Source organism: Ambystoma mexicanum, chromosome 2q (genome assembly GCF_040938575.1).
Source record: "Ambystoma mexicanum isolate Mex_15411 chromosome 2q, UKY_AmexF1_1, whole genome shotgun sequence".
Taxonomy (NCBI): Eukaryota; Metazoa; Chordata; class Amphibia; order Caudata; family Ambystomatidae; genus Ambystoma; species Ambystoma mexicanum.
Window position 1 is genome coordinate 568,160,731 of NC_090924.1, and position 144,179 is coordinate 568,304,909.

Below are 144,179 nucleotides of genomic sequence, written 5' to 3' on the forward strand. Positions count from 1 at the left end.
ATAGAGTCGTTAAAGAAAAAGAGAGAATGCGGTCCGTTCTAGCACAATGTACTGTGTGCAAAACTACAATTCTCCCCATTAAATACATGTCCAACTGCTTGGTAATACTCTCCTCTGTATGGACTGTTGCATTGGTTTGGCAGACGTTTGTTGATGGTGTTACAGCAATTTAGAAGCCCTTGTTGGATCAGCCAAGTGATGTACCACACAACATAAAGCTACTGCAGCATCTCGCTCATCACTGCAGTGATGGCCAATGCATATCAGGGAGATCAGTAAAAGCAGTAACAGTCATAATTACACTATGATACCAGTGGACTTCATAATGAATAACTGTACAGTCGTCCCAACAAGATAGACATAAAAAGGAGTCACATGTTATAGAGGGGAGGCAACTGGCTGCATGGGAATGAATGCATTGGCTGGATCCTTACCTGATTGAGAACTGTATAGAGATGATTATACTTGGTGCCATACTTAAATAACTCGAGCGGAGGGAAGCACTACTTATTAATATACAATTGAACATGTTAGTTTCTGTATGTGTGATTTCTGGTGCTCCAGGTCGGTCAATACCCCTGCCTAAGGGGATCTAGCAAAATGAGAGAAATGGCTGTTGCTTGAAATGAATCAAGGAAATACCTGGGCACTCTTCTGGGGAAAACTCAAATAATATATTATGTGGTTTAATAGTTTCAACTGTGATCTTAAAAAGAAAACACCAATTCAGAAATATCTGAAAAAGAAATTTGTATTGATACACAGCTGTGCTTCAATTTAGATTCAAACAATTAATCTAATACATAAAGGGGGTTAACTTGACACCTCCTATACACGTTCACAAAAATGCAAACTTGTTATTCAATTTGACAGGTTGATTTCATGTATCAGAACATCAATTTCATAAGAGACAAGAAAAAGTTTAGCAGGAATTTTCCACTTTGTTTTAACAATAGTGTGCTATTACATATGATTCCTGTAATCACTATGCATTTCGGGAGTAAGTATCTCCCTTCATCAGGTGAACAACTCTCTGTTATCCTATAATGAAATAATAAAGTTTTAGTTTTCTGAATCAATTTGTTAGGTAATAAGTCTTATATGTAATTAAAGTATATCACTTTATGATGTACGGACCGTCTTGAGGATTTAAACTTCTTGAGAAAACCTGAGCTAATACTGCTACTATATTTGAACATTAAGTTTAGAGAAACTATTAAAAGATGTAATATAGAGAACCAAAAGAGGGCTTATCACATTATCACTCAGTGTTTTATATGGCATCCAATGTCTATCAAGATAGAGGAAATTAATCATGTACTCACTGTTGTGCTTTCACAAAATACAATGAAAAAGTGTCAAGTATGTCCCTGCAAGTGAAAATAATTGAACAACACTAGTTAGATTGATAGACGTTTGCTCATACATCAAATTGGATCAATTTGATGAAGGGTAAACTCACTGACTAAATCGCTGTATTCATGCATTTACATTCCATAGGCAAATACCAGTAATTACAAGTGCTCGTCTGTAAATGACCAGAATTCTGTACAAATAATGCGTAACCTCCTCGCCTGAGCACAATGTGCAGGTCATGACCCCATTCATAACCCCATCAATGGAATTCTTAGCTAATTTACTTGTGAAGCCAGGAACTGGATGGAAAGCAGTTCGCTAGCGGACTCCCGACCTGCTACCGGGTTTCATATTGTGCATCCGGTCAAGTGAGCCTGTCAGCGATCGTGAGTATGCGTCGTGATGCGGCTACCATTTAGACTTCATCAATTCTGTTCTATGTAGTGTACCATCCGACATCTTTGAACTACTGTGCTTCGGTGCAGATTACGAGTCATGTGATTAGCAGCAATTAATACTGCTCAGACCTTTGCGATACATTGGAAAGTAACAGCCATCTCTGTGTGCTGTGATATGGGGACATATAGAACTGGAGGGTAACCCTAAAGTGGCAAGGAATATGGGTATTGCTATACAAATGTAATGAAAAGGGTCTTGCCCTGTGGATTTGCAAAATGCATCATGTTTGCATGTTTCTCAATTGGATATTTTTATATATGGAACTTCAATTCCAAAAGCCCTTCCTTGGAGATTTCAATTACAGGAAGTACACAATACGATTCAATCCATTTACTGATTTTTATCAAACAATTGTATTTCTTGCTTTTTCTTATTTTCTCATAAGTTCATTTATTTTTCTCTGCATCCCTAAAGTTGATGCTTTTGGTACTTTTTAATGCAGAGTAAAGAGGGTACAACAACATAGAATGTTGGCGTGCCATAGAGCATGTGTGTGAAATGCTTTTGAAAGGAAATAGTGAAAAATGAAAACAATAATAGTAACAAATCTTGAAAGCACAAAGAAACAAATATTGGTGCAATTAGACTTTAGCACAATTCATTGTTGTCTGGTTGCCTAGATGTCCATGTTCATCTCGGTCTGGTCTGAAGGAATCAGCGCTGCCTGTGATCCCACGGCAGCACTGATTCCCTCAGACCAGACCCATGCACACCATGTACACCAATCCAAAGGCCCCGTCGAAGGGGCATGCATCATCAACCGAAAAGTCCATAGTCCAACTAGAACCCTTTACTACTCCACTGAGTTCCACACTCTCCATAGTGATGTAGACTAACGATTGGCCAATATAGACTTCTGAAGAAAGAGACATACTAATTGTGCTAATCTCTAATTGCATCAATATTTTTGTCGTGCTTTCAAGAATTGTTACTATTATTGTTTTCATTTTTCACTATTTCTTTTTTTATTAGTGCTTTAGTTTATTACAAACTTTTCACTTGTGTTAGTTTATTACAAACTGTTTACTTGTTTTCCAAACATCATACATTTCCCATCTCAAGAAAGTAAAATTAAGTATTTCTACCTTACATACCATCCTTTCCTTGAGCTGTTTTTTTCTCACAGTTAACTAAGACTGGAGGTCACTTCAAGGAACTATACCAGAGCAAAAATAATTCTCTGCTTTTGCCCCCCCATATTGCAACTCCCACCATTTCTGAGCCTCTAGACCAGCCCTTTCATACATTTGGTCATAAAGGTAGATTGATCTTACATCCTTCAAATTTGGGCAGAAAAGAGTTAAAGTTTCAGAGATTCCTTTTCAGAACTACAGAGAAAACATATATCATTGACTTGTTCTCTACCATATCTCACTAGAGTGGTTCCATTATGGAGGACATTCAGCCTGAATCTTAAGAACCGATCTTGCTGTTTGTTGTTAAGGAATTTGGCGGGATAGCCTGGAGTGACATTTAGTTGTCCATAGTTTATTTTGGAAAGAGTGTGCTTAGTTGACATGGCTCTCTTCTCTTCCGTTTCACGCCAAGCATCTGCCCATAAGATTCTTTAAGATTGTAATTGATTTTCGCATAATGTTTCAATTATTATCCACAGGTTCTGCATAATGTGCATTGCCTCTTTGACTAATTTAATTACCAGTCATTCGTATCTGAGCTTTCCGTCTTGATCACTTCAAATTGTGGAGGACAGTTTGACAGATCTGCTTTCCTAAATAAAGATAGCGCATTCCAAGCTACTTTTGCATAAAGTGACAATAGCCCCAATTCATGTCGGATTACTGCGACCAGGATTGCTTTTGGGAGAGGTAATATACGTTTCCAAAAGAAACCTTCCAAGTAGTCTCACATTTCCCATCCTAGAGTGAGACAAGCCTCTGCATCATATGTGAGCACTGGTGACACCATTTGGATATAAAAAGTTATTATTGGTTGAAGGGAGAATTTCCCATACCTTTGATTGAGTTCCATACCCTGGACAGTTAGATATTTAACTTTCCTCTTTAAGCAGTCAATCCAGACATTGTCTCCATTTGCGTCACTTGACATAGTTGGGAGATAGTTTACCTCATTAGATGACCCTTAGCGTTTCCCTCCTATGTGCCACGTTTATTTTTTTTCTTGTTTCCTTTGGCTGTATCAAACACCATTACTTCCGATTTAGAAGCATTTATTTTCAGGCCATTTTTCTCCACATATTTCTCTAACATAGTTAGTTTCCTCTGCAGTCCAATCCAAAAGTACTAAGTCGTCCACATGTAGTAACCAACCAACTGCAATTCCATTGATCTTAGGTGGAAATGTTGTTTTTTCTTCCAAGTTCTTTTTCAGATCTTCAATAGAGAAGTTAAAAAGAGTAGACACAAGGGGACATCCTTGTTTTAAGCCTTTTAGCAGTATCTATTTTGCTTGTTAGGTTCCCCTGCTGGTCAAGCTTGATTCGCATAATCGTTTTGGAATAGAAATCTTTGATAGCAGTCTGTTAGTCCTTCGGGCATCCTTTTGATTTTAACTTGTGCAATAGTAGATCACGATTGATACTATCAAAAACTTGTTCTATGTCTATACAAGCCATATACATTTTCCTTTTGTTATTGACAGCTCGCAGTTCAAGGAGAATAATTGACAGCAGATTTAGGTTGTACCCTACCTCTTTTACGAAGCCAGCCTGTCTATTATCAAAAACTTCTTGTTAATAGGATCCAATCATTCAGACGCTCTAGAAGAATCATTGCAAACATTTTCCCCAAAACATCAAGAAGAGCAATTGGTCTAAAGTTCATTGGTAACAAGTGGATCCCTTTTTTAAATATTACAACCACTATTGCTGCTTTACACGATTTGGGTATATTTCCTTTTTGCATTATTCTACTGCAAAGAATTTGGCAAAAATGTGCCCATTGTTCCGGGGCTGCTTTCAAGATGACGTTGGAGATGCCGTCCATCCCAGGTGCTCATGATTTACTTGCTTTCTTTATTAATGTTAGGATTTCTTCCCTTTCAAATTCAATATTCCATCTTTGGACTGGTGGCTCATCTCGATGGGTAGATATATGTTTGTTTACTTTAAACAGATTCCCGAAATGCTGTGCCCATACTTCTTCTGGTATTGGATTTGATAGAAATGGGCAAACTGTTTTTCCTCTGTCATTCAGGAGTTGCCATAGAGAGTTGCTGTTATTTTGGTTAGGAACCTTTAGCATTGTTTCTGCATCTCTTTCAAGGATACTAGCTTTGTGTTGTTTTAGCCAATTCTTATGTTTATTGGCTAACACCAGAGTTTGAAACTGTTGGAGGTCCTTTCAGAGGTGCTTATTTTGCAAGGCTACCTCCTAGTCATAAACATGGTTTGTTTTGTGAAAAGGTTTGGAATTTTTCAGGTTGGATTCTTTGAATGATGGCAGCGTTTTCCCGTATTACACCCCTTCTGATTCACAATTTTGCCATGTGAGTAGATCTTTTATTATTGTGGGAATATCCTTAGGGAGCAAGCACTGTCTATTAAGGCTTCCTTCCAATTCCACACGCTGGTTCCATCATTGGGGGACTCTTTGGATCATGCCTGAGATCGTCTATATTAAAGGGTCATGGTCACTATGCGGTATCGCTTTTAAAGTTAGATGATGTGGGGTAGCAGGTTTCAGAGGCAAAAAAAAAAAAACTAGCGTTGCTTTCTGCGTTCCGATTGACCAAGTGGATGCCGCGGGTATATCGCCCTTGTTTTTTCCATTAAGTAAATTGATACCTCTCAGCCCCTTCTCGTCCAACCATTCACGAATGCGCCAATTCTTTGGCACCTTGCTCTAACTACCCCCTGTCCATCTAACTGCAAATCATTAGATATATATTGGAGTGGTCCAGGTATCATATGGTCAATCCAATCTGTCACTAGGTCTATGAAGGTCGGTCCCTCCTGAACTTCCGAATTCCAGTATAGATTAAATAAAAGGAGGCAATCATTTTCTTCCCATGTTTTTCCCTTCATCCACATGAGTAGAATCTGTATATATGGATTTGGATTAACATTCTGAAGAACAGTTAGGTTACATCTATTACTCAACAGCACTAATAAACCAGAGGATGCTCTACCAGACTTACCTCCTTTGGCCGGATTTATATACACTCAATAGCCTTCAAAGATCAGTGTTTATTTTAACCAAGATTCCTGGTCACATATTATGTCTAGTATCTCTTGGGCCAGATCATGGAACAAATGCATGTAACTTCCAGCTCCCAATTTCCAATCCTCTCAACTTTCCTAGATTTTGGCTCTTCTCCAAAGATCTTGCAGCTAGGGCTGCTGTCAGCCAACTCCATGATTGCTGATCTTGCAATGGCACAATTTTCATTTGATCATCGGTTGTTCTGCTCTTGGGACTGGTCTCCTTCTGTCTTCCTCGAACAGTAATTTTGATCTGGTTTGGAGCAAATTTTCCTTTGTATGACAGCGATGGAAGCAGATTATCTATTGTGCTCTACTTTTCAAAAATCTGATGGTTCTCTGCTGAGAAGGTCATCCTTTGAAGATTTGAATCTGTTTTTGTTGAGATGGTCTTCTCTGGCATATACTTCATGAATACCTGACATTTGGAACAGGAGATGTATACTGGAGAGGTGGCTAGAGGTGGTATGAGCAGCAGAAAAGTGAAATAAAATAGGGAGGAGGTTAGAGGAGTGATAAGTTGGAAGGAGGTGAAAAGCCTGGAGGAAGATAATATAGAGGAAAATGGAGTAGATGGAGAGGCAGAGGAAGAGAAAAAATAGTAGAGAGGTGATTGGAGGTGAACAGAAGAGAAGGGACAGGCATGATTACAGATTATAAAAATACAGGCAAGGGGGTGTGAATATTTCTGTAATAATGTGCTTTATTAAGAGCATTGATTTTGCAGCTTGTCCAGAACAGGGCAGCACCACAGCCATGATTATAATATGACACAGGAGAAGCCACACATGTTTGGCACACATTATACAAGAACAGAAGGCTGTGCAGCTGTGAAGCGAGACCTTGTTGGGAACATAGCCAAGCCCAGTGATGTATAAGTAATGAATCTTCTTCTGCACCTCTTTTATCACTACAGTCTTTCTTGTCATTTTCCACTCTTGTGGACCTCAACACTCTGCTCTTTTAATTCATGCTCATCCTACAGCTTCCTCTTCTGACCCTCTCCCTTCTTCTCTTATTTTCCAAAGTATAACCCCATCCCCGTCCTTATCTTACTTCCCTCATTAACTCTTCTTTTCTACACTTCTTCTTCCAGTTCGTAAAAACCATCGGTACTTTGCAAATGCTAATAAAAACAATTTAAAATAAATTAAAAACCTTCTCTTGATCCATCTTTCCCTGCTAACTTTCGGCCTATTTCTCTCTTACCTTTTCTCGCTAAAATTCTTCAATGGGCTGCCTATTCCCAGGTAACCGGTTATCTGAGTCTTCACTCTCTTCTTCCCCCCTTGAAGTCTGGCTTTCGTTTGTCTCACTCCGCTTCTTTATTTTTCTAATTCCCTACTCACAGCTCATCACTGAAAGCTTTCTTCTATACTTATTCTTCTCGACTTATCTGCAGCTTTTGAGACTGTAGATCATTCCCTCCTTAGCTTCTCTGTTTCCACCCTGGGTCTTTCTGCGTCTGTTCTTAATTGGTTACATTCTTATCTTTCACAACATACTTACTCTGTTTCCTGGGCTGGACATTCTTCTTCCTCGTTTCCTCTTCTTTATGGTGTCCCCTAGGGTTCAGTGTTGGGTCCTCTTCTTTTCTCTCTCTACACTGCTCCCCTTGCTACTATTATCTCTTCTTTTAACCTATCTTTTCACATTTACGCTGATGATAGACAGATCTTTCTTTATTTTTCTTCCTTTGACTCTGTTCTACACTCCACTGATTCAAACTGTCTTGTAGCTGTCCAGAATTGCATGTCTTCTTACTTCCTACATTTAAATCCCTCAAACACTGAGGTTCTGTTCTTTCCCACGCTACTATTTCTCCCACCCCTTTTCCCCTCCTCTTTCCTTTCCTCCATCTATTCTTTCCTTTTCTCTTTCAGCTCGCAATCTGGGAGTCATCTTTGATTCTTCTCTTTCTTTTTCCCTCCAATTATGATTCTTCTGTTTGTCTTCTTTTTTCTCTTCTTCCCCGTTCCTCTATCACTTCTTCTTTACTCTCAATCTCATTACTTTCCTTTGAATCCCATCTTTTGTATCATTTTCTCTCGATTGTTTTTAAATGTACTCATGGCCTGGCCCCCCTCTGTCTCTCCTCTTTACTTTTGTTCTATGTTCCCTCACACTCTTTGCAAACCCAGAACCTATTTCTTTTGACTGTTACTAAACCACCTTGTGCCTCATCTCATTTTTATTCTTTTTCTCTTTTAGCTTCCAAGCATTAGAATGCCATGCCCCTTTCACTTCGTTCTTCTTCTTAAATTTTCCAAACGAATTTTAAACTTTATCTTCATGTTGTTTCACTAGTTTCTTAAAAGTAAAAACAAAATGCGTTTTCTTTCCCCGTTCATGTACATTTGTATTCATCTGTTTCATTTATGATTGTACTGTTTCTTTGATTCTTCTATTGTACAGCGCCTTTGGCGAAAGTCGCTCTATGCATTTAAAAAATACAAATACAAATACTATATTCAATTCAATATTAGCTTTATTTTGGCTGGGCACCATACAAGCTGATAAAATCACATTTCATAAAATGTTGTGTAAAAAAGAGAACAAAGTAATTAGGAGAGGTCTCAATTGCTCAATACATCATGAACGCTTTCTCTCATCACAATTCAGGGTTGAGGAGTTCCACGGATCAACATTTCTAGAACTGTGAAATACATCCAGCTGATCTCTAACAGTTTTTGAGAAAACTCTCCCCTTGTTTCAATGTGACAAATAAGAAAATAGATAATACATCAAAAATATTGCATACTTTCATGGCAATGAGAGCCCCTCTCGTGGAATTAGGCACCTGCGAGATTGATAGTGGCTTCAACCATCTGACTCTCCGTTTCTTCTCCAAGGGGCAAAAGAAGTCAAAATGCACTTTGACTACTGTGGGACATACTGGACAATATTCCCCATTGTCTTGTACATTTTCGCAAGCGGGAGGATACCCAGTCAAAGTGTTGTGATATATATATGCAAGATTGTATTTCACCTGAAAATGGAGTGGGTATCCCCTGGGACATCAATTACCAGGAAGTGACTGTTTACATATTATGAAGCGATCCACTCTGTGTGTCAACAATGTCACATGGTCAGGAAATGGAATTGTAAAAGTAGGAGATGTGGCAATTTGTCACTCAGCGTTCTGAAGGCAGTGCAAAGTCTTTTGACAGTTTTTTCACTATTGGAGGAGGATTTGCTGTCGTGTGTTTCAGCAACAGTTTAAAAGCATTGTAATATCGCAGAGCAAAAAGTGGACAGAGTGATCATTTGTGGTCCGTTGTGGACCGGCTGAGGAATAGCATCTCTGAGGAAAATCTCCCTTCTCAACAACAACATCTTGCATTTTCTCATCGGTAAGCGAAAAAACGAAAAAGCTGCATGCTTGTGAGTTTGCTTCTGTTTTTTAGAAACCTACCGAAAACTGTTGTCAGCACCTGACTAATTGGCGAAACTTTGTTACATTGTATCTTCTGCCAGTAATAATTGAGTGTGCTTGCATTGTGCTTGACCATAAACATTAAGTGCCCGATTCATGGAATTACGCAAAGAAATTGCGCAATGGCTGCTCACCGAAAGGCCATTGCGCAAGCCTTGGTGATTAAGAAAATCGGCGGGAAAGTCGTATTCATGGATTTATTCGCACAAAGTAACCATATTCGCAAGTCCCGGCTGGAACACCCCAATACGCCCAAACTCAAAACAGGAAACTGCTAGCTCAGCTACCTTTGCGCAGTCCCTCAGGCGCAAAAACCCACACCCTTCAAACAGTGCGTGGGGTCCCTCGTAAGCTGGCCTCCGACTCAGGGAGCATGAGCTGGATCCCCGTAACTGTATCCGGCACCCCGAGAACATGTGTATGAAAAATCAGAACTTGGTAATAATTCAGGAAAGGTGCGTGCAAACCAATGTAAAACGTTCCTGCACCCCGTGACACAGCGTACGTGCACCTATATCTTACATCGGAACCCTAATTGAGTACACGCACCCCAAAATACAACATGCAATCCCACCTGCATGCTGAAAATCCTACCCGCAAGTGTACTTACGCCAACCTTCGGGTGGATGATCCTATGATATGATATGATATTTGGTTTATATCGCGCTCATACATAAGTGTTTCAGAACGTGACCAAGAAAAGGGAGGGGAGCGCGAGAGAACAAAAATCTGATCTTACTAGGCCCAGTGACATTAAGAATGCGCAAGTGCATGGAAAAGGGAAATGGGGTAAAGTGCGTGGAGGGAGAGAAGTGAAAAGTGCGGATAGAGGAGAGAACAGAATAAATAATAAATGGGATAAATAAATAAATGCAGAAAAAAGGTAGTGCAGCCAGACACGTGGCAAGTGCATGATTAGTCAGCTAGGGTATATCTGATAATTGCAGAGGAAGACTGGGGGACTATATGGGTACAGATACAGATCGCAGTGCCAAGGGAGGCCCAAAGGCAGTGAAGGAGGGAGGCAGGGCGTGCAGGTATCTGGGCCCGAAGGACAGATGGTGGCCAAGTGCACAGTACTGAGAGAGAGAGAAACAGATCAGCAGGAGAGAGGAGAGGCAAAGGCAGAAGCGAAGAGGAAGGTCTTGAGGTGCCTCCGGAACCGGAGATGGTTCTCCTCAAGTGAAGGACTTGCATGGACATTTCCCAGCCGAGACGTTGTGCGATCGATTAATTAATACCTCTCTTGCCGTGCAATAGTGGGCATGCAAGGGACTGCCTGCAGGCTGTCCCTCGGAGCGCCCCCTTCTTCGCAAGGTATTCCCCAAAGTCCTGCACATTCGATTCCATCAATCAAAAAAAGAGTTGTGTGCACAGATTGGGCGCAAGTAGCCTATTTTCTGTGCAATAAATTCTATGAATCAGCCCCTAAATGCACTCTGGGTGAGCAAGAGACAGCGGTTGTAGCTGTCTGTTACAATTGCTTTACTCACCAGATTAGAGGCATGACGGCGACCATTGGCAGACCTTACTGAATAAGGAGAGTAGGAGTGAACCTACTGTGCTTAATAAAAAGACACTAATCACCCAATCATTTGAATGGTGGTATTACATTAAATTAACACATTTATTCTATTATCCTATTACCCACTCATAACGTATTAGTAGGACTAGTGTCAAGTGTTGTTCTGATTGGGTGATGACATGTTGCTTAGGGCTGAGAAGCCAAGCAGGAATATCATAATTGAACCCTAATTGTACTCCGTTGACCAGCATGAAACACATTGTTTCTAGAAAATGAAGCAATGATTGCCGACGAAGAACGCATTGGTCATACCGAGGGGGAAATGATTGCTGAAACATGTAAGACTTGCATCACTGTCAGTGTCAAACCTAAACATGGTGCTCAGTTTGTAGAACTGTATGACAATATTAGAGATGAGGTGATAACACATTCTATATGTCTGATTATATATAATCAAACTGGAAAAGTTGGGGCCATAAACCATGCCTCCTCATGATAGCAATCTCATTTGTGTGGTTTACGTGGCCTCACAATCGTCACTGATTACTCCTTTCATTGTGGTTAGAGAGGCAAAGGATGAAGAAGGCTATAATACACATAGTTCTAAAACATTCTGCACAATTGCATAAAGAAGCAGAAAAAGGCATGTTTATTTAGGTTGAAGGGGAAATGGTGCCTGTATATCCTTCCTTAAGTGGTATCTCAGAAATCATAATGGAGGATGAAAGGGATGGTGGTGCGGGGGGAAGATGGGATACCAGGTGGCCCAGGTAATTATGGAACTGTACCTGTAAATAATCTGGGGGGAAAAAGGGAAAGAAATCAAAAAATATAAAATCTGAAAGGAATAAGGGGGCATCTTCGCACAAGTTTTTGTGTAATTTAACAATTATGGAAGCACTAAATCATCCACCGCCACACTCCTGAAACAAGACTCTCTCCAGACTTGCAGTAATTAAAAATGTAAATACTGGGCTAGTTGAGAACGATCATTGTGTATTGGAATCCTCAGATACAGAGAAGGATTTTGGGGTTATTGATGAAAGGATGAATGTTAACGTGGAAATTGTTGGGCCCACCAGTGATGTTCTACTTGTGAAGAAATTACATTGTAAGGTTGATCCAGCGGTCAGAAACAGGGCGTCACAGGTGTAATAAACATAATAGAGTGAGGGCCTCACATGTCTATAAATGTCCCCTCTGGTCAATATCCTTTGGGTGACAGGTCAGAAATGTCAAAATCCATGGGCCCTGTCCTAGATATAGGTGGGCACTGCACCCCTAGCAATGTGGATTCAGATGTGATGATGGTTACACAGCAAAAGGACATCTGTCAGGTTGTAAAGCATGTGTTAGGTAAATTGTATTGTCCCGATGCGGGGAAACATGCACAGTCTAGGGGTACTAACGTCAACAGTCTCTGACCATGGTTCTCAGGGACAGGCAAGCAGAGACATTGGGCCTCATTACAAGTTGGGCGTAAAGGGATACCGGGCACCGGTAAGGACACCGGTGCCGGTAATCCCTTTGCGCCCTATTCGGAGTTCCCTTAGCGGGTCCCTTCCTTAACGCCTGGTTTTACCAGAAGTTATGGACGGGACCCGTTAAGGGACATTAGAGCTAATAACAGTACCACAATTTGCGGTACCGTTATTAGCGCCTTCCCCCTTCCCATTGAGCCCTATGGGGGCTCAAATGGGAATGGGGAATGGCTTTTTCAATGGGGCTTACCGGTCCCGCAAAGGTCGGAATAGACCGATAAGTCCCCATTGAACCAGGGCGGACTCGGTACCGGTATTGGAGGTAGTTATGGCGCAAATAGCGCCATGATTACCTCCATACTCGGAATGATCCCATTGGGTTGGGGAATGAGCTGGGAAGCCACAACATCCTCCCAATAAAAGGAAGTAATGAGAAATCTCCCTTTAGCATATTGAGGAATGCATGGAGGGTCGATTGTGACCCGAATAGTTTGAAAAACTGTGAGAGAAGGCCCTTGGTCAAGCCCCTGCCCTACCCTGCAATGGATAAGTATAAAGGACCTCTTAAAGATTACAGATTGTGTATTACGAGTACTTTGGGGAAAGAGATCCCAGTGTGTTTGAACTGATCAAATAGGTTGCTAACTTTGTCTGGGTTCTATTGTTTAAAAGCATTATCCTCACCAGACATTACCGGGTGGAATTTGTGGATAGGACAAACAAGGAGAAGTACATTTTACACTTTGGTTCAAAACATTGTTAGGGATCTGGTATTATCAGAAAGGCATAATCTGCTACGTTTAGGATTTCTGATAGAAGATAGGAGGAAGATTTAAAGGGAATTATGGGGACGACAATGTCTAATTACCTCTGAGTCATATTGAAGACAAATCAGGGTGCAAGGGGAGCCAGAAGCAGGAAAGAGTGCAACAGCCTTTTTTGCAGTATTGACCTGATGAAGATTGTCTCTTGGAATACACGTGGAAGAGTACATCTTACTCCAAATATAGAAGCTTTAGATCTCTTAAAACAATGTAATTGTATACTTCTGCAAGAGACATTTATTTATTGGGTATTTATAATGCGCCTATTTACAATGTGTTTCGAGGTGCATCAGACATGGTTAACTGCACCAGTGCAGGATGGTTATATACTATTTGCTCAGGGTGCTAGGCCAAGCACTGGAGGGTGCCCGTCCGGGGGTGTAATAATGGCAATCTGTTCTGTGCAGGGCCGACTGCGAGAAAAGTTTTTAATCATTTGGGGCTATTGCTGTTGAGTTATCAGGGACCGGGGACTTTCCTGCTTGGCTGCTAATTAATGTATTTTAGCGCAAAGGCCTTGCACCTTTAGATAACTTACTGCAAGGTACAACAAGCAACAAGGTGACGTAGCTTTGGGCTCCATAATATTGGCTGGAGAGCTAAATACTACTTCTGTAGAACCTGAATATGGGGAGGAGGATTGGGCGGTAACCTCTGACATGGTTCCATCACGGCATAAAGCACAGGCCGGTAGACAATGGTGTGCAGCGTTGGCTTCTTTAGGCCTACAAATGATTACAAATGCTTAATAGGAAGGTTAGAGGTGATCTTATCAGGCAGCCAACATGGAATCGAGGAATGAGTTAGTCCACAACAGACTATGGGCCTCATTCCAAGTTTGGCAGTAGCCTTGCCGGTAAAACCGGCAGGCTACCACCAAACTTAGGATTTTTTCCGGCACCCGCGAATGGGCAATTAACGGGTCATTATGGCCCTTGCCGACCCGGTAATTGCCCATTCGCGGGCGCCGGAAAATAATGCTCCCCATTCCCATTGAGCCCCGAAGGGTGAGGTTGGATGCCGGATGGTGCAGGTGCACCTGACATGCTTGCTCACGGGTGCCGGTACGACTGCCAGGTCAGTCCTAGCAGGTGGGAAGGCACCAATGAGCAGAACTCGTAGTTTGCCGGTCCGGTAACAACAGTACCGGCAAGCTTACCGGTACCATTGTTACCGGACCAGCAAACTTAAAATGAGGCCCCACGTTTTTGTGGACGATTAACTATGCCACTTATTTGTAGGTATGAGTAGGTATGAGTATAAAAAATATGTGGAGTGTCCATTCTAAGCTGAGGGTTGAATTTGGGGTATCTTTCGGTACTGTAACTACAAATTGGTTTAACAGATCTGAAAGTGAATGCAGCAAAGAATAGAATGTCTTGGTCTTCAAAATTGATTAGTTGCCTAAACTTGCAGAGACTTTCAGAAAGATGACATATGAATGGAAGTTGTCCACATTTAATGTTGATAATATTAATATGCCACTAGTGAACTTGTTGGGTAAAATACAACCACTCAATGTTTGGGGGCATGGGAACGTGAAAAGAAGACTCCAATTTTGATGAAGTCTTAGCTTCAAAGAAAAGAGAGATGCATCGAAATATTAGGGACATTATGTTTTCAGTAACATTTTAGACAAAAAAATTGGAACAGGGGAAGCAGATAAAACTGACTTACAGTAAACTTTGCAAAGGCTATCGAGCAAAGATATTGCAGAAAGATGCTGAGCTGATTCTGGAGCCTTCTGGGAACTAATTAATGCCCAAGAGGAAGAGGCTTCCTCTGCTCAATTAAATGCAGTTTCTGATGTCTTATGTGTTACACATTTTGGAGAACTTTACTCACACCAGGGGGAAACCTCAGTAGGACCTCAAGATGTGTCATACAATTTGGAGGGTGGATGGGAACCCGTAATGGATATCAAATTGGTGGTAGATTTGATCAGGCGTAGTAAGCTCTCCAGAGCCCCAGCTCTAATGGTCAGAACAATAATATTTTGAAGGGTGAATGTTTGTTATGGGCACTTATTCAAACTCTTCTTTTTAAGGGTGTGGTGTTAAATTGTTGATTTCCGGAGTCTTGACGGATGGCTCTGGTAGTACCAATTTTTAAAAGGAGCGCAAGTAACAAAGAATTATAGTCCTATCACTTTGCTTGACGGGGACAGTAAAGTCTTTGTGTCCCTTTTATTAAGAAATTTACAGGAGTGGGCACATTCCACCGGGATATTAAGTAAGCTGTAAACAAGCTATTTGGAAGAACCACTCCACAAATGTAAATGGTTTAGTAGTCAGAGTGAACCAAGAACAAGCTTGGGCTGATAAATTGGGCTTTACTTACGCTGCTTCAATAGACCTGTTGGCAGCCTTTGACAGAGTGGATCAAGGAAGATTATGAGCAAAATTGGCAGGTTGGGGGCTGCCGGCCGGTTTAATGAAATTGATAATTGGGTGCCACACAGGGTAGAGAATTCATGTTCAGTTGAACAATGGCTGAGATTTGTCACAAAGCTCTGAAAAAGGCCTTAGACAGAGTTGTGCTTGGCCTTGTGCCATTTTAATTTATATGTATTCCCTGGATGGCTTATGCTGATGACTTTTTTATTAATTTTTGATAAACCTACAATAGGTCTTGAGCATCTTTTAATTTCTTTCCGTGAATATTCAAAATTAAATGGTCTTATAATCAATCCAGGGAAAACCAGAAAACTAGAATTCTCATAGAAGAAAAAACTGTGTTCACCCAAATGGGATTTGGAAAACATTATTTTGATATGTGCCTCAAGTATAATTATTTGGCATTCCACATAACTGCCCAGCAGGGATTTGCGAATTTGAGTTTAGTTTTAAAGCAGAGAGCTTCTGACTTGACAAATCAATTAATAAAAGTTGAAAGAAAATGTGGCAGTTTTTCAATGAAACCAACCATTAATGTTTATGAAGGTAAAAGCATACCGAAAATGGTACATGGGCTGGAATTGTGGAATAGTGTATCTTTTGGTATGTTAGATAAATTGGAGGCATTGATTTTATGGCAAACCCTGATAATGCTGAATGCTGTCCCACTTGCTGCAGTCCGTTATGAACTAGGCCTATTATCAATTAAGGCACGAGTCCATTGGAGAATATTGGCTTTTCCTCACAGATTAATTACTGCACCCAAGGGCTTGCTGTATTATGATTTAAATGAGTATATGGAAATGCAACTCACCCAAGGAAATTGTCAGTGTCTAATGGGAAGGTTAGGGGTCTACTGTTTCAACCTGTTGAAAGAGATTGACTCTGATATAGAAACTTTTAAAGTTAACCCTGAGGAAGAGAAAGCTGCTTTGCATAATAGGGATTGGATCGCAACAATCGATCAGTTTCACAGCTATCCCTCACTTTCCATTTTCTCTCACGAACATATGGAACTTGGTCTTTTGGCTCCACATCTGCTTTTATTCCCCAACTATTTTTTTAGACAACTTCTTCTGTTTTCACGATGGAATGTGTTGCCTACTGGGGTGGTGCAGTTAAGAAGGAAACTGATCAGTGCTGGAGAAGCCAGTTGCTGATTTTGAGGTTTTGTAATGATAAAACGATTATTGAAACAACTAAACATTTGTTTTTGGAGTGCTCTGCATTGTCATTACAGAGGATGACATATTTTAGGAAAATGTTTTTACTAATTCGGTGGGGATATATGGACAACCTATGGAAAAGTTGCTTAAGCCCAGAGTCGACAGTTGTGGGAATTGCAGTAGCTGCATTTCTTCATTTTCTGAAGTTGCCATATTTGCCATATTTTAAGGATATTGGGGCTCAAGTAGTGTGAGATAAAGCATGCTAATCTCACCATTCTTGGCAGGCTTGAGGAGATTGTCCCAGATGGCAAGTAGGGCTGTCTCAGTGCTGTGACCTGGTCTTAATCCAGACTGGTAGGAATCTAAGGTGTTGTTTTCCTCCAAAAAGCCCTGTGGCTGAGTGGTCATAAATTTCTCCAGGATGTTGGCTGGCTACAAGAGGCCTGCGATAGGATGATAATTAGATAGAGGCGTTCACCAAGGCCTGTATGGGTTTACAGAGGGCATCTGTGTGCTTTTTGGCCAAATAGGCTGGAATGGGGTCATAACTATGATTACTAGGTTTAAGATTAGATATCAATTTCTCAATGCTTTCAGCAGTAACCATCAAAAAGGCAAACTGATGCATAGTTGCTTGATGGTCACAGAGTATATTCTCAGTAGTTACCTCTGTATGAGGGATCATTGCCTGAGCATCACTATTAGACCTGATGAACTCAATTCTTCTGAGGAAAGATATTAAAATTATTGACCATCTTTTGAGATTCTGGTATATTGGCATTCATGCAGATGGGATTGGAAACATGCCTAATGGCCCTAAACACAGCTTTTAGTCGGTTACCTGCAGCATTGGAATGTTTTTGAAGACATGAAGATTTAGTCAATAAGATCTCTTCCGTATATCTCTTCAATGCAAGCTTAACCTTAAGATGGTTTGTATTAGCTCTGGTCTTTTACCATTTGTTCTCAGTTTCCCGATATAATACCTTAAGGATTTCCAATTTTTCATTGTACCATTTGCAGTTTCAACCTTTTTTAAGGGAGCAGAAATGTCACAGTTAGCTTGCAGCTGTGACATCAAGTTTGTATGTAACGCTGCACAAGTGCTTTCAGATTATACTGCTATTAGATTGCCCAATAGCTGGTCATCAGAGATACTGTCAAATCCTTTTTTCAGCGATGACTGGAAGAAGGAAACCCAGTTGACAAACAAAAAGACCAAGTCCCCAAAATCTAAAAACATGAATCAAGCAAAACAGGATCAAGGGTCGCAACCAATTTGGGCACCTAATCTACAAGCTTCAATTCTCTCAGCAGTCACTATAACTTTAGAGCCTTATCTAAAGTTATTTGAGAACTTCAGCGAAAATTACAAGTTTCAAACTAGTTTAATCACATTGATCGACTCTGAGATAATTTATGGCTCACACATTTTTCTGAGAACTCTGAAGGTCCAAATAACAGAGAAAATGGCCTGAGATGATCAAGGAGGTGAAAAGGTAATCAAGTTGAGGCCGAGGAGCCCAACCATCCAGGTAGAACTCTGGTTAAGGCCCAAGTAATGAATTTCCAACAAGCTGATGTGGAACAAAGTGTGAAACTTGATGAATCTATCAGTCTACGAAGATGACGAAACCTCAATTCAGGAGGAATATGTGAGGCTAGATGAGGTAATCTTTCCCCATGAGACAGAGGAACATAGTCCTTCCACTCCAATGGGGCAAAATAGCTGCCCCACCTTCCTAACTCTGTCCAAAAGAAGAAAAAAACAAGACTGAGTAAAGAATCAGATAATGCTCCCATAAAAACCCAAAACTATAATGAACAAATTACTTGGCAAGTCAAATTACGACCGCCTCTTGACATCACCAAAGAAGACAGAAAGGGAAGGATCAAAAAACAATCAAAGGAACCCCAGGAGAACCGACTCCAAGAGTTTCAACAGAGGGTATTACAAATGGGGCCGGCGACAAACCCTCACACTGGAAAGAATTTTTAGAGCTTCTGATGGTCTGATTTTAAACAGGCTGGCCATAATGACCCCTCTGCATCACATAACTAAACTAAGAGTGGTCAACTCAGAGGGCATCAAGATGGTTGACTTTCCAGAAAAAAGAGTAACTGATAAAGTAAATCTATACATGAGCTCTGTGGCCCTGACAGGGTTATTGCTTGTATGAAATAATGAACTGCAAAGTTTGGGTTTCGATTTGAGCAAAACCGTAAGTGAAAGGAAGTATATACACAACGACATTATGAGCCTCATAGACATCTGTACTGCCATCCCCCCTCTACTGAAGGTGGTAACTGTGCTCCACTTCATGGCCACAGGCGCCTACCAAAATACGGTAGGGCAGATGCATGGCATATCACAACCAGTATTCTCACGCACGCTGACCCAGGTGCTTGATGCCCTCCTGAAGCACACAAGTGAACACATAGCCCTGCCACGGACTGCCCAGGAGATCTCCATCACCAAAGTTGGCTTCTATTCACTGGCAGGCATCCCAAGTTGCATCGGGCCATCTACTGTACCCATGTGGAATTGGTGGTCCCACATGTCAATGAAGCAGTCTACCGAAACAGAAAGCAATAACACTCCATCAATGTCCAAATGGTATGTGACTCAAACAAGATAATCACACATTGTTGTGCCCGATATCCTGGATCAACCCATGATTCAATGGTCCTGCGGAACTCAACGATACCACGCTACATGGAGCTACATGCTGGACAACATACATGGCTACTTGGAGAGTAGCAGGGCAAGCACATGGCAGTGTGATGTGGATAGTGATTGGGGGGAGATGCATACTCCAACTGGGTGTGATTGGGGGGGGATGCATACTCCAACTGGGTGTGATTGGGGGGAGAGATGTATACTCCAACTGGGTGTGATTGGGGGGGTGCATACTCCAACTGGGTGTGGCCTGTCGTCTGTAGACTAAATGGACATACAGATGTACGCCAATGTCCACCAAGGCAGCCCACAATGGACCGGACACAAAACCACATGCAAGTTGGAAGCTGCACAACAAAGAAATTAATCCAAAACGCTAAACATGACATATCTATCCACATGCACATTGCACATCATACCATACCCTAAATGACACAAAGCAGCAACATGCAGCCAATAAGCAAAATGGAAATGTGCGCTGAACAACATCACAACAGATATGCGCCCTTGAGTGCATACAAAGGGATCACCTGTAGCCATTGTACTGAATCACACCCGTACACCACTACCGAAGTGCTGCTTCACAGCATGGGGACATCGATTTCAGAATGGCAGTACACTAGCAGTGTGGTACAAACATTGCCCGGGCCCAGGAACACTAATGACCTGTCCTCACCCAGAACATGGCAATAACTGACGGAGGCATGCATGGTGCATGTCCACTTGCAAGGACTAGCTCACCTTCTCACATTGCAGTTACACTGATCGTCTCCATGCATGCTGGGATTCGTGGATGCCAATCACCATGCAAAGTTGATTTGTGTGATATGTACATGTTCCACTTGATGTAAACAGTAACAAATCCCCATTCTTGCACCCATGCATGTGATGCTGGCTATCCCCTGAAGATAGCTCCTTACCCCAATACGGAACCCACAGAACAGGCATGAAGAGGGATACAATCGTGCACATACCCGTACCCGCGTCATAATTGAGCAGACATTTGGCCTTTTGAAGACACGGTTCTGGTGCCTCACCGGGTCGGGTGGGGCACTACTTTACGGCCATGAGAAGGTGGCCAAGATCACCATGGCATGTGTCATGCTGCACAATATGTGTATCAGACGGAATGTGCCAATGCCCCCTGACATTGAAATGCAACCACCTGATGAGGATGATGATGGGGATGAGGAGGGAGGAGACGGGGTTGCAGGTCATGCAGGAGGTGATGCCCAGGAGGAAGGCGCTGTGCGTCAGCTTCTGATCAACCAAATATTCTGATTCACAAGGTCCTACTCTGTTGAATGGATGTGAATATTTGTCCACTGGGTTTTGTGGTGAAGCGCACACTGTGCCCTGTCCCCCAATAAAGCTCACATACACAATGATAAGACACCGCCTTAAAAAAGGATGTGTTCTTTCACACATTCCCCAAACAGTCTACACGTGTTCACATGTACATGTAGGCTTGAAATCCAACTATATAAACCTATATATTTACACCTATTTGGCACTGCACTAAACAGATTTTTTTGGGCAGCCAATTGTACCTTGAAAATGTGGTTTGACGTTATTGATGATGCTACACTGGATGGTACAAAGATCACAAGCATTTTACGTCATTCCTTAGCAACATTCGTCCTTGCAATTTCAAAGTTTAGAAGTTTTGTAACAGCCAACAAAGGCTCACAGCTCATATAATAATAGTATAATAATGGCTGATGCTTCTGATTGGATGTTCTTTGAAATATGATGTTCTTTATGTGGGCATGCACACATTCATGTATATAAATATAAAGTAACAATGGTGGCAAAACAATGGGGTTTGCCATGATTGTGCCAATTAGATATGCTTTTAATTAAATAACATGTGTTTTGTTTATCTTTTGAGCTCTGCAATTCCCCAGAGGGTTACTACACTTTGGAAATCTTCCTATTAATCAAACATGTTCATAATAAAAACAGCACAGATATTGAAAGAAATTAGCATATTTCAGCTTTGAAGTGCACTTTTAATTGCACTCGCACCCTATTTTTTTTATTTTTTTTTTAATTCTGAACGTTCTGCACCAGGGTGGACTTAACAGATAAACTCGCTGATTTCCAAGAACTCTTAGTGCAAAATAAGCAGAATATGCACATAACACGCATGGGATGACAAAACAGCATTTATCTGTTAAGTCAAGAAGATCCTGCTGAAAATACGATAAACAAGTTCATGTTCACAAGCAAGATGACCAAGAGTTCATTTCCATTGCTATTGCCCGACCCAGGGTGCGGTTTGTAACATAGCTTTCACAATATGACTGCAATGGAATGTCTTACGGAGTTTAAAATGCATAATTACAATTGCGCTCCACTGCATTCATCGGGCTGTATTTGTCCAGTTCAAAACATAAACACTCATGTCATTGCATACCATTGACCAGCTGTCTGATGTAAACTGAATTTGTAGTATTTTTTCCCCAAAAAAGATGTGGTTAGAAATTCCAAGTTGTCGGTGAAGGTAAAAACAGTCTTATTTGCCGAAGACAGGCGTTTTTATAGCCAGTCCAAGCCAGAGGTGAGTATTGAAATGCATCTGTCAGTATTCCAAAGGAATACCACTAGCGGTATTACGAGTCAGCTTTTAATGATATGGGAATTTTTACCACTTCCCAAGCAGTGGAGGTAATCATTGTAATTCATCTCTTTATTTTTGCATTTTGAAAAGAGGGGAGGTGCAAGTACTTCTCATCTATGTCAAAAATGGGACATGGGAGGGGGTGAGAATGTCGGCATCTCAGATGCTCAAACTTTCACCACATTTTCTATGTGATGTTTACAAGGGCCTGACATTATCCTTTATGTATTAAAAATGTACAGTTGTATGTAGAACTAATGTCTATTATCCATTTCCCAGTATTAACATGTAAACATGCAACAGGTGGTGTTTCGGAACACCATTGCCATCACTCACGCTGCTGCCATAACTGAATTATACATATTTTCAGCGATACCACCAGTTGAGGTGGTATTTACCTCTGCCCATGCTCCTGAACACAAATCTGCCCAACTCGTAACGAGCCCTGTGCTAACCGTTTTCAATTTAATTCTGACGTGTATTCTGCCCAGTACTTCTCAACACAAAGGATGGTCATGTTTACACCACATTAACCACTGAATACGACAGCATACACATTAACATAGATATTCCATATTGTATTTATTTTTGTGAATGTGGAAATCATACATGATGCTGAATTAAACACAGTGTAAGCATACATTCTCGTGTTCAAACAGCTATGAGTAAGCAAAGAAAATGGCGGTAGGAGCTATCCAGTACATCACAACCACAGTGTTTTGACCAACATTCCAAGATCAGTTTGCTAAAGGGTAATGTTATAAATAAATTAAATTAAATGTGATCTTGTTTCCCTGTTCTCTTGCTTTTATAATTCTAACATTTTGGGTGCATGTCCATCAGAGACTACAGATCCGAGTATGCAGTGGGCTAGGAGCACAAACGTGTTGTACAAACATCCAAAACTATACACAACTGCATGAATAGCAAATAATTATGTCTGGGTGCGTATCTGTAAGAGATGCCAAATATGAACCTGCACTGCATTAAAAAGCACACATTAAGAGCTCACAACTCACTGTGGGCACACACAAAATCTGGCAGTGACTGCATAACCCAGTGCGCTCTCTCTCTCTCTCTCTCTCTCTCTCTATCTCTCTCTCTCTCGAATCAGAAATGGCCTACCCATGCATATTGTACTCTACTTTAACAGGAATCCTCACCTTACTGTTTTCCATCTCTACCCCAGAGCCTGAAGGTTGTGATCGATTAGTCCTGATGTTAGCTTCATAGCATGCCCCTAAAAGGAGATTGCATTGAGATGCTAAACTTTCCTTTGTCATCTTGTTGAATTAGCTGACCAATAAATGTTCATAGAGTCGTTAAAGAAAAAGAGAGAATGCGGTCCATTCTAGCACAATGTACTGTGTGCAAAACTACAATTCTCCCCATTAAATACATGTCCAACTGCTTGGTAATACTCTCCTCTGTATGGACTGTTGCATTGGTGTGGCAGACGTTTGTTGATAGTGTTACAGCAATTTAGAAGCCCTTGTTGGATCAGCCAAGTGATGTACCACACAACATAAAGCTACTGCAGCATCTCGCTCAGCACTGCAGTGATGGCCAATGCATATCAGGGAGATCAGTAAAAGCAGTAACAGTCATAATTACACTATGATACCAGTGGACTTCATAATGAATAACTGTACAGTCGTCCCAACAAGATAGACATAAAAAGGAGTCACATGTTATAGAGAGGAGGCAACTGGCTGCATGGGAATGAATGCATTGGCTGGATCCTTACCTGACTGAGAACTGTATAGAGATGATTATACTTGGTGCCATACTTAAATAACTCGAGCGGAGGGAAGCACTACTTATTAATATACAATTGAACATGTTAGTTTCTGTATGTGTGATTTCTGGTGCTCCAGGTCGGTCAATACCCCTGCCTAAGGGGATCTAGCAAAATGAGAGAAATGGGTGTTGCTTGAAATGAATCAAGGAAATACCTGGGCACTCTTCTGGGGAAAACTCAAATAATATATTATGTGGTTTAATAGTTTCAACTGTGATCTTAAAAAGAAAACACCAATTCAGAAAGATCTGAAAAAGAAATTTGTATTGATACACAGCTGTGCTTCAATTTAGATTCAAACAATTAATCTAATACATAAAGGGGGTTAACTTGACACCTCCTATACACGTTCACAAAAATGCAAACTTGTTATTCAATTTGACAGGTTGATTTCATGTATCAGAACATCAATTTCATAAGAGACAAGAAAAAGTTTAGCAGGAATTTTCCACTTTGTTTTAACAATAGTGTGCTATTACATATGATTCCTGTAATCACTATGCATTTCGGGAGTAAGTATCTCCCTTCATCAGGTGAACAACTCTCTGTTATCCTATAATGAAATAATAAAGTTTTAGTTTTCTGAATCAATTTGTTAGGTAATAAGTCTTATATGTAATTAAAGTATATCACTTTATGATGTACGGACCGTCTTGAGGATTTAAACTTCTTGAGAAAACCTGAGCTAATACTGCTACTATATTTGAACATTAAGTTTAGAGAAACTATTAAAAGATGTAATATAGAGAACCAAAAGAGGGCTTATCACATTATCACTCAGTGTTTTATATGGCATCCAATGTCTATCAAGATAGAGGAAATTAATCATGTACTCACTGTTGTGCTTTCACAAAATACAATGAAAAAGTGTCAAGTATGTCCCTGCAAGTGAAAATAATTGAACAACACTAGTTAGATTGATAGACGTTTGCTCATACATCAAATTGGATCAATTTGATGAAGGGTAAACTCACTGACTAAATCGCTGTATTCATGCATTTACATTCCATAGGCAAATACCAGCAATTACAAGTGCTCGTCTGTAAATGACCAGAATTCTGTACAAATAATGTGTAACCTCCTCGCCTGAGCACAATGTGCAGGTCATGACCCCATTCATAACCCCATCAATGGAATTCTTAGCTAATTTACTTGTGAAGCCAGGAACTGGATGGAAAGCAGTTCGCTAGCGGACTACTGACCTGCTACCGGGTTTCATATTGTGCATCCGGTCAAGTGAGCCCGTCAGCGATCGTGAGTATGCGTCGTGATGCGGCTACCATTTAGACTTCATCAATTCTGTTCTATGTAGTGTACCATCCGACATCTTTGAACTACTGTGCTTCGGTGCAGATTACGAGTCATGTGATTAGCAGCAATTAATACTGCTCAGACCTTTGCGATACATTGGAAAGTAACAGCCATCTCTGTGTGCTGCGATATGGGGACATATAGAACTGGAGGGTAACCCTAAAGTGGAAAGGAATATGGGTATTGCTATACAAATGTAATGAAAAGGGTCTTGCCCTGTGGATTTGCAAAATGCATCATGTTTGCATGTTTCTCAATTCGATATTTTTATATATGGAACTTCAATTCCAAAAGCCCTTCCTTGGAGATTTCAATTACAGGAAGTACACAATACGATTCAATCCATTTACTGATTTTTATCAAACAATTGTATTTCTTGCTTTTTCTTATTTTCTCATAAGTTCATTTATTTTTCTCTGCATCCCTAAAGTTGATGCTTTTGGTACTTTTTAATGCAGAGTAAAGAGGGTACAACATCATAGAATGTTGGCGTGCCATAGAGCATGTGTGTGAAATGCTTTTGAAAGGAAATAGTGAAAAATGAAAACAATAATAGTAACAAATCTTGAAAGCACAAAGAAACAAATATTGGTGCAATTAGACTTTAGCACAATTCATTGTTGTCTGGTTGCCTAGATCTCCATGTTCATCTCGGTCTGGTCTGAAGGAATCAGCGCTGCCTGTGATCCCACGGCAGCACTGATTCCCTCAGACCAGACCCATGCACACCATGTACACCAATCCAAAGGCCCCGTCGAAGGGGCATGCATCATCAACCGAAAAGTCCATAGTCCAACTAGAACCCTTTACCACTCCACTGAGTTCCACACTCTCCATAGTGATGTAGACTAACGATTGGCCAATAACGACTTCTGAAGAAAGAGACATACTAATTGTGCTAATCTCTAATTGCATCAATATTTTTGTCGTGCTTTCAAGAATTGTTACTATTATTCTTTTCATTTTTCACTATTTCTTTTTTTATTAGTGCTTTAGTTTATTACAAACTTTTCACTTGTGTTAGTTTATTACAAACTGTTCACTTGTGTTCCAAACATCATACATTTCCCATCTCAAGAAAGTAAAATTAAGTATTTCTACCTTACATACCATCCTTTCCTTGAGCTGTTTTTTTCTCACAGTTAACTAAGACTGGAGGTCACTTCAAGGAACTATACCAGAGCAAAAATAATTCTCTGCTTTTGCCCCCATACTGCAACTCCCACCATTTCTGAGCCTCTAGACCAGCCCTTTCATACATTTGGTCATAAAGGTAGATTGATCTTACATCCTTCAAATTTGGGCAGAAAAGAGTTAAAGTTTCAGAGATTCCTTTTCAGAACTACAGAGAAAACATATATCATTGACTTGTTCTCTACCATATCTCGCTAGAGTGGTTCCATTATGGAGGACATTCAGCCTGAATCTTAAGAACCGATCTTGCTGTTTGTTGTTAAGGAATTTGAGGGGATAGCCTGGAGTGACATTTAGTTGTCCATAGTTTATTTTGGAAAGAGTGTGCTTAGTTGACATGGCTCTCTTCTCACGTCAATCATCTGCCCATAAGATTCTTTAAGATTGTAATTGATTTTCGCATAATGTTTCAATTATTATCCACAGGTTCTGCATAATGTGCATTGCCTCTTTGACTAATTTAATTACCAGTCATTCGTATCTGAGCTTTCCGTCTTGATCACTTCAAATTGTGGAGGACTGTTTGACAGATCTGCTTTCCTAAATAAAGATAGCGCATTCCAAGCTACTTTTGCATAAAGTGACAATAGCCCCAATTCATGTCGGATTACTGCGAACAGGATTGCTTTTGGGAGAGGTAATATACGTTTCCAAAAGAAACCTTCCAAGTAGACCCACATTTCCCATCGTAGAGTGAGACAAGCCTCTGCATCATATGTGATCACTGGTGACACCATTTGGATATAAAAAGTTATTATTGGTTGAAGGGAGAATTTCCCATACCTTTGATTGAGTTCCATACCCTGGACAGTTAGATATTTAACTTTCCTCTTTAAGCAGTCAATCCAGACATTGTCTCCATTAGCGTCACTTGACATAGTTGGGAGATAGTTTACCTCATTAGATGACCCTAAGCGTTTCCCTCCTATGTGCCAAGTTTATTTTTTTTCTTGTTTCCTTTGGCTGTATCAAACACCATTACTTCCGATTTAGAAGCATTTATTTTCAGTCCATTTTTCTCCACATATTTCTCTAACATAGTTAGTTTCCTCTGCAGTCCAATCCAAAAGTACTAAGTTGTCCACATGTAGTAACCAACCAACTGCAATTCCATTGATCTTAGGTGGAAATGTTTTTTTTTCTTCCAAGTTCTTTTTCAGATCTTCAATAGAGAAGTTAAAAAGAGTAGACACAAGGGGACATCCTTGTTTTAAGCCTTTTAGCAGTATCTATTTTGCTTGTTAGGTTCCCCTGCTGGTCAAGCTTCATTTGCATAATCGTTTTGGAATAGAAATCTATGATAGCAGTCTGTTAGTCCTTCGGGCATCCTTTTGATTTTAACTTGTGCAATAGTAGATCACGATTGATACTATCAAAAACTTGTTCTATGTCTATACAAGCCATATACATTTTCCTTTTGTTATTGACAGCTCGCAGTTCAAGGAGAATAATTGACAGCAGATTTAGGTTGTACCCTACCTCTTTTACGAAGCCAGCCTGTCTATTATCAAAAACTTCTTGTTAATAGGATCCAATCATTCAGACGCTGTAGAAGAAATCATTGCAAACATTTTCCCCAAAACATCAAGAAGAGCAGTTGGTCTAAAGTTCATTGGTAACGAGTGGATCCCTTTTTTTAATATTGCAACCACTATTGCTGCTTTACACGATTTGGGTATATTTCCTTTTTGCATTATTCTACTGCAAAGAATTTGGCAAAAATGTGCCCATTTTTCCGGGGCTGCTTTCAAGATGACGTTGGAGATGCCGTCCATCCCAGGTGCTCACGATTTACTTGCTTTCTTTATTAATGTTAGGATTTCTTCCCTTTCAAATTCAATATTCCATCTTTGGACTGGTGGCTCATCTCGATGGGTAGATATATGTTTTTTTTACTTTAAACAGATTCCCAAAATGCTGTGCCCATACTTCTTCTGGTATTGGATTTGATAGAAATGGGCAAACTGTTTTTCCTCTGTCATTCAGGAGTTGCTGTTATTTTGGTTAAGAACCTTTAGCATTGTTTCTGCATCTCTTTCAAGGATACTAGCTTTGTGTTGTTTTAGCCAATTCTTATGTTTATTGGCTAATGCCAGAGTTTGAAACTGTTGGAGGTCCTTTCAGAGGTGCTTATTTTGCAAGGCTACCTCCTAGTCATAAACATGGTTTGTTTTGTGAAAAGGTTTGGAATTTTTCAGGTTGGATTCTTTGAATGATGGCAGCGTTTTCCCGTATTACACCCCTTCTGATTCACAATTTTGCCATGTGAGTAGATCTTTTATTATTGTGGGAATATCCTTAGGGAGCAAGCACCATCTATTAAGGCTGCCTTCCAATTCCACACGCTGGTTCCATCATTGGGGGACTCTTTGGATCATGCCTGAGATCGTCTATATTAAAGGGTCATGGTCACTATGCGGTATCGCTTTTAAAGTTAGATGATGTGGGGTAGCAGGTTTCAGAGGCAAAAAAAAAAACTAGCGTTGCTTTCTGCGTTCCGATTGACCAAGTGGATGCCGCGGGTATATCGCCCTTGATTTTTCCATTAAGTAAATTGATACCTCTCAGACCCTTCTCGTCCAACCATTCACGAATGTGCCAATTCTTTGGCACCTTGCTCTAACTACCCCCTGTCCATCTAACTGCAAATCATTAGATATATATTGGAGTGGTCCAGGTATCATATGGTCAATCCAATCTGTCACTAGGTCTATGAAGGTCGGTCCCTCCTGAACTTCCAAATTCCAGTATAGATTAAATAAAAGGAGGCAATCATTTTCTTCCCATGTTTTTCCCTTCATCCACATGAGTAGAATCTGTATATATGGATTTGGATTAACATTCTGAAGAACAGTTAGGTTACATCTATTACTCAACAGCACTAATAAACCAGAGGATGCTCTACCAGACTTACCTCCTTTGGCCGGATTTATATACACTCAATAGCCTTCAAAGATCAGTGTTTCTTTTAACCAAGATTCCTGGTCACATATTATGTCTAGTATCTCCTGGGCCAATGCATGTAACTTCCAGCTCCCAATTTCCAATCCTCTCAACTTTCATAGATTTTGGCTCTTCTCCAAAGATCTTGCAGCTAGGGCTGCTGTTAGCCAACTCCATGATTGCTGATCTTGCAATGGCACAATTTTCATTTGATCATCGGTTGTTCTGCTCTTGGGACTGGTCTCCTTCTGTCTTCCTCAAACAGTAATTTTGATCTGGTTTGGAGCAAATTTTCCTTTGTATGACATCGATGGAAGCAGATTATCTATTTTGCTCTACTTTTCAAAAATCTGATGGTTCTCCGCTGAGAAGGTCATCCTTTGAAGATTTGAATCTGTTTTTGTTGAGATGGTCTTCTCTGGCATATACTTCCTTTCACTTATGGTTTTGCTCAAATTAAAACCCAAACTTTGCAGTTCATTATTTCATACAAGCAATAACCCTGTCAGGGCCACAGAGCTCATGTATAGATTTACTTTATCAGTTACTCTTTTTTCTGGAAAGTCAACCATCTTGATGTCCTCTGAGTTGACCACTCTTAGTTTAGGTATGTGATGCAGAGGGGTCATTATGGCCAGCCTGTTTAAAATCAGACCATCAGAAGCTCTAAAAATTCTTTCCAGTGTGAGGGTTCGTCGCCGGCCCCATTTGTAATACCCTCTGTTGAAACTCTTGGAGCCGGTTCTCCTGGGGTTCCTTTGATTGTTTTTTGATCCTTCCCTTTCTGTCTTCTTTGGTGATGTCAAGAGGCGGTCGTAATTTGACTTGCCAAGTAATTTGTTCATTATAGTTTTGGGTTTTTATGGGAGCTTTATCTGATTCTTTACTCAGTCGTGTTTTTTTCTTCTTTTGGACAGAGTTAGGAAGGTGGGGCAGCCATTTTGCCCCATTGGAGTGGATGGACTATGTTCCTCTGTCTCATGGGGCAAGATTACCTCATCTAGCCTCACATATTCCTCCTGAATTGAGGTTTCGTCATCTTCGTAGACTGATAGATTCATCAAGTTTCACACTTTGTTCCACATCAGCTTGTTGGAAATTCATTACTTGGGCCTTAACAAGAGTTCTACCTGGATGGTTGGGCTCCTCGGCCTCAACTTGATTACCTTTTCACCTCCTTGATCATCTCAGGCCATTTTCTCTGTTATTTGGACCTTCAGAGTTCTCAGAAAAATGTGTGAGCCATAAATTATCTCAGAGTCGATCAATGTGATTAAACTAGTTTGAAACTTGTAATTTTCGCTGAAGTTCTCAAATAACTTTAGATAAGGCTCTAAAGTTATAGTGACTGCTGAGAGAATTGAAGCTTGTAGATTAGGTGCCCAAATTGGTTGCGACTCTTGATCCTGTTTTGCTTGATTCATGTTTTTAGATGATTTTGGGGACTTGGTCTTTTTGTTTGTCAACTGGGTTTCCTTCTTCCAGTCATCGCTGAAAAAAGGATTTGACAGTATCTCTGATGACCAGCTATTGGGCAATCTAATAGCAGTATAATCTGAAAGCACTTGTGCAGCGTTACATACAAACTTGATGTCACAGCTGCAAGCTAACTGTGACATTACTGCTCCCTTAAAAAAGGTTGAAACAGCACCTAAAAAACGAAAAAATACAAATGGTACAATGAAAAATTGGAAATCCTTAAGGTATTATATCGGGAAACTGAGAACAAATGGTAAAAGACCAGAGCTAATACAAAGCATCTTAAGGTTAAGCTTGCATTGAAGAGATATACAGAAGAGATCTTATTGACTAAATCTTTATGTCTTCAAAAACATTCCAATGCTGCAGGTAACCGACTAAAAGCTGTGTTTAGGGCCATTAGGCATGTTTCCAATCCCATCTGCATGAATGCCAATATACCAGAATCTCAAAAGATGGTCAATAATTTTAATATCTTTCCTCAGAAGAATTGAGTTCATCAGGTCTAATAGTGATGCTCGGGCAATGATCCCTCATACAGAGGTAACTACTGAGAATATACTCTGTGACCATCAAGCAACTATGCATCAGTTTGCCTTTTTGATGGTTACTGCTGAAAGCATTGAGAAATTGATATCTAATCTTAAACCTAGTAATCATAACTATGACCCCATTCCAGCCTATTTGGCCAAAAAGCACACACATGCCCTCTGTAAACCCATACAGGCCTTGGTTAATGCCTCTATCTAATTATCATCCTATCGCAGGCCTCTTGTAGCCAGCCAACATCCTGGAGAAATGTATGACCACTCAGCCACAGGGCTTTTTGGAGGAAAACAACACCTTAGATTCCTACCAGTCTGGATTAAGACCAGGTCACAGCACTGAGACGGCCCTACTTGCCATCTGGGACAATCTCCTCAAGCCTGCCAAGAATGGTGAGATTAGCATGCTTTATCTCACACTACTTGAGCCCCAATATCCTTAAAATATGGCAAATATGGCAACTTCAGAAAATGAAGAAATGCAGCTACTGCAATTCCCACAACTGTCGACTCTGGGCTTAAGCAACTTTTCCATAGGTTGTCCATATATCCCCACCGAATTAGTAAAAACATTTTCCTAAAATATGTCATCCTCTGTAATGACAATGCAGAGCACTCCAAAAACAAATGTTTAGTTGTTTCAATAATCGTTTTATCATTACAAAACCTCAAAATCAGCAACTGGCTTCTCCAGCACTGATCAGTTTCCTTCTTAACTGCACCACCCCAGTAGGCAACAAATTCCATCGTGAAAACAGAAGAAGTTGTCTAAAAAAATAGTTGGGGAATAAAAGCAGATGTGGAGCCAAAAGACCAAGTTCCATATGTTCGTGAGAGAAAATGGAAAGTGAGGGATAGCTGTGAAACTTATCGATTGTTGCGATCCAATCCCTATTATGCAAAGCAGCTTTCTCTTCCTCAGGGTTAACTTTAAAAGTTTCTATATCAGAGTCAATCTCTTTCAACAGGTTGAAACAGTAGACCCCGAACCTTCCCATTAGACACTGAAAATTTCCTTGGGTGAGCTGCATTTCCATATACTCATTTAAATCATAATACAGCAAGCCCTTGGGTGCAGTAATTAATCTGTGAGGAAAAGCCAATATTCTCCACTGGACTTGTGCCTTAATTGATAATAGGCCTAGTTCATAACGGACTGCAGCAAGTGGGACAGCATTCAGCACTATCAGGGTTTGCCATTAAATCAATGCCTCCAATTTATCTAACATACCAAAAGATACACTATTCCACAATTCCAGCCCATGTACCATTTTCGGTATGCTTTTACCTTCATAAACATTAATGGTTGGTTTCATCGAAAAACTGCCACATTTTCTTTCAACTTTTAATAATTGATTTGTCAAGTCAGAAGCTCTCTGCTTAAAAACTAAACTCAAATTCACAAATCCCTGCTGAGCAGTTATGTGGAATGCCAAATAATTATACGTGAGGCACATATCAAAATAATATTTTCCAAATCCCATTTGTGTGAACATAGTTTTTTCTACTATGAGAATTCTAGTTTTCTGGTTTTCCCTGGATTGATTATAAGACCATTTAATTTTGAATATTCACGGAAAGAAATTAAAAGATGCTCAAGACCTATTCTAGGTTTATCAAAAATTAATAAAAAAGTCATCAGCATAAGCCATCCAGGGAATACATATAAATTAAAATGGCACAAGGCCAAGCACAACTCTAAGACCTTTTTCAGAGCTTTGTGACAAATCTCATCCATTGTTCAACTGAACATGAATTCTCTACCCTGTGTGGCACCCAATTATCAATTTCATTAAACCGGCCGGCAGCCCCCAACCTGCCAATTTTGCTCATAATCTTCCTTGATCCACTCTGTCAAAGGCTGCCAACAGGTCTATTGAAGCAGCGTAAGTAAAGCCCAATTTATCAGCCAAAGCTTGATCTTGGTTCACTCTGACTACTAAACCATTTACATTTGTGAAGTGGTTCTTCCAAATAGCTTGTTTACAGCTTACTTAATATCCCGGTGGAATGTGCCCACTCCTGTAAATTTCTTAATAAAAGGGACACAAAGACTTTACTGTCCCCGTCAAGCAAAGTGATAGGACTATAATTCTTTGTTACTTGCGCTCCTTTTAAAAATTGGTACTACCAGAGCCATCCGTCAAGACTCCGGAAATCAACAATTTAAACCACACCCTTAAAAAGAAGAGTTTGAATAAGTGCCCATAACAAACATTCACCCTTCAAAATATTATTGTTCAGACCATTAGGGCTGGGGCTCTGGAGAGCTTACTACGCCTGATCAAATCTACCACCAATTTGATATCCATTACAGGTTCCCATCCACCCTCCAAATTGTATGACACATCTTGAGGTCCTACTGAGGTTTCCCACTGGTGTGAGTAAAGTTCTCCAAAATGTGTTGAGGAGAACCATCTCCGGTTCCGGAGGCACCTCAAGACCTTCCTCTTCGCTTCTGCCTTTGCCCCTCCTCTCCCCTGCTGATCTGTTTCTCTCTCTCTCAGTACTGTGCACCTGGCCACCATCTGTCCTTCGGGCCCAGATACCTGCACGCCCTGCCTCCCTCCTTCACTGCCTTTGGGCCACCCTTGGCACTGCGATCTGTATCTGTACCCATATAGTCCCCCACTATTCCTCTGCAATTATCAGATATAACCTACCTGACTAATCATGCACTTGCCACGTGTCTGGCTGCACTACCTTTTTTTCTGCATTTATTTATTTATTTATTCCATTTATTATTTATTCTGTTCTCTCCTCTATCCGCACTTTTCACTTCTCTCCCTCCACGCACTTTACCCCATTTCCCTTTTCCATGCACTTGCGCATTCTTAATGTCACTGGGCCTAGTAAGATCAGATTTTTGTTCTCTCCCGCTCCCCTCCCTTTTCTTGGTCATGTTCTGAAACACTTATGTATGAGCGCGATATAAATCAAATATCATATCATATCATAGGATCATCCACCCAAAGGTTGGCGTAAGTACACTTGCGGGTAGGATTTTCAGCATGCAGGTGGGATAGCATGTTGTATTTTGGGGTGCATGTACTCAATTAGGGTTCTGATGTGAGATAGGGGTGCACGTACGCTGTGTCACGGGGTGCAGGAACGTTTTACATTGGTTTGCACGCACCTTTCCTGAGTTATTACCAAGTTCTGATTTTTCATACACATGTTCTCGTGGTGCCGGATACAGTTACGGGGATCCAGCTCATGCTCACTGAGTCGGAGGCCAGCTTACGAGGGACCCCACGCACTGTTTGAAGGGTGTGGGTATTTGCGCCTGAGGGACTGCGCAAAGGTAGCTGAGCTAGCAGTTTCCTGCTTTGAATTTGGGGGTATTGGGGTGTTCCAGCCGGGACTTGCGAATATGGTTACTTTGTGCGAATAAATCCATGAATACGACTTTCCCGCCGATTTTCTTAATCACCAAGGCTTGCGCAATGGCCTTTCGGTGAGCAGCCATTGCGCGATTTCTTCGCGTAATTCCATGAATCGGGCACTTAATGTTTATTGTCAAGCACAATGCACAGCACACTCAATTATTACTGGCAGAAGATACAATGTAACAAAGTTTCGCCAATTAGTCAGGTGCTGACAACAGTTTTCGGTAGGTTTCTAAAAAACAGAAGCAAACTCACAAGCATGCAGCTTTTTCGTTTTTTCGCTTACCGATGAGAAAATGCAAGATGTTGTTGAGAAGGGAGATTTTCCTCAGAGATGCTATTCCACAGCCGGTCCACCACGGACCACAAATGATCACTCTGTCCACTTTTTGCTCTGCGATATTACAATGCTTTTAAACTGTTGCTGAAACACACGACAGCAAATCCTCCTCCAATAGTGAAAAAAACTGTCAAAAGACTTTGCACTGCCTTCAGAACGCTGAGTGACAAATTGCCACATCTCCTACTTTTACAATTCCATTTCCTGACCATGTGACATTGTTGACACACAGAGTGGATCGCTTCATAATATGTAAACAGTCACTTCCTGGTAATTGATGTCCCAGGGGATACCCACTCCATTTTCAGATGAAATAGAATCTTGCATATGTATATATCACAACAGTTCGACTGGGTATCCTCCCGCTTGCGAAAATGTACAAGACACTGGGGAATATTGTCCAGTATGTCCCACAGTAGTCAAAGTGCATTTTGACTTCTTTTGCCCCTTGGAGAAGAAACGGAGAGTCAGATGGTTGAAGCCACTATCAATCTCGCAGGTGCCTAATTCCACGAGAGGGGCTCTCATTGTCATGAAAGTATGCAATATTTTGATGTATTATCTATTTTCTTATTTGTCACATTGAAACAAGGGGAGAGTTTTCTCAAAAACTGTTAGAGATCAGCTGGATGTATTTCACAGTTCTAGAAATGTTGATCCGTGGAACTCCTCAACCCTGAATTGTGATGAGAGAAAGCGTTCATGATCTATTGAGCAATTGAGACCTCTCCTAATTACTTTGTTCTCTTTTTTACACAAAATTTTATGAAATGTGATTTTATCAGCTTGTATGTTGCCCAGCCAAAATAAAGCTAATATTGAATTGAATATAGTATTTGTGTTTGTATTTTTTAAATGCATAGAGCGACTTTCGCCAAAGGCGCTGTACAATAGAAGAATCAAAGAAACAGTACAATCATAAATGAAACAGATGAATGCAAATGTACATGAACGGGGAAAGAAAACGCATTTTGTTTTTACTTTTAAGAAACTAGTGAAACAACATGAAGATAAAGTTTAAAATTCGTTTGGAAAATTGATGAAGAAGAACGAAGTGAAAGGGGCATGGCATTCTAATGCTTGGAAGCTAAAAGAGAAAAAGAATAAAAATGAGATGAGGCACAAGGTGGTTTAGTAACAGTCAAAAGAAATAGGTTCTGGGTTTGCAAAGAGTGTGAGGGAACATAGAACAAAAGTAAAGAGGAGAGACAGAGGGGGGCCAGGCCATGAGTACATTTAAAAACAATCGAGAGAAAATGATACAAAAGATGGGATTCAAAGGAAAGTAATGAGATTGAGAGTAAAGAAGAAGTGATAGAGGAACGGGGAAGAAGAGAAAAAAGAAGACAAACAGAAGAATCATAATTGGAGGGAAAAAGAAAGAGAAGAATCAAAGATGACTCCCAGATTGCGAGCTGAAAGAGAAAAGGAAAGAATAGATGGAGGAAAGGAAAGAGGAGGGGAAAAGGGGTGGGAGAAATAGTAGCGTGGGAAAGAACAGAACCTCAGTGTTTGAGGGATTTAAATGTAGGAAGTAAGAAGACATGCAATTCTGGACAGCTACAAGACAGTTTGAATAAGTGGAGTGTAGAACAGAGTCAAAGGAAGAAAAAGAAAGAAAGATCTGTCTATCATCAGCGTAAAGGTGAAAGGATAGGTTAAAAGAAGAGATAATAGCAGCAAGGGGAGCAGTGTAGAGAGAGAAAAGAAGAGGACCCAACACTGAACCCTAGGGGACACCATAAAGAAGAGGAAACGAGGAAGAAGAATGTCCAGCCCAGGTAACAGAGTAAGTATGTTGTGAAAGATAAGAATGTAACCAATTAAGAACAGACGCAGAAAGACCCAGGGTGGAAACAGAGAAGCTAAGGAGGGAATGATCTACAGTCTCAAAAGCTGCAGATAAGTCGAGAAGAATAAGTATAGAAGAAAGCTTTCAGTGTTGAGCTGGGAGTAGGGAATTAGAAAAATAAAGAAGCGGAGTGAGACAAACGAAAGCCAGACTTCAAGGGGGGAAGAAGAGAGTGAAGACTCAGATAACCGGTTACCTGGGAATAGGCAGCCCATTCAAGAATTTTGGCGAGAAAAGGTAAGAGAGAAATAGGCCGAAAGTTAGCAGGGAAAGATGGATCAAGAGAAGGTTTTTAATTTATTTTAAATTGTTTTTATTAGCATTTGCAAAGTACCGATGGTTTTTACGAACTGGAAGAAGAAGTGTAGAAAAGAAGAGTTAATGAGGGAAGTAAGATAAGGACGGGGATGGGGTTATACTTTGGAAAATAAGAGAAGAAGGGAGAGGGTCAGAAGAGGAAGCTGTAGGATGAGCATGAATTAAAAGAGCAGAGTGTTGAGGTCCAAAAGAGGGGAAAATGACAAGAAAGACTGTAGTGATAAAAGAGGTGCAGAAGAAGATTCATTACTTATACATCACTGGGCTTGGCTATGTTCCCAACAAGGTCTCGCTTCACAGCTGCACAGCCTTCCGTTCTTGTATAATTTGTGCCAAACATGTGTGGCTTCTCCTGTGTCATATTCTAATCATGGCTGTGGTGCTGCCCTGTTCTGGACAAGCTGCAAAATCAGTGCTCTTAATAAAGCACATTATTACAGAAATATTCACACCCCCTTACCTGTATTTGTATAATCTGTAATCATGCCTGTCCCTTCTCTTCTGTTCACCTCCAATCACCTCTCTACTATTTTTACTCTTCCTCTGACTCTCCATCTACTCCATTTTCCTCTATATTATCTTCCTCCAGGCTTTTCACCTCCTTCCAACTTATCACTCCTCTAACCTCCTCCCTATTTTATTTCACTTTTCTGCTGCTCATACCACCTCTAGCCACCTCTCCAGTATACATCTCCTGTTCCAAATGTCAGGTATTCATGATGTAAACTCCCTTCTTCTGCTGCTTAATTTGCCACCTCCTCCATATTCTCTGCTTCACCCCTCCTCTCTCCTGCTGATATTATTCTTTACCATCCCTTCTTTGCCCCCCATCTCTCTCTGAGCCTCTCCTCTCCTCCTTCTTTGTCAACCACTAACTCTTTAAATTGCTTTGTCTTCTTCCAGAATCACCTACACCTCTCTCCAACAGCTCTCTAATTACGAAATGACATGGCCACCACTCCCTGGTGACAAACCTTGCTTAAAAGAATTCAGATGTAGTTCATAATTATATTGTACGTCTGATGCGTTGTGTTGCATTGCTTACTTTCACAGGATTGCACTGTTGTAGAGATACAGCATTAGCATTGATTAACTCAGATGGACATTTTGGATCTGCATTCATTGATGAGCAGAGGTGACTGCATGATCGAAGTAATGTGATTTGAGGATGCACCAGGATTACATCTCAATGACTAAAGCAAAACAGAGCAGGAGTGGCTTGATGTTCAGTTACCTATGCATTCTCATACATTGCAGGGAGCATCCTGTTCAATGCACACAAGAATTTTCTTCAAATCTAGCATTCTTGTGGCAAAATTATCGCCATGTTTTTAGATTACTTAAACCTCATCTATGGTCTGCACTATACACTCACTGGGTTCCGCAATACCCTGTCAACATGTCTCAAAACTGGTTGAAGACCCTTGAAGATTTTAAGGGACAAACTGTGTGGACAATGGGTTTCCAGAATTGCAGGCCGGTGGGTGAACCAACTCACGCGTGGGGCCCTTTACATGTGTTAGGGCCAGGCATTGTTTCCATGTGATCAGCCCCTAACAAATAGCAGGAGCATGGTGGGATCAGAGAGTGATACTTTAAGGCCTACCCCGATGCAGCATCACATAACGGGTCATCGTACCCCACCACAATGGCCACCCCACTTTCTAACTCGGGAGCCAGGAAAGAGACATGGGGCCCGATTCATGGAATCACTTGCACAGAAAATAGCATACTTACACGCCATTCTGCATGCAAATCCCTGTTAGTTGATTCATGGAATCGTATGTGCAGTACTTTTCCTGGACTTGTATGGTGATCGCGAAGCTCGGCATGTCTCTGCGAGCTGTTGAGGGCCCTGTGCAAGACTCCATGCAGAGTGTGGGTGTAGCTTGTGCAAAGATCTGGGAAGTGGGTGGAGCACCAAAAATGGGGACGAACTTGCTCAAAAATGGGCATTCCGAGGGAAGGCTTGCAGGCAATCCCTGTTACGCCCACAATTGAGCGGCACAAGATGTATTCATGGTTTCGATCACCCAACCTTTTGGCAGGGAAATGGCCATGCAAGTCCTTCATACGATCTTCCACCCAAAGGCCGGTGCAAGTACACTTCCACGTAGGATTTGCAGCGTGGAGGTGGGGTTGCATGTCGGATTTTGGGGTGCATGTACTCAACTGGGTTTCTGATGTAACTTAGGGGTGCGCGTACACTCGGGAATGGTTGGCGTGGGTTTGCACTCAGATTTCCCGAGTAATTACTGATTTACGATTTTTTATATGCATGTTATCGGGGTGCTGGGTACAGTTACGGGGTACCCGGCGCAGGGTCCCTGAGATGCTGGCCTGCTTGTGGGGGAGCCTAGACATTGTTCTGAGGGTGCATATATTCACGTCTGGGGGAGCGCACAAAGGTAGCTGTTCTGGCTGTTTCTGCTATGCGTGTGGGCTATTCGGTGGCGTTCTGATCTGAACTTGCGATAACGGTTACTTTGTGCAATAAATTCCATGAATACGCATGGTGCACATTTTTCATTCTGCACGCAAGCTTTCAGAGTGTTCTTGTTGGATTTCTGCGCACATTTCCATGAATCGGCCCTGGATCACAATGGTCTATTTTAATTGCTACCCATTATGGATGTATAGTTTGTACAAGAAACAATATCCACTATTTAACCTAAATCTAAGTAGACTTTGTTTGTATCGCCTCCGTTGAAACAACATCCTGGTCACTCATGTAAAAATGCATGTTTAAGTGTCTGATATATTCACCCCCTCCTGCTTGGTGAAACAATACTGAGGTTGATTTTCTCACACATTGGTTTCAATGTATCCAGCATTCTGCAAGTCAGAGATCATAGTTGGGTACGTGATGTACCATCCCCCAGTAGAAATGACTAGTGTTCCAATAATAAATGCATAAAGGGTTATTATTACTGCTTGTAGATTATTTTCTAGATTACATTGGCAGTTTCATAATAATGTTTTATTTTGGTTCGAAGCCCACAGTCCAAATGGCCTACTGGAGTCAGATGAACAGAATATATCAAATGTAATGTGAATGCACTTGATAAGATCAACACCAAATAGTGTTTAACTGTGTGTACAATTGATAGATATTTGTGTATAGAAAATAAAAATGGTACAATTTATGTTTGTTCAAATCTTGAAGAAAAAATATTTTGAATGGTATGTTCAAGTAAACAGTCAGAGGTTTCAGAAAATGTACGCTCCAGTTATGTGTAGCAATGGTCTTAACAAATATGATAGGATGTTAAGAAGCCTTACCAAATCAAGACAATAGTCTCAATTTAAAAGCATGCACAAAATAGGTATAACGCATGGGCAAACGGACCGCACATTTAGCCCTGAATGTGCAAAATACCTGCAATGTATTTCTAAAAAATGTCCAGTGCAACACCATCATGGAGTAGTACATGTGTACAGGAACACCACATGAACATGCACGTATCCAGGATCCACCTCTGTGAATACCCCAACTCGTTCTTCGATGCTGGTGTGGCATACATGCACATCTGCACAAACACATATGATTCAGGGCATACTGAGTGTATATGAAGGCATGGGAAAAGCAGCAAGTGGTAACTAATGATGCCTTGGCACCATGGCATCCACCAGTAAATCTCTGACACAGCCTTACGATAAATTGGTCTACTTTTGGGTATACTCAGAAAACAACATGGCCAGACACAGGTGAAATGAGTGAACAGCACACACAGTCACAAGGAGACCTCCAAAAAGTACACATTCGAAAAGTCAAACCAATCACACCAACTGCCCACAGCACAGTGGCTTAGCTAGGAAGTGGAAGCGTCCTTGTGAAGGATAACAAGCGGAGGAATCCCTGAACTGAGGCAGAGGCAGGCCTAATAAATGTCTTTTGCATCAAGAACCATGAAACATGGCCAGATGGTTACAATCTCACGCCATCGGAAAAGGGGGTAGGTGCTTCCTTAAAGACCAGGTCAAACATGCACTGTATATTTGGTGAACAAAAAGTGACGTAACGTGAGATGCACAGTTAAAAAAAAAATGCTGGTTGTCATTCTGGTTGCAAGACTCCTGCCACCAGGAGCAAGTGGAGACCTAGTGCCCCTGAACGTGGAACATGAGGCTAGATATGCACAGATTAATCCATATTACATGCGTGGCATTGGCATGATGGGCACAGCTGTTTCGGCTTTGGTTAAGTAAATGTACTGAAACATAATGCATGTGACACATCCACCGGATATGCAAAAATAATCTAGTCAATTTACACATAAACATGCATTTGCTTACAAAACAATCACATGTAGAGAAGCGTACTGTACACATCGACAGGTGTGCAGACAAGGCACACATCACACGTCACATTGATTGTTAAGGATGCGCATCCAATACAGCCAACAACATTAAAGAAAAAACATGAAGTTCAATGCACTCCATTCATTTCACATCAAGCATCAACACACATGCATGAAGAACAAGTCTAACACATGAAATATAGGCTTTGCACTGAGTGACTCATGCAACTTGTCCTGCAATACAGGAGTGAGGGAAGCCAAATGGGAGGAGAGAGTGAGAGCCGGCAAGGAAAACCTGAAGTTCATGCTTGTACAAACCATGCCCATGTCAAGAAATGTGACTGATGGTTTGTGGTGTCATAGATTTGTCTATAGATGCATGTTAAAATAAATACATACATTGGGTTGTTATATCATGCTTCATACGAGACGCCAGGTTCTAAGCGCCAGACTGGTTTTCAACTCCATGCTACTCTGTATTTTCTTGCTTCCAAGACAAGTGTGTTGCCCCTGAGCTCTCCTCCTAGCTCATTGATATTGATGTTGATATGTTATTTGTATCGCGCTTGTACACAAGTGTTCCATGCTACCCATCAGTAGAAACTCGGAAACGAAGTAGTGTTGCAGAAACAGGTTGATGCTTGTTGTTTGACGTACTGACGTGGAGTCTCAGCTTTAGTTGCATGCACAGATCACAGGGTTAGATGCAATCACAGCTGGGCTGAAGTATGACAGCAGCTTTAGGGACACATCCATAAGAATCATGAAAGCACGGCAGGTGCAGAGAAGAGCAACCAGGCATTTTAGAAGGGTTGCTGGCAAACGTAAGCCTGGACGGGCAAAAGTCATGTTCGTGCAGGCAAGTGCTACATTTTTCTGGATGAAATGTGCGTGAGGGAAGTAGGTGGATGCATATGATACTTCTGCTGGTCAAGCTTGGTAGGCATTCGTTGTTGCTAGCTGAGATTTTGGGCAAAAGATGGGTCAGGAGAAGGAAAAATACAACCGGATCACACGATGATGGGGATGGACGATCACGTGGTGTTGTGTTGTACGCGAGAGGAGCAGAAGAGGTTAGACTGGTAATATGGAATAATGTTTGGGGGGTGTCAAGAAAAAAGGTTTTAAATTTGACTGACGAGAAGAAAGCGGCATGTTTTGTTTTTTTGTTTTTTTCCTGATCCTTCTGAGCTTTTGGTGTTGGCTTTTCTCGTCTGTTCTTTGGGGGCATGTTTTCCTTTTGGGAGTTGTGCAGATTGAGTGGACCTGGAATGGGACTAGTGAACTAATGTTGAATCGCTATTACTGAGGCCTGCCCAACTCTGAGATTAATACACATTTCCAGGTATGCTTGTGATATTTTAGAAAATGTAAGTGCAATGCCGGGAGGGAAAGTGAATCTGCATGATTGCTTGGGCCTGGGAATCTTTGACTGTGCCTCGGCTCCACATGTGTAACAAAGCTACTGAAAAGCATTCAGCCCTATTTTGAACTCTAAGGTGCATAACTGATTGTCAAATAATATAATTTTGCCATTAACAAGCCCTTTTGTCAGTTTCCTTGTTCCGTTAATTTGTGAACTTGTATCAAACATAGTTTTTTAAAATTAAGGATTTCTTTTTTTAATTGCGAGGCACACAAAGGTGTACTCACCACTCGTTTGCCTGGATGTCTGAAGAATTAACTGAAATGAGTGTCGCTAATGCGTCTCTAATTTTAGTTTGAAAGAAACAAATGTGTTTTCAAGCTATGAATAACCGAAGCAGTGCTATTCTCCATTTTTCCATATTATTCCATATCAATGTGTGTGAAAAGTGTCAATATCTGATTCCTAATGTTAAAATGTGTTCACTCATTTCTAAATTCCAAAACACATGAGACTCTTTCACTTTATGAGAAAACAATTACCTTTCATTCATTAGCACCCTGGGAGTGAGTGCTGGCCAATCAGGAAGCTCGGAACGCAGGCTGTACTGTATGGTACAAGTCTGCGTTCTGATCTGCCTGGACAGCTAGTGCCTTTTCCCTTCCCTGCTCCCCTTTCACCACTTAGCGTGCGTGTAGTTTCTTATATGGTTGCTAATCGTCTCACTTTTTTTTCATTGAAAAGAAAAAAGTACCTTTGTTTCACAGCCCGGCACTGCGCAGTGCTGCTGAGAGCATTGGGCCTCATTACACGGATGGCGGTAAGGGAATAACGATACCGGTAAGGGATTACCGGTATCGCTAAATTCCCTTGCCAATCACGACCCGGATAACCGCTATTAGCGGCACCGCTAAGAACGGTGCCACTAATAGCGGCAAGTCCGCGGGCGCGTGACCCCTCATGTCGGCAATAGCGGCATGGCGCTAATAGCAGACCATCACAAGCCATCTGGACATGCTAATAGCGGCATGGATTTGGCCAAAAAAGCCCATACCGGCATAGAGGAAATACCGGCATCGTGAACCACCCGTTAAGAGACATGAGCAGTGTTCCCACCTGCCACAGGTGGCCACAATCAGCACAGGTGGAGGCAATGGAGACTGGGGCAGCAGAAAAGGAGCACACCACACCCCTTCCCACACCAAGATGGTTCCAATACTAGCAGCATTACATGGGCTGGAGGACTTGATTGCATAGCAGCACCAACAACAACAGGCAGCACAGAGGAGACACAGGAGGAGGAGGAGGGTGAGACAGGCCCAGCAAGCCCCACCAGTGCACCTAGTCATACCACAGAGGCAGCCACCAATCCCCAGGATTCAAGCCAGTCCATTCAACCTAACCCCTGAGCAGATACACACCCTGTACCATCTGGATTGGGATACCATCACCACCATTATGGACATGATACACAACGACATTATGAGCCTCATAGACATCTGTACTGCCATCCCCCCTCTACTGAAGGTGGTAACTGTGCTCCACTTCATGGCCACAGGCGCCTACCAAAATACGGTAGGGCAGATGCATGGCATATCACAACCAGTATTCTCACGCACGCTGACCCAGGTGCTTGATGCCCTCCTGAAGCACACAAGTGAACACATAGCCCTGCCACGGACTGCCCAGGAGATCTCCATCACCAAAGTTGGCTTCTATTCACTGGCAGGCATCCCAAGTTGCATCGGGCCATCTACTGTACCCATGTGGAATTGGTGGTCCCACATGTCAATGAAGCAGTCTACCGAAACAGAAAGCAATAACACTCCATCAATGTCCAAATGGTATGTGACTCAAACAAGATAATCACACATTGTTGTGCCCGATATCCTGGATCAACCCATGATTCAATGGTCCTGCGGAACTCAACGATACCACGCTACATGGAGCTACATGCTGGACAACATACATGGCTACTTGGAGAGTAGCAGGGCAAGCACATGGCAGTGTGATGTGGATAGTGATTGGGGGGAGATGCATACTCCAACTGGGTGTGATTGGGGGGGATGCATACTCCAACTGGGTGTGATTGGGGGGGAGAGATGTATACTCCAACTGGGTGTGATTGGGGGGGTGCATACTCCAACTGGGTGTGGCCTGTCGTCTGTAGAATAAATGGACATACAGATGTACGCCAATGTCCACCAAGGCAGCCCACAATGGACCGGACACAAAACCACATGCAAGTTGGAAGCTGCACAACAAAGAAATTAATCCAAAACGCTAAACATGACATATCTATCCACATGCACATTGCACATCATACCATACCCTAAATGACACAAAGCAGCAACATGCAGCCAATCAGCAAAATGGAAATGTGCGCTGAACAACATCACAACAGATATGCGCCCTTGAGTGCATACAAAGGGATCACCTGTAGCCATTGTACTGAATCACACCCGTACACCACTACCGAAGTGCTGCTTCACAGCATGGGGACATCGATTTCAGAATGGCAGTACACTAGCAGTGTGGTACAAACATTGCCCGGGCCCAGGAACACTAATGACCTGTCCTCACCCAGAACATGGCAATAACTGACGGAGGCATGCATGGTGCATGTCCACTTGCAAGGACTAGCTCACCTTCTCACATTGCAGTTACACTGATCGTCTCCATGCATGCTGGGATTCGTGGATGCCAATCACCATGCAAAGTTGATTTGTGTGATATGTACATGTTCCACTTGATGTAAACAGTAACAAATCCCCATTCTTGCACCCATGCATGTGATGCTGGCTATCCCCTGAAGAGGTTGCTCCTTACCCCAATACGGAACCCACAGAACAGGCATGAAGAGGGATACAATCGTGCACATACCCGTACCCGCGTCATAATTGAGCAGACATTTGGCCTTTTGAAGACACGGTTCTGGTGCCTCACCGGGTCGGGTGGGGCACTACTTTACGGCCATGAGAAGGTGGCCAAGATCACCATGGCATGTGTCATGCTGCACAATATGTGTATCAGACGGAATGTGCCAATGCCCCCTGACATTGAAATGCAACCACCTGATGAGGATGATGATGGGGATGAGGAGGGAGGAGACGGGGTTGCAGGTCATGCAGGAGGTGATGCCCAGGAGGAAGGCGCTGTGCGTCAGCTTCTGATCAACCAAATATTCTGATTCACAAGGTCCTACTCTGTTGAATGGATGTGAATATTTGTCCACTGGGTTTTGTGGTGAAGCGCACACTGTGCCCTGTCCCCCAATAAAGCTCACATACACAATGATAAGACACCGCCTTAAAAAAGGATGTGTTCTTTCACACATTCCCCAAACAGTCTACACGTGTTCACATGTACATGTAGGCTTGAAATCCAACTATATAAACCTATATATTTACACCTATTTGGCACTGCACTAAACAGATTTTTTTGGGCAGCCAATTGTACCTTGAAAATGTGGTTTGACGTTATTGATGATGCTACACTGGATGGTACAAAGATCACAAGCATTTTACGTCATTCCTTAGCAACATTCGTCCTTGCAATTTCAAAGTTTAGAAGTTTTGTAACAGCCAACAAAGGCTCACAGCTCATATAATAATAGTATAATAATGGCTGATGCTTCTGATTGGATGTTCTTTGAAATATGATGTTCTTTATGTGGGCATGCACACATTCATGTATATAAATATAAAGTAACAATGGTGGCAAAACAATGGGGTTTGCCATGATTGTGCCAATTAGATATGCTTTTAATTAAATAACATGTGTTTTGTTTATCTTTTGAGCTCTGCAATTCCCCAGAGGGTTACTACACTTTGGAAATCTTCCTATTAATCAAACATGTTCATAATAAAAACAGCACAGATATTGAAAGAAATTAGCATATTTCAGCGTTGAAGTGCACTTTTAATTGCACTCGCACCCTATTTTTTTTATTTTTTTTTTAATTCTGAACGTTCTGCACCAGGGTGGACTTAACAGATAAACTCGCTGATTTCCAAGAACTCTTAGTGCAAAATAAGCAGAATATGCACATAACACGCATGGGATGACAAAACAGCATTTATCTGTTAAGTCAAGAAGATCCTGCTGAAAATACGATAAACAAGTTCATGTTCACAAGCAAGATGACCAAGAGTTCATTTCCATTGCTATTGCCCGACCCAGGGTGCGGTTTGTAACATAGCTTTCACAATACGACTGCAATGGAATGTCTTACGGAGTTTAAAATGCATAATTACAATTGCGCTCCATGCATTCATCGGGCTGTATTTGTCCAGTTCAAAACATAAACACTCATGTCATTGCATACCATTGACCAGCTGTCTGATGTAAACTGAATTTGTAGTATTTTTTCCCCAAAAAAGATGGGGTTAGAAATTCCAAGTTGGTCGGTGAAGGTAAAAACAGTCTTATTTGCCGAAGACAGGCGTTTTTATAGCCAGTCCAAGCCAGAGGTGAGTATTGAAATGCATCTGTCAGTATTCCAAAGGAATACCACTAGCGGTATTACGAGTCAGCTTTTAATGATATGGGAATTTTTACCACTTCCCAAGCAGTGGAGGTAAACATTGTAATTCATCTCTTTATTTTTGCATTTTGAAAAGAGGGGAGGTGCAAGTACTTCTCATCTATGTCAAAAATGGGACATGGGAGGGGGTGAGAATGTCGGCATCTCAGATGCTCAAACTTTCACCACATTTTCTATGTGATGTTTACAAGGGCCTGACATTATCCTTTATGTATTAAAAATGTACAGTTGTATGTAGAACTAATGTCTATTATCCATTTCCCAGTATTAACATGTAAACATGCAACAGGTGGTGTTTCGGAACACCATTGCCATCACTCACGCTGCTGCCATAACTGAATTATACATATTTTCAGCGATACCACCAGTTGAGGTGGTATTTACCTCTGCCCATGCTCCTGAACACAAATCTGCCCAACTCGTAACGAGCCCTGTGCTAACCGTTTTCAATTTAATTCTGACGTGTATTCTGCCCAGTACTTCTCAACACAAAGGATGGTCATGTTTACACCACATTAACCACTGAATACGACAGCATACACATTAACATAGATATTCCATATTGTATTTATTTTTGTGAATGTGGAAATCATACATGATGCTGAATTAAACACAGTGTAAGCATACATTCTCGTGTTCAAACAGCTATGAGTAAGCAAAGAAAATGGCGGTAGGAGCTATCCAGTACATCACAACCACAGTGTTTTGACCAACATTCCAAGATCAGTTTGCTAAAGGGTAATGTTATAAATAAATTAAATTAAATGTGATCTTGTTTCCCTGTTCTCTTGCTTTTATAATTCTAACATTTTGGGTGCATGTCCATCAGAGACTACAGATCCGAGTATGCAGTGGGCTAGGAGCACAAACGTGTTGTACAAACATCCAAAACTATACACAACTGCATGAATAGCAAATAATTATGTCTGGGTGCGTATCTGTAAGAGATGCCAAATATGAACCTGCACTGCATTAAAAAGCACACATTAAGAGCTCACAACTCACTGTGGGCACACACAAAATCTGGCAGTGACTGCATAACCCAGTGCGCTCTCTCTCTCTCTCTCTCTCTATCTCTCTCTCTCTCGAATCAGAAATGGCCTACCCATGCATATTGTACTCTACTTTAACAGGAATCCTCACCTTACTGTTTTCCATCTCTACCCCAGAGCCTGATGGTTGTGATCGATTAGTCCTGATGTTAGCTTCATAGCATGCCCCTAAAAGGAGATTGCATTGAGATGCTAAACTTTCCTTTGTCATCTTGTTGAATTAGCTGACCAATAAATGTTCATAGAGTCGTTAAAGAAAAAGAGAGAATGCGGTCCATTCTAGCACAATGTACTGTGTGCAAAACTACAATTCTCCCCATTAAATACATGTCCAACTGCTTGGTAATACTCTCCTCTGTATGGACTGTTGCATTGGTGTGGCAGACGTTTGTTGATAGTGTTACAGCAATTTAGAAGCCCTTGTTGGATCAGCCAAGTGATGTACCACACAACATAAAGCTACTGCAGCATCTCGCTCAGCACTGCAGTGATGGCCAATGCATATCAGGGAGATCAGTAAAAGCAGTAACAGTCATAATTACACTATGATACCAGTGGACTTCATAATGAATAACTGTACAGTCGTCCCAACAAGATAGACATAAAAAGGAGTCACATGTTATAGAGAGGAGGCAACTGGCTGCATGGGAATGAATGCATTGGCTGGATCCTTACCTGACTGAGAACTGTATAGAGATGATTATACTTGGTGCCATACTTAAATAACTCGAGCGGAGGGAAGCACTACTTATTAATATACAATTGAACATGTTAGTTTCTGTATGTGTGATTTCTGGTGCTCCAGGTCGGTCAATACCCCTGCCTAAGGGGATCTAGCAAAATGAGAGAAATGGGTGTTGCTTGAAATGAATCAAGGAAATACCTGGGCACTCTTCTGGGGAAAACTCAAATAATATATTATGTGGTTTAATAGTTTCAACTGTGATCTTAAAAAGAAAACACCAATTCAGAAAGATCTGAAAAAGAAATTTGTATTGATACACAGCTGTGCTTCAATTTAGATTCAAACAATTAATCTAATACATAAAGGGGGTTAACTTGACACCTCCTATACACGTTCACAAAAATGCAAACTTGTTATTCAATTTGACAGGTTGATTTCATGTATCAGAACATCAATTTCATAAGAGACAAGAAAAAGTTTAGCAGGAATTTTCCACTTTGTTTTAACAATAGTGTGCTATTACATATGATTCCTGTAATCACTATGCATTTCGGGAGTAAGTATCTCCCTTCATCAGGTGAACAACTCTCTGTTATCCTATAATGAAATAATAAAGTTTTAGTTTTCTGAATCAATTTGTTAGGTAATAAGTCTTATATGTAATTAAAGTATATCACTTTATGATGTACGGACCGTCTTGAGGATTTAAACTTCTTGAGAAAACCTGAGCTAATACTGCTACTATATTCGAACATTAAGTTTAGAGAAACTACTAAAAGATGTAATATAGAGAACCAAAAGAGGGCTTATCACATTATCACTCAGTGTTTTATATGGCATCCAATGTGTATCAAGATAGAGGAAATTAATCATGTACTCACTGTTGTGCTTTCACAAAATACAATGAAAAAGTGTCAAGTATGTCCCTGCAAGTGAAAATAATTGAACAACACTAGTTAGATTGATAGACGTTTGCTCATACATCAAATTGGATCAATTTGATGAAGGGTAAACTCACTGACTAAATCGCTGTATTCATGCATTTACATTCCATAGGCAAATACCAGCAATTACAAGTGCTCGTCTGTAAATGACCAGAATTCTGTACAAATAATGTGTAACCTCCTCGCCTGAGCACAATGTGCAGGTCATGACCCCATTCATAACCCCATCAATGGAATTCTTAGCTAATTTACTTGTGAAGCCAGGAACTGGATGGAAAGCAGTTCGCTAGCGGACTACTGACCTGCTACCGGGTTTCATATTGTGCATCCGGTCAAGTGAGCCCGTCAGCGATCGTGAGTATGCGTCGTGATGCGGCTACCATTTAGACTTCATCAATTCTGTTCTATGTAGTGTACCATCCGACATCTTTGAACTACTGTGCTTCGGTGCAGATTACGAGTCATGTGATTAGCAGCAATTAATACTGCTCAGAACTTTGCGATACATTGGAAAGTAACAGCCATCTCTGTGTGCTGCGATATGGGGACATATAGAACTGGAGGGTAACCCTAAAGTGGAAAGGAATATGGGTATTGCTATACAAATGTAATGAAAAGGGTCTTGCCCTGTGGATTTGCAAAATGCATCATGTTTGCATGTTTCTCAATTCGATATTTTTATATATGGAACTTCAATTCCAAAAGCCCTTCCTTGGAGATTTCAATTACAGGAAGTACACAATACGATTCAATCCATTTACTGATTTTTATCAACCAATTGTATTTCTTGCTTTTTCTTATTTTCTCATAAGTTCATTTATTTTTCTCTGCATCCCTAAAGTTGATGCTTTTGGTACTTTTTAATGCAGAGTAAAGAGGGTACAACATCATAGAATGTTGGCGTGCCATAGAGCATGTGTGTGAAATGCTTTTGAAAGGAAATAGTGAAAAATGAAAACAATAATAGTAACAAATCTTGAAAGCACAAAGAAACAAATATTGGTGCAATTAGACTTTAGCACAATTCATTGTTGTCTGGTTGCCTAGATATCCATGTTCATCTCGGTCTGGTCTGAAGGAATCAGCGCTGCCTGTGATCCCACGGCAGCACTGATTCCCTCAGACCAGACCCATGCACACCATGTACACCAATCCAAAGGCCCCGTCGAAGGGGCATGCATCATCAACCGAAAAGTCCATAGTCCAACTAGAACCCTTTACCACTCCACTGAGTTCCACACTCTCCATAGTGATGTAGAATAACGATTGGCCAATAATGACTTCTGAAGAAAGAGACATACTAATTGTGCTAATCTCTAATTGCATCAATATTTTTGTCGTGCTTTCAAGAATTGTTACTATTATTCTTTTCATTTTTCACTATTTCTTTTTTTATTAGTGCTTTAGTTTATTACAAACTTTTCACTTGTGTTAGTTTATTACAAACTGTTCACTTGTGTTCCAAACATCATACATTTCCCATCTCAAGAAAGTAAAATTAAGTATTTCTACCTTACATACCATCCTTTCCTTGAGCTGTTTTTTTCTCACAGTTAACTAAGACTGGAGGTCACTTCAAGGAACTATACCAGAGCAAAAATAATTCTCTGCTTTTGCCCCCCATATTGCAACTCCCACCATTTCTGAGCCTCTAGACCAGCCCTTTCATACATTTGGTCATAAAGGTAGATTGATCTTACATCCTTCAAATTTGGGCAGAAAAGAGTTAAAGTTTCAGAGATTCCTTTTCAGAACTACAGAGAAAACATATATCATTGACTTGTTCTCTACCATATCTCGCTAGAGTGGTTCCATTATGGAGGACATTCAGCCTGAACCTTAAGAACCGATCTTGCTGTTTGTTGTTAAGGAATTTGAGGGGATAGCCTGGAGTGACATTTAGTTGTCCATAGTTTATTTTGGAAAGAGTGTGCTTAGTTGACATGGCTCTCTTCTCACGTCAATCATCTGCCCATAAGATTCTTTAAGATTGTAATTGATTTTCGCATAATGTTTCAATTATTATCCACAGGTTCTGCATAATGTGCATTGCCTCTTTGACTAATTTAATTACCAGTCATTCGTATCTGAGCTTTCCGTCTTGATCACTTCAAATTGTGGAGGACTGTTTGACAGATCTGCTTTCCTAAATAAAGATAGCGCATTCCAAGCTACTTTTGCATAAAGTGACAATAGCCCCAATTCATGTCGGATTACTGCGACCAGGATTGCTTTTGGGAGAGGTAATATACGTTTCCAAAAGAAACCTTCCAAGTAGACCCACATTTCCCATCGTAGAGTGAGACAAGCCTCTGCATCATATGTGATCACTGGTGACACCATTTGGATATAAAAAGTTATTATTGGTTGAAGGGAGAATTTCCCATACCTTTGATTGAGTTCCATACCCTGGACAGTTAGATATTTAACTTTCCTCTTTAAGCAGTCAATCCAGACATTGTCTCCATTAGCGTCACTTGACATAGTTGGGAGATAGTTTACCTCATTAGATGACCCTAAGCGTTTCCCTCCTATGTGCCAAGTTTATTTTTTTTCTTGTTTCCTTTGGCTGTATCAAACACCATTACTTCCGATTTAGAAGCATTTATTTTCAGTCCATTTTTCTCCACATATTTCTCTAACATAGTTAGTTTCCTCTGCAGTCCAATCCAAAAGTACTAAGTTGTCCACATGTAGTAACCAACCAACTGCAATTCCATTGATCTTAGGTGGAAATGTTTTTTTTTCTTCCAAGTTCTTTTTCAGATCTTCAATAGAGAAGTTAAAAAGAGTAGACACAAGGGGACATCCTTGTTTTAAGCCTTTTAGCAGTATCTATTTTGCTTGTTAGGTTCCCCTGCTGGTCAAGCTTCATTTGCATAATCGTTTTGGAATAGAAATCTTTGATAGCAGTCTGTTAGTCCTTCGGGCATCCTTTTGATTTTAACTTGTGCAATAGTAGATCACGATTGATACTATCAAAAACTTGTTCTATGTCTATACAAGCCATATACATTTTCCTTTTGTTATTGACAGCTCGCAGTTCAAGGAGAATAATTGACAGCAGATTTAGGTTGTACCCTACCTCTTTTACGAAGCCAGCCTGTCTATTATCAAAAACTTCTTGTTAATAGGATCCAATCATTCAGACGCTGTAGAAGAAATCATTGCAAACATTTTCCCCAAAACATCAAGAAGAGCAGTTGGTCTAAAGTTCATTGGTAACGAGTGGATCCCTTTTTTTAATATTGCAACCACTATTGCTGCTTTACACGATTTGGGTATATTTCCTTTTTGCATTATTCTACTGCAAAGAATTTGGCAAAAATGTGCCCATTTTTCCGGGGCTGCTTTCAAGATGACGTTGGAGATGCCGTCCATCCCAGGTGCTCACGATTTACTTGCTTTCTTTATTAATGTTAGGATTTCTTCCCTTTCAAATTCAATATTCCATCTTTGGACTGGTGGCTCATCTCGATGGGTAGATATATGTTTTTTTACTTTAAACAGATTCCCAAAATGCTGTGCCCATACTTCTTCTGGTATTGGATTTGATAGAAATGGGCAAACTGTTTTTCCTCTGTCATTCAGGAGTTGCTGTTATTTTGGTTAAGAACCTTTAGCATTGTTTCTGCATCTCTTTCAAGGATACTAGCTTTGTGTTGTTTTAGCCAATTCTTATGTTTATTGGCTAATGCCAGAGTTTGAAACTGTTGGAGGTCCTTTCAGAGGTGCTTATTTTGCAAGGCTACCTCCTAGTCATAAACATGGTTTGTTTTGTGAAAAGGTTTGGAATTTTTCAGGTTGGATTCTTTGAATGATGGCAGCGTTTTCCCGTATTACACCCCTTCTGATTCACAATTTTGCCATGTGAGTAGATCTTTTATTATTGTGGGAATATCCTTAGGGAGCAAGCACCATCTATTAAGGCTGCCTTCCAATTCCACACGCTGGTTCCATCATTGGGGGACTCTTTGGATCATGCCTGAGATCGTCTATATTAAAGGGTCATGGTCACTATGCGGTATCGCTTTTAAAGTTAGATGATGTGGGGTAGCAGGTTTCAGAGGCAAAAAAAAAAACTAGCGTTGCTTTCTGCGTTCCGATTGACCAAGTGGATGCCGCGGGTATATCGCCCTTGATTTTTCCATTAAGTAAATTGATACCTCTCAGACCCTTCTCGTCCAACCATTCACGAATGTGCCAATTCTTTGGCACCTTGCTCTAACTACCCCCTGTCTATCTAACTGCAAATCATTAGATATATATTGGAGTGGTCCAGGTATCATATGGTCAATCCAATCTGTCACTAGGTCTATGAAGGTCGGTCCCTCCTGAACTTCCAAATTCCAGTATAGATTAAATAAAAGGAGGCAATCATTTTCTTCCCATGTTTTTCCCTTCATCCACATGAGTAGAATCTGTATATATGGATTTGGATTAACATTCTGAAGAACAGTTAGGTTACATCTATTACTCAACAGCACTAATAAACCAGAGGATGCTCTACCAGACTTACCTCCTTTGGCCGGATTTATATACACTCAATAGCCTTCAAAGATCAGTGTTTCTTTTAACCAAGATTCCTGGTCACATATTATGTCTAGTATCTCCTGGGCCAATGCATGTAACTTCCAGCTCCCAATTTCCAATCCTCTCAACTTTCATAGATTTTGGCTCTTCTCCAAAGATCTTGCAGCTAGGGCTGCTGTTAGCCAACTCCATGATTGCTGATCTTGCAATGGCACAATTTTCATTTGATCATCGGTTGTTCTGCTCTTGGGACTGGTCTCCTTCTGTCTTCCTCAAACAGTAATTTTGATCTGGTTTGGAGCAAATTTTCCTTTGTATGACATCGATGGAAGCAGATTATCTATTTTGCTCTACTTTTCAAAAATCTGATGGTTCTCCGCTGAGAAGGTCATCCTTTGAAGATTTGAATCTGTTTTTGTTGAGATGGTCTTCTCTGGCATATACTTCCTTTCACTTATGGTTTTGCTCAAATTAAAACCCAAACTTTGCAGTTCATTATTTCATACAAGCAATAACCCTGTCAGGGCCACAGAGCTCATGTATAGATTTACTTTATCAGTTACTCTTTTTTCTGGAAAGTCAACCATCTTGATGTCCTCTGAGTTGACCACTCTTAGTTTAGGTATGTGATGCAGAGGGGTCATTATGGCCAGCCTGTTTAAAATCAGACCATCAGAAGCTCTAAAAATTCTTTCCAGTGTGAGGGTTCGTCGCCGGCCCCATTTGTAATACCCTCTGTTGAAACTCTTGGAGCCGGTTCTCCTGGGGTTCCTTTGATTGTTTTTTGATCCTTCCCTTTCTGTCTTCTTTGGTGATGTCAAGAGGCGGTCGTAATTTGACTTGCCAAGTAATTTGTTCATTATAGTTTTGGGTTTTTATGGGAGCTTTATCTGATTCTTTACTCAGTCGTGTTTTTTTCTTCTTTTGGACAGAGTTAGGAAGGTGGGGCAGCCATTTTGCCCCATTGGAGTGGATGGACTATGTTCCTCTGTCTCATGGGGCAAGATTACCTCATCTAGCCTCACATATTCCTCCTGAATTGAGGTTTCGTCATCTTCGTAGACTGATAGATTCATCAAGTTTCACACTTTGTTCCACATCAGCTTGTTGGAAATTCATTACTTGGGCCTTAACCAGAGTTCTACCTGGATGGTTGGGCTCCTCGGCCTCAACTTGATTACCTTTTCACCTCCTTGATCATCTCAGGCCATTTTCTCTGTTATTTGGACCTTCAGAGTTCTCAGAAAAATGTGTGAGCCATAAATTATCTCAGAGTCGATCAATGTGATTAAACTAGTTTGAAACTTGTAATTTTCGCTGAAGTTCTCAAATAACTTTAGATAAGGCTCTAAAGTTATAGTGACTGCTGAGAGAATTGAAGCTTGTAGATTAGGTGCCCAAATTGGTTGCGACTCTTGATCCTGTTTTGCTTGATTCATGTTTTTAGATGATTTTGGGGACTTGGTCTTTTTGTTTGTCAACTGGGTTTCCTTCTTCCAGTCATCGCTGAAAAAAGGATTTGATAGTATCTCTGATGACCAGCTATTGGGCAATCTAATAGCAGTATAATCTGAAAGCACTTGTGCAGCGTTACATACAAACTTGATGTCACAGCTGCAAGCTAACTGTGACATTACTGCTCCCTTAAAAAAGGTTGAAACAGCACCTAAAAAACAAAAAAATACAAATGGTACAATGAAAAATTGGAAATCCTTAAGGTATTATATCGGGAAACTGAGAACAAATGGTAAAAGACCAGAGCTAATACAAAGCATCTTAAGGTTAAGCTTGCATTGAAGAGATATACAGAAGAGATCTTATTGACTAAATCTTTATGTCTTCAAAAACATTCCAATGCTGCAGGTAACCGACTAAAAGCTGTGTTTAGGGCCATTAGGCATGTTTCCAATCCCATCTGCATGAATGCCAATATACCAGAATCTCAAAAGATGGTCAATAATTTTAATATCTTTCCTCAGAAGAATTGAGTTCATCAGGTCTAATAGTGATGCTCAGGCAATGATCCCTCATACAGAGGTAACTACTGAGAATATACTCTGTGACCATCAAGCAACTATGCATCAGTTTGCCTTTTTGATGGTTACTGCTGAAAGCATTGAGAAATTGATATCTAATCTTAAACCTAGTAATCATAACTATGACCCCATTCCAGCCTATTTGGCCAAAAAGCACACACATGCCCTCTGTAAACCCATACAGGCCTTGGTTAATGCCTCTATCTAATTATCATCCTATCGCAGGCCTCTTGTAGCCAGCCAACATCCTGGAGAAATGTATGACCACTCAGCCACAGGGCTTTTTGGAGGAAAACAACACCTTAGATTCCTACCAGTCTGGATTAAGACCAGGTCACAGCACTGAGACGGCCCTACTTGCCATCTGGGACAATCTCCTCAAGCCTGCCAAGAATGGTGAGATTAGCATGCTTTATCTCACACTACTTGAGCCCCAATATCCTTAAAATATGGCAAATATGGCAACTTCAGAAAATGAAGAAATGCAGCTACTGCAATTCCCACAACTGTCGACTCTGGGCTTAAGCAACTTTTCCATAGGTTGTCCATATATCCCCACCGAATTAGTAAAAACATTTTCCTAAAATATGTCATCCTCTGTAATGACAATGCAGAGCTCTCCAAAAACAAATGTTTAGTTGTTTCAATAATCGTTTTATCATTACAAAACCTCAAAATCAGCAACTGGCTTCTCCAGCACTGATCAGTTTCCTTCTTAACTGCACCACCCCAGTAGGCAACACATTCCATCGTGAAAACAGAAGAAGTTGTCTAAAAAAATAGTTGGGGAATAAAAGCAGATGTGGAGCCAAAAGACCAAGTTCCATATGTTCGTGAGAGAAAATGGAAAGTGAGGGATAGCTGTGAAACTTATCGATTGTTGCGATCCAATCCCTATTATGCAAAGCAGCTTTCTCTTCCTCAGGGTTAACTTTAAAAGTTTCTATATCAGAGTCAATCTCTTTCAACAGATTGAAACAGTAGACCCCTAACCTTCCCATTAGACACTGACAATTTCCTTGGGTGAGCTGCATTTCCATATACTCATTTAAATCATAATACAGCAAGCCCTTGGGTGCAGTAATTAATCTGTGAGGAAAAGCCAATATTCTCCACTGGACTCGTGCCTTAATTGATAATAGGCCTAGTTCATAACGGACTGCAGCAAGTGGGACAGCATTCAGCACTATCAGGGTTTGCCATTAAATCAATGCATCCAATTTATCTAACATACCAAAAGATACACTATTCCACAATTCCAGCCCATGTACCATTTTCGGTATGCTTTTACCTTCATAAACATTAATGGTTGGTTTCATTGAAAAACTGCCACATTTTCTTTCAACTTTTATTAATTGATTTGTCAAGTCAGAAGCTCTCTGCTTTAAAACTAAACTCAAATTCGCAAATCCCTGCTGGGCAGTTATGTGGAATGCCAAATAATTATACTTGAGGCACATATCAAAATAATGTTTTCCAAATCCCATTTGGGTGAACACAGTTTTTTCTTCTATGAGAATTCTAGTTTTCTGGTTTTCCCTGGATTGATTATAAGACCATTTAATTTTGAATATTCACGGAAAGAAATTAAAAGATGCTCAAGACCTATTGTAGGTTTATCAAAAATTAATAAAAAAGTCATCAGCATAAGCCATCCAGGGAATACATATAAATTAAAATGGCACAAGGCCAAGCACAACTCTGTCTAAGGCCTTTTTCAGAGCTTTGTGACAAATCTCAGCCATTGTTCAACTGAACATGAATTCTTGACCCTGTGTGGCACCCAATTATCAATTTCATTAAACCGGCCGGCAGCCCCCAACCTGCCAATTTTGCTCATAATCTTCCTTGATCCACTCTGTCAAAGGCTGCCAACAGGTCTATTGAAGCAGCGTAAGTAAAGCCCAATTTATCAGCCCAAGCTTGATCTTGGTTCACTCTGACTACTAAACCATTTACATTTGTGAAGTGGTTCTTCCAAATAGCTTGTTTACAGCTTACTTAATATCCCGGTGGAATGTGCCCACTCCTGTAAATTTCTTAATAAAAGGGACACAAAGACTTTACTATCCCCGTCAAGCAAAGTGATAGGACTATAATTCTTTGTTACTTGCGCTCCTTTTAAAAATTGGTACTACCAGAGCCATCCGTCAAGACTCCGGAAATCAACAATTTAACACCACACCCTTAAAAAGAAGAGTTTGAATAAGTGCCCATAACAAACATTCACCCTTCAAAATATTATTGTTCAGACCATTAGGGCTGGGGCTCTGGAGAGCTTACTACGCCTGATCAAATCTACCACCAATTTGATATCCATTACAGGTTCCCATCCACCCTCCAAATTGTATGACACATCTTGAGGTCCTACTGAGGTTTCCCCCTGGTGTGAGTAAAGTTCTCCAAAATGTGTAACACATGAGACATCAGAAACTGCATTCAATTGAGCAGAGGAAGCCTCTTCCTCTTGGGCATTAATTAGTTCCCAGAAGGCTCCAGAATCAGCTCAGCATCTTTCTGCAATATCTTTGCTCGATAGCCTTTGCAAAGTTTACTGTAAGTCAGTTTTATCTGCTTCCCCTGTTCCAATTTTTTTGTCTAAAATGTTACTGAAAACATAATGTCCCTAATATTTCTCTTTTCTTTGAAGCTAAGACGTCATCAAAATTGGAGTCTTCTTTTAACGTTCCCATGCACCCAAACATTGAGTGGTTGTATTTTACCCAACAAGTTCACTAGTGGCATATTAAAATTATCAACATTAAATGTGGACAACTTCCATTCATATGTCATCTTTCTGAAAGTCTCTGCAAGTTTAGGCAACTAATCAATTTTGAGACCAAGACATTCTATTCTTTGCTGCATTCACTTTCAGATCTGTTAAACCAATTTGTAGTTACAGTACCGAAAGATACCCCAAATTCAACCCTCAGCTTAGAATGGACACTCCACATATTTTTTATACTCATACCTACTCATACCTACAAATAAGTGGCATAGTTAATCGTCCACAAAAACGTGGGGCCTCATTATAAGTTTGCTGGTCTGGTAACAATGGTACCGGTAAGCTTGCTGGTACTGTTGTTACCGGACCGGCAAACTACGAGTTCTGCTCATTGGTGCCTTCCCGCCTGCTAGGACTGACCTGGCAGACGTACCGGCACCCGTGAGCAAGCATGTCGGGTGCACCGGCACCATCCGGCATCCAACCTCACCCTTCGGGGCTCAATGGGAATGGGGAGCATTATATTCCGGCGCCCGCGAATGGGCAATTACCGGGTCGGCCAGGGCCATAATGACCCGTTAATTGCCCATTCGCGGGTGCCAGAAAAAATCCTAAGTTTGGTGGTAGCCTGCCGGTTTTACCGGCAAGGCTACTGCCAAACTTGGAATGAGGCCCGTAGTCTGTTGTGGACTAACTCATTCCTCGATTCCATGTTGGCTGCCTTATAAGATCACCTCTAACCTTCCTATTAAGCATTTGTAATCATTTGTAGGCCTAAAGAAGCCAACGCTGCACACCATTGTCTACCGGCCTGTGCTTTATGCCCTGATGGAACCATGTCAGAGGTTACTGCCCAATCCTCCTCCCCATATTCAGGTTCCACAGAAGTAGCATTTAGATCTCCAGCCAATATTATGGAGCCCAAAGCTACGTCACCTTGTTGCATGTTGTAGCTTGCAGTAAGTTATCTAAAGGTGCAAGGCCTTTGCGCTAAAATACATTAATTAGCAGCCAAGCAGGAAAGTCCCCGGTCCCCGATAACTCAACAGCAATAGCCCCAAATGATTAAAAACTTTTCTCGCAGTCGGCCCTGCACAGAACAGATTGCCATTACTACACCCCCGGACGGGCACCCTCCAGTGCTTGGCCTAGCACCCTGAGCAAATAGTATATAACCATCCTGCACTGGTGCAGTTAACCATGTCTGATGCACCTCGAAACACATTGTAAATAGGCGCATTATAAATACCCAATAAATAAATGTCTCTTGCAGAAGTATAGAATTACATTGTTTTAAGAGATCTAAAGCTTCTGTATTTGGAGTAAGATGTACTCTTCCACGTGTATTCCAAGAGACAACCTTCATCGGGTCAATGCTGCAAAAAAGGCTGTTGCACTCTTTCCTGCTTCTGGCTCCCCTTGCACCCTCATTTGTCTTCAATATGACTCAGAGGTAATTAGACATTGTCGTCCCCATAATTCCCTTTAAATCTTCCTCCTATCTTCTATCAGGAATCCTAAACGTAGCAGATTATGCCTTTCTGATAATACCAGATCCCTAACAATGTTTTGAACCAAAGTGTAAAATGTACTTCTCCTTGTATGTCCTATCCACAAATTCCACCCGGTAATGTCTGGTGAGGATAATGCTTTTAAACAATAGAACCCAGACAAAGTTAGCAACCTATTTGATCAGTTCAAACACACTGGGATCTCTTTCCCCAAAGTACTCGTAATACACAATCTGTAATCTTTAAGAGGTCCTTTATACTTATCCATTGCAGGGTAGGGCAGGGGCTTGACCACGGGCCTTCTCTCACAGTTTTTCAAACTATTCGGGTCACAATCGACCATCCATGCATTCCTCAATATGCTAAAGGGAGATTTCTCATTACTTCCTTTTATTGGGAGGATGTTGTGGCTTCCCAGCTCATTCCCCAACCCAATGGGATCATTCCGAGTATGGCGGTAATCATGGCGCTATTTGCGCCATGACTACCTCCAATACCGGTACCGAGTCAGCCCTGGTTCAATGGGGACTTATCGGTCTATTCCGACCTTTGCGGGACCGGTAAGCCCCATTGAAAAAGCCATTCCCCATTCCCATTTGAGCCCCCATAGGGCTCAATGGGAAGGGGGAAGGCGCTAATAACGGTACCGCAAATTGCGGTACTGTTATTAGCTCTAATGTCCCTTAACGGGTCCCATCCATAACTTCTGGTAAAACCAGACGTTAAGGAAGGGACCCGCTAAGGGAACTCCGAATAGGGCGCAAAGGGATTACCGGCACCGGTGTCCTTACCGGTGCCCGGTATCCCTTTGCGCCCAACTCGTAATGAGGCCCAATGTCTCTGCTTGCCTGTCCCTGAGAACCATGGTCGGAGACTGTTGACGTTAGTACCCCTAGACTGTGCATGTTTCCCCGCATCGGGCCAATACAATTTACCTAACACATGCTTTACAACCTGACAGATGTCCTTTTGCTGTGTAACCATCATCACATCTGAATCCACATTGCTAGGGAATATTGACCAGAGGGGACATTTATAGACATGTGAGGCCCTCACGCTATTATGTTTATTACACCTGTGACACCCTGTTTCTGACCGCTGGATCAACCTTACAATGTAATTTCTTCACAAATAGAACATCACTGGTGGGCCCAACAATTTCCACATTAACATTCATCCTTTCATCAATAACCCCAAAATCCTTCTCTGTATCTGAGGATTCCAATACACAATGATCGTTCTCAACTAGCACAGTATTTACATCTTTAATTACTGCAAGTCTGGAGAGAGCCTTGTTTCAGGAGTGTGGCGCTGGATGATTTAGTGCTTCCATAATTGTTAAATTACACAAAAACTTGTGCGAAGATGCCCCCTTATTCCTCTCAGATTTTATATTTTTTGATTTCTTTCCCTTTTTCCCCCCAGATTATTTCCAGGTACAGTTCCATAATTACTTGGGCCACCTGGTATCCCATCTTCCCCCCGCACCACCATCCCTTTCATCCTCCATTATGATTTCTGAGATACCACTTAAGGAAGGATATACAGGCACCATTTCCCCTTCAACCTAAATAAACATGCCTTTTTCTGCTTCTTTATGCAATTGTGAAGAATGTTTTAGAACTATGTGTATTATAGCCTTCTTCCTCCTTTGCCTCTCTAATCACAATGTAAGGAGTAATCAGTGACGATTGTGAGGCCACGTAAACCACACAAATGAGATTGCTATCATGAGGAGGCATGGTTTATGGCCCCAACTTTTCCAGTTTGATTATATATAATCAGACATATAGAATGTGTTATCACCTCATCTCTAATATTGTCATACAGTTCTACAAACTGAGCACCATGTTTAGGTTTGACACTGACAGTGATGTAAGTCTTACATGTTTCAGCAATCATTTCCCCATCGGTATGACCAATGCGTTCTTCGTCGGCAATCATTGCTTCATTTTCTAAAAACAATGTGTTTCATGCTGGTCAAATGAGTACAATTAGGGTTCAATTATGATGTTCCTGCTTGGCTTCTCAGCCCTAAGCAACATGTCATCACCCAATCAGAACAACACTTGACACTAGTGCTACTAATACGTTATGAGTGGGTAATAGGATAATAGAATAAATGCGTTAATTTAATGTAATACCACCATTCAAATGATTGGGTGATTAGTGTCTTTTTATTGAAGCGCAGTAGGTTCACTCCCACTCTCCTTATTCAGTAAGGTCTGCCAATGGTCGCCGTCATGCCTCTAATCTGGTGAGTAAAGCAATTGTAACAGACAGCTACGACCGCTGTCTCTTGCTCACCCAGAGTGCATTTAGGGGCTGATTCATAGAATTTATTGCACAGAAAATAGGCTACTTGCGCCCAATCTGTGCACACAACTCTTTTTTTGATTGATGGAGTCGAATGTGCAGGACTTTTCCTGGACTTGCGTGCATTTTGCGCTGGCCTGGCACGCCTTTGCAAACCATCGAGGGCCTTGCGCGAGACCCAGAGCAGTGGGTGGGTGTGGCCTGCACACAGGGCTGGCAAGGGTGCTGAACACCAGAAATGGGGAATACCTTGCGAAGAAGGGGGCGCTCCGAGGGACAGCCTGCAGGCAGTCCCTTGCATGCCCACTATTGCACGGCAAGAGAGGTATTAATTAATCGATCGCACAACGTCTCGGCTGGGAAATGTCCATGCAAGTCCTTCACTTGAGGAGAACCATCTCCGGTTCCGGAGGCACCTCAAGACCTTCCTCTTCGCTTCTGCCTTTGCCCCTCCTCTCCCCTGCTGATCTCTTTCTCTCTCTCTCAGTACTGTGCATCTGGCCACCATCTGTCCTTCGGGCCCAGATACCTGCACGCCCTGCCTCCCTCCTTCACTGCCTTTGGGCCACCCTTGGCACTGCGATCTGTATCTGTACCGATATAGCCCCCCACTCTTCCTCTGCAATTATCAGATATACCCTAGCTGACTAATCATGCACTTGCCACGTGTCTGGCTGCACTACCTTTTTTTCTGCATTTATTTATTTATCCCATTTATTATTTATTCTGTTCTCTCCTCTATCCGCACTTTTCACTTCTCTCCCTCCACGCACTTTACCCCATTTCCCTTTTCCATGCACTTGCGCATTCTTAATGTCACTGGGCCTAGTAAGATCAGATTTTTGTTCTCTCCCGCTCCCCTCCCTTTTCTTGGTCACGTTCTGAAACACTTATGTATGAGCGCGATATAAATCAAATATCATATCATATCATAGGATCATCCACCCGAAGGTTGGTCAAGTACACTTGCGCGTAGGATTTTCAGCATGCAGGTGGGATTGCATGTTGTATTTTGGGGTGCGTGTACTCAATTAGGGTTCCGATGTAAGATAGGGGTGCACGTACGCTGTGTCACGGGGTGCAGGAACGTTTTACATTGGTTTGCACGCACCTTTCCTGAGTTATTACCAAGTTCTGATTTTTCATACACATGTTCTCGGGGTGCCGGATACAGTTACGGGGATCCAGCTCATGCTCCCTGAGTCGGAGGCCAGCTTACGAGGGACCCCAGGCACTGTTTGAAGGGTGTGGGTATTTGCGCCTGAGGGACTGCGCAAAGGTAGCTGAGCTAGCAGTTTCCTGCTTTGAGTTTGGGTGTATTGGGGTGTTCCAGCCGGGACTTGCGAATATGGTTACTTTGTGCGAATAAATCCATGAATATGACTTTCCCGCCGATTTTCTTAATCACCAAGGCTTGCGCAATGGCCTTTCGGTGAGTAGCCATTGCGCGATTTCTTCGCGTAATTCCATGAATCGGGCACTTAATGTTTATTGTCAAGCACAATGCACAGCACACTCAATTATTACTGGCAGAAGATACAATGTAACAAAGTTTCGCCAATTAATCAGGTGCTGACAACAGTTTTCGGTAGGTTTCTAAAAAACAGAAGCAAACTCACAAGCATGCAGCTTTTTCGTTTTATCGCTTACCGATGAGAAAATGCAAGATGTTGTTGTTGAGACGGGAGATTTTCCTCAGAGATGCTATTCCACAGCCGGTCCACAACGGACCACAAATGATCACTCTGTCCACTTTTTGCTCTGCGATATTACAATGCTTTTAATCTGTTGCTGATACACACGGCAGCAAATCCTCCTCCAATAGTGAAAAAAACTGTCAAAAGACTGTGCACTGCCTTCAGAACGCTGAGTGACAAATTGCCGCATCTCCTACTTTTACAATTCCATTTCCTGACCATGTGACATTGTTGACACACAGAGTGGATCGCTTCATAATATGTAAACAGTCACTTCCTGGTAATTGATGTCCCAGGGGATACCCACTCCATTGTCAGATGAAATAGAATCTTGCATATATATATCACAACACTTCGACTGGGTATCCTCCCGCTTGCGAAAGTGTACAAGACACTGGGGAATATTGTCCAGTATGTCCCACAGTAGTCAAAGTGCATTTTGACTTCTTTTGCCCCTTGGAGAAGAAACGGAGAGTCAGATGGTTGAAGCCACTATCAATCTCGCAGGTGCCTAATTCCACGAGAGGGGCTCTCATTGTCATGAAAGTATGCAATATTTTTGATGTATTATCTATTTTCTTATTTGTCACATTGAAACAAGGGGAGAGTTTTCTCAAAAACTGTTAGAGATCAGCTGGATGTATTTCACAGTTCTAGAAATGTTGATCCGTGGAAATCCTCAACCCTGAATTGTGATGAGAGAAAGCGTTCATGATGTATTGAGCAATTGAGACCTCTCCTAATTACTTTGTTCTCTTTTTTACACAACATTTTATGAAATGTGATTTTATCAGCTTGTATGGTGCCCAGCCAAAATAAAGCTAATATTGAATTGAATATAGTATTTGTATTTGTATTTTTTAAATGCATAGAGCGACTTTCGCCAAAGGCGCTGTACAATAGAAGAATCAAAGAAACAGTACAATCATAAATGAAACAGATGAATGCAAATGTACATGAATGGGGAAAGAAAACACATTTTGTTTTTACTTTTAAGAAACTAGTGAAACAACATGAAGATAAAGTTTAAAATTCGTTTGGAAAATTGATGAAGAAGAACGAAGTGAAAGGGGCATGGCATTCTAATGCTTGGAAGCTAAAAGAGAAAAAGAATAAAAATGAGATGAGGCACAAGGTGGTTTAGTAACAGTCAAAAGAAATAGGTTCTGGGTTTGCAAAGAGTGTGAGGGAACATAGAACAAAAGTAAAGAGGAGAGACAGAGGGGGGCCAGGCCATGAGTACATTTAAAAACAATCGAGAGAAAATGATACAAAAGATGGGATTCAAAGGAAAGTAATGAGATTGAGAGTAAAGAAGAAGTGATAGAGGAACGGGGAAGAAGAGAAAAAAGAAGACAAACAGAAGAATCATAATTGGAGGGAAAAAGAAAGAGAAGAATCAAAGATGACTCCCAGATTGTGAGCTGAAAGAGAAAAGGAAAGAATAGATGGAGGAAAGGAAAGAGGAGGGGAAAAAGGGTGGGAGAAATAGTAGGGTGGGAAAGAACAGAACCTCAGTGTTTGAGGGATTTAAATGTAGGAAGTAAGAAGACATGCAATTCTGGACAGCTACAAGACAGTTTGAATCAGTGGAGTGTAGAACAGAGTCAAAGGAAGAAAAAGAAAGAAAGATCTGTCTATCATCAGCGTAAAGGTGAAAGGATAGGTTAAAAGAAGAGATAATAGCAGCAAGGGGAGCAGTGTAGAGAGAGAAAAGAAGAGGACCCAACACTGAACCCTAGGGGACACCATAAAGAAGAGGAAACGAGGAAGAAGAATGTCCAGCCCAGGTAACAGAGTAAGTATGTTGTGAAAGATAAGAATGTAACCAATTAAGAACAGACGCAGAAAGACCCAGGGTGGAAACAGAGAAGCTAAGGAGGGAATGATCTACAGTCTCAAAAGCTGCAGATAAGTCGAGAAGAATAAGTATAGAAGAAAGCTTTCAGTGATGAGCTGTGAGTAGGGAATTAGAAAAATAAAGAAGCGGAGTCAGACAAACGAAAGCCAGACTTCAAGGGGGGAAGAAGAGAGTGAAGACTCAGATAACCGGTTACCTGGGAATAGGCAGCCCATTCAAGAATTTTGGCGAGAAAAGGTAAGAGAGAAATAGGCCGAAAGTTAGCAGGGAAAGATGGATCAAGAGAATGTTTTTAATTTATTTTAAATTGTTTTTATTAGCATTTGCAAAGTACCGATGGTTTTTACGAACTGGAAGAAGAAGTGTAGAAAAGAAGAGTTAATGAGGGAAGTAAGGTAAGGACGGGGATGGGGTTATACTTTGGAAAATAAGAGAAGAAGGGAGAGGGTCAGAAGAGGAAGCTTTAGGATGAGCATGAATTAAAAGAGCAGAGTGTTGAGGTCCACAAGAGGGGAAAATGACAAGAAAGACTGTAGTGATAAAAGAGGTGCAGAAGAAGATTCATTACTTATACATCACTGGGCTTGGCTATGTTCCCAACAAGGTCTCGCTTCACAGCTGCACAGCCTTCCGTTCTTGTATAATTTGTGCCAAACATGTGTGGCTTCTCCTGTGTCATATTATAATCATGGCTGTGGTGCTGCCCTGTTCTGGACAAGCTGCAAAATCAGTGCTCTTAATAAAGCACATTATTACAGAAATATTCACACCCCCTTACCTGTATTTGTATAATCTGTAATCATGCCTGTCCCTTCTCTTCTGTTCACCTCCAATCACCTCTCTACTATTTTCTCTCTTCCTCTGCCTCTCCATCTACTCCATTTTCCTCTATATTATCTTCCTCCAGGCTTTTCACCTCCTTCCAACTTATCACTCCTCTAACCTCCTCCCTATTTTATTTCACTTTTCTGCTGCTCATACCACCTCTAGCCACCTCTCCAGTATACATCTCCTGTTCCAAATGTCAGGTATTCATGATGTAAACTCCCTTCTTCTGCTGCTTAATTTCCCACCTCCTCCATATTCTCTGCTTCACCCCTCCTCTCTCCTGCTGATATTATTCTTTACCATCCCTTCTTTGCCCCCCATCTCTCTCTGAGCCTCTCCTCTCCTGCTTCTTTGTCAACCACTAACGCTTTAAATTGCTTTGTCTTCTTCCAGAATCACCTACACCTCTCTCCAACAGCTCTCTAATTACGAAATGACATGGCCGCCACTCCCTGGTGACAAACCTTGCTTAAAAGAATTCAGATGTAGTTCATAATTATATTGTACGTCTGATGCGTTGTGTTGCATTGCTTACTTTCACAGGATTGCACTGTTGTAGAGATACAGCATTAGCATTGATTAACTCAGATGGACATTTTGGATCTGCATTCATTGATGAGCAGAGGTGACTGCATGTTCGAAGTCATGTGATTTGAGGATGCACCAGGATTACATCTCAATGACTAAAGCAAAACAGAGCAGGAGTGGCTTGATGTTCAGTTACCTATGCATTCTCATACATTGCAGGGAGCATCCTGTTCAATGTACACAAGAATTTTCTTCTAATCTAGCATTCTTGTGGCAGAATTATCGCCATGTTTTTAGATTACTTAAACCTCATCTATGGTCTGCACTATGCACTCACTGGGTTCCGCAATACCCTGTCAACATGTCTCAAAACTGGTTGAAGACCTTTGAAGATTTTAAGGGACAAACTGTGTGGACAATGGGTTTCCAGAATTGCAGGCCGGTGGGTGAACCAACTCACGCTTGGGGCCCTTTACATGTGTTAGGGCCAGGCATTGTTTCCATGTGATCAGCCCCTAACAAATAGCAGGAGCATGGTGGGATCAGAGAGTGATACTTTAAGGCCTACCCTGATGCAGCATCACATAACGGGTCATCGTACCCCACCACAATGGCCACCCCGCTTTCTAACTCGGGAGCCTGGAAAGAGACATGGGGCCCGATTCATGGAATCACTTGCACAGAAAATAGCATACTTACACGCCATTCTGCATGCAAATCCCTGTTAGTTGATTCATGGAATCGTATGCGCAGTACTTTTCCTGGACTTGTGTGGTGATCGCGAAGCTCGGCATGTCTCTGCGAGCTGTTGAGGGCCCTGTGCAAGACTCCATGCAGAGTGTGGGTGTAGCTTGTGCAAAGGTCTGGGAAGTGGGTGGAGCACCAAAAATGGGGAAGAACTTGCTCAAAAATGGGCATTCCGAGGGAAGGCTTGCAGGCAATCCCTGTTACGCCCACAATTGAGCGGCACAAGACGTATTCATGGTTTCGATCACCCAACCTTTTGGCAGGGAAATGGCCATGCAAGTCCTTCATACGATCTGCCACCCAAAGGCCCGTGCAAGTACACTTCCACGTAGGATTTGCAGCGTGGAGGTGGGGTTGCATGTCGGATTTTGGGGTGCATGTACTCAACTGGGTTTCTGATGTAACTTAGGGGTGCGCGTACACTCGGGAATGGTTGGCGTCGGTTTGCACTCAGATTTCCTGAGTAAAACTGATTTACGATTTTTTATATGCATGTTATCGGGGTTCTGGATACAGTTACGGGGTACCCGGCGCAGGGTCCCTGAGATGCTGGCCTGCTTGTGGGGGAGCCTAGACATTGTTTTGAGGGTGCATATATTCACGTCTGGGGGAGCGCACAAAGGTAGCTGTTCTGGCTGTTTCTGCTATGCGTGTGGGCTTTTCGGTGGCGTTCTGATCTGAACTTGCGATAACGGTTACTTTGTGCAATAAATTTCATGAATACGCAGGGTGAACATTTTTCATTCTGCACGCAAGCCTGCAGAGTGTTCTTGTGGGATTTCTGCGCACATTTCCATGAATCGGGCCCTGGATCACAATGGTCTATTTTAATTGCTACCCATTATGGATGTATAGTTTGTACAAGAAACAATATCCACTATTTAACCTAAATCTAAGTAGACTTTGTTTGTTTTGCCTCCGTTGAAACAACATTCTGGTCACTCATGTAAAAATGCATGTTTAAGTGTCTGATATATTCACCCCCTCCTGCTTGGTGAAACAATACTGAGGTTGATTTTCTCACACGTTGGTTTCAATGTATCCAGCATTCTGCAAGTCAGAGATCATAGTTGGGTACGTGATGTACCATCCCCCAGTAGAAATGACTAGTGTTCCAATAATAAATGCATAAAGGGTTATTATTACTGCTTGTAGATTATTTTCTAGATTACATTGGCAGTTTCATAATAATGTTTTATTTTGGTTCGAAGCCCACAGTCCAAATGGCCTACTGGAGTCAGATGAACAGCGTATATCAAATGTAATGTGAATGCACTTGATAAGATCAACACCAAATAGTGTTTAACTGTGTGTACAATTGACAGATATTTGTGTCTAGAAAATAAAAATGGTACAATTTATGTTTGTTCAAATCTTGAAGAAAAAATATTTTGAATGTTATGTTCAAGTAAACAGTCAGAGGTTTCAGAAAATGTACGCTCCAGTTATGTGTAGCAATGGTCTTAACAAATATGATAGGATGTTAAGAAGCCTTACCAAATCAAGACAATAGTCTCAATTTAAAAGCATGCCCAAAATAGGTATAACGCATGGGCAAACGGACCGCACATTTAGCCCTGAATGTGCAAAATACCTGCAATGTATTTCTAAAAAATGTCCAGTGCAACACCATCATGGAGTAGTACATGTGTACAGGAACACCACATGAACATGCACTTATCCAGGATCCACCTCTGTGAATACCCCAACTCGTTCTTCGATGCTGGTGTGGCATACATGCACATCTGCACAAACACATATGATTCAGAGCATACTGCGTGTATATGAAGGCATGGGAAAAGCAGCAAGTGGAAACTAATGAGCCTTGGCACCATGGCATCCACCAGTAAATCTCTGACACAGCCTTACGATAAATTGGTCTACTTTTGGGTATACTCAGAAAACAACATGGCCAGACACAGGTGAAATTAGTGAACAGCACACACAGTCACAAGGAGACCTCCAAAAAGTACACATTCGAAAAGTCAAACCAATCACACCAACTGCCCACAGCACAGTGGTTTAGCTAGGAAGTGGAAGCGTCCTTGTGAAGGATAAAAAGCGGAGGAATTCCTGAACTGAGGCAGAGGCAGGTCTAATAAATGTCTTTTGCATCAAGAACCATGAAACATGGCCAGATGGTTACAATCTCACGCCATCGGAAAAGGGGGTAGGTGGTTCCTTAAAGACCAGGTCAAACATGCACTGTATATTTGGTGAACAAAAAGTGACGTAACGTGAGATGCACAGTTAAAAAAAAAATGCTGGTTGTCATTCTGGTTGCAAGACTCCTGCCACCAGGAGCAAGTGGAGACCTAGTGCCCCTGAACGTGGAACATGAGGCTAGATATGCACAGATTAATCCATATTACACGCGTGGCATTGGCATGATGGGCACAGCTGTTTCGGCTTTGGTTAATTAAATGCACTGAAACATAATGCATGCCACACATCCACCGGATATGCAAAAATAATCTAGTCAATTTACACATAAACATGCATTTGCTTACAAAACAATCAGATATAGAGAAGCGTACTGTACACATCGACAGGTGTGCAGACAAGGCACACATCACACGTCACATTGATTGTTAAGGATGCGCATCCAATACAGCCAACAACATTAAAGAAAAAACATGAAGTTCAATGCACTCCATTCATTTCACATCAAGCATCAACACACATGCATGAAGAACAAGTCTAACACATGAAATATAGGCTTTGCACTGAGTGACTCATGCAACTTGTCCTGCAATACAGGAGTGAGGGAAGCCAAATGGGAGGAGAGAGTGAGAGCCGGCAAGGAAAACCTGAAGTTCATGCTTGTACAAACCATGCCCATGTCAAGAAATGTGACTGATGGTTTGTGGTGTTATAGATTTGTCTATAGATGCATGTTAAAATAAATACATACATTGGGTTGTTATATCATGCTTCATACGAGACGCCAGGTTCTAAGCGCCAGACTGGGTTTCAAATCCATGCTACTCTGTATTTTCTTGCTTCCAAGACAAGTGTGTTGCCCCTGAGCTCTCCTCCTAGCTCATTGATATTGATGTTGATATGTTATTTGTATCGCGCTCGTACACAAGTGTTCCGTGCTACCCATCAGTAGAAACTCGGAAACGAAGTAGTGTTGCAGAAACAGGTTGATGCTTGTTGTTTGACGTACTGACCTGGAGTCTCAGCTTTAGTTGCATGCACAGATCACAGGGTTAGATGCAATCACAGCTGGGCTGAAGTATGACAGCAGCTTTAGGGACACATCCATAAGAATCATGAAAGCACGGCAGGTGCAGAGAAGAACAACCAGGCATTTTAGAAGGGTTGCTGGCAAATGTAAGCCTGGACGGGCAAAAGTCATGTTCGTGCAGGCAAGTGCTACATTTTTCTGAATGAAATGTGCGTGAGGGAAGTAGGTGGATGCATATGGTACTTCTGCTGGTCAAGCTTGGTAGGCATTCGTTGTTGCTAGCTGAGATTTTGGGCAAAAGATGGGTCAGGAGAAGGAAAAATACAACCGGATCACACGATGATGGGGATGGACGATCACGTGGTGTTGTGTTGTACGCGAGAGGAGCAGAAGAGGTTAGACTGGTAATATGGAATAATGTTTGGGGGGTGTCAAGAAAAAAGGTTTTAAATTTGACTGACGAGAAGAAAGCGGCATGTTTTGTTTTTTTGTTTTTTTCTTGATCCTTCTGAGCTTTTGGTGTTGGCTTTTCTCGTCTGTTCTTTGGGGGCATGTTTTCCTTTTGGGAGTTGTGCAGATTGAGTGGACCTGGAATGGGGCTGGTGAACTAATGTTGAATCGCTATTACTGAGGCCTGCCCAACTCTGAGATTAATACACATTTCCAGGTATGCTTGTGATATTTTAGAAAATCTAAGTGCAATGCCGGGAGGGAAAGTGAATCTGCATGATTGCTTGGGCCTGGGAATCTTTGACTGTGCCTCGGCTTCACATGTGTAACAAAGCTACTGAAAAGCATTCAGCCCTATTTTGAACTCTAAGGTGCATAACTGATTGTCAAATAATATAATTTTGCCATTAACAAGCCCTTTTGTCAGTTTCCTTGTTCCGTTAATTTGTGAACTTGTATCAAACATAGTTTTTTAAAATTAAGGATTTCTTTTTTTAATTGCGAGGCACACAAAGGTGTACTCACCACTCGTTTGCCTGGATGTCTGAAGAATTAACTGAAATAAGTGTCGCTAATGCGTCTCTAATTTTAGTTTGAAAGAAACAAATGTGTTTCCAAGCTATGAATAACCGAAGCAGTGCTATTCTCCATTTTTCCATATTATTCCATATCAATGTGTGTGAAAAGTGACAATATCTGATTCCTAATGTTAAAATGTGTTCACTCATTTCTAAATTCCAAAACACATGAGACTCTTTCACTTTATGAGAAAACAATTACCTTTCATTCATTAGCACCCTTGTTTCACAACCCGGCACTGCGCAGTGCTGCTGAGAGCATTGGGCCTCATTACACGGATGGCGGTAAGGGAATAATGATACCGGTAAGGGATTACCGGTATCGCTAAATTCCCTTGCCAATCACGACCCGGATAACCGCTATTAGCGGCACCGCTAAGAACGGTGCCACTAATAGCGGCTAGTCCGCGGGCGCGCGACCCCTCATGTCGGCAATAGCGGCATGGCGCTAATAGCAGACCATCACAAGCCATCTGGACACGCTAATAGCGGCATGGATTTGGCCATAAAGCCCATACCGGCATAGAGGAAATACCGGCATCGCATACCACCCGTTAAGAGACATGAGCAGTGTTCCCACCTGCCACAGGTGGCCACAATCAGCACAGGTGGAGGCAATGGAGACTGGGGCAGCAGAAAAGGAGCACACCACACCCCTTCCCACACCAAGATGGTTCCAATACTAGCAGCATTACATGGGCTGGAGGACATGATTGCATTGCAGCACCAACAACAACAGGCAGCACAGAGGACACGCAGGAGGAGGAGGAGGGTGAGACAGGCCCAGCAAGCCCCACCAGTGCACCTAGTCATACCACAGAGGCAGCCACCAATCCCCAGGATTCGAGCCAGTCCATTCAACCTAACCCCTGAGCAGATACACACCCTGTACCATCTGGATCGGGATACCATCACCACCATTATGGACATGATACACAACGACATTGTGAGCCTCATAGACATCTGTACTGCCATCCCCCCTCTACTGAAGGTGGTAACTGTGCTCCACTTCGTGGCCACAGGCACCTACCAAAATACGGTAGGGCAGATGCATGGCATATCACAACCAGTATTCTCACGCACGCTGACCCAGGTGCTTGATGCCCTCCTGAAGCACACAAGTGAACACATATCCCTGCCACGGACTGCCCAGGAGATCTCCATCACCAAGGTTGGCTTCTATTCACTGGCAGGCATCCCAAATTGCATCGGGCCATCTACTGTACCCATGTGGAATTGGTGGTCCCACATGACAATGAAGCAGTCTACCGAAACAGAAAGCAATAACACTCCATCAATGTCCAAATGGTATGTGACTCAAACAAGATAATCACACATTGTTGTGCCCGATATCCTGGATCAACCCATGATTCAATGGTCCTGCGGAACTCAACGATACCACGCTACATGGAGCTACATGCTGGACAACATGCATGGCTACTTGGTGAGTAGCAGGGCAAGCACATGGCAGTGTGATGTGGCTAGTGATTGGGGGGAGATGCATTCTCCAACTGGGTGTGATTGGGGGGGGAGATGCATACTCCAACTGGGTGTGATTGGGGGGGAGAGATGCATACTCCAACTGGGTGTGATTGGGGGGAGGGTGCATACTCCAACTGGGTGTGGACTGTCGTCTGTAGAATAAATGGACATACAGATGTACGCCAATGTCCACCAAGGCAGCCCACAATGGACCGGACACAAAACCACATGCAAGTTGGAAGCTGCGCAACAAAGAAATTAATCCAAAACGCCAAACATGACATATCTATCCACATGCACATTGCACATCATACCATACCCTATATGACACAAAGCAGCAACATGCAGCCAATAAGCAAAATGGAAATGTGCGCTGATCAACATCACAACAGATATGCGCCCTTGAGTGCATACAAAGGGATGACCTGTAGCCATTGTACTGAATCACACCCGTACACCACTACCGAAGTGCTGCTTCACAGCATGGGGACATCGATTTCAGAATGGCAGTACACTAGCAGTTTGGTACAAACATTGCCCGGGCCCAGGAACACTAATGACCTGTCCTCACCCAGAACATGGCAATAACTGCCGGAGGCATGCATGGTGCATGTCCACTTGCAAGGACTAGCTCACCTTCTCACATTGCAGTTACACTGATCGTCTCCATGCATGCTGGGATTCGTGGATGCCAATCACCATGCAAAGTTGATTTGTGTGATATGTACAGGTTCCACTTGATGTAAACAGTAACACATCCCCATTCCTGCACCCATGCATGTGATGCTGGCTATCCCCTGAAGAGGTTGCTCCTTACCCCTGTACGGAACCCACAGAACAGGCATGAAGAGGGATACAATTGTGCACATACCCGTACCCGTGTCGTAATTGAGCAGACATTTGTCCTTTTGAAGACACGGTTCTGGTGCCTCAGCAGGTCGGGTGGGGCCCTCCTGTACGGCCATGAGAAGGTGGCCAACATCACCATGGCATGTGTCATGCTGCACAATATGTGTATCAGACGGAATGTGCCAATGCCCCGTGACATTGAAATGCAACCACCTGATGAGGATGATGATGGGGATGAGGAGGGAGGAGACGGGGCTGCAGGTCATGCAGGAGGCGATGCCCAGGAGGAAGGTGCTGTGCGTCAGCATCTGATCAACCAAATATTCTGATTCACAAGGTCCTACTCTGTTGAATGGATGTGAATATTTGTCCACTGGGTTTTGTGGTGAAGCGCACACTGTGCCCTGTCCCCCAATAAAGCTCACATGATAAGGTCCAAGCCTGTGTTTTAACTTGTCACCAGTTTGTTTAATATATTATGAGGTAAAGAAGTGCATGGACCCAACCACGCAAACACCCTTTCCCCCCTCCCCCACAACACTCCCAAAACACCCTTTCCCCCCTCCCCCACAACACTCCCAAAACACCCTTTCCCCCTCCCCCCACAACACATCCAAAACACCCTTCCCCCCCACAACACTCCCAAAACACCCTTTCCCCCTCCCCCACAACACTCCCAAAACACCCTTTCCCCCCTCCCCCCACAACAACCCCATGTATGGCTGGTACAACGTTGCTGTCTCACTGTACATGTGTCAGCTACATCGGGCTGGCCCTAGTTCCCATCCCCACTCGCACCATTAGGGGGTTGGAAGGGTGTGCGCCGCATAGATCGCAAGGACCGGTGCCGGGGGCTTGTCTGCATTGAGCTGGCAGAGGAGGAGGTGCATGGTTGTTCTTGTGGCAGTGGGGGGTTCTGTCTGTCCATAGCGTTAGCTATGCGTGTGAGGACCTGCCTCACTAGTGCCATTTCCTCACAGATCTTGTTGGTGCAGGCTTCCATGCCCTGTCTGATGTCCCTTGCATTCTCCCTGCACTCCTCCCTCAAACGTGTTGCCTCATCAACATGCTGGCCAACCAGCGCTGTTATGTCCTCCTGCCGCTGTCTGATGATGGCCATGTCATGGCCACTGTGTCTTGCTCGTGGGGTGAGTGCCGCACCTTGTCCTATGGGTCCAGCATCAGGGGAGGACACCAGTGCAGTCCAGCACCCTGCCACGATTTCATCGCCAGACTGGGCATGGCTGCTGGATTGTTATGTAGGGCGTGGGCTTGGTTCTTTTGATTGCTGGGGGCTGAGGGTGTGCTCTTGCATGGCCAAGTCACAAGTGCCCTCCACATTGGACAGCTGTGCTGGGGCTGCCTCCTCGCCAATGGAACTGTTGGCAGCAGACAGTTGCCCTTACGTGGGTGGTTTGTGCGTTGGGGGGATCACTGGAGTGGGTGCAGCAATTGTTTCTGCCATAGGTTCACGTTTTGGTGATGTGGGTTGCTTGCTGTGTTTGGCCCTCTGCGGGAGTGCACTCTTCCCTGTGCCCCTCGATGTGCTGGCGATGTTGCCTGACTCCTTTCCCCTGGGTTGTTTCTTGGCGGGGGGAGCCTGTGTCGCAGTGTCCTGCTTATTGCTGTCAGTCTGTGAGACTGTGGTGGTCAAAGAGGGGTATGGCATTGGTGATAGGTCAACGTTCTTCATGCAGATGTTGTTCATCATGCTGTTCTATGCATTTGGACTTCATTTGTGGGCATACAGGTCGTAGAACTGTTGAGTGGGTCATTCATGCATGGGTCTGGGTGGCACGTGTCTGTGGTTATGCGTGGAAGTGTGTGTGTGTTGGGATGTGACCCTCACATGGGCAGGGCAGTGTGCATGCATGTTTGTGGCCACATCCATGAGCTGATTTAGGGCTCACATTTGCAGTGCAGTGTTTTATGTGGACACTCACCTCCATCTGACGTTGTGGGTGCACCACGCTCCATTTCGCCAATTCCCTCTATAGATTCCACACCTATGGTGCTCGTGCAGGTCTCCTCCCACTCCATCAGTTTGATAGGGGATCCTCCACTGCCTCCTGTGGCCATGGCCAGGTTCCGGTTGGTAGCCAGTATGCTGCGTACATGAGGCAGAGACTGTTCCACCGTTTCCCGCAATCTTTCACAGTGCAGGGGGTGGTGCCCACCGCACTAACTTTCTGGGCCACCTCTGCCCAGATTGCCTTTTTTTTTATTAGGGTGACATGCCGCATGTCATTTGCGAACACCACATCCGCGTTGGCGGCAAAGCGTGTCAGTGAGCATGATGAGCTCTTCATTGGTGAATAGCTCCTTCTGCTGCCGCTCTGCTCCTTTTTTGATTGCCTTGGGTATTGTCAGGGGGTCTTGGATGATTTTGTATGGTACTGGTGTGGATGAAGGTCCTGGGGGCAGAGGATGGCAATGGATTGTGTTTTTAAAGATGCCGCCGTGCTATTTCCCGTTCCTGGGCGATGACTCTACTTCCGGTTCCGTTTACCGCTAATGCCGTGTTGCAGGAGGTCGGAAGTGCTATCAGCGCTTTCATCGGTGCCACTAAGGTTCTTTACGGGGTCTTTACCGGCATGGCGGTAGGGTAATTACCGGCATGGCGCTAAGCTTCTGCCCGCGTACTCGTAATGGCACGCAATTAGCGGCCTCTTACCTACGCGGACACGTTGTTAGCGCCATGCCGGTAAAGGCGGTATCTTACCACCTACCGTTTAATGAGGACCATAGTCTTTTTCCATACTGATGACATCACTGCCATTAACATGGAAAAGGGACTTCCACAACAGCAGAACTGCGCTGTGCCAAGCCACACACCAAAGGTATGTTACTTTTAAAAAATTTTAAACAAAAATAACACCATTCGCACCTGTGTAGAAAACTACACAGGTGCTAATGGCAATATTAACCTTGGTGGCAGGTGCCCCTCGGTAATGGCACTGCCAGCCTCATTAACTTGGTCGGCGGCCCATTTCCGACAGGGTCAGCTTGCCTCCTCGATTAATATCGCCACAATATTGCTTGATACTGCTGTGTGTTGAAAACAAAACAAAATTATTTTACACCCCAGGCATGTTTCTGAGAAATAATAAATATCTTATGATTAATTTCAATTCTGAGAAAAAAGGTGGATGACCTGTTCTTTATTGGTAATCTCTATGCATGGTAAATATGTGTGTGTGTGTTGTTGAATTTTAGTTAATATTGGTGAATTCTGCTGCATTGAACATTATAGAAATATTACCTTGTTTGAAATGAATGGGTTTATTATTCTTCAATGCCCGTCTTTATATGTATAGTGTAAAACAATCTGACCAAACATATAAGAAAGATGATATTGGGCCTGAATATAAGGAGGAAAACAAACATATAGTCCTACGTTATGAGGCCACTTTGTGGTTTGATGTCCAGAAGAGCCCGTCTTTGTGTTAAATGTACATGGTTTTCAATAACAAAGTTTTCCCTTTGAGTGAAACCACACTAGTGGTTGATGTGTGTGACGGATGGTGATAACCACTGCTGTTCCCTTGTATTGGTTGACTTGAAAGTCCGTTTATGTGAGACAATGTGAACAAAAAAGAAATAGGAATCAGGTTCCTTTGGCATGAAGCACTGACGATCCCACATACAGCAAAGCATATACATTCATAATAAGTTAGAAGCATTGTCAACAAAGTACAAACAAATCCCCAACACTATATGAACACTCTATGGTGCAGACAGCTTGAATTGGTATGCTGTGATAATGCAATCCCCGGCCCATTATATTTAGCGTGACAGGAAAATGTATATAAGAAAAACAAAAGTAAATTTCCCTCTCTTACTTTTCTTAATTTTGACCTTCTCTGTTCAAGTTCATGAGATCTGCCTGCCAACTCTTTTGGTCTTATTGTAACACTTGTGCCAAATGTTCTGAAGTTTCATGATCGGTTTTATGTAAAAGCATAACTCTAAATAAAAGGTGTTTTTTGCACTGGCTTTTCCATAAAACCGCAATGTTGGGCAGAATCGCATGCAGTATGCTTGGGGAACACTACATGCAATTAAGACTACAAGTGGCAGTACAATTTCACCTTTGGTACAAGCCTGTACTACACAGTAATGTGGTAGCAGTGGCTGAGCAGCCAAACGTATCTCAAGATTAAAGTGAGCAGTAGAACAAGTTACACAAAATCCCAACAAATACAGTGATTCATACAAACACTCAAGGTTTCTTGGTAAAAGAATATACATTTATTTACACAGTCAGTTAGGAAACATTACACTAGCAAGGGCAGCTCAATATCATACACTAATATACTACAAATACACAACCAATAAGATACTGAACAAGTTCAGCTCCCTTGAAGTGGGAGCAAAATGGCACTTCAGTTCCTTTAAAAAAGGGGTAAAAAGGCAAGGTTATAAGAAATGAAGCACAAATACTTTCATAGGCAGGGCAAAGGGTTTCAGTTAACTACAACCAGCAATTCAATTCATAGGCCTGTGCCAAAGTCAATGGTTCAGAGTCTTTGCATAGGATAGAACAGTTCTGGTAGTAAACGGTTAAGTCTTTGCCACGGATCTCAGAAGAATTTGGTCAGAGGAAAAAGTTAGATGTTGGTTTAGGGAAGGACAAGCCTTTGAAGTTGGGAAAGTTTTGAAACTTTCACCGTGTCCGAAAAGATTTCCGGAATGCGTTTCCACAGTACCTTTAAAGTGAAGAAGAGCTGTAGCTGAAGCAGTTGTTCCTGTCAGTTTGAACAGATCTTGCTGTTCCTGAGTTTCAGTCATGGGGACAAGAAGGAGGATGTCGGGAGGTTCCTGCACTGCCCAGGGAAGAAGCCACAAGCTTGGTAAAACATTGGTTTAAGGTGTGAGTGCATTAAAGACCACAAACTGGTATCCTTCCCACTGGCGTTCCGGTTTTCCACAGCACTCTGTAGAAAATTCGACCAGGAGGGGACAGTGTCCAGGCGGCTTGCCAGTTGGTTGTTCCCACCAAACCCAAGGGAAGAAGTTAATCTGTTGATGGAGTTTCAGACAATTCAGACCTGCAACAAGGCTTCACCGGTCATCCAGACGTTGCAGCAGTCGTCTTCCTTCAGCTCGTCTTCGGTTCTTTCGTTCCAGTGGTTGACTCTGCTTTCCAAGTCCCAGAGACCTGATTTTAAACAGTTTTCCCCCATTCATTCCAGCCTGGCTGTCAATCACACAGCAGGGTGGCTGTCCTTGTTGGACAGCCAGCCGGCCAATCATGCCAGAGTGCATTCAGGCCTCCTAGGAGACTAAGCACAGAGAGTTTCGGGCACTTCCCTCACATCCTGTCCACCCCAGACACTCAGGCGCCATAGGTGGGCTTCAGCAATGAAGCCCGGCAAAGGCCAATGAACAAAAGGACCAAACCTGGTGTGGCACGCAGAGTTAAACACAAGAAGGACCTTTCCAAAAAGAAACAGCGAAAAAAGTTGACCGGAGTCTGTTTTTACAGATAGGTCTTGGGAGCCATATTGAAAAACATGGCTGACTCGATTTTTATCTACCGTTGTTTGCGGTCGGGAACAATCATGGTAGTTTGATCTAATCCACTGCCACCAGCCATTTTAAGTAGGAAAGGGTAACATTTGACTATTACATGAGTGTTTTGACTCAGGGGATGCTAGGCAATCCCTCCATCACTCTATAGGAAGATAGGGTGTGCTGGGTCTGTAAATTTAAAGAGACTAGTAAAGTCAATTTAACTTTACATGCTCTGGGAGAGAGTAGTCAGTCCCAGATAAGGTATTTAAATCTTGGGGAGTCTGAAAGACACCCCTGTGCCACTGCAATGAAGGTGTTGTGTGACACACAGAAACAAGATGATGCCTATGGAGTTGTGTTAAAACTCCATAACCAAAGAACACAAAAGTAAAACACATATCAAAATACATGGAAGAGTGGGAAAAAAAGGCTGACACTATTCCCGAGTAAAAAATCAAATATTATCAATCCAGCAAAGTTGCTGGGGGTCTCAAAATGTAAGGGAAATTAACACATTCTTGAGAATTCTCCCTAACATGCAAATAAACCTGTTTTGTGAACCATGTCTTGATATTGTTAATTGTGATTTGTTTAGTTCTTCATCACATGCCTCGTCCTTACCGTGAAATTGTGCATGCCACAAATATTTTTCAAAAAATATCAGATCAGTGAAACTAGAGATAATCACTTTTCAAAACACAAATGTATTGATATAAAAACCACATGTATAGTAACACTTGATAGGCACCACAATGAGTAATCAACCCAAACACCAACAAGTTGGATAACAGCAGAAAACACACAAGATATGTAGTGACTATAATATGTGATAATGAAAGAAAACAACCACATGTGAAATAGATCTAAGAACACTACAAACTATGAAGACTATCTATGAATGAACCGGAACAAAACAAAACAGAAAACATGGGTGAAAAGATCAGACACGCATACAACAAAGACATTTGCAGGAAAAACACGTTTTTAGAATGCCAGTGTCAAGTCAAAATAAGTTAGACCAAATAAACAAAATCTCTAATACAAAGTACATCAACAAACAGATCTACATGTATTTTCTGTGTTTTTATTGGGGAACACATCAGGGCACAACAACTAAAAGAAAATAGGTGGTGGGCTCAGCAGGGTACAACGATTAGAGTAAGGCACTGCCATCTCCTTTTAGCAAATGGGATGGTACCCAGCTCCTTGGAATAAAGACAATGGGCCTCATTACGATAGTCGCAGTAAAAACCAAACATTACCGGCATGGAGGCAATACCTTGTCTGGGAAGCACTGTCGCCACCGCTAACGCATGCAACAAAAAAACATTTGCGGGAAAAACATGTTTTTAGAATGCCAGTGTCAAGTCAAAATAAGTTAGTCCAAATAAACGAAATCTCTAATACAAAGTAGATCAACAAACAGATATACATGTATTTTCTGTGTTTTTATTGGGGAACACATCAGGGCACAACAACTAAAAGAAAATAGGTGGTGGGCTCAGCAGGGTATAACGGTTAGAGTAAGGCACTGCCATCTCCTTTTAGCAAATGGGATGGTACCCAGCTCCTTGAGATAAAGACAATGGGCCTCATTACGAGATTCGCAGTAAAAACCAAACATTACCGGCATGGAGGCAATACCTTGCCTGGGAAGCACTGACGCCGCTAACAGCGGCCGATTACGAGAATGCGTGCACGTGCGTGGCGGCATGCCAATAACGACTGTACCGGCATGCCGTTAACGACCCTAAAACCCCCGTTAGCAGCATCATACAAACCGCTAATACAGCCTCTGCGTCTGACCACCCCTAAATAACGGCACCGGTAATATTGACAGTGGTATTACTGGGTTCATCATTACTGGCACCGGAAGTAACGTCATCACGCCGGAACGGGAAATGCACCATCGGCCATCTTGAAAATCACAATCCATTGCAATCCCATGGCTACAGGCACTGAAATTCAAAATTGAGATCCCAGCCTGCTGCAAAATGACACAGTCCACCCGCAAAGGCACACCGCGTCTGAGCAAACAATGTTTCTCCGACAAGGAACTAAACATGCAGGCAGACACCCTGGCTCAGCATGCGGATGTGGTGTTCTGTACAGACCTGCGCCGTGCAACACAAATCAAGAAGAAACACATCTGGGAGGAGGTGGCCCAGAAGGTGTCCGCAGTGGGGACGACCACACACAATGCAAAGGACTGCTGGAAAAGGTGGGACGATCTGCGGCTGCGTATCTGCGAAATACTGACTACCATCTGTAAGCAGGCCCGGGTAACAGGAAGCAAACCATCCTCACCCATCAAGCTAGCACGGTGGGATGAAACATGCTGCTCCCTTATACACATGGAGCCCATTGAAGGGGTCAGGCGTGCTAAGACAGGAGTAACATCATCAGCTGACAAAGGTGAGTGAGCGTTGCCACTACACAAATGTGAACACACACACCAACCCAAATCCAATGGCTGAGTCCAAATGGCAAGGTGATGACAGCAAGTACATTGCCCATCAACACCCACCTAATGTCTGCCCTAACAGTAATGCCACACTCCTGTCACGGACACATGCAACCAACCCCATTGACACAAACCACCAGAGTCCCCAATTCCAAACCCAAGTACCATCAGCATGCAGACACACACATGCAGCACTGCAGAGAAGCAGGCCCCACCACTGTCACATCCCACTGCCTGGTGCAGACATCTCCACCACGAAGTGTACACCAAAGCCCTAGAGACACATCACATGGCAGGCAGACCTGAGGCATGTACACCACACGCAATCCACAACACACCCGTAATCCACCAAAGAAACCGCATACACAACATGGATGCGCTAAAAGGATGCACAGACACTGCACCCCACATCCAACACCTGTAAGCACCATGTCTGCCCCACCAACATGCAGACAGCAATGCACAGGACCTAATATGTACTGACATCAATAAATGTTGGATGTCTTTAAACTCATGACTCATGCCCTACCTCTCCATCCCACACAGGCACAGTACCAGACAGCGATGATGGGCCCACCTTGTAAACCAAGCCAACAGCAGCACGCAGAAGCAGAGGGGATGATGATGGCACCAGGCTGTCCACGTCAAAGGCCGGGCGGATGAAAAGCAGCACCTCCAAGCCACAGCGGCCGGTAAACAGAGGCCACAGGCCATAGGACCTAAGCAGCAGCCAGCCCCAACACATGTGAATGTGCACCGGCCTGGGAAATTGGGTGCCATCACTGCACACCTGCCACAAGGGACACCGGCCTCCAAGACCACAGACAAAACAACCTCTACGCCACTGCAGCCAACTCATGTGGATGAGGAGGGTACACCAGTGACCAGCAATGGTGAGGCGCCTGAGTCACCGGCCACTAGTAACCTAGGGGAGGTAGCTCAATCCACAATAAATAGGGCAGAGGATGATGTCCCAAAAGGACGAGGCAGACACGGCAGGCCAATGCATGTCGGAGGACACTGAGGGAACACCATCCATGCGGCACACACCACAGCACTCCCTGGGACATGGGTCTTGTGGTGGTAGCTCCAGAGAGGAGACGGCTGGACCCGTATTCAGCCCTCAAAGCAGTCCAACTCCAACTCCCATGCGACCACCAGCAGTTAATGACATACGGGACCTAGAAGGTTGCATTACCTGCATGGAGGTGCATCAGCAGACCATGGATGAGATGTTGCGACAATTCATCACAGTAGGGGAAGCCACATGCCAGGCCCACTGTGACAGCACACAGGCACTCACCCATGCTGTGAACCGCATCACCAGGCGGGTGTGCCAGGGCATGGAATCAGTGACCCAGGCACTCACACATTTGGATACCACCATGGCACAACATCCTGCAGCACCTACCGAGTCACAACCCCCGCCATCTGCGAGCAGTACCCCTGTAAGCTCAACTCAGACGAGCCCAGTGTGTAGGTCGATACGCACCATGCGCCGGCCAGAGGAGCCACAGCCTCCATACAAAAGGAGACGACAGTAGCCAGACAAACATGCAGGATGGAGGCTGTTAGAACTCGTATTGTGTGCCGGGACCTGGGTTTGTGGGGGTGTTGAGGGATGGGGAGGTGTTTGGGGGGGCATGTGTTTGTATGGGTGAATTGAGGGATGAGTGGTGGAGGGTGGTGGGATGGGGATGGAGGTGGGTGAGTGGACTCAGTTACATCGTGGGTTGGCTGTTCATCTATGTAAATAGTTTCATTATTAATTACATCTCATATGGAAACAAATAACATGACCGGACATTGCTTATTGAGTGTCACAATTTAATGCCAAACAGTGTACACTGCCCAGAGTCCCCCGATCCCAGTGCACAGCGATTGGGAATTGATGCACCCTCTTCATCACAGTGCATCAAACAAAAATGTCCATCACTGATTGGTGCACATGGCTGATGTACTACTTCAAAAACTTCATCATCCCCATCTTCACCTGGTGGATGCTGGTCATTGTCAGGTGGCAGGAGTAAGTTCCAGTGGATGCACATGTTTTGCAGCATGGCACATGCATGATGATCTCCCCCGCCTTCCCAGCTCCATGAAGGTGTACACCACCCGACCTGCTGAGGAAGCAAAACCGTGCCTTCAACAGGCCAAAGGTGTGCTCGATCCAAACACGGGTACCGGTATGAGATTGAAGAACTCTTTGGGCCTGTCCTGCTGATTCCCATCAGGGGTGAGGAGCCACGGCTTCAGGGGATAGCCAGCAGCACCTGCATGGGACCACAACAAGGTATGTGTGAGGGTATTTCTTCTATGACACCTGTACTTAGCCTGTTCATTGTTCATGTTGGTACCCAGGATCTCTCTGATGCCACCCATTAGCCACACATATGCCCAACTATCTGTCCTGTTCACGACTTGGCCATAACATGGTGGAGGGCATGTGTGATGTACAGGACCGAGGGGGCCTTGACATCAGAGTCACCACTCAACCAGATGGAGTGGTAGACCATGATGTAGTCACCTGTGAGGGATGTGTAGCACTTGATGTGTCTATAACCATGTTTACCAATGTGTTTGTGCTTGAGGCGGATGTCCGCCATGTGACATTTACTTTGCACTCTCATGCCTGCAGCTATTTGATGTTGACATGGACATGTCCCTGGATGTCCACACACATGTATATATGCCACAATGTGTTCTGTGCTATGGTCCACAGGTGTGGGTTGCGTTGTCCAGATGATGCAGTGTGTCCACTTGCATGCTGGTGCTCATGTATTGTGGATGCTTACCACTGTATTTGCACTCAAATAGGTGATGTTGAGTACCTTGTAGGTATGTTTACTAGGAGCATTGGCACAAGTTTTATCATGATTTGTCATTCATTGGTTATCATTCCCATGGTGACATGCAGCGCTACTGTGGTGGTGTGCCAGTGACAATCAGTGTATTCCCTTGGTGGGATTGATTTGTGCACACTCATGGATGCATGTCCTGTGTTGTGCTTTGCTGTGGTCATGTACATTGTGCATACTCACTGCATGGTGCTGCATTGTGTTACAGAGGGTACGGTCTGATGATGTGCAGTGGACGTGTTGAGGGATGGGGGCTGGTTGCAAGTCTAGCATGTTGGCATTGATGTGGAGGTTCCATTCTTTTCTATGACATTTAGGTGTCATGTTCAGGTTGGGATGTTTTGGGGCAGAGTGTTTTGCAGTATGAGCATTGTCCAGTCACCACCCCCATCTCACCCAGGTAGTGTTTGCACCCCCCCCATTACACTGCCATGTGCCTGTCATGCAACTTACCAAGCAGCCAGGCACGTCGTCCAGCATGTCGCTCCATCTAGAGTGGTATCATGGTGTTCTGCAGGACAATTGAATCATGAGTTGATCCGGGACTTCGGGCACAACAATGTGTGATGAACTTGCTGGAGTCACACACCATCTGCACATTGATGGAGTGGTATAGCTTATGATTGTGGTACGCCACCTCCATGGCATGTGGGACCACTAATTCCACAAGGATGCACTCAAGGGCACCGATACAATAGGGTATGCCTGCCAGTGCATGGAAGCCAATTTTAGCATCTAAGATCTCCTGGGCAGTCAGTGGTAGGGATATGTAGTAGCTTTCGTGCTTCAGGAGGGCATCCAGCACTTGGATCAGCATGCGTGAAAAAAAAGGTTGTGATATGCCATGCATCTGCCCCACTGTGTGCTGGTAGGTGCCTGTGGCAGGAAGTGGTGCACAGACACTACCTTCAGTAGAGGGGGGATGGCGGTGTGGATTTCAATCAGGCTGACAATGTCATTGTGTATCATGTCCACAATGGTGGTGATGGTGTCTCGGTCCAGGCGGTACAAGGTGTGGATCTGCACAGGAATTAGGTTGAAAGGACTGCCTCTGATGCGAGGGATTGGTGGCTGCCTGCTTGGTAACACTGGCTGTACTGGTGGGACTTGTTGGGCCTGTCTCACCCTCTTTCTCCTCCTGCATCTCCTCTGTAGTGCCTGTTGTAGTTGTTGCTCATGGAGTAACAATGCAAGCATGTCCTCCAGCCCCATATTGCAGCAGCAAGTGGGATCATTTTGGTGTGAGCAGGGGTGTTGTGTGTGGGTGTGCTCCTTTTGTGCTGGGTCAGACTCCATTGCCTCCACCTGTGCTGATTGTGTGCACCTGTGGCAGTTGGGAACACAGCAGATTGCTATTAGCGGGTGATCTGCGATGCCTGTAATACCGGCATCGCAGTATTTCTAATTACTGCCTTCGAGATGCCGGTATGTGATGTCCACGTGACTTGTGATGTCCTCATCTTAGCGGCATCCCAGTATTTCTGGGCCGAAGGGGCGCGTGCCCGCGCACATGCCGGTACCGAGGGGCACATCTCAGCGGTGGCACTGATAACGGGATGCCTACTCGTAATAGGCCGAAGCGGTAAGAGGTGCTGGTATTCCCTTACCGGCATCGTTTTTCCATTACCGGGATTCTCGTAATGAAGCCCAATGTGGTCGTATTTCTGTAGACCCATGATGAGGCATGCGAGTTAAGCAGTAGAATATGTGTTCTTCTCTGGACACTTTTTTCACCTAATGCCACTTCTTGATACTGCACACTTATTTATTTATGTATTTTTTTAAAAATATGCACAGCCTGCATGTGATCTCGTGGTTATATTGATTTTTAACTCATATCATGAATGTATGTAACACACTTGTAATATATTGTCCTCTTTTAAATGGAGGACTACAAGTACCAGGTTGTTAAGGGATGTGAGCTTTACAGACAGGATTATTTGAGCAAATTGCATCAGATTAGTTAGACAACTTTATATTAACACTACTATTAGCAGGACTACATAAACACACAGTCCAAATGAGCGAGTGTGATAGACCCTGCTTTTAGAGATTCTCTGACACAGTTTTGCAACTTGTTGTCAAGATAAGATTATATATGCAGTTCAGAAAAGGTTGAAAAATTTAGTAATTGTACTTATTTTCCTTTTTTTTTAATGCAGATATATTTAATTATATTAATAGGTCTCCTTGTGCGAAATTAAGGACTAAATCTTTAAGATTAAGAACCTAATTCACAGAGCTTTTTCCAATGGTGTTTGCCATTATAAAACACTTTTATGAATTAAGCCCCTACATGTAATGTTATGCAAACTATGGAGGTAGTGGCTGTGGAAAAATCAATGAGATGTTGTAGATTTTGTAAGAGCATCCAGCAATTGGAAACATTAGAGAACTTACTAACGAAATGTGCAGCAACAATGAAAATAAGGCACACGCACTGTAACACATTTCTTTCCAATCAAAGGTGTTATAGACTTGAGTCCTTTAGGAAAAGGATCTTGCTTGGTTTAGAAATCTCCCTGTCATTGGCAAGAATTAAGGTACATAGAGGAAATATGTGAGATGATCTAGCTATTTTAATTGTATTGTTTCCTATTTAATCGATTTCATTCTTTCTAAGGATGCGTCCTAGGTGTCTGGTGCTATATTATATCTTTCATTTTATGATTGTAATATTTGGTTGTCTCTGTTTTTATAATTGCGAAAGTGTAACTGTTATTTGAGCTTATGAATCTATGATATTGGTAATGATATATTAACTTGTATATATAAATGTGTAAGTGTATACTAGGGGGGTAATTCATAGATTTCAGCGCAGAGGCAGTGCATGCGAGCAGCGCAGAGAGGGAGCGTGCGCCAGCGTGCGCCAGCCGTGTGCGCTAAACAGCATTCTGGCGCACCGCATATTCATGGAATTTCCAAGCCATTTTGAGCGCTGGCGCAGAGAACAGTTACGTCCCCATGAACGCCCCTTGCGCAAGGAAAAGGCATTGAAATCCTCAATGCAGCGCAAAGGGCCACGCTAACCCTGCACTAGCTTACAGGGCCGGTACACTGTAAATGCGTGAAAATACTATGCGTACCTCGTTCACGGCAGTCAAAAGCGTGAAAATGTACTGGCGCACCCCTCGGAATACGTGTACCCCGCTCGTGCCAGGTAAATTGCGTAGAAAAAGCACCCCCCTGTGGTGTGAGCTGCCTGTGGGGCATGCCCAGGGTGGATGAGCTGCCTGCGGGGCATGGGGAGGGTGAGTGGGCTGCCTGTGGGGCATGCCCAGGGTGGATGGGGTGCCTGCATGTATTTTGGGGGTGCGCATGTAGTTTCATACGTGATACTCCAGGTGAGAGCGGGGTACGTGTATTTGGGGGGTACGCAGGGAGTTTCACACGCGATAGGCCTTGTGCGAGCAGGGTACGTGTATTTGGGGGGTACGCGTGAAGTTTCACACGCGATACTCCAGGCGAGAGTGGGGTGCGTGTATTTGGGCGGTACGTGGGGAGTTTCACACGCGATAGGCCTTGTACGAGAGGGGGAAACGTGTATTTGGGGAGTACGCGGGAAGTTTCACAAGTGATACTCCAGACGAGAGCAGGGTACGTGTATTTGGGGGGTACGTGGGAGTTTCACACACAATAGGCCTTGAGCGAGCAGGGTACATGTATTTCGGGGGTGCACTGGAAGTTTCATATGCGACAGGCCTTGGGCGAGCAGGGTACGTGTATTTCAGGGGTGCGCGGGGAGTTTCACACGCGATAGGCTTTGGGTGAGAGGGGTACGTGTATTTCGGGGGTCCACGGGAAGTTTTACATGCGATTTGGCATCGTGGGCCCTCCCGGGTGTGCCGTTTCCCCCCTCCCCATGCCCTGCAGGCAGCCCACACCACAGGAAACTACCCTACAACCCTCACCATGCCCTGCAGGCAGCCCACAGGGCACCTAGTGAGTGCACTTGTGAGCCCCGACTCATGTCCCCCATACCATTGACGGGCACCTGCCAGCAGGCCCCAACTCATGTCCCCTCACCCACCCACCATTGATGGGCACCTGCCAGCAGGCCCCGACTCATGTCCCCCCACCCCACCCCACCCCCAGTGACGGCACCTGCCAGCAGGCCTCAACTCATGTCCCCCAAACACCCACCCACCATTGGTGGGCACCTGCCAGCAGGCCCCAACTCATGTCCCCCCACCCCACCCCAAGTGACGGGCACCTGCCAGCAGGCCCCGACTCATGTCCTCCACCCAAAGACGGGCACTTGCCAGCAGGCCCGACTCATGTCCCCCAACCCACCCCCAGTGACGGGCACCTGCCAGCAGGCCCGACTCATGTCCCCAAAACCATCCACCCACCCACCATTGATGGGCACCTGCCAGCAGGCCCCGACTCATGTCCCCCCACCGAACACATCATCATGATCCACACTCATGGCCCTTATGGCCACCCAAATCCCACCCCACGCCACCCCAGTCCAAACACCCAACCAAACATTCCATCCCCACCATATTGAAATCCCCATGTCATGCTAGATCCCAAATGACAAGTATGCACATCAATACATGTCTGTCAGACACACAGAATGGGGGCACGTGAATGAGAAAACCCACAATGTGACATGCACGAAACCAATGAGAGAATACCACACAAATGAAGTATGAAATCAAAATGTATTATATACAAAATTGAAGGAATGAAAGAAAATCACACAAGAAAAGAAATAATAAACAAAAGCATGAATGTCCAAAATGAATGAAACAATGTGAATGCTGAATCCAATTAAATCCAAATAAAAAAATTGACTCCAAAGCGTTTGTCTATTAAACCAAATCCAAAGTTTAAAAAATAAGAAAACCATTGCTCCATGGTAAAAAAAAAATTAATGAAGTCAAATCCAGTCCAGAACTAAATACAATGTAAAAATCCAGGGTCCATGAGCCCAACAATCCAAAGGAAACCTACCAAAAAGCCTACCTAATAAATAATTATATACAAAAAGGAGGGGCATAGTCCATGAGCACCAAAGGAAAAAAATAGAAAGGAAAGTTACACCTACAGAACTATTTACAAAGGCAGCGGCAAGTCCAACGGCTCACTTGTTGATGTCCCAGGCCAGGGCATCATCAAACTCCTCTTCAACGTCTTGGAGGTGGGCCTCTTCCCTAGCCCCAAGGTCTCGCAGGGATAAAGCCATGTCCACCTCCAACTCCCTGTGAATTTCCTTGAGGCACTCAGCCCGCCTCAATGTCCTGAGCATGGAGTTCTCCGCCCTGACCATAGTGAGCCATGCCTCCACATCTATTTGCCAGCCCAACCGCTGCCACACAGAAGACACGCCCAATCCAGGGTCCTCCTGCCCTCTGGCCGATGCCTGCCCCTGTGATGTTGATGTCCCTGAGCCATCATCGCTCCCACCTTGAGCCTGCTTCGCCTGTGAATGTGCCCTGCCTGTCGATGCCTGCACGTCCTCCTCCTACTGGGGTCCTGTTGTTGTGGTGTCCACCCCTGTTGGACCTCTGACTCCCGACTGTGGCAGGGATGAGTCCTCCACTAGCCTGGCTGCTGGGTCAGAGGCAGCTCTGCAGGATGGCCAGGTGATAAATGGCCAGGAAGATGGCACGGAGGACGACTGGCACATAGGGGGTTCAGTTGAGGAGGGGGTTGGTAGAAGGTCCAGCACATGGAGGAACCCAGAACTGGTGACCCGTCCAAGTAGGTTGACGCGGTCAATGAGGCATCCGAAAAAACGTGCATTGTCCACACGGGATCCCTGCACGTCTTCCCGAATGCCACGTTGACGCAACGCCACCCCAGCCAGGACAGGCTCAACACAGTCCCGGATTGCCGTGTCTGCAGGGAGATGAAGGGCAGTTGTTGTACGCGCATCCACTCCCTGAAAATGGGTCTGGACAAAGGCATCCCTGCTGGTCCAGGATGATGCAGTTACCGGATTGGGGACAGGATTACACACAGGCACCTCCGCGCGCGCCTGTGCTGCCTCCTGTCCCTGCCCCTGGACTGCACCACTAGCACCAGTGGAATCCCCCCTCCAGATCGTGAATGGGCCTTCCACGGCCTCCTCCTCAACCAAACCCCCCAACAACCTGGATGACTCCATGCCATCTTCCTCCATAGGCCCCTGTGGGCTCTCAGCTGTCCTTTCTGCTGCTGAGAGTTCACTTCTGACCTCCGCCTCTTGGGCTTACCCTCAGCAGCTGCAGCCATGGAAGCGGCACCAGACTCCTCACTCCCGGACGAGATGACAACATGGGAGGGAAGCTGGGCCTTACGTCTCCGGCTGGCGGAGGGATCGCTGCAGCTGTGCTCCACAACACCGTCTCCGCCCTCTTCATCAGTTGACGCTGCAGACAGGGAGAGACAGAACACAGGCATCAGGGCACTATACAATGGTCTGATACACACATGACAGTTGCACATGAGTGGCAGTGCCAAACTTCACACATGGCATCACACTCCCCAAAACACATATCATTTGAACCCACACACATGCGCGAATTAACAGGAATGTTGTAGCAGGCAGCACCATCGATACACATACAACAGCATGAGCATCCGAAGGTTAGCCTGATGTCACATGCAACACGGGAGTGCCAAACACATGCACACACGCCACTAGACATACATGCATCTGTACATCTCCACCACCTGTCGCAGTGAAATCATTGGCATCCATGTCACATCTGCCAATCAGCCTCCTACATGTTGGTGTCACATGCATCCATCGTGTATCACAGTGGCACACATGTCAAATACACACACATGCACATGTACATTGTGCACATACATGAAGGTGGAACCAGCATCCATGTGGCACACCACAACCATGCAACAGTACAAACACAGAAATGTATACATGTGTGCACCTACACATGCATTTGGCCATCATGCATTTGAACACATACACCATTATTGTGCCTCACACATGACTGGACTCACATGTGGCAGGCTCATGTCCCTGTACATACACATCCATATATGGGCCTTTCAAGACATATGTCCAAACTGCACACTCCTGGCACACCTCAACATGCACTGCGTCCAATCAGTACGCATGGACACTTACCGCTCAACTCCAGACCGGTCTGCCTCTGAAGGGCCTGGAGGTGGAGCGCTGGGTGTATGTGTTCCAGGACCCTCATCTGGATGTTGGCAAGGCAGACCCGGCACCCCTCTGCATGCTTTGCCTTCAAGAGGTGCCGGGCCTTGCTGAGGGTCCTGGACCTGAAGTCCTCCCAGCGCTTCTGGGCCTGTTGCATGTCGCGGGCTGTCACCCCCTCCACAATGATGGCAGCCACAATGTCCTTCCGGATCCTCTTCCATCCTTCATTGTCAGCGTGTGAACTTCCAAAGAGAGCATCATAATTCACAAGGACTTGCTCCACCAGGATACCAACTTCTGCAGCACTGAAGCTGGTAGCCCTCTGCCTCTTTGGCTGGGGGTTGCCAGTGGTCTCCGATGGTGTTTCACCCAACATGGCACCCCCGAGGCAGGTGTGGGTGGGCAACTGGTTCCTGGTGCTGGGCTGTGTAGTGATGGAACTTCAGTCGGGAGTCTTCTGTTCCAGCGAGGGTGGTCACAGCAACTGGACCCCTGCAGATGGCTTATGTGCAGGCACCAAACAGCAGGGCACGTGGCCAGCAGGCAGGCAGACAGCAGCAGATGGCAGGTGGGAGCAAGCGCAGGGCTCTGGGGGGCAGAAAAATGGCCTTCTGGGCAGGAGCGTGGTCTTCCGTGTGTTGTCGCATGGCCAGCTTGATACGGAGTGATTTGGCACGTGAACAAACTGCACATCAGTGTGTAATTCGAAGAAAGTCCCTTAGCTTGTAAGCGCGTCTGTGACGTAACGGGCACAGGCGTTTCCCTTCTGACAGGTGCATGTTGATTGTACACATGCAAAAACTGCATGTCAGGGTGTCACTGCGTGCAATTGGAGGAAAGGCCCTTAGTGCGTACGCGCGTAAGTGACATTGCACGTGTGGGCTGGGTTAAAAGGTATGCCTAGGACGCCATTTTCTTGTACGTGCTTTTTGTGGAGAGCGAGCTGGTGATTCTTGTACTTTGTGCCGGTTCACACGTGATTACTTCACAACGGTTCCAGTTCGTACTTCTTGTCTACTCAAACAGCGTTCAATTCTTCTTTTGGCGGGGTGTTGCCAATGCGCACACGCGCGTCTTTTTCACATTCCTTTTCCAGGCAGATGGTGAGTTGCGCATGTATTTTTCAACTGTGGTTGCCCCCGTGTGTCGCGTACCCATTCAGAGGTCATTGTAGCCTGCGTGTACCATGCATACATTTGTTTTTGTGTTTCTGGGTGCCACAGCGTAGTTCGGGTTCTTTATTCCACAAACATGGGCTACCAGGGGTTGCGTGCATGTTGAATTTTGTTTTTGGGGTGCCTGAGCGTTGCTGACCCATCATCTTCCCCCAGGGGTCACAGACAGCCTTGCTAGAGCACTACGGTACGTATTCCATCTAGTACCGTGCCCCTTTCACCACAATTGCCCAGAACAGTTGTTTACTGCACCTCCCATTCGCACAAGAACATCAGTGCAATGGTTGGGAGGCGACCAAGTGGTAAGGGAGACAAATGTGGCTGACCTCCAAGAGGTGCCCGCGGTAGGGGACGTGGCCTGGATGTTCAGGGTGGCCCAAGAGGCCAGTGTGTGGAGGACCGATCAGGGACACCTATGCTCCCCACCCATGGGTCGGGGAGATGCAGCTGACACCATCCCAGCTCAGGCCTTGTTAACCCGGCTCATATTGTCAACCGAACCGGCACAGGATGACTCCCAGGCTGACTTCCATGTCACCAGGTCAAAGCCACGTGTGGCGTTGAAAGTTGTTGTCACCAGGCTTCGTGGATCTGGGGCAGCAATGTCATCTGCTGCCCCAAGTAGCCAGGGTGAGGAGGATGCAGGGGCAGCTGCAGATCAATCCACCCCAGCTCCGAGTCAGCCATCCGGGACAGTGTTGATCCAAGTCCATCACACAGAGGTTGGTCTTGCCAACATCACCCAGCAGCCAATGCCTGCAGTGAGACCTTTGGTCATCGTGCCTTTGGCTACTTCCAGTGCCCAGTCCACCTGCGCTTCAGCCCCTACCAACCAGAGCAGCGTAAGCCACTCAGGGTCCGCACCACCTCCCAAGAGGAAGAAGGGTGCTCTTGCAGTACAGACTGGGACCAGACACGGCTCCCCCCTCCGACACGTCAAGGAAGCGTAGTTTCAATGATGTGGAATTACACGCACTTGTGGGCTACGAGTCGGCCCATGGCCACAAAATACTGGTGATTGCAGGGTGCAAGACTACGACTGCTCAACGTAAGGCTCACTGGCAGTGCATCGCGGACCAGATTAGTTCCCTTGGATTTGTGAGGCGCACAGCTGATGATTGCTCTAAGCGGTGGAATGACCTCAAACGCAAAGCAAAGAACAAGCTGGTTTCCAATCATACCTCTACTCTGGTGACTAGCAGTGGGTCTCCACCAGAGGAGGAAGTACTCACAGAACATGAGTCTATCGCTGGCGGCTTCATCACAGAGGATCAGATCCAAGGCGTGGGAGACCTACCAGATCTTGAGGCAATGTCCGGTGAGTGGCCATGCATGTGTGTGCAAACCATGTGTATGTTGTTTGGGTGATGTGTTCTGATTGAGTGCCATGTGAGGCTCTGTAGGCATGAGTCTATGGGTCACCCATGTGGTGCCTCAAAACTATCTACCAGCCTTGGGTTTGGGTTTTACAGTATCCCTTCTGACCACATTTGACAATTTGCACCTAATTACTGCACTTGCCCTTCAACTGCCATAATGCCACAACATTGTTCATACTGTTTTCGTGTTCATTCTGCCTGATTGATGAAATCCTTTGCATGCATACCACACATTTGTGTGCCGTTATGCCCCAAATGTAACATACTTCAGACATAGATTACACCCCACAATGCCCCACATTTGTTTACTTATTATGGTAATGATTTCATCAATCAGGCTGATTGAGTAATGTGCACCTACACATGGCCTGCACACAATCACTACGGGCCCCTGTTTGACTGTTCAACATGACAATTGTCTTCAGTCATGTCGACGTGACCAACCATTGATGTATCCATGTGCCTGCCATCACTGCATTAATGAACGCTGGCTTTGTTGCAGCGTGTGGCATGCATGTTTTGTCAAACTCTTTTTCATGTTCTATTTCATGATGTCCATCTCACATGGATTGGTGACAGTACTGATTTGCTACCATCTGGGTGTCCTTGTCAAATCTGCCATGGCTATGCTACGTGCCATTTGTGTGCTGGCATGTGTCATGTATGTGGATTGTCCATGCCACTCACAGGCTAATGTGTGATGCTGGTGCTATGCAGCTTGCAGCACATGTGTTGCTTTCCCATCGTGGAGTCCTCAGTGTCTGCTTTTAGGCTCCCCTTCCACTTCATTGCCAGTGCATGCATGCCAGATTTATTGTCATGTGTGACATGTGTCATTTACGTGTTTGATGTGTACCTTGTGAGGCCTATGTGTGTGGGCTATGCTGCTTATGCCTGTGTTCATTACTTTTATTTTATGTTTTTGCAGGTGATGAGGCACTAGATGCTATTGAGGAGGAGGAGATGACGCAGAGACAGGAGTACTCACAGACACAACCAGGCACCAGTGGATGATGTGGGATGGTGGTGGGTAAAAATCCATTACCCCTACAGACAATCCTGTCCACGGGTGTCACTGGGTACACCTCGTCAGACCTCTACAGCTCAGGTGCTGAATCTGACATTGAGACAAATGTCCTGTCGCAGGTGAGTGCTTCTGGCAGGGATGCTGTTCTGTCCAACCCACCTGCACTGGGGGTAGACCCCGCTATGGGCCATTCAGTGTTGGAAAGTCCGCCTGTGGCGATTATGGATGCAGGGTCAAACTCTACTATATTTGCTCCTGTTCCTGGGCCAGCAGATCAAAGGAGGAATGCAGTCCTGCAGCCTCAGGCAGTGCCAGCACAGCAAGGTGCACATCAACTTGCCTCAAACAGGTGTGGTGCCCGCCAACACGGTGGCCGTGCACCACCAGGCAATACTGTATGGGAGAACTCTATATATACTATTGCAGCACAACAGGGGGCATCATGTGAGATGATGGCTCAGTCCATGGATAGGGTGGCCACTTCCATTCTCCCCCCTAAAAGGCAGGTGGAGCTCCAGCAGCAGGCAACAGAGTCCATGTGCCACTCACACAGGGAGGACATTTTGGGGTCCAACAGGGACAGACGGGCTGGACTGGAGACTCTGCACACAGCCATACCTGTAGAGTCACAGGCCCACAGGGATGCCTGAGGTTAGAACACAGGTCCCTCAGAGATACTCTGGGTGTACTTGAGGTGTCCCAGTGTACAAGGTCAGAACAGCAGCTGGAGCAGCTGACACGCACACTCTCAGCTGAGCTCCAGGCAACCCCTGAGGAGATCTGGGCATCACGTGAGACCTTGCAGGCAGAAATGCGTGCTACCCGTGAGGTGCTGCATGGGGATCTCTGTACCATCATCCTGCAGAACCAAACCTTTCAGACCTGCATGCTTGCTGCCATGGAGGAGCATTCCAGTGCTTTACGTGGTCTGCCTCCCATATCACGCCCACCTTCTAATGTACCACTAGAGGGTGATGACAGCGACGGCAGTTCTCCCACTTTAGGGTAGCTGTGCAGGCCATGAGCCCATGGAGGTTTTTTTTTGTTTTTTTTCTCAACATCCACGCATGTGGGTGTTGGGGTCCATCCTGTACCTCCTCCCTCCTGGGTGCCCCGCCGGTTGACACATGGCCATTTTTGATTTTCTTTAAAAAAAAAAAAAAAAAAATCTTTTGGTTTTTACATATTTCATTCCGAATTGCCAAATGAAATTAGTATTTAATTAAGTTATTATGTATTTTTCTATTTATTATTTTCATTTTATTTTCATTTGTAATTTGTTATTTTAATTTTCATAGATTTCTTTAGTTAAATTTAGGTAATCCAACCTTACTTGCTTTGGAGTACGTTAAAAAAGGACAGGTGGCTGATTACGAGGGCACGGTTTGATTGCCTTCGGCTGCAAGGCAACACTCATAAATGGAAGGGTTTTCCCGACTCAGCGGGTTGCCCGGTTTGTGGACACGGTAGAGAGGATCTCTCTCATTTGTTATTCTTCTGTATAGGGTATGCAGGTATACGTAAAGTGTCCCTTATTCCTGTCCTCAAGAAATCGATGATCCGCACACACTGGGCTGCTCTTGTGTTCCTCTTGAGCGCCGAAACAGTTCACACCGCATGGGCTCTTTTGACGTTCCTGAAAAGAGCGATGTATTTTAGAAACCGTATTCTGAAACTGCAAGGTGGTGAGGGTCTGTAAGAAACATTTTATAGCACTCGTAATGGGTTAAAGTATTCTGTACTGTTTTTTTTTTTTTGTATGAATCATCACTAAAATATCTTTTAACGTAGTTCATGACGAGGCAACCGTCCAGGTGCTAAATGTATTTGTATGCTGTTGTTGGCATTGTTCTATGATTCTATTTTTATGGAAGTGTAATTTTAAGATTTTGTAATGTGAATCAGTGTAATAATTGTGTTTATCTGTCGTTTAATGGTTGCTTTATACAACCGAATAAACTTGTTTGACTGACTAAATTGTATTCTGAATTTTCTTTTATTATTTTATTTATTTGGTTTACTTTACATTTACTTTTTCTTTTCCTTTATTTAATTTGCTTTTAATTTTTTGTTCATAACCATTTTCTTTCAGATTGTGAATTCATGTTACAGTGTGTTGCTTTGTGTGGCTCCCGTAGGCATCCACTGTGTATTCCAACTGGGCACATGCAGGCTTGTCCTGTCTTTGGGTTAGAAACTTGGATTCCTGACACACACACCCCTCCTGCTTCCCCTTTCCATGGGCTCGCAATGGGTGTGACCAAGTGACAGTAACTTACACAGAGGCAATGGGCTCCCATAAGTTGTGTGGGCAGTCTGTATTCCAAACTGTGTATACATCCCTAGTGGGGATTGGTGTTCATTTCTCCACTAAATGGTGGGTTTGTATATTGTTTTACATACAGGACTTTTTGCATATATACATGTTAATTCTTCATGTCTTGACGAGCCCGTCTCCATTGCAGATGCAGCTCATGTTGTATGCAGTACACTGCCACATTTAGCTACCAGCAACACACTGCAGTTGGAAAGGGTTGATATGCTGCCTTTGTCAGGTTGTGACACATACACTACTTTCATTTTTTACTGTCATATGTTGCCAATGTGGGATCCTGTACTGATCTTTTGTCTTGCTGGTAAGTATTTGTTCATGTGTGCTGTTTTATTTTCATTAGTGAGACGAAATTGTCTCTGGCCTGTTTCTATTTGGGACGGTGCACTTTGAGACACTTGTGTCATGGGTTGTGCATTAATTTAGTTGCTTTCACATTGCATGCCATGGTGTGTTGGGTAGCTGAGATGGGGTTAGGGAGGGGTTGAGTGACATGCCACTATTTGGATGTAGTATTTTGCAAGGGGGTAGTCCTTCATGCTGCATGAATGTGTGCATTTATTGACACAGCATTTGGTGTGTTTAAGTAGCTAAGGATGCACACAATGGAGCACTTCCAGGTAAAAAATCTCAGGGTGGTATGGTTGTGACAGTTGACTGTCCCTTTTGTCATCATCATTAATTGTCAGCTGGTATGTGCCAGGCCTGTATGCGCTCCGCAGGGGTGGGATTTTAGGTGAAGAAATGTGCCATAAACTGGGTACGGGCTGCCTCCCCACATGCCCTTTCACCTCCCATGTGCAGCAGCTGTGCATGTGGTTGGGATGTGGGGGCACCACCATGTCTACCGGCACGCCGCGCTGGGTTGCAACGTTGTGCAGGACACATGCTGCCACTATGATCCTGCACACTACTGGGGGCGCATATAGCAGCTGCCCATCAGAGCAGTCAAGGGAGCGAAAGCGTGACTTCAGCACTCTGAATGTGCGCTCCACTATGCCCCGGGTTGCAATATGGGCTATGTTGTATCTTACCTCGGGTGGTGTGGTGGGGTTCCGTATTGGCGTCATCATGTAGGTGCTCAGACCAAATATGAGGTCAGACTTTAGCCAGGCATAGGAGACCTACTATCAACGTCTCCTCCATTCACACTTTCATCCTGTGTTTCCTGTACCCAATCACATGGGATATTTTACTCACAAGCAAGTTGACTGTTAAAATGTGTAAATGGATGTTTTACACCTCATGTCACCTGTAAATATGTTACACTGAATTTCCAACAGAACTATGTGTTTGTTTACCACAACGGTCATTTTGTACTGTTATGTATATCCAAAAACTTAAAATACTTTGCAAAAAAAGAAAAAGCATCAGCTAAAACTAATAAAAGCTGATACTTTCATACAAGTTTGAGATATGTGTTTGTCAGCAGCAAGCATGTTTTTTTCAATAACGGTTGCCCTAGTTACATGGGCACCCAAAAGGGTTTAAAAACTAGTGTGCACTTGATGGATTGTGTGCACTCCTTTGATTCATAGAGGGTAGGACACCCCCCTTGTTATGGTGCTCAGAGGGTAGGCACTGTCCCCTGGGGAGGTTATAATGGTTGTCATTAGTTGGGTTTTCCCATTTCTCAGTGTCTGACATGCATGCATGTGCAGAGGCATTTATACTCACCAATTAGCCATGAGTCGCCATGCCGCCCAGCTTCCAGGTCCCGGTTTAGGGGTGACATTCAGAATATGAAACTATCATGGCTGGACGCCGGATAGTTGGCATATACTGAGGTGATGATTCCCTTGGCATCACATACAACCTGCACGTTGTTGGAATGCCAGTGCTTGCGGTTTCGATAGATGTGCTCAGTGGCCCTGGGAGGACGGAGAGCCACATGGGTGCAATCAATGGCACTGAGCACTTTGGGGAAGTGTGCCACCCTGTAAAAGTCCTGGACGACGGCCTGCCTTTCTGCAGGTGTTCTGGGCATGTATATGTGCCTGCGGACTGAGGGGCCTGCAGTCATGATCGCCCACACCTGGTGTAGGCAGCGTGACTGCGTGGCCTGTGAGACACCCCCAACTATGCCACTTGTCCGCTGAAATGACCGAGTAGCCAAGAAGTACAGTACATTGAGCACCTTTTCCAAGGGGCTCAGTGCTTGTAGCACAGGGTGGGTGATGTGAGATCATCCTCCCACTCCCTGACCAGTTCTAGGATTATTAGTGGTGGAAACCTGTACCTCCCATACACCTGGTCATCAGGCATCCCAAAAAGGCTGGCCCTAGATAAATAAATGCGGGGCCTGGCTATCCTCCTCCTCCTGTGGTGTCCCACGACCACGGCTGTGAGGAACGGTATAGTCATCGTAGCGTATGAGCTTGTTTGTTGTTTGCACACACTTTTATGCTGTGCGAGGCCGCTTACGCCTGCTTCCTGCTGGCGTATGTGTTTCAGGATTAGAGCTTTTTTTTTGGCGCACAGGTTTCCCCTGTTCGGTTCCATGAATACGTGTTGTTAGCGTGCGTGTGGGCGTTGCAAGCATTTACCTCCTGTACTTCCCCTGTAACGCCCACATTTTCACGCGTTGTTCCCCATTCTGCATGTTACACCCCATGTTCCGCCCACTTTTTTTGTGTGCGCTACATGTTGTGCGCTTTCCCTGTGCGCGTCCAGCACAGCGTTTGGTGACGTGTGCGCCCACGTGCACCACCCACAGATTTGGCGCACATCCCAGGGTTTACACGCGGAAGGCATTCCATGAATCGACGAACGGCTGTGTGCATGGCTTTAGCTCGCATGCGCTGTTTTTCACGCTTGCGCTCCCCTTTTCGGTGCACATTTATTCCATGAATTACACTGCATATGTTTTTTTTTTTTATATGTGTAAGGTTTATTTGAGCTATGTGCACATAATCATTGTAAAAAAGTTAATGAAACCTTTTAGGCACCTAAAACAATTTTAAAAAAAATATGTATTGTGGCCAGCGCGGGGGTTCCTATGTTTAGTACAGACACACTGGTTTGAAAAACGAATCAGACAAATTGATTGAAACGGAGTAATTGCAGCACAGCGTGTGACGCTACAGGGGTGCTCGTTTCCAAAGACTCCCACTTCAATGAAAAGCTGTTCCCTCCTTTTTGGCCCTCCTTGGTCGGATCGAGTCTCCTCTCTAAAAATAACACGGGGACTCCGTACACTCCCTTGTTGCCCTGCCCTGTTTCCTGGCACACATCACACCATTTCGAGCAGCACTAACAAACTTCTTTGGCATCAGCAGGTTTGAATTTTAAAATGACACATGAATGACGCACACACACACATTAACATTGCGTCCGTCTCACAATTTCACTTGGAAAATGCATGTTGCCCTTGGGTAGAGTAGCTCTTTATTACAACGTGTTGTGTAAAACCCCCACTGGATGACGTAGGAGTATTTATGATCATAATAAGGTCCTGTAGCTCTGCACACGGTTGCTTTACAACTTTAATAAAGGGACTCAAACATTATATCGTGCCGGCCCCAGGGCTAATTCGTTTATTTTATTGCAGATATTAAGGGGCCAGAGCAGAAGCTCTTCGTTTACTCCCTCTCTGTGAGTGCGTCATCAGATGCAGAGTGAGGAGAAAAACGGTGCATAAATAATACACAATTATGACAAATATTCCCGCAGTTGTGGACCACGTTTCCCATCTTTGGCACTAACGTGTGTGGAAGAGAGCGGTTCAACCCTTCTACACTCTGTGAATCTGTGGAACTGTACTCTGTGGCTCCTATGCGGCCCAATACTCTGTTGATAAGCTAAGTAGATACACGGAAAAGATCATTTGAATTTATTCTCGTTTTGCAGGTTTCAAATCTTTGCGGTTATTCACATTTAGCTGGTTTCAATATTTTATTGCCGAGTGTTATTGTTCTGATATCATTACAAGGGATTGCGAGATGCGGAAACAAACAGACAAATGTATGGTGTCCCTCTCGGCGCACCGAGCGCCAGACACCGGGACCACCCGGTGGGACAGAAAGGCTGCCATCACGCACGCCAATGCTGAGGGCACCCAGCAGACGTTAGCCTTGGCTCTATGATCACACAGGCCGGGGCTCCAACAGAGGCCGTGGGCACACGGCAAGCACACCATAAAGTAACACAAGGACGGAGAGGGCCTCATTACGAGGTGGGCGCAAAGGCATACCGGGCACCGGTAAGGACACCAGTGCCGGTAATCCCTTTCCGCCCTATTCCGAGTTCCCTTAGCGGGTCCCTTCCTTAACGCCTGGTTTAACCAGGCGTTATGGAAGGGACCCGTTAAGGGAAATCAGGGCCAATTACGGTACTGCAATTTGCGGTACCGTTATTGGCGCCTTACCCCTTCCCATTGAGCCCTATGGGGGCTCAATGGGAAGGGGGAATGGCTTTTACAATGGGGACTTACTGGTCCCGCCAAGGTCGGACTGGACTGGTAAGTCCCCATTGAACGGGACCGGACACAGTCCCGTTATAGGTGGTAGTCATGGCGCTAATAGCACCATGACTACCACCAACCTTGGAATGAGGGCCAGAGTTGCTGCTTGATGGGTCTCCGCTGCAGTGCCTGCACATGCATGCAGAGTCCCCATTTGTTGGCTTGAGACATGACGCTGGCAACACGCCACAGTAAAAGTGTGACATACCACAACAGGCAATATTTATTGGCCACATAAAATCAAGTTTGAAAGTCTTATCAAAGATTACGTGCTGCTTTAACCCCATTGCTCGCCCACATTTTGGTGTTCGGGGTAAAACGTTGACAGGTTCACTCTGAGTTTTTAACAGCTCATTGAAGGTATTTTCGAGCATGTTTTTGTGACAAGGCAGGGAGAATGAATATGAGACAAGTGTGCTTGGTAAGCATGGTTATCTTTGGTGTGGTGCCCGGGCGAATTTATGGAAAATAGCTCAACTCATGGCTTATGGGAACACGGATCCGTGCCTTCACCTCACTCAACCCGAATAACTAGGTCACCTCCTCCCAAAGATAATCCCCATTTACTGCTAACGTGTACATTTCTTATTTGTAAACATAGCCCAATTCACTTGATCCTTTGCTATCTCGGCTGCACAGGCGACTGTGCTCTGAGGCCAATTTGTGAGGGAACAAGAGGAAGTCAAACGCCTATGACCAAATGATCAGAAATCCTGCACTTGGCTGAAAACCCGATCACTGAAAGCAGGCTTGCCAATTTGATGATAGCATCAGACAGTGTTCTGGAGGTCCCTGATTGTCTAATTTCTCTTAAATCCAAGTGCCCTATTCACAAGAGCCTACAGAAATGGGATTCTCCCTTTGAAGAACGCTTTGTGAATCACTATGTGGTACATGGGCAAGTAGCACCGAGGCTGAAAACATTCTTTCAATGCAGTTTTGCAGCAGGGCAATGTTTTCCAGTCTTCTGAACTATCACCCCTTTTCCTGGCCTTGTTTAAAAAATGCATTGAACGAATAGTGTTGCTGTTAAAGACGCTTTGCACCTGTGCGAATGCAATAAGCACCAGTACTTGAACGAGAGTAAACATTGTACTTGTGCATTTGGGAAATGTTTTTCTTCGTGGTAATTTCACACGCACTGTTACACATTTTCTGTAATAACACCCGTTTCCTTTTCTGAATCCAGCCATTTCATGGGCTATAGTACAGAAACTGTGCAGCAATACAAGTGCAAGCAGCACTAGGGTAAAACTGGTTAGTGCAAAAACACATTTTCATTCAGTGCAATGTCCTGCCCTGGTGCACAAATGCAATCAAAGGATAATTTTGTTTGTCCTGGTGTTAATTGCACTTGGGAAGGTGCAAAGTTTATATTTAGACGTTCTCAAACAAATTCTGCAATACACGCCTTTCGAAGCAGTGTTATCAAAAAAATCCCCACACTAGGAGGTTGACCATGTAAGCATATACGAGTTGAATTGTGAGCATATACAATGTTGAAGTGCTCCGAAATGGTGTCACCAACTATGACGAAAGGCTAACAGAAAGTGAATGTGGAAACACCAAATGAAAGCAAAGGCATCTACAGGTTCCGCTCACACGCGTCAAATTCAGGCTCCATAAGCAGGGCAGTTTAGAAGCTCACACATCTCTACAGGCTCCATAAGATCACACATCTCAGGCTCCATAAGCAGGGCAGTTCAGAAGCTCACACGGTCTACAGGCTCCATAAGCAGGGCAGTTTAGAAGCTCACACGCGTCAAGCGCAGGCTCCATAAGCAGGGCAGTTTAGAAGCTCACACATATTTACAGGCTCCATAAACTGGGCAATTTCGAAGCGGACACGCGTGAAGCTCAGGCTCCATAAGCAGGGCAATTTAGAAGCAAAACAACGTGTAGGATAAACATGTCAGAAATCATGTCACCAGTTGTAAATCCAAACCAAAGAGGAAGAGCAGGGAGAACGAAGAAGGATGTCACATCAGAATAATCAAAAGTTGCACTTGATTGATTGCAATTGCCGTTTATGGGTATATGTTATTTTGCAAATGCAATGCAAAGCATTAGGGTCCCAAAACAAATGGACACAGTTGGGCCCTTCAAAAGATGTTTAGAACGATACCCGTCAATAGCTGCAAAATTTTATTATGCAAAACAATGTCTTTTCTAATCACCATGAGCCCATCATGAGTCATATGTGTACATCAAAGCATAATACAATAATCATGGTCATATGTGTTAAATCTCAGACAAAATGTCAAACCCAAAGTAATACTGGTAAGCAAAACCTTCACATCTGCCATGTCATCTGATACCTAAGTGTACTAAATGCAGTATTGCTATTTGACATCTAAATACCACCCAAAGTAATCGTAATGCTCACGAGAACATTCACATCTGACACCTAAATTTCCTAAATGCAAATATTGACATTTGACACCTACATGCAGACGCGTGTGTTAAGGTCATGTAAGTTGTTCATTTCTCATGTATTGATCGCAGTCATTCAACCAAATTGCCAGATATGTGGCTATGAGGTCGACACCCTCCCACGTCTTCACCAGGGCTCGGACGCTAATTTCTTCAAGGCTTGACTGAGCCTGACAAATGTTAATTCACTCTGAACAAAAAACAATAGTTACTCTATACGGTTCAACTTCCTGTTGCATCTTGTTTAATGTGGAACCTGATTAGTTATTTCCATATAGTAACCCTCCATGTCTAAAGGTAAGCGGTGTGCCACTACCGCAGGACCAGGGGTGCTTGTTGCTAGTAGAAAATAACTTGGTATTGAGTATCTGCTCTCAGCGCAAAAAAGTCCAAAAATCAAGAATGACTATTTAAAGGTTCTTAAAGTAACATTATGAGAATATGTTGCTTTATTGGTATCCTCATGAGGTATACAGCCGACATGTGTTTCGACCTTTTGGGTCGTACTTAAGGCTGACATTCAGCACACATTTAACATATTTCAATAGATAAATAATAAAGTCAAAACTATAAGTAATAACACAAAATGATAAACAAAATTGTGTTATCACCACCCATGTCAAAATGTGAAAGGTTAAATGCTAAACAAATGCAAAGGATCTGATATAAAAAAAAAACAATAATTACATCACACAATTAGATCCCCATAATGAGTTTATCACACCGTTACATACCCATAATAAAGTGATCCATGGATGGTATTACAAGAGCGGGAAAACAAAGACACAGATAATTGCAGTTTAGAAACATAGCAATATTGGCTCCTAGGTTAATAGATGACTCACTTAAAAAGAGGGTGTTCCGAAAAAATAGTGCTAGAAGACTGTTGATAAGATTAATGCTCTGGTGAGTGTTTGACCCTGATTTGCTATGCACAGGCTGATGGTGCCAAAGAATTGAAATGGGGTGGATATCCACGTGAGAGGCCAAACATTTTCTTAATTAAGTGATGAGCTATTAGATATCAAGCAGTGCTTTCCACCAAGAAAAGGTTGCTATACCATATCCCAAATCATCAGTGATCAAAACTAATCTTGAGTAAAGAAATGGTGATACAAGTAAAAATAATTTGAATGGCTACACCACTTGAAACTCACCCTTATGTTCTCTGTAAATAATGTTGACCTATTGAATACGTGTGGGCACATTATTAATACCTTGAGGGTGATTGGTTTTGTATTGATATTAACTGTGAATTAACATACCCTGTCAAAGTCAGCATATTGTATTGTAGCATGTAAGTCTTAAAATCTCCTTCTCATTATTGTAGAATCGTATCAGGTGAGAAATCTTATTTGAATCCGTGCAAGAATACCAAACACCGATATCATTAATGGGATGCCCTTTAAAAAATATGCTTCTTTGTAACTAAGTACAGGAAACCATGGTGTCAATTATCTAATAATAGTGCTTACCCTAATCCTATTGGCTGTGTCCAGATGATTGATAAGGAAAAGGACAACGAATTGCCCAGTATTATCTCACAAATGTCTGCTAACAACAGGTTCAATACCTATATGGGGTAACCAAATGAAAATATTTAGTGAAAATATCACCAGATAAAGGAGCGCACTAGAGCCCAAAAGATTTGGGGTTAGCCACCTCCAAAAATGTACCTATTTCTCCAAAATGTTTGGGTTCAAAATAACCCTTGGCGTTTCGCGCGTGTGTAATACGTGAGCGCCTTTAATATAGTACTTCTGGAACATCTTGTTAGCGTGTGACATCACGCGCCTGATGATGTCAGTGCACGATGCATCACACTCATCATCCTAGTGACATCAGATGTTTACATATGATTCACGCATGTGCGATGAGGATTGTAACAAGTTAAATAAATATTGTCATTCTTCAAAATAATTGCATGGTATACATTCCATTTATGGATACTTGCAACAATAAAGTTCTTAACCTAATGTTGCTTTTAAATATGTGAATGAATATCACAGAACGTATAAAGAGGCCACACACTATTTGCCACTTTGCAAACCATAATGAGATAAGTAGAAACGTTACAAATTCTAGCTGTTACGATCATATGTGATTACACATGGTTCACTCAGAAGTTTAAAGTAATGGCAACGATTATGTATCCCACGGAACTCCGATTGCATACATTAGTACCATTTAACAATGTGCTTCTGAAAAATTCCAGATCTTTAAATTATTGCAATTAAAAATGTAATTGAGTATGATGAATTTGCAAAAAACACAAGTGTGCATGATGTCCAATGGTGTTGGATCAGCGATCTCAATATTAAGGTTGAAAACCGGGCCAGTAATGTGTCCTAAATATGTGCCATTCTAGACAAACCTAAGGTATGTGGACAAGTACCCAATTCATTGAATGTAAGAATACAAGTAAGCCATTGATTCAGATGCTTCACATAGATTGATAATCATTGCATGTTAGTAGATCAAATAAAACATAATTTTACATCAACATGAGTATTGCAATTTTTCAAAGAAATACACGTATTTCATGGTCTGTGTTAAGACCCAGGTCAATACAACGTAGAAGATGGATGCATTTGCTCTCCATTTCAATCCAATTGTGACAATATAAGTCAAGAGGGGGCACACCCAATTCTACCCCAGTTAGTTCCTATCAGAAGGGGAAACTACTAATGCCACAGGCAATAGCACCACCAGTCCCAAAGAAACTCCTATTTCCAGTGGGTTTTTTTAGACCAAATTCGTCGATACTGAAAGGGCACCCAAAGGAATTTCAAACAAGTCAGATTTCAAAACCTCTTGTTACCAATATCTCAACCCAAAACATCATACATGGGGCAGGAGGTGGGCGGGGGGTGAGCGGAAGCTGGAGTTCAGATGAGGATTCAGGTCCAACAGGGATTCTAACCCAGATTCTAACCCAGTCCAATGCGAAGAAGAAGCTAGTAAAATAATGGATGTAGATCTAGTAGTGAACCTCTCAGCAAGACATTATCTGAAACAGAGTATAAACTTTTAAATAAAGGTTTATCGTTTGCACCAAGTACCCATACTGATTTCACAGATTTTCAGATCGATGTATTGAAATTTGTACGCAAACTTAAATAACATTTTTTTGCAACCCAAGTTCAGACTTTTGTGCCTAAACCAATATTGAACCCCTTAAGTACTTTTACCATCAGGGATATTGAAGAAAATAATCTTCTAATATATTTGAATGATGACGTACAGCAAGACTGGACTATGACATGTGCAGAACTGGGAATACATGCAAGACAATTACATTTGGAAGAACTAAAACCACAATTCAAATGTACACCTATTCGGGTAATGAGAATGTGAATGAAACTTTTCATCAGGCTTTAACAAAAGCCAGCGTGCCTCAGGAACCATAAACAAAAGGGCTAAGAAAACTATAACCATAGAAGAGTATGCAGCCCTTAATCGCTCAGACAAAGCTCTATGATAGTAGTAAAAGAACAAGATAAGGGGGTAATGTTGTTGTGATAAACACTGTAGACTATATTACTATGGGAGAAAAACATCTATCAACCCCAGGTTGATATGAAAAATGTACTTGCAACCCAACCAAGAGGATAGTAAAGGATCTGGAGACATTGGTCAGTGAATGGTACTGTCTGGAACACCTTACTGATGATGAAAAAAGGTTCTTATGTAAGAAATAACCCATTATGCCAACATTGTATTTCTTACTCAAGGTGCACAAACTCTACGTAACTTTGCCAGAAGTAAGAACAATAATGAGCGGTATATATGTTGGGCTATGGAAGGCATTTCTCAATATTTAGATAATGCTTTTAAGCAGCATATGGTAAGAATGCCCTCATATATCAGAGACAGCACGCGAGTATTAGAATTACTTTCCTCAATTTCTTGTCATAATGATTATTTACTTTCAACTTTGGAAGTGACTGCACTCCATACCAATATTGAATATGACCTTGCAATATGGGCAGTTGATTATACATTTAGGAATTCTTCAGCATCCTATTGTAGGTATATTGAGATGATTAAAATGTTTCTCAAATGTACCCACATTTTGTCTGCAGAGAAATGGGGTAGCTATGGGGGCAACATTTGCTCCAGCTCTTGCTAATTTATTTATGGCATATTTTGAAGAGACCTATGTTCTTATCAATACTGTTTTTCCAATAACGTTGTCTTGGAATTGCTATATTGATGACATTTTAATCATATGGCAAGGTACCTCAGATTTGTTTGACAACTTGTATCGTATGTGAACGACAACAGTTTTGGGATCAAACTGACAGGGCATTGTAATCCAAATTGTACTGATTTCCTTGATCTCCATAGAACAAACCAAAATAGTAAAATTGAGACAAATACTTTTTGTAAACCAACTGAGTTTAATTTCATTTTGCATGCCAACTGTTGACATTTATGGTCTACAATCAATATTATTCCATGTGGCAAATTCTATAGAGCCAGACGCAATTGTAGTAAAAACACAGATTTTGATCAAGAATGTGTTCTGCTGAATAAAAGATTTTTTGGAAAGAGGCTATAAACCTTCCATCATAAATAAAGCCTTGACTAAATACAAGGGTCTAGATCGGACTAACTTGCTATTATACAAATTAGTTTCTAAACATTGGCACATCCTGCTTTTGGACAATGACCTGCTCCCTTTTTTGGCAGAACAACCCAAATTTGTTTACACCGGAGCACGTACTATCAAAAATAAACTTAACCCATCCTTTTTGGACACTAGTAATCAGACCAGGGGAGAAGGCAGTAGTTGGCTTAAACCAAAAGCAGGGTTTCACAAATGTGGAACTTGCACAATGTGCAAGCATGCACATCAAGATTGTTCACAATTTACTGATCTCTCTGGCACCACCACGGAGATCAATGTATTTATCAACTGTAGGACCACATATGTGGTTAATGCACTGATTTGCATTTGTGGGAAGATTTATGTGGGGAGTACTATTCACCAGCTACGGATTAGTATCAGAGAACATCTCTCTAGTCTGAATAGCCAGAATCAACAGGTACCGTTAGCAGTACCTTGGCAACAAAACCACCAATTTCCCAACAAATCAGAAATCAAATGTATTGGACTAATGAAAGTGAAAAGGTGAAAGAATGGTGGTGATTTGCAAACTTAAATTAAGACAAATGGAGAAAAAATGTATCTGTCTTCTATGCTGTATTGACCTGGGACTTAACACAGACCATGAAATTAGTGTATTTCTATGAACAATTGCAATACTCATTTTGATATAAAATTATGTTTTATTTGATCTACTAACATGCAATGATTATCGATCTACGTGAAGCATCTGAACCAATGACTTACATGTATGTCTGAGTAGATCTTGACACTTCTATGCCATGGCATTTATTTATATATTATTCTTTCTTATATTCTTTGTAATACCTACTATACAATAATGGGACGGTTCATGCCCCTTTTTGATCAAGCGCAGCCTGTATTTGCCTGCCACTGTACTCAATTGGCTTACATTTATTCTTACATTCAATGGATTGAGTACTTGTCTACATATTTTAGGTTTGTATAGAATGACAAAGATTTAGGACACACTACCGGCCCGGTTTTCAACCTACTACTGAAATCGCTGATCCAACAAAATTGTACATCACGCACACTTGTGTTTTTTGCAAATTCATCATACTCAATGACATTTTTAATTCTGATCATTTAAAGATCTGCATTTTCAGAAGCACATTTTTATATGGTACTAATATATGCAATTCGAGTTCCGTGGGATGCACAATCGTTGACATTACTTTAAACTTATGAGTGAACCATGTGTAATCACAAATGATTGTACTATCTAGTTTTTGAAACACTTCTACTTATCTCATTATGGTTTACAAAGTGACAAATAGTGCGTGGCCTCTTTACACGTTCTGTGATCTTCATTCACATATTTAAAAGCAACATTAAGTTAAGAACTTCATTGTTGCAAGTATCCATAAACGGAACGTATACCATCCAAATATTTCTGAGAATTAGGTTATTTATTTAATTAGTTACAATCCTCATCACGCATGCGTGAATCAAATGTAAACATCTGATGTCACTAGGATGAGGCGTGTGACGCCGCGTGCACTGACATCATCGGGCATGTGAGTCACATGTTAATGAGACGTACCAGAAGGACTATATTAATGGCACTCACATATAACATACGTGCAAAACACCAAGGGTAATTTGATTTTGAACCCGAAAATGTTGAAGAAATAGGTGTGTTTTTGGAGATGGCTAACCCCAAATCTGTTGGGTTCTAGTGTGCTCCTTTATCAGGTGATATTTTCACTAAATATTTTATTTTGGTTACCCAATATATGTATTGTACCTGTAGTTAACAGACATTTGCGAGATAATACTGGGCAATTCATTGTGTTTTTCCTTATCAATCATCTGGACACAGCCAATAGGATTAGGTTAAGCATTATTATTAGATAATTGACACCATGGTTTTGTATTTGTATTTGTATTTATTGATTTATCATGCGCTTTACGCCAAAGTGCTGTACAATTGAACAACATGTTACATAAACAAACAACAGTTGAAGCAAATACATTATAAATCAATCGACAAAACAATGAAAAGAGCAATTAACTGAGGGAGTTAGGTTGGGAAGGGGAGAGGGAGTGGATGGGAGGGGAATGGTGAAAAATGGTAGGATGAGGGTGAGAGGGGTGGAGGTGGGGGGGATAGTTAGGGGAAGAACAGGGAGGAGAGTGGGGAAGCAGGAGGGGGGGAAGTGATTCAGGGAGGAGAATGGAGGAGGAGCGATTTGAGGGAAGAGCAGAAGGAGGTGAAGGTGGGGGTAGAGTGGATGGCAAGAGGAAGGAAGTTCCAGTGTAGAGGTGCTAGGAGTTGGAAGGAGCGGAAGCGAGAAGAGGCACAGGGGGAGGGAGGTACAGTGAGAAGGAAGTGGTCAGCTGATCGAAGTGAACGGGAGGGAGAGTAGAAGGAGAGAAGGGAGGAGAGATAAGGGGGAGCGAGACCATAGACAGATTTAAAGACAAGGCAGAGAAATTGAAATTTAAGTTGGGAATGGAAAGGAAGCCAGCCAAGGGAAGAGAGAGAGGTAGAGATGTAGTCACGGGTGGTAAGTAGACAGAGGGTACGAACCGCAGAGTGGTAGATGGATTTAAGAGGGGCAAGGTGAGAAGTAGGAAGCCCAAAGAGTAGGGAGGAGCAAGCAGTAGAAGAGGCGGGAGAAGATGAGGGAGGAGATTAAGAGTTTAGTAGCGTGGAAGGTGAGAGAAGGACGGATTGTTCGGATATTGAAGTGGTGGTAGCGACAGGTGCGGGAAGTCAGGGAAATATGATGGGAGAAAGAGAGAGAGGAGTCAAAGAGAACCCCTAAATTACGAGCTTGAAGAGAGATAGGAAGATTGGAGGGAGGAAAGTGAATGAATGGGGGAGGGGAGGGAGGTGGAAGAGAGTAAGAGGGAAAGAATACAACTTCGGTTTTGTCCGTGTTAAGAGAGAGAGAAATCGGGAAGACATCCAGTTTTTAATAGCAGTAAGGCAGGAGGAGAGTTTTTGGTGAAGTTCAGGTGAGAAGGAGGAGAAATAGAGAAAGAGTTGAGTGTCGTTGGCATAAAAGTGGTGGGAGAAACCAAACGAGGAGATTACAGGGGCAATGAGGGAGGTGTAAAGAGAGACGAGGAAAGGACCAAGTACCGACCCTTGGGGTGCACCGTATTCAAGAGGATAGGTAGGAGAGGAGCGACCTCCCCATGAGATAGTAAAGGAGCCTGAAGAGAGGTAAGAGGATAGCCAGTTGAGGACAGAGCCTTTGAAACCAAAGGAAGAAAGAGTGTGAATAAGGAGGGGATGATCGACAGTGTCAAAGGCTGCAGAGAGGTCTAGGAGAATAAGTATAGAGGATTGTTTGGCGTGGCGAGAAGAGAGAAGGGAGTTGAGAATAGAGGTGAGAGCAGTTTCTATGGAATATTTGGGACGGAAGCCAGATTGGTAGGGTGGTAGGAGAGAGGAGTTAGTAACAAAGGATGAGAGCTGGGAGTAGGCAAGGCGCTCGAGAAGCTTGGAGAGGAATGGGAGAAGAGAGATGGGTCTAAAGTTAGAGGTGAGAAGAGGATCAGCAGAAGGTTTCTTCAAAATAGGGATGATTGTAGCATGCTTGAAGGCAGAGGGAAAAGTAGCTGGGGAGAGAGAGATGTTGAAGAAGGAGGTGAGGTAGGGGATAAAAAGAGGGTAAATCTTAGGGATGAGAAGGAAAGGGAGAGGGTCAGAAGGGGCAGCAGTGGGGTGGACTTTGGATAGTAGGGTGGAGACTTCAGAAGGGGAGACAGGATAGAAGATGGACATGTAGGATGAGGGAGGGGGCGGAGGAGTAGAAATTAAGTCAGAGGGGGTGTGGATTTTTTGAAGAAGGGTAAGAATCTTAGAGGAAAAGAAGTTGGTGAAGTACGAAGGGGAGAGTGTAGAATTGGAGGAGGGATCAGGAGTGGGGGGAGAGAGAAGTCGAGAAAGAGTTTAGAAGATACGGCGAGGGTGAGTGGCTTGAGATTGGAGTAGGTTAGAGAAGTAAGAGGATTTAGCTGAGGCAAGACAAAAGTCGTAGAGTGTGTGGTAAGAGAAGTAAGAGGTTTGGTTAGAAAGCGAGGGAATTTTGAGCGAAAGTCTCTCGAGACGACGGAGAAAGTGTCGCATGGAGAGGAGTTGGGGAGTAAGCCAAGGTTGAGAGGGTTTCCGGGTAGGGCGGAAAAGAGAAAGGGGGGTAAAGTCTGTCAAGGGAGGAGGAGATAGCAGAGGAGAGGGAGGATAGAGGATCATCTGCAGATAATAAGGAGACGTCTTGGAGAGTTGGAAGGAAAGAAGAGCAAGTGTCAGTAAAGAGGGATGGGTTAAAGTTGCGAAAATCGCGCCGTGAGTAGGTTGGATGGGAGGGGTTAAGAGGGGTGGAGTGTGGGAGAGGAGAAAGGGAGAAAGAGAGTAAGGCATGGTCAGAGAGATAGATAGGAAGAGTAGAGACAGGGGAAGAGGGGTAGGAAGAATTGAAGATGAGGTCCAGGGTGGAGCCAGAGGAGTGGGTGGAGGAAAAAGGAAGAAGGGAAAGGAGGTAGGAGTCAAAGATAGAGAAGAGGGGAGAGGATTGAGGGGGAGAAGGGAGATGGAGATTGAAGTCACCAAGCACGGATAGAGGAGAGGGGGAGGGAGAGATGAATGAGAGGAGGTGATCCACGTCTTCATAGAAGGAAGAGAGAGGGTCAGGGGGATGGTATATGATCAGAAAAGAAATAGGGTGGGGCGAGGAGAAAGATTTGTAGAGGAATTGAAAGGTAAGGAAAGAAGGGAGAGATGGAGAGGAGGAAGAGGAGATGTACTTGGGGTGGTAGAGGAGGCCAACGCCTCCGCCACGACCAGTAGTGCGCGGGGTATGAGTAAAGGAGGAAGAGGAGGTGGTTAAGGAAGCGGGGACAGAAGTGTTATGGGGGGATCCAGGTTTCAGTTAGACATAACAAATGGAGGTTAACGTGAAAGAATATGTCGAGAACAGCTGCGGTTTTGTTGCAGATGGATCTGGCGTTCCAGAGTTCCATGTTCAAGTGGGTGGAGTGATGGACGGTAGGGGGGTATAGAAGATTAGGGCGGTGAGAGAGAGAAAGAGAGTAACAGGAGGAGTGTGGGGGGAAAAGAGGGTAGGCCTGGGCATTAGGAGGGAAAAGGAGAGTAGAAGGGAGAGGAGAGGTGGGAGTAGGGGAAAGGGTCGGAGGATCCTGTAGAGTCTTGTGATGGTGAGAGCAGAGGTCAGTGTGGCAGTCTCAGGTAGGGGCGGTGGTCAGGGAAATGAGTTAGGAGAGTGATGGGGAGAGGATGGGGGGGCTTCGGGAAGTACCACGTTCCGTAGAAAGGTGCTACAGGAGGAAAACAGGTAGTGGATGGTTCAATGCAGGGGTCCACCGTAGCTGCACTCGCACTTGAGTTGGAAGGGCCGCAGGCAAAGGGACCAGGCGTGGTGTGGGCACAAGAGAAGAGCAGAGTCAGGCAAGGAAGGTGGCCAGAAGCAGTGAAGTTTGTGTGAGTGGACCCGCACTAGAGTGGGAAGGGTTGCTGGCGGCGAAGAAGGGTTGGAGTCCTAAGCAGCCGCAACGGGAGAACTTCAAGCTTCAGAGGCAGTGAGGTTGGACAGAATCCCAAGTAGTCAGCCAGGAGGAGTCAGGCTAAAGCCCAAGTAGCCTGATCGGTGTCAGACGGGGCGGGCCGGTGCCAGCGCACTAGAGTGGGAAGGGTTGCTGGTGGCAAAGAAGGGTTGGAGTCCTAAGCAGCCGCAACGGGAGAACTTCAAGCTTCAGAGACAGTGAGGTTGGACAGAATCCCAAGTAGTCAGCCAGGAGGAGTCAGGCTAAAGAGGGCAAACCCAAGTAGCCCGATCGGTGTCAGACGGGGCGGGCCGGTGGCAGCGGCTCAGAGATGGCAGGAGGTACCTGAGAGTTAGTGTGACAGGTGGATGGGCCACGGTCAGAGCAGAGGCGAACCAGGCATGTGCACAGGAGATCACGGTGGCACCGCAAGATGTTATGGGTGACTGCAGGCTCCGACACCTTCCATGCACAAGGAGGGCTGCCGGCAGCGGGAGGGAGCCAAGGGGGTGGAACTCTGGGCAGCTTCAACCCCCGGGACCCCAGAAGCCAGAGTGGAAGGGTGATGGTACTGGGGGTGCAGCGGCAGGGCAGGTAGCAGGAGGCCGGGTGGCACAGCAGGATCCCAGTAGTCAGAATGGAGACGGACGGTAAGGGGAGAGCAGCGGCAAGGCAGGCCCCAGGAGAGTACAGCTGCAAGGCAGGCACCAGGATCAAGAAATGGTGCCAAGTGCCAGGTGATATGGAGCCAGAAACTCAACAAAGTTCCACCGAGTGCCAGAGGAGATAGTAAGAAGTTGGCGACTGCAGGAGCGGAGTCCACACAGGTACCAGGAAGGCTCTCGGTGGTTGAAGGCAGTCAAGATGGTGGACTCTGAACGGCCTCTCCCAGCCGGAACCCCCGCAGCCAGAATAGAGGCAGGATGACACAGAGAGCACAGGAGGTCTCCAAGACAGGTCTCCGAATGGTCAAGTGAGGAGAAGAGAAGAGCACTCCGCAAGCCCGGCCGCCCCCAGCGGGAGGGATCACCGCAGGAGCCGGGCTGGAGGCCTCACCAGGGATGTTCCAGCAGAGACGACGGATGACTGGTGACTGCTGCAGGCACTGGACGAGCGTGGGAGGCAAAGAACACCACAGGCCAGGCCGTCCGCCGTGCGGGAAGATCCCAAACGGGGCCGGGCTGGCGGAGGAGCTGGAGGAGGCCTCACCAGGGACATTCTCGCAGAGATGACGGATGACTGGTGACTGCTGCAGGCGCTGGATGAGTGTGGGGGGAAGAGCCCACCATAGGCCAGGCCGTCCGCCGAGCGGGAAAATCACCACGGGAGCCGGGCTGGAGGAGGCCTCTCCAGGGACGATCCAGCAGAGATGATGGAAGACTGGTGACTGCTTCAGGCACTGGACGAGTGCGGGAGGCCGTCCGCCGAGCGGGAAAATCACCACGGGAGCCGGGCTGGAAGAGGAGCTGGAGGAGGCCTCTCCAGGGACGTTCCAGCAGAGATGACAGAAGACTGGTGACTGCTGCAGGCGCTGGACGAGTGCGGGAGGCAGAGTACACCGCAGGCCAGGCCGTCCGCCGAACGGGAAAATCACCAAGGGAGCCGGGCTGGAGGAGGAGCTGGAGAAGGCCTCACTACGGACGATCCCGAAGCAGGTGAAAACGGGTCCGATTTTCATCCGGATCACAGGTTGAGGGGCCCCAGGAGTAGGGTAGCCGGAACGGAGAGAGGTAAGTGTGAGAAATTGCTTTCTTGATTGTTTATTCTCGAGAGATTCAGAGATTCAGTTTTCTGTACATAGTTATGAAGAAGCCTATTTTTAAACGGGCATCCCATTAATGATATCCGTGTTTGGTATTCTTGCAAAGATTCAAATAAGATTTCTCACCTGATATGATTCTTCAATAATGAGAAGGAGATTTTAAGACTTACATGCTACAATACAATGTGCTGACTTTGACAGGGTATATTACTTCACAGTTAATATCAATACAAAACCAATCACCCTCAAGGTATTAATAATGTGCCCACACGTATTCAATAGGTCAACATTATTTACAGAGAACATAAGGGTGAGTTTCAAGTGGTGTAGCCATTCAAATTATTTTTACTTGTATCACCATTTCTTTACTCAAGATTAGTTTTGACCATTGATGATTTGGGATATGATATAGCAACCTTTTCTTGGTGGAAAGCACTGCTTGCTAACTAAATGCTCACCACTTAAAGGAGTGGTTCGGTCAACATTTTTTATTGCCCCTACGGGTCGGCCATGTGTTTTTAAGCCTAAGCCGCTCGATTTTAGAAAAATTTCCTATGGACCTTACCCGAGTTTTTGTCCATTAAATGCAAGCCAAAACAGGCATCAGGGAGCTGCCATTTTGTGATAATCCTATCATTTCCCCCATCGCCCTGGCTGACCTTCTTTTGCGGCACTAAATCATATCCCCCGCCCCTGAGCCTGACATTATCAAAACATTCATATTCCCCGCCTCTCTCTTCATACAGAACCCGGAAACCAACACAGATCAGCTCACAACACAGCGCGCCACAATTCGGAATATGAAACTGTACTTTAAAATCAAACAGCAGCACAGTAAATTTGATAAAGTACATTTATTTGACATTAAATGTTTATAGAATATTCAGCAATTGCCATATGAACTCCGAAAGTCATTTATTTTCTTTGATCTCTATCCGCAAATCCGTAACAGTTTATCGTGAGTCACGCGCTGTTCCTTTATGGTACACAGGGTGTTGGTTTTCATTCAAAGAAGCACTTTTGTCGCACGTTGAACCGCAAGGCTGTTCCATCAAGTAGGCACTAGGCCAGCGTAAAGGTTGATATGTTGCTTCTAGCCGCTAGTACCGCGTAAGGGCATATGGGCCCTTGGTGATCGTCCCATAAGATCATCAGAATGGTGCAGTTGTTTACATTAAGCTGCAGCTGGCGGATGAAGAAACCATCTGCCGGGGTCTGAAACTGGTGACAGTGGCAAAAGGGAAGTATATACCTGTTTTGAAAACATAAAATTTATAATTAGTCTCGCCAGCCAATCTTTATTAATATTATTCATTTTATTTATTACGGCCAAGCTGAAACTATTTGCTTTCAAGGATAGTGCAATGGAGTATGCTCGGCCCTAAAATCAATGCGATAAAACTAACGAAATAAGTTCAGGTTAGTACATAATGAGAAACGACTTTTTGTCTACATGCGTGTGGAATGTGGACCTGCATGCCCATGTGCCCGCTACAAGGATGATCCCACAAACGTTTTCAAAGCTCTTCATTCATTCATTTATTCATGCATCCATTCATTCATTCTTCATTCTGGTATAAAAGTGTCTAAAGAGTTACTTACATTATATTTGCAGTTTCCATTGTGTCTCTGCGTAATGCAGTCCGTAAATCCCACTGTGCTCTTGACAACGATTTTTTGTATACTGAACTAACATGAAACTCGGTCTAGTTTAAGAATGTTGTGCCTTATCGTCTCTTACGTTATTGCACTCCCCATCCCCCCTTCAAATGAAGTTCTTTCGGCATGGTCCCTGTCTCTCAAGGTCAAAAAACAATAGAACCTTATACTGCCAGTGCGAGTTGTGGGCCTCTTCAGGGCGCGAGCTGAAAATCAAAGCCACTGACCTTCACTAGAAATGAGCATACATTCTTTCTTTGCAACATCCCGTAGTAAAGCCATCTGTGAGAACTTGAAGTTTCGAATCCATCTATGTAGTGCGCCTCAATGTGCAAATGCGAACTGGCTTCTCTCCCATCTGCAACAGCTCGCTTGTCGCGTTCTAAGGCCCCCAATTTTGTCCTCGTTGTCTGCGAGCTTTGAAGCCCCAAAGAGCCATAACTATTGAGACTTTTAATTTTTTGGGGAAGGTCAGGGAAAGTATAAAGTACCCGAGGAGTTGAGTTGAAAGTGAGATTTATTGTTTGTTTGTTTTATTATTTGCAATTCGCAAGCCCCCCCTCGGTTAACAGCGCCCAGCATTTAGAAGTGATTGCGAAAATTAGTTACATCAACAAAAATATATATATACACATATAGACAAGGTCAGCAATATGAGGTGAATAGAGAGAGAATTCAAAGATGACACCCAGGTTGTTCGGCACCCAGGATGGTGAAGGTAGGGGTTAGGGTTAGCATACTTTGTATGCACACTGTACAATAACATTTATTTACAAAAAGACAATCGTATTACAATTATTTAAACCGGGATTTGTACTTCACAACCAGCTCTCCTTTGGGTGGACATGGCACAGTGGCAATGGTGGGTGGCAATGGATCAGTGCTCTGCACAGAAACGTTCAAAATTCCATATCTGTGCTTCTCTAATACAGCAACAATAAGGCTTTTGACAAAGTCGAACTCCATTTCCTCATAGACTGGTTTGATCACCCATTGCTTACTTCTTTTTTTAAAAGGCCTTAGTGTAGCGAGGCATCCTTACATTACCCGTAGTCCTAGATTGTTCACGGCCGAGATTCTCGTTATGGGCCAAGACGGCAAGTAGAGTCCTATGTCTCATGCACTGTATGCTGAAATGCAAGCACTTTGGCCTGTACTTTAGGAACATATTGTGGAACACCTCCAAACCTCCTGTGTGACAGAATTCTGTTAGTCCCCTCAAATCTCTTGATAGAGTTTTATCAAAAACAATCTTCTCAATGGCTTTGTGTGTCGGTGAAGATGGATTCAACCACTTCTTCTTCTGTGCCTCCACTGGGGACAAAGGGCCATGTTCACATTGGTGGAAATGTAGGTTTTCTGACCAGCGGTGCACGTTGGTACAGTGGTTCATCATTGACCGCCATTTTTCAAGTAGTATTTCCACTGACCCTTCACAAGTTTTGGAGCCCCACCAAAGATGGTTGCTGATAGACTGGGAGCACTCTGAAATACTTTCCAAACCTTTTTTTTCCCTGCAGCCGAGGTTTTCTTATGGATTGATTTAGCAAGATGCCATACGTCAAATTGATGTTTAATATGTGGGAACTGCTCTCTTATTGTCTTGGCAATTGAAACGTGTCTGTCCATGGCTATGAGGTCGATGTGCATTCCCCTTGATTGCAGATATTCCACTGATTTTATAAATCCTAGTTTCTCCAAGGCCACTGAGGATGTACATTGTGTTACCTGCACGACCACCAAACTCACAATTTTCTTACTATCCATGTCCTGAAAGTGGTAGGTGCAGTACTTGGCAGAAAATCCAGGGCTGTTGCACTGTCCATCGCCGGCTAGCCTGAATCGTTTGCCTTTGAATGTACTTGCTAGAGACAATTGTTCAATTTTCCAAGCATCACTAATGGCCAGAAAGAGATAATCATGTTGGTATTTGTAGTACTGCGTTTTTTAAATGAAATGGAGTCCTACAAACTGAAAGAAAGACTTTAACTTTCTAAAACTGGAGCCACTATTCGCTTCACTGTCTGTGTGTGTATAGTTCGGACACCCATGGGTAACTAGAGGATAGATTGGAAAAGGGATGTTCAGTTTAAACACAAGATGAAGTATAGTACAATTGACTTGAAAAAAACATAAAATAGTCCCCAGCACAAAACAATTCTAAAGTTATGAACTGTTTGTAACTAAACTTATTTTTGTTTCTTTTCTTTGCAACTTTTTTGACTCAACCTTCAACATCTGAACGCTGTTGCTCCGATACGTATCTGCATGTCTCCCCTTCCTCTTGCGCTGCAACGACTATATTTTCTGTATCTGCATAGACAGCACGGAATGAGGCTCCATCGACTCCCTGAAACATAGTATTTTCATTACTGTGTATCAAAATATTGTTAGCATAAAACACACATCAGGACGAACACACATGTACATCTCAATAGCCAAACACGATTTAAACATTGTATGGCACAATCAAACGACAAGTATTCAAGCTCTGATGACCTAGTTTGATGGAGCTGTCAGTATCCATACCTCTGGCTCTGCATGGACTCCCACGAATGATTGTATTGAAGAGGAGGCATCAGCAACTCCCTGAAACACAGTATTTGCGTTAGTATGGTTTTCAATATTGTAAACATAACACACACTTGGGGTCGACGGCACAGGTACATCTAAAGAGATAACTACAAATGTTGCATTGTCTAAAAGAATCAAGGAATATTTAAATATGATCAGATTTAATCGACTTATTTCTCCGATTTCTTTACATCTGCATCATCTAAATGGGATCTTGTGATTGTAGTGGAAGCTCCATCGTCTCCCTGAAACACAGTACTTGCGTTAATAGGGAAGAAAGTATAGCAAATGGAATCATGTTATATGATCACGCTCGATGGAGCTGTCAGTATCAATACCTCGTGCTGCTGAAGAATATCTAGGGCTGTTGTCAAAGTGGTGCTTACTTCCGAAAGCTGTTGCGTCGATTCGTATCCGCATGGTCCCGCTTCCACCGGAATTACTTGAATGTCAGGCTCCTCATCAACTGCGTGGGTGACGATTCAACAACTGCCTGAAACATAGTATTTGCATTAGTAAGGATTACAATATTGAAAACAGAACACACGCTTGGGGTCGACCACACAGGTACATATCAACGGCTAACCACAAATGAAACATGGTGTAGAACAATCAAACGACAAGTGTTCCAGTCCTGACGATCACTGTCGATGGAGCTGTCAGTATCCATACCTCGTGCTGTTGAAGAAAATCTAGGGTTGTTGTCAATGTGGTGGACGCTTCAGCATCTCCCTGAAAGACAGTAATTGCATTAGTATCGATAACACTAATTATAACTGAAAACAAACACCAGGGGATGACAACTAAGGTGTATATCAATTGGAAAGCACTAACCAAACAATTGGTAAAATAATCACACAATACATAAAAACTATTACTTGGCATGCATAAAACAAGTCTGTAGTGGAATAGCCAAGTATGATTACCTGATACGCGCTAGAAGTGGTTGATAACTGCGAGCATGTGACGGAGTATTGTAAGGACACAGAATACTTGAGTAATGCGCAATATAGCACAGTTGCCTGTGCCCATATATAGATTTCGTTTGTGCGTTATGAAATCTAAAAATAATATATTGATAAATGTCATTATTCAAAAATCTATACACTCATATCAATGTCAAAAGTATTATAAATTGGAAACAACACCTAAAATATCAAAGAATCCATTTGGCTACCTACACACTACCGCAAGGCTTAAAGCTAAAAACGGACACTTGACTCACCAGTGGCGGATTGTGGACGAATAGAGTGGGAATAGCGTTTGCGAGCAATTTTCGTGTCGATCGGCGTTTATTCTTCTTTGTTACCCAAGATGTGGTGGACATGTTCGAGGGAAAGTGCCGGCTGCAGATGCGGTATCGATCACCCCTCTTGTCCTCAAAGACTTGTTGGACCCTACTTTCCAGCTCATCCAGTGGATATCCGCAATGTCTGACCCATTCTCTTATTCGATCAACAGTTTTCAGGAAAACATGCATTGTAGTGCCTTCAGATTTAGCATGGGTATTCGAAGGTCAACCGCTAATCGAACAGGCAGGCATTTTGAAAATTCTGAAAATTAAATATCAAGATTATTATAAAACCTGGATGAATAAAAATGTCATAAAAAAGTAAATGAACCATACCATGCTCAATGCAAGGTTTGTTTTGGTCGCCGGAACCATACCAGTTCAACCAATGACCATAGCTCTATTGGGTACTGTAATAGCAAATAGATTGAAATGTAAAAATGACCGAAATATGACTAGGATACATGGCCTTACCTTGACCAACAAACAGTTGGATTCAGCAGGCCAAGCAGTATGTTGCAGGAGAACAGGTAGATGGCCACAGGTAGCACACTGACGAGTTTGATCGAAGCGGTCACAGATAGCACGGCGACGAGCAGATTAGCATAGATCTCAGTGCTTCTCAGGTAGAAGGTTCAGGAGTTGACTTGCAAAGCACAAAGATGTTCTCATGAGACATATCAAGTGGTTTATAAAGTATTAGAAACAGGGTGTGTTTGTGAATGAATGACGTGTGTATGTCGTGGTATTATGTTTATTGCAGGGGGGCGGCCTGCCTCGGGGGAGGCCTGCCTGGAGACACGGGGTCTGAGGAGGCCATGTGAGCGATGGCGCCTGGGCGTGGGATACCTTTTGAAGTGTACATGCTGTTTGGCACCTTGGCCGTTTGCGCCCGTGACAGCCCCCCATGCCAGCGCTCATCCCCGGGTGCGAACCGCCTTTGATAGAGGGGGTTGGATGGATGGGCCTGGGGCGTGCAGATAAGGCACAGGAAGACTGCTGAATGGAGACACACTTATGTGGATTGCAGGGGGGCAGCCTGCCTCGGGGAGGCCTGCCTGGAGACACAGGGTCTGAGGAGGCCATGTGAGCAATGGCCCCTGGGCGTGGGATACCTTTTGAAGTGTACATGCTGTTTGGCACCTTGGCGGTTTGTGCCCGTGACAGCCCCCCATGCCAGCGCTCATCCCTTGGTGCGAACCGCCTTTGATAGAGGGGGTGGGATGGATGGGACTGGGTCGTGCAGATAAGGCACAGGAAGACTGCTGAATAGAGACACACATATGCGGACTGCAGGGGGCGGCCTGCCTCGGGGGAGGCCTGTCTGGAGACATGGGGTCTGACGAGGCCATGTGAGAGATGGCCCCTGGGCGTGGGATTCCTTTTGAAGAGTGTACATGCTGTTTGGCACCTTGGCCGTTTGCGCCCGTGACAGCCCCCCATGCCAGCGCTCATCTCCGGGTGCGAAACGCCTTTTGGCGTGCAGGCAAATGTGTGGGAGCGAGGGGCCATCAGGCCCCTCTCATCCTTTACTTCTCAGTAGAAACTCCTACCAAGTGCCTCCAGTAGTGGGTTCGCCCCTTGCCCTTATGTGATGTTAACTTTAGATGACATTCGCGTAGATGGGAACACTGAGCAGGACATGGGGCATCCATTTTTGTACCCCCTTTCCACTCCATCTTGGTGACCAGGCCTCACTGCGATAGTACAGCACGCAGAGCACATGGCCCACACCCTCGTTCCCACACTGACTGGAAAACTCCAGAGGTATTTGCAACAGCTAATAAATGTAACACATCACTCTCTGAGATCACGGTCCTGCATGTGAACCGGCCTGAACCAAGAACATGGCTCGTTCATCTCCACAAACGTGTCCTTGCCCACGCACCCTCGCCAGTGGAAACTTACTGCCATTCTGACCCTGTGTCTCTGCAAGGTATTCTCTTCATGTGCCAGACCACTGACCACGCCATAATGCCCACCTAGCAGATCCCCAACTAACATTAGACCCCTACTGCAGTATATCGTTGCCTATCAATAACAAATGCCACAAATCGGAGATTGTTGTGAGAACAGACCCACACTTCAAACAGTGTATTATAGTGGTCAAGACCCTTGACCTAAGGCCTGTATAATCCAATGTTAATTGATAGTATAGATATATGTGTGACTTTTATAGAGACATAACCGACTGAAAGACTTTGAACAAGTGTTATTTAGTGCATGCATTATTGATAATATATTATGTTAGCTTAGATAGTGGCCACCCCGCTTCACAGCGACCTGAACCTCACCCATTCCGAGCACAGATGTCTGACGTCCATCCTTGAATGGAGACACACTTGATTCATTTAAAAAATCGAAACAACCGTTGTAAAAATATATGTGGTGTTTTATTTTGTATCTTATTTTGATGACACAAAAATACAAAACTTTACACATTGTACAGTTCAGGTTGCAGCACAGCGAGAGAAAATCCCCTGTACTGACTGCTGTCACTCGGGAACATTTCTCTTATGGCACGAACGGCACAGGCGGGTAACACTCTTTGAACGCGGTGTCCAAGCCTCCCGTGAAGCCACCATGTAAAGGAACGATGGGCCACCAGCCTGTACCACCTGTGAAAAGGAATGAAACAAACTGTTTTTAAATGACCAAGATAAGTTTAATATACGTTTGTTGTCAATGACAATTCTTGTAACTAATTGCATTCTGCTCGGACAAATGCTATCTAGACACTGCACACTATTGAAAGACTTTCGTGCATTACAATGATATGTATATGTAATTTTGGATATAGTAGAAGACCATGAAATAGGAGTGGCATGACAAACAGAGTATATTTACTCGTTACTCGGATTACGAGGACGAACAGTTGCACGAAGTTCATGCATAAGCACCATCATTATCCTCAACACGGACCGTGTGAGGCAGGCTGCCCTGAAGTCTGGCAGCTCGGTGATGCATTGCAGTTGTGACTCGCTTTCCGAAATGTAGGCCACGCATCCCGAGTTTTCACAGCAGCAGCAGTTCTCGTCCTCGGTTGGCATTAGCTCGCACCGATTGCATGTGCACCAGGTGGAAACACCGTCCATGCGACTAGGTCTAGGCTCTTCAGCTGTTGAATCCTCCTCCCAACTGCCGTCCGAAGACCCACAATTTTCGCGTGTTTCCCTTTCCAGTAGTTCCTCCTCGGTATACTCGGGCTCGTACATGTAGGGCATTATTGTAGCCATTGTGTGTTAAACAAACTAAAATAATTGATAGCGGTGGTACTGGTATCTGTTCACACGGGCTACAAGCAACGAAGGTAGCTGACCAGAGCACAGAAACGAGTCACAGAATACTCAAAGTAACACAGAGAGAAGAATGGAATCGAAAATCTGCTGCTGTGTGTTGTTAAACGGTCTGTTTATACCTATTGAGGAAAGAGGCGTCCTGCCATTTCCATGGCAACAGGTCATTAGCTGAAGCGCAGCAAATGTTGACACAAGACGTGCTTTGGCGTTGTGAAATGGGCGGTACACGTCTAGTGATGTCAGGCTCAGGGGCGGGGGATATGATTTAGTCCCGCAAAAGCAGGTCAACCAGGGCGATGGGGGAAATGATAGAATTATCACAAATTGGCAGCTCCCTGATGCCTGTTTGCGCGTACGTTTAATGGACGAAAACTCGGGTAAGGTCCATAGAAATTTTTCTAAAATCGAGCGACTTAGGCTTAAAAACACATGGCCGACCCGTAGGGGCAATAAAACATTTTGACTGAACCATTCCTTTAATTAAGAACACTTTTGGCCTCTCACTTGGATATCCACCCCATTTCAATTCTTTGGCACCATCAGGCTGTGCATAGCAAATCAGGGTCAAACAGTCACCAGAGCATTAATCTTATCAATGGTCTTCTAGCACTATTTTTTTGGAACACCCTCTTTTTAAGTGAGTCATGTATTAACCCAGGAGGCAATATTGCTATGTTTCTAAAATGCAATTATTAGTGTCTTTGTTTTCCCGCTCCTGTAATACCCTCCATGGATCACTTCATTATGGGTATGTAACTATGTGATAACCTCATTATGGTGATCTAAGCATGTGATGTAATTATTGTTTATTTTATTTTTAATCATATCCTTTGCATTTGTTTTGCATTTAACTTTTCACATTTTGACATGGTGATAACACCATTTTGTTTATCATTTTTTGTTATTACTTATACTTTTGACTTTATTATTTATCTATCTATTGGAATATGTTAAATGTGTGCTGAATGTTAGACTTGAGGACAACCCAAAGGGTCGAAACACATGTCGCCTGTATACCTCATTAGGATACCAATAAAGCAACATATTCTCATAATGTTACTTGAAGAACCTTTAAATAGTCATTCTTGATTATTGGACTTTTTTGGGCAGAGCGCAGATACTCATACCCAGTTATTTTCTACTGTTCACTGTGTATTTTAGGCCTATACGGGTGGTCTATGGGTTTGGAGTACGCAGCCTACCACTGCTATTAGTCCATAAAGGCCTGAGCGCATTCCAATCAGGATCGCACCCGTATACACTTTGAATTTGTGTTTGTTACTAGGTCTGGAAAAGATCTAGGGCTACGCTAATCTTGGGACTCTCAGGACTTGGGGCTCGCTAGCCTTTTGGTGCAGCCCCTGAGCTTCTATCCGGGGCTACAGCCCCCTTGGCTAACCCTAGCAACGCCTCTGCGGAGCACCAAGTATAGTCAAGTGTTAAATGCATGGGATTATTTTTACAATTTTTTGCACAATACAATTATGCAGATGTTGATACTGGGTGTCGTTCTAAACATCTTTTGAAGGGGCCAACTGTGAGTCAGTCTGTTTTGTCCGATCATACAGCATTACTTGAACGCCTGATTCACAGGGTTTTGGGTTCACCCTCCTTTAGTTTCATAACTGAAATATTAGGGTGTCATCACACCTCCAACAGTATATTTACATGTACTTGACGTTACTTTTTATTTAATGGCAATTAAATTAAATTAAATAAAATAAATAAAATAAAATGACACACTCCTTTTAGTGCACTTCTGTCAAATTACAGCAATGTTGGACCTGTTGAAGTGTAATTTATATTGGTGCAAAATTGCTCTAGTGTTTACAAACATGTTCTTTCAATGTATTTTACACCAAAGCAAAGTGCAAGAACATAGGCAAACATTTGCTCTGCTGCAAAAATGCATTGAAAGAATATCAGGGTAATTCATAGATTTCAGCGCAGAGGCAGCACACGCGAGCAGCACAGAGAGGGAGCATGCGCCAGCGTGCGCCAGCCGTGTGCGCTAAACAGCAATCTGGCGCACCGCAATATCAAAGCCAGTTTGAGCGCTGGTGCAGAGAACATCCTGCAGAGCCAGTTACGCCCCCAAGAATGCCCCTTGCACAAGGATAAGGCATTGAAATCCCCAATGTAGCGCAAAGGGCTGCGCTTAACCCTGCACCAGTTCACAGGGCCGGTACAGTGCATTTGGGGGGTGCGCGGGAAGTTTCACACGCAATAGGCCTTGGGCGAGCAGGGTACGTGTATTCTGAGGGGTGTGCAGGGAGTATCACACGCATTAGGTCTTGTGCGAGCGGGGTACGTGTATTCTGAGCGGTGCGCGGGGAGTATTACACGTGATAGGCCTTGTGCAAGCGGGGTACGTGTATTTTGGGGGTGCGCGGGAAGTTGTACACGTGATAGGCATTGTGCGAGCGGGGTACGTGTATTCTGTGGGGTGTGCGGGGAGTATCAAACACGATAGGCCTTGTGCAAACGGGGTATGTGTATTTTGGGGGCCCACCTGAAGTCATACACACGATAGGCCTTGTGCGAGCGGAGTACGTGTATTCTGAGGGGTGCGCAGGGAGTATCACACGCGATAGGCCTTGTGCGAGTGGGGTACGTGTATTTTGGGGGTGCGCGGGAAGTTATACAAGCGATAGGCTTTGTGCGAGTGGGGTACATGTATTCTGAGCAGTGCGCGTGGAGTTTCACACGTGATTTCACTGGGCAAGCAGGGTACGTGTATTTCTGGGGGTTCGCGGGGAGTATCACACGCGATAGACTTTGTGCGAGCGGGGTACGTGTATTTTGGGGGTGCGTGGGAAGTTATACATGCGATAGGCCCTGTGCGAGCGTGGTACGTGTATTTCGGGGGTGTGCGGGGAGTTTCACATGCGATTTTGCAGGGCAAGCGGGGCACATGTATTCTGAGCAGTGCGCGTGGAGTTTCACACGCGATTTCGCTGGGCGAGTGGGGTACGTGCATTTCTGGGGGTGCGCAGAGAGTATCACACGTGATAGGCCTTGTGCGAGCGGGGTACGTGTATCTTGGGGGTGCATGGGAAGTTTCTCACACGATAGGCCTTGGGAGAGGTGGGTACGTGTATTTTGGGGGTGCACGGGAAGTTATACACGCGATAGGCTTTGTGCGAGTGGGGTACGTGTATTTCTGGGGGTGTGCGGGGAGTTTCACACGCGATTTCTCTGGGCGAGCGGGGTACGTGTATTCTGAGCAGTGCGTGTGGAGTTTCACACGCGATTTTGCTGGGTGAGTGGGGTACGTGTATTTCTGGGGGTGCACAGGGAGTATCACATGTGATAGGCTTTGTGCGAGTGGGGTACGTGTATTTTGGGGGTGCGTGGGAGGTTATACATGCAATAGGCCCTGTGCGAGCGTGGTACGTGTATTTCAGGGGGTGTGTGGGGAGTTTCACATGCGATTTTGCAGGGCAAGCGAGGCACGTGTATTCTGAGCAGTGCGCGCGGAGTTTCACACGCGATTCTGCTGGGCGAGCGGGGTACGTGTATTTCTGGGGGTGCGCAGGGAGTATCACACGTGATAGGCCTTGTGCAAGCGGGGTACGTGTATCTTGGGGGTGCATGGGAAGTTTCTCACGCGATAGGCCTTGGGAGAGGCGGGTACGTGTATTTTGGGGGTGCGCGGGAAGTCATACACGCGATAGGCCTTGCGCAAGCAGGCTACGTGTATGCCTGGGGGCCTGCGGGGAGTTTCACACGTGATTTCGCTGGGCGAGTGGGGTACGTGTATTCTGAGGGGTGTGCGTGGAGTTTCACACGCAAATTGGCAGTGTGGGTCCTCCCAGGTGGGGCCTCTCCCCCCTCCCCAGACCCTGTAGGCAGCCCACACCACAGGGGACAACCCTGCACCCCTGGCCATGCCCAGCAGGCAGCCCATCCACCTTGGGCATGCCCCACAGGTAGCCCATCCACCCTGGGCATGCCCCCCAGCCAGCCCACATGTCACCATGCACCAGTGAGCACCGACTCATGTACCCCTGCACCCCCACCCAGCAGTGACGGGCGCCTGCCAGCAGGCCCCGACTCATGTCCCCCTGCACCCCCACTCACCCAGCAGTGACCGGCACCTGCCAGGAGGCCCCGACTCATGTCCCCCTGCACTCCCACCCACCCAGCAGTGACAGGCACCTGCCAGCAGGCCCCGACTCATGTCCCCCCAACACGTCATCATGATCCACAATCATGGGCCTTATGGCCACCCAAAGGCCACTGCACACCACCCCTGTCCAAAGAGCCAACCAAGTATTCCATCCACCCCACATTGAAATGCCCATTACATGACACAACCAAAATGGAAAGTATGTACATCAACACATGTCCGTCACACACACACACAATGGGTGCCAGTGAATGTGAAAACCCACATTGTGACATGCATGAAACCAATGAGAGAATAGCACAAATTGAATTACGAAACAAAAATGTATTGAACACAAAATGAAGTGAATTAAAAGAAAACACACAATAATGGAAATGAGAAATAAAATGCAGCATGTCCCAAAATTAATAAAATATATGAAATCAGAATCCAAATAAATCCAAGTGAAGATGTGGCCAAAGTCTCCGTCCAACAAAGCAAATGCAAAGGGAAAGTAATAAGTAAAATCCATTGCTCCATGGTGAAATAAAAAAAAATGATGATAAATCCACTGTTCAACTATATACAAATAACAAATCCAGGGTCCATGAGACCTACTATTGAAATGAAACCTACCAAAAAGACTACCTAATAAAGAACTATCAACAAGAAGGTGGGGCATAGTCCAAGCGCCCCAAATGAAATAAAAACATAAATGAAACCTAATACTAACTATATACAATGACGGCGGGCAAGTCTTACGGATCACTAGTTGATTTCCCGGGCCCGGGCATCATCGAACTCCTGTTCAACGTCCTGGAGGCAGGCCTGTTCCCTAGCCCCGGGGTCTCGCAGGGATGACGCCATGTCCACCAACTCCCTGCGAATTCCTTTGAGGCACTCAGCCCGTCTCAGCGCCCTGCGCATGGAGTTCTCCGCCCTGAGCATAGTGAGCCATGCCTCCTCCGCCCCCTGCCGCTCTGCATCTATCCACTGGCCCAACCTCTGCCACACGAAAGACACTCCCATTCCAGGGTCCTCCTGCCCTCCGGCCGATGCCTGCCCCTCTGATGTTGATGGGCCCGAGCCATGATGCCTCCCACGTTGAGCCTGCCACTGCCTCCGACGCAACTGCTGCTGCCAGCATGACAGCATCCAGGCTGATGGAATACACTAGCGCCGTCGTGCACGTGCCCTGCCCGATGCTGCCGGCACATCCTCCAACTGCTGGGGTCCAGTTGCTGGGGTGTCCACCCCTGCTGGACCTCCAGCTCCCGCCTGTGGCAGGGATGGGATCTCCACCGAGCTGGCTGCGTTGGTCAGGGCAGGTCCACAGGGGCCCTGGTGGCATCTGGGCCGGAAGACGGCATGGAGAATGACTGGCGCATAGTCTCCACAGAGGAGGAAAGGGCCGCCAGAGTGCTCGACACGTACGAAACACCCGACCGAGGACCTTCCCAACTGGGCCACGTTGGCACGCAGCTCTTCGTGATGACGTGTGTGCTCCCCCCAGGAAGCATGAACGTCATCACGAAAGTCATGTGTGCGCAACGCGACACCAATCAGGACGGTCTCCATACAGTCACGGGTCCCCTCGTCCAGATGGTAGAGGAGTGTCAGATGAGGTGGACCTCCCCCGTACCTGTGGACGGGCCTGGAATAGGGCATCCCTGCTGGTGCATGGTGGTGCAGTCACAGTGTCAGGGACAGTGACATGCACAGGCCCCTCCATGGTGACATGGGCTGCCTCCTGCCCCTGCCTCTGGACTGCACCACTTGCACCAGTGATACCACCTCCACCAGGCCCCATGTGTGGCTCAGTAGCAGCCTCCTCCTCCTCTGTGGAAACCATCAACCTGGATGTCTGCACACCGTCTTCTGCCATTGCAAGCCCCTGTGGGTACTCACCCACCCCTTCCGCTGCAGCCATAGTGGCAGACGGGGCACCAGTCCCCTTGCTCCCGGATGATGGTAATTCCTGGGAGGGTGACTGGGCCTTGCATCGCCGGCCAGTGAAGGCATCCCCTCCGCTTTGATCCACAGCGCCGTCTCCGCCCTCTTCTTCAATCGCCGCCGTGTAGAGGGAGACATTGAACACAAGCATCAGGGTACTGTAGAATAGTCCCCTAGACAGGAAGAAATAGCACATGAGTCGCACTGTCAAACGTCACTTCCATCATGTACCTCCACAACACATGGGTCAGTGCAGTCAACACACATGCAGTAACAGGCATGGTGCATGCAAAGAAAATTTGCATCCATGTCCAAAGAACTGTTGAAACATAAGATGGTGGTTTGAAACTCACATGCATAATGGCTCATACTGATCACATGCATACACATCACCGTACTTTCATCCATCTGGCCTCGTACACCCCAGACACAGTGGAGACAAGGATGACTAGGCTGCCTCAGTGAATCACAGCATAGTCACGGACATGTGTCATGCATCCATGGCGTTTACAAGTCACACACACGCTACTCAGACACATAGTCATGTACACAATACATGTCCTTGACAGCAGCACCCATCTCTCGCACCCCATCCATGTCCAAAACAGATACAGGCATGCATTATTGTGTGCATTTCGCATGTTGCCCCGCATGTAGCAATGTAACACATGCACCGTCCATGTGGTTCACGCATGATTGGTCTCACATGCAGAACCATGATGTCCCTGCACACACTCATACATGCATGGCCAATGACACACATACAGGCAAGTAGCTGACTACCAGCACACTGCAACATGCCCTGTTTCACACAGCAATGCATGGCCACTTACCGCTCGACTCCAGATGGGCCTGCATCCTGAGGATCTGGTGGCAAAGCAGTGGGCGAATGCGCTCCAGGACCCTCATTTGCTGGTTGGTAAGCTGGCCCCAGCGCCCCACTGCATCCTCTGCCTCTAAGAGGCTCCAGACCTTCTTGAGGGTCCTGGACTTGTAGTCCTCCCAGCGCTTCTGGACATGTTTCAGGTCTCAGGGTGCGACCCCCTACACATTGATGGCACCCAATATGTCCGTCCAGATCCACCTCTGTCCTTCCTTGTTGGCGCACGATGGTGTGAAGAGGGCATCATAATGCCCCAGGACTCACTCCACCAGGATGCCAACTTCTTTGGAAGTGAAGCTGACAGCCCTCTGCCTCTCTGGCTGGGGGTTGCCACTGGTGCCGGAAGGTGTTCTGTCGGAAATGGCAACCCTCGAGGCAGGTGTGTGTGGGCAACTGGGTCCTGGGGCTGGGCTGTGGAGTGATGGAAAACCTGTCGGGAGTCTTCCAGCAGGGGTGGTCACTGCAACTGGACCCATGCAGATGGCAGATGTGCAGACACCAAATGGCAGGGCGCAGTGGCAGCACGCAGTCAGGCAGCAGCAAATGTCTTATGGGAGGCTGCTCGGAGCTCTGGGGGCAGGAAAATGGCCTTCTGGGCAGGAGCGTGGTCTTCCATGTGTTGTCGCATGGCCCGCTTGATACAGAGTGATTTGGCACGTGAAAAAACTGCACATCAGCATGTAATTCGAGATTGGGCTGTGTTAAAAGGTACGTGTATGATGCCATTTTCTTGTACGTGCTTTTTGTGGAGAGCGAGCAGGTGATTCTTGTACTTCTTGTCGGTTCACACGCAATAACTTCACAATGGTTCCAGTTTGTACTCCCTGTTTACTCAGACAGCGTTCAATTGTTCTTTTAGCTGGGGTGTTGCCAACGCGCACACGTGCGTCTTTTTCACGTTATTTTTCCAGGCAGACAGTGAGTCACGCACATATTTTCCAACTGTGGTTGCCTCCGTGTGTCACGTACCCATTCAGTGGTCATTGTAGACTGCGTGTACCACGCACGTGGTCTACCAGTTGTTGCGTGCACGTTAAATATTGTTTATGGGGTGCCTTTGTTGCGTGACCCATCATCTTCCACCAGGGGTCACAGACAGCCTTGCTGGAGCACTAGGGTACGAATTCCATCTAGTACCCTACCCCTTTCACCCCAATTGCCTAGGACAATTGTTTACTGCAACTCCCATACGCACAGCAACATCAGTGCCATGGTTGGGAGGTGACCAAGCAGTAAGGGAGGCAAAGGTGGCCGACGTCAAAGAGGGGGGTGCGGTAGGGGACGTGGCCAGGATGTGCAGGGTGGCCCAAGAGGCCAGTGTGTGGAGGACCAATCGGGAACCCCTATGCCCCCCAATGGTTCAGGGAGATGTAGCTGACACCATCCCAGCTCAGCCCTTGTTAAACCGGCCCATATTGTCAACAGAACCGGCACAGGATGCCTCCCAGGCTGACTTCCGTGTCACCAAGTCTAAGCCACGTGTGGCGGTGAACGTTGCTGTCACCAGGCCACGAGGATCTGGGGCAGCAATGTCATCTGCTGCCCCAACTAGCCAGGTTGAGGAGGCTGCAGGGGCAGCTGCAGCTCAATCCACCCCAGCTCTGAGTGTCCCAGCCGAGACAGTGTTGGTCCAAGTCCATCACACCGAGTTTGGTCCTGCCAACTTCACCCAGCAGCCAATGCCTGCAGTGAGACCTTTGGTTATCGTGCCTTTGGCTACTTCCAGTGCCTAGTCCACCTGCGCTTCTGCCCCTACAAACCAGAGCGGCATAAGCCACTCAGGGTCCGCACCACCTTCCAAGAGGTAGAAGGGTGCTCTTGCGGTACAGGCTGGGACCCCAGACACGGCTATCCACTCCGGCACGTCAAGGAAGCCTAGTTTCAATGATGCAGAACTAGATGCACTTGTGGGCTATGTGTCGGCCCATGGCCGTGAAATGGTGGTGACTGCAGGGTGCAAGACTACGACTGCTCAACGTAGGGCCCACTGGCAGACCATCGCGGACCACATTAGTTCCCTTGGATTTGTGAATCTCACAGCTGATGATTGCTCTAAGCGCTGGAATGACCTGAAACGCAGAGCAAAGAACAAGCTGGCTTCAAATCATGCCTCTACTCTGGTAACTGGTGGTGGGTCTCCACCAGAGGAGGAAGAACTCACTGAACATGAGTCTATCACCGGAGCATTCATCACAGAGGATCAGATCCAGGGCGTGGGAGACCTACCAGATCTTGAAGCATTGTCCGATGAGTGACCATGCATGTGTGTGAAATCCATGTGTATGTTGCTTGGGTGATTTGTTCTGATTGAGTGCCAGGTGAGGCTGTCTAGTCATGACTGCTATGGGTCACCCATGTGGTCCCTCAAAACCATTCCCCAGCCTTGTGTTTCCGTATCACAGTATCCCTTCTGACCACAGTTGACTTTTTGCACATGATTAATGCACTTGCCCTTCAGCTGTCCTCTAGCCACAACATTGTTCATACTCTGTTCCTGTTCATTCAGCCTGATTGATGAAATTATTAGCATTTTTACCAGACATTTTAGTGGCCTACTGTCCCATTTGTGACATACTTCAGTCATAGATTACACCGCACAATGGGCCACATTTCTTGACTTATTATGGGAAAGATTTGAACAGTCAGGCTGATTGAGTAATGTGAACCCACACATGGCCTGCACACTATCATTTTGGGGCCCAGTTTGAATGTTGAACATGACAATTGTATCCTCTCATGTCGAAGTGACCAACCGTTGATGTATCCATGTGCCTGCAATCAGTGCATCAGTGAACACTGGCTTTGTTGCAGTGTGTGGCACATGCGTGTTTTGTCACATTATTTTGCATGTTTTATTTCATGATGTCCACCTCACATGGATGGGTGCCAGTACTGATTTGCTACTATCTGGGTGTCCTTGTCAAATCTGCCATGGCTATGTTACGTGCCATCTGTGTGCTGGCATGTGTCATGTATGTGTTTTGTCCATGCCACTTACAGGCTAATGTGTGATGCCAGTGCTATCCAGCATGCAGCACATGTGTTGGTTTTCCATCTTGGAGTCCTCAGTGTCTGCTTTTTGCCTCCCCTTCCAACTCATTGACAGTGCATGCATGCCAGAGTTATTGTCATGTGTGACATGTGCCATTTATGTACTGGATATCTGCCTCGTCATGCCCATGTGTGTGGGCTATGGTGCTCATGCCTGTTTTCATTACTCTTCTTTAATGTTTTTGCAGGTGATGAGGCACTTGATGCTGTTGAGGAGGAGGAGATGGCACAGACGCAGGAGGACTCACAGCCACATCCGGGCACCAGTGGAGGATGTGGGGTGGTGGTGGGTGAAAACCCATTACTCCTACATACCATACTGTCTACGGGTGTCTCTGGGTACACCTCCAGAGACCTCTATGTATCAGGTGATGAATCGGACATTGAGACATATGTGCCGTCGCAGGTGAGTGTTTCTGGCAGGGATGCTGTCCTGTCCAACCCACCTGCACCGGGGTAGACCCCTCTATGGGGCATTCAGTGTTGGAAAGTCTGCCTGTGGCGGTTACGGATGCAGGGTCACACTCCACAATATTTGCTCCTGTTCCTGGGCCAGCAGATCAAAGGAGGAATGCAGTCCTGCAGCCTCAGGCAGTGCCAGCACAGCAAGGTGCACATCACCTTGCCCCAAACAGGTGTGGTGCCCGCCAATGTGGTGGCCGTGCGCCACCAGGCAATACTGTGTGGGAGAACTCCATGTACACTATAGCAGCACAACAGGGGGCATTTTGTGAAATGATGGCTCAGGTAATGGATATGGTGGCCAATTCCATTCTCCACCCTGAAAGGTAGATGGAGCTCCAGCAGCAGGCAACAGAGTCCATTTGCCACTCACACAGGGAGGACATGTTGGTGTCCGACAGGGAGCGACGGGCTGGACTGGAGACTCTGCGCACAGCCATACCTGTAGAGTCACAGGCCCACAGCGAAGCCCTGAGGTTAGAGCACAGCTCCCTCAGAAATACTCTGGTTGAACTTGAGGTGTCCTGGAGTATAATGTCAGAACAGCAGCTGGAGCAGCTGACACGCACACTCTCAGATGAGCTCCAGGCAACCCGTCAGGAGATCCAGGCATCACGCGAGGCCATGCAGGCAGAAATGCGTGCTACCCATGAGGTGCTGCATGGGGATCTCCGTACCATCATCCTACAAAACCAAACCTTTCAGATCTGCATGCTTGCTTCCATGGAGGAGCATTCCAGGGCTTTGCGTGGTCTGCCTCCCATATCACGGCCACCTTCTACTGTACTTCCAGAGGGCGAGGACAGCAACGGCAGTTCTCCCACTGTAGAGTAGCCGTGCAGGCCATGAGCCCATGGAGGTATTTTTTTTTCTCAACATCCACGCATGTGGGTGTTGGGGTGCACCCTGTACTTCGTCCCTCCTGGGTGACCTTACCTGCCCCTGTTCACACATGCTTGGGTTCCTGACACACACACCCCTCCTGCTTCCCCTTTCCATGGGCTTGCAAAGGGTGTGACCAAGTTACAGTAACTTACACAGTGACATTGGGCTCCAATAAGTTGTGTGGACAGTCTGTAGTCAAAACTGTGTATACATCGCTAGTGGGTATTGTTGTAGAAATCTCCACTGCATGGTGGATTTATGTATGGTTCTAATTCCATGACTTTTTCTTTATAAACATGTACCTTCTTCATGTCTTAACAGGCCCTTCTACTTTGCAGATGCAGTTCATGTTGTATGCAGTACACTGAAACATTTTCCTACCACCAACACTCTGCAGTTGGAAGGGGTCGATGTGCTGCCTTAGTGAGGTTGTGACACTTGCACTACTTTGATTTTTAATTCTCATATATTGCCACTGTTTGAACATGTACTGATGTTGTCTCTTGCTGGTAAGTATTTGTTCATGTGTGTTGTTTTTTTATTCATTATTGAGAGCAAATTGTCTGTGGCCTGTTTCCATTTAGGACAGTGCACTTTGTGACACTTGTGTCATGTGTTGTGCATTCATTTGGTTGCTTTCTCATTGCATGCCATGCCATGGTGTGTTGGGGAGGTATTGATTGACATGCCACTATTTTGATGTGGTATTTTGCAAGGGGGTAGTCATTACTGCTGCATGAATTTGTGCCTTTTTGTGACACAGCATTAGGTGTACTTGAGTAGCTAGGAATGCACACAATGTAGCACTTCCAGGTGAACAATCTCAGCCTGGTATGGTTGTGACAGTTGATTGTCCCTTTTGTCATCATCATTGATTGTGAGCTGGTATGTGCCAGGCCAGTGTGCACTCTGCAGGGGTTGGATTTTAGGTGTAATAATTTGCCACAAGCTGGGCTGCCTCACCACGTGCCCTTTCACCATCCATGTGCAGCGGCCGTGCATGTGGTTGGGGAATTGGGGGCACCACCATGTCCACTGGCATGCCCCGCCGGTTTGCACCGTTGTGCAGGACACATGCTGCCACTATGATCCTGCACCCTACTGGGGGAGCATATAGCAGCTGCCCACCAGAGCAGTCAAGGGAGCGAAAGCGTGACTTGAGCACTCCGAATGTGCACTCCACTATGCCCCGGGTTGCAATATGGGCTGTGTTGTATCTTACCTTGGGTGATGTGGTGGGGTTCTGAATTGGCGTCATCATGTAGGTGCTCAGAGGCTTAGGCACTGTCCCCTGCTGAGGTGATAATGATTGTCATTAGTGGGGTTTTCCTATTTCTCAGTTTCTGACATGCATGCATGTGCAGAGGCATTTATACTCACCAATTAGCCATGTGTCACCATGCCGGCCAGCTTCCAGGTCCCGGTTTAGGGGTGACATTCTGAATATGAAAGTATCATGGCTGGACTCTGGATAGTTGGCATATACTGAGGTAATGATTCCCTTGGCATCACATACAACCTGCACGTTGATGGAATGCTAGTGCTTGCGGTTCCGATAGATATGCTCAGTGGCCCTGGTTGGACGTAGACCACATGAGTGCAATCAATGGCACCTAGGACTTTGGGGAAGTGTGCCACCCCGTAAAATTGCTGGGCAACAGCCTGCCTTTCTGCAGGTGTTCTGGCCATGTATATGTGCCTGTGGACTGAGGGGCGTGCAGTCATGATGGCCAACACTTGGTGTAGGCAGCTTGACTGCGTGGCCTGTGACACACCCCCCACTATGGCACTTTTCCGCTGAAATGAACCAGTAGCCAAGAAGTGCAGTACATTGAGCACCTTTTCCAAGGGGCTCAGTGCTTGCGAGCACAGGGTGGGTGATGTGAGGTCATCCTCCCACTCCCTCACCAGGTCTAGGATTATGTGTGGTGGAAACCTGTACCTCCCATACACCTGGTCATCAGGCATCCCAAAAAGGCTGGTCCTGGGTAAAACAAATGCGGGGCCTGGCTATCCTCCTCCTCCTGCGGTGTCCCACGACCACTGCTGCGAGGAACGGTATATTCATTGTAGCGTCAGAGCTTGTTTGTTGTTTGCGCGCACTTTTATGCTGCGCGGGGCCGCTTACGCCTGGTTCCTGCTGGCGTATGTGTTCCCGGATTAGAGCGTCTTTTTTGGTGTACGCCTTTCCCCTGTTCGATTCCATGATTACGTTTTGTTAGCGCGCGTGTGGGCGTTGCGCGCATTTACCTCCTGTACTTCCCCCATAACGCCCACATTTTCACGCGTTGTTCCCCATTCCACATGTTACGCCCCGTGTTACGCCCACTTTTCCTGTGTGCGCTACACTATGTGCGCTTTCCTGTGCGTGTAGCGCACGCCGTTAGTGACATGTGCGCCCGCGTGCGCCACCCACGGATTTGGCGCACATCCCAGCTTTTACTAGCACAGCGCATTCCATGAATCAATCAACGGCTGCGTGCGTCGCTTTGGCACACGTGTGCTGTGATTTTCACGCTTGCGCTCCCCTTTTCGTCGCACATTTATTCCATGAATTACCCCGTATGTCTTTTGCAGTAGGTTATTTTTGCCCTAGTGCTAACTGCATTTGCAGCAGTGCAACGTTTCTGTAATACAACCCTATTTTTTCACTAGACTCTATGTTTGCCCAGTTCTAGATCTTAGCCCTGGTGCAAACAGGCATGGATAGAATATTTGTTTGTACTAAAACATTTTTTTCTATAGTTCTCATTGCACCTGCAGCGAAGCAACGTTTCTATAATATGGGCCATTTTCTTTCAATCCATTTTTGCACAAGGCCAAAGGACTAGGGCATATTTTGCAGCAATGCAAACAACATTGAACGATTATAGGGCCTGACTTATAAAAGCATTTTACAATGACGCAATCTCATTGGAAAACGCTTTGTAAGTAAGGCCCTCTTTCATTTTCCATCTGGAAACTTTAACACTAGTGTTAATAACATGTAAAATGGCAACCTTACCAATGCTAAGTATCAGTAATATGCCCCCGGAACAGTAGAAATCATCAATAAGTGCAAGAAATTGGATATCTTCACGAGGGGTGTTTAATAAAGCTCTGCTCCATTGCAGGAACAATCATGCACTGTATTAAGTTTGGGAAACATTGCCTTAGTGCATACAACAAATATTTTGATGATTTTTTGCACACAGGCAATGTTTTCCCTAGTACTAATTCCATTTTGTGTGAATAGAAATATGTTTTTTGCAGTTTGCCAAAGTTTGCCATGGGGCTAATACTTTCAAAAATTGCACTTTTACCAGTGAACATTTTCTTTAATATGTGCCTAGGTGTGCAAGGAAATTCCTATCTGCATGCTCATAAAACCAAGATGAAGGATTGGCACACAGGTGCCTCATTACATAACTTTGATATGCAATTTTTCATTTCCTTAAGGTTTACAAGTATTGCAAATCGTTCAATTGCACACATGCAGCCAAAGCTCAAGCCCTGACTGTGAAGAATTGGATTATGCCTCGCAGGAGTACAAGGATGAGTAGGGGTGAAATCGCCCACTCAGCCCTTACACTTCTACAAACCAAAACACAATAAAGTTAAAATAGGGACAATCAAGAGATATACCTCCTTTGCCTTTTGTGGTAACACAGGCCAAGGGAAGGCTATATTCGCACGAGGGGTGTGAAGGTGAACCACTAGTGGCCCAAACAACACAGTATCAAAGTCCAAAATAAAAGGAATGTTCAATCAAGGTTTCTATAAAAATATAAACACTTTAATAAAACACACCATCTGCAAGAAGAACGAAAAGAGATTACTGTACAAAAACCCATCCAAAAGGAAAGAACAGAGATGCTGCAACAGACTTGAGAAAGTAGCACTTTTAGCACAGTTACAGGGGAGGTAGGTAAGGTACTAACATAAAAAGGATTTTAGGTTGAAAACAGGAGCGGTCGTCACCAGCCTCTAAGGTCCCAGTGGACCATGGCAACAGTTCAGTGGCACATTTCCTGGATTCAGTTCTTGGCGGGCTGGCACATCAGACCCTGGGTTGAAGGATGATATGAAGTGATCAGTTTCAGTGAGGTACTTAGGACTGTGAAGGGCCTGTCATCAAGCAGAAGTCGAGTAGGGTGTAATTCCGCTGTTCTGTGCGGTCGAACAGCAGCAGTGCAATGTTGCAGGTCGGGGTTGTCCCAAGAATGCTTCACAGTTGGCCAGGTTGTCGAGTGAAGCTCCAGCAGTTTGAGTAGGTGTACGACGGTCATTGAAGTGCCAATCCAGGTTAGAGTTAGAGTTAGAGAGTGACCCTCTAGAGATTCGGTTCAGGTTCCCGGTGTTGAGCAGACACCTATCAGGTGACATGCTTCGCTAGGACATGATTAATTATTGAGCTGGTTAGATGCAGTACAATAGTTTGGCTGGTTGCCGGAACAGAGGCACCAGAACCACGGCATTCCCTATTGATCAGAATGCTGGGAACACAGAACAACCTGTTTGGTGCCGGAGAACAGAGAACAGGGAGCTTTGTCTGGTGTTGCTCTCTGGTTTCTGTGAGGCCTTTGCAAAGGCCCCAAAGATGGGATAGTCCAGCTCAGAGTCTGTTCCTCTGGCACAGAAGATCAGTTGCAGAATGTTTGGTCCTGGGCCACAGCACTGGTCACACCCAATGTTTCCTGGGAGTGGTTAGGGAACATATCTTCTTTCTGTCTTGGACGGCTCCTTCACCTCAGGTCGAGGGCTATGGACAGTGCAACTGTCCCAAAGAAAGTCCAGGGGAGAATGGTCAGAATGTCTCTTTGGCCTTAAAGGATCCTTGAGGAACTGAGGGAATTTTACTGAAGGGGTGAAAGACTCCATATTTTAAGGGCACATGTCCTCAGGTGACTCGCCTAAAGCTAGCCTGCTTTAGGGGACCAATCACTGCTCCTGGCTGGAGTGGACTTTGCTCAGTAGATTTTGCACCTAAAGTGCTTTGCTCCAGAGGAAGTGGAGGAGATAGGAAAGGGAAAGAGAGACAGTGAGAAACAAGATGGTGGAAGGATTCTTTCAGTGTCCAGAGCAATCCTTCCTAACTTACTCCCACCCCTTCCTGCCTACTGACAACAAAGACTTTTTCATATGCAGCACCCTGGTTGAGGCTACCCCTCAGAATGGGTGTGCTCCTTTGATGCATGGGCCCTGGACAGCTGCCTGTTGTGCTTTTGTCTCTGGGGGAGTGGGAGGCTTAGCGAGGAGGGTGATATCTAGGGGACCAAGACCCTATAGCAGCGAGTTGGTCAGTGGACAGTACACCTACACAATGACATCCAACACCTCCCCGGAGAGAGGACCTGTGGTAGAAATTATCCTCCTCTACCATAAACTGCTGGCAGAGACCTGAGACGTTGCCAACTTTCTGACAAGTGGATCTTGGAGGGCTATGTCTATGCTTATTGTATTAGACTGATAACCCTAATGTTTTTTTCAGAATTCAAAGGTCTTTGCTAGATATATGAGGTTTATTTAAGTATTTCTTGCAAATTGCAGCACATTTTGACATGGTGATATCGATATCTCATCTCAAAATGCATTGCGATTTGGCAAAGAGAACTTATATAATGCTCATATACCCAGTAAATACATTTGAATGCTTAAACGTACATGAAAGTTAGGTTTTGCCCAGTATTACATTAAGCATGGTTGTAGTAAGAAGACTTTTATTTTTACTATGTCTGTGTTTATTGTCATTTTTTCAGAACATACCTTTTGATCACTTCATGCCCTCCATCCCTCTTTACATTGTCTCCTCAGCAGGTGCATTGCC